Consider the following 111011-nt stretch of genomic DNA (forward strand, 5'->3'; position numbering starts at 1 on the left):
TAAATGATGACTGAATTTTCATTTTTGGGTGAACTATCACTTTAATATTTTCTTTCTTTCATGGAATATCATATAAACAAAGATATCGTATGTCAGGTCAAATTTGATTCTTAGATTTAAAAAACACTTTATCCATCTGCATAACATGCTGAATGGTCAGATGTCATAACTGGTACGTTCATTAAGGCAAAAATGGCAAATAGCCAAAAGACAATAGAACTGAGCAGAGTCTGTCACAACTTCTTCTTGAGAAATCATAATTATCATCATCATGATAATTGTTAAGTCATCTGGCCAATGGCAAGGCGTTGGCCACGAGACCATGGCACAGTCAATGTGTTAGTCACTCACTTCAGATGAATAGGTGTGTGAGAGGGAGTTGAGCTGGTTTAGGACTTTACACCTTGATGATTTTTATATATGACAGCAGTATCAGTCATTGTCCCTTCCCTGTAAGGGATTTTGCTTAATGTAAGAAACATAAGTTTTAAAATCAGCCATTCAGATTTAACATTATGCATTAGTGTCCTCTAGTGGTCACTTCAGGTACTAACAGTCAAAAGATCACTCTTACAGAAATAAAAACACACTCTTATATTTTTTTTTATTATATCAAAATACAAAAAAGTTTTACGGGGTTATTACATGGACCAAAGCGTTGAAAAATGTCAACCTAATAGAGCTTGCCAAAATGTGCATATCTGGGCATCTGGTGATGTAAACAATGCAAATTGAACGGCTCCACTAATACATAACTTCAGTTGGGCTGTTAAAGACAGCACAAGCGCACACTCACACACACACATATTTAACACTCCATATGTTTCATTCCCAGATCTGTTATTGACGTAACTCTCGATGGACAATTCATTTGTCAGGATAGCATATTATTTTTGATTGGGGTCTTATTCTAGAGCAAGACTTAATAAATGTAAGAAAAAAAAAGAAAAAAAAATTAAACAAATAGAATAAAAATAACAATGGGATTTCCTTTATTCTCTAAAAATGCCATTGCTTACTGCAGGGTTGTTCCCTTTTAATATCAAGATGCTGAATCAAAGTGTCCAGCTGAGTTATTGTGGAGGTCAATGTCATACTACAGAAGTTGGTAGTACAGATACGAAACATCTTTAACATTTACTCCTAGCAGCATGAAGACACACCAGGCACCATATCTTAACATCTGAGTATGTGGAGACACCGAATGCCCATGAAAAATACCATGAAGTAGGCCTACTAATCAAAGACGAGAAGATAAGAGGCACACCGCACCTTGTTTTATAATCAGAGTTGTAGCAATTTGTTAGAGAATTCCTTAGCAGTGGCAGAAGAATCAAACAATACATCATAATAATATTGTACATAAGGCTTTGGTACAGCACCATACTGTTTTAAGAATAATACCTGAAATAAATGAGATTACTTAACAAAAGAATCAGTCAATCAAATAAATCTGTCAAATTTATCATCTTTTTCTTAACATAAGAACAGTCTCTTATACATTTGCATGTAGGGTAATCGAGATGGAAAACATGTTTGCCCAGAACACATCATTCAGATAATATAATCTCTAAACAATGTACAACACAAATTCAAAAGCAGTTAAAAAGCACAAAAATGCAATTTGAAATATGCTTCCAATAAGCTCTAAGTATGAGGTTTAATGTTAAAACAGTCATAAATTAGTGCATAATGCAGTATTACATTCTAAGTTTTCAGTGCTGGTTAATATGAACAGCAAAAGAATCAAGAACAAAAAGATGTACATTATCTGAAACGAGACAGACAGGTCCGAACGAGTGAAATATCTTGATTATGTAAGGTTAGTTCTGTTCAATCAAAAAAAAAAAAAAAGAAAAGAAATGGAAATAAAGTTTCACGAAGCACCATAAGAAGTAAGCACAAAACTGAATACAGGCAATCAAAGAGTTGATATGACACTTCCTGCAAATGAGCCCTCTTACAGAAGCAAAAAGGGGGCGTGTCTACCTGTACAGTAGGCTATCATATTCAACAAGAGAAACGTTTCAGTCGGGTTCTCCCTACAAAGACCACTGAGGAGCTGAATAAAATGCCGTCAATCACCATCCACAGATATACAGCGACACTGCACCTGCATCTTAAATCAGCGTGGCAGCTTTATTCGAGGATGCATCGCTCCACCGTGTCCATGAAAAACACTATAAAACAGAAATGCCGCCGCTTGACGCATCTGACCTCCACCTGCTTGAGTTGCCAGGTATTTCCATGCTAAATGAAAAATGTACTATCATACCGTGGGTACATTTCATGGATTATACATTTGATATGCTGCCTCCACGAGACTGGCAAGTTCGTCTTTATAAACCCTTCTAAATACGCAGGTTTTTATTCATGGTGACAGCGAACGTTCACGCGATAACGTAAGCACATACTTAATGTCAAAGCCGATCCTTATTGAACACCTTTAACGGTTTCCATACTGAAAGATAGTGAGCGCACAGGACCTGCCCTGTGAGAGAGGTTTTATTGCTTGCGGCCCTACTCACCAGAAGAACTTGACAACGGAAATCACGACGGAGCTAGTTTAGTTAAAGACAGAGGACTGTGCGTGAGTTTGTGTGTTAACCTCTGAACCACAGCACCACGAGTTCAAAAAGACATAGCACCAAGTCATAATGTGTACAATGTGCCTACATCCTTGCACGTTATATTTCTAGATCATGTAAACATTATGTGGTTGTTGTAGGACTTATTAGCAACGAGTTCTTGACTGAACTTGACAAAACACGTAGCGAAAAAACAGTTAAGTCTAACTTTAACACTTTTCTTCCGACAGCTAAAGGCAGGTATTCAAGAATATCTAAAAAAATGAACACTGCCCTCTCCTCTCAGAGACTACACGATTAAAGCAGCCTTGTGAATTGCACCAACATGGAAAAGCTACACTGTAAAAAAGAAAACAAGTTGCTGCCTTAAATTTTTAAGTACAATCAACTTAGACGTTTAAGTCATTTCAACTTAAATTACATAAAAAAGTGAGTTGAAAATTGCTTAACTTATTTTGACGAGTTAAAGCAATGTAAAAACAGGGTGAATTCAGGTTGACTGGGACCATTTTTCCAAGTCATCTCAATGGCAAAAAGTGTCCCAATCACCCTGAACTTTACTTTGTTGTTATGTTGTCATAACTTATTGATCATATCATTTTTTACAGTGTAGTAATGATGAAGACAGACATAGAAATAAGCAACAGACCTAATACTGAATAGCTCAAATATACTGCAGTGAGATGTTTGAGCATTCGTTTTCATGTCGAGTAAAATAGTTGTATTAAAAGAAAGAGAAAGAAAAGACAAAGTAAACCCTCCGGGCACTTAAGTCAAATCTTTTAAACTCAAAAAGGCTACTACGAATCTCTATACAAAGAAATTCATCCCAGCGTTTCCTGCTTGTATATTCAGCCTTATTCAAGTACTGCATGAGATTTCATTCAGTTTCCTCATTATTAAATTCCATTCACAGAAGAAGATTCATTTTGGAGTAATCGCATTGGCGCGTAAACGAGCTAAAAGAGAGAAAACATCACACTGAAAATATTCAGATAAATCTGATCTTCTAAGAGCAAATCATACATTCACCATCGGTTAAACTAAACTAGCATATGCTCAATTAGCTTTCACTGTACTGTAGGTAGCAAATCAGCAGCTGTTAGTGAACTCTAGAGACAATAAACATCCTTCTAAACTCATCATTAATTCAAATAACAAACATTGCTATGTCATCAGATGAGTCGTGATGGATGACAGATAGTAAAGATTACAATACAATTACTGAAATTGTTTTCAAAAAGAGTCAAGCTACTTTTGAAGGTTCACTTTTGTAGGTAGAAAGTAACCCAAGAACATCTTCTTCTTTTTTTTTTTTCACTGATCAGAGTAAGGACTATTTCACTTTTCTATTTTATATTGATGTCTTCATTAGTCTGCACAATATCTACTGTACTGTGTCCAAAGCAACATATAACAAATTATTTACTTCAAGGAAGTGACGGAAAGATTAATAATGCATTTCACCACTTCTAACTATATTTGTGCAAGACAAGGACCAAGTAATTGTACTTCAGTTTAAATATTACATTTCCACTTATGTCATCTGAACATGTCAAAAAGCATATTTCTAAAATTGAACATGTACCTGAATATTTTTTTTTAGCAGGGGGCTATTATTAATCTACCTCCAACCACAGATAAAAAGTTACTTAAAGCTGTCCAATTATTATTTTATTTTTTTCAAAAATAATGTAAATTGTTAAAAAAAATAATTAAGAAAGCATGTTTTCAGTTTCACCTGCCTTTGCATGGAATAAAAAAGTGTGAATATCTGTTTAAATATTGCAGGACAAGTCTAGTACTGCAGCCATTCTTTTCAAGCTTACAATTTCAATGATATTCTGTGCTTTATATTTTATGTTTAATATGTTATAAACCAATTAAAAGAAAATTCATTTCTGGGTTTACATTATTCCCTCATGATCTGTCAAGCTTTGCCACAAACAGACAACATGTCATCCAAAATGAAATATGCTAGCTTGCACAAAATATGGTAGAAGTGCTGAAATATGTTCCAGATTATTTATTCCTTTTCTTTATTTTTCTCTCTTTTGAGGTATATTTTGTAGAAGGAAGAAAAGAAACCCTGTAGTAACTATCACGTCTTGAGAGACATATTTGTACAGAGCATTTAACTCTCTATCCTTCACAATATACACAGTTCTGACGACGTTATGATTTTTCCTAGCATGTAATGGAATGCTATTTTTTTCTTTTTATTATCAAAAGAAAAGCTTTTGTCCTGTCCCAGTTTTCTGTTTCTTCTAAAAGAGCACCCCTGTATGTTTTTCCTTAGTGTAAATTTACAGAAAATACAGATATGTGTAGTATATTGTGCCAACCGAAGAACATAATAAATTGTATCTAGTTTAGACTGATTACAAAACAGTACTGAGAGCTTGTCCATTATACGTTTTTGCTAATGGACAAGAAGACGATCCGCCCCACAGGATAAGTTTTAGTGAGTTTTTTGGGGGGGGGGGGGGCTCTCAGAGCAGAGAACCATAGTTTGAGGGGGCAGGGTCCATACTGGCCAGCAGGGATTTTCTGTCTTCTCTGGGGTGAAGCCAGCGCAGCAGAGAGGACAGATGGAGACAGGGGGACTTTCTAAGTGTACTTTTCCACTTTTTCTTTGAGGGAGAGCTGAGATGTTCTCTTTGCTCAGAGGCCTGAGATGCATGCGGCTGCTGGGTCTGAGAGGTGGACACATCTGAAGACAGCAGAGCAGATGAGACACAGCAACAGAAAAGATTTTTACATTTTCAGAAGAAAATGTGAGAGTTGCCTGTGCATGCAAACCTCGCTGCCACGATGTTAAGGTGTCAGGGCTGATAACATGTCCATTTCTCCCAGTATGTAATGTACGGGTGAAACTGACCTGTCCTTTTCTTGAATCTGGAGTTGTTGTTCTTGTTGGCTGATGATTTCTTGGCTTTATTAATACAATAATATATCAGTGCTTCAAAGCTCTCAGACCCTGCAGGGACTCTCACTGCACCTAAATGCTCCCTGTGAGAGACAAACACAATTATGCATTACTTCACACCGCCACCAGGGTGCACTATACGCTTTGACGAACTACGCCTGATCAAACTGAGATTTAGCCTTTGGCTGCCCAAAGCCAAATGCGCTGTTAAAGCCTTCATGACAAAAGTACCATTCATCAACATCATGTACTGTGCAATTTAGCAATTGATCAACTTATGGCGAATTGCAAGAAAAGCCTTGTTAGATATTATTTTGAAAATACTGTTTATCATTGGAATTTTTTGCCACTTTTCATTGGTCATCAGCATAAATATTAAATATCAAATCACATTTCTTTTTTGAAAAACAAAAACTCTTCTTCATTAGATGGGTATCTGCAAATTAAAAGCACATTGTATTAGTTCAGTTAGTCTGGTGAGTTGAATTTAGCATTTCCCCTCCCCCACTCATTTACTACAGAATACACCTAAATTAACATGAATAAACCTTTTACCTCATGTTGTACACTGCTGCCATGCTGCCAGCACTGTCCAATCAAATTACAATTAGCCAAAATCTCCTGTTTCCCAGTAAGCTCACTGGTTTCCTATTAAACTGACCACAGGGGTCACATTTCCTGTAAAGTGTTGTCTTTTATCGCACATGCCATTCCTCTATCATGGCAGAGATCATGACACTCAAACGTCCATACTGAAGAGTCAGGCAACAACTCATGGGTTCACAAGGCACAGAAACACAAAGCGTTTACAGACAGTCTCCCCTGCTGCTGAGGCTGTGGAAAGAGAAAGTGAAAGTGATTAATAGAGGGGGAGGTAGACATGATTGAGCACTAAAGTTCGCCACATCAAACACACTCTGGTTACCATGAATACACTGTACAGTGGCTTCACCATGCTGACAGGAGAAGAGATGGCAGGGAGGGGAGAATGGCCAGTAAAGAACAGTCACATAAAAGAAAGGAACCAAACCACTAGGACGACAAAATGTGATAAGAAATTTTAGTTTGAGAACTGCTGTTACTGATTTGGCATCGAGAAAGAGTATTTAGAAAAGGCATGCATGATATTTTTGTACATGGAAACACATTTTTAAAGGGGAATATCCAAGTGTGCCTCTCAAAGGGCGCAAGTGCAACATTTCCTGGAGAAAAAGAAAAGTAATGATCACAGAGATGCTTTGAAAAGCAGTGCTGAAAAAGGCTAAAAAAAATGGCATTGTTTATATACCAGCAATAAAAAAAATCAGGATATTTACCAAAAAAGATAGTGAATAATTGTTATCATGTAATGAAAAAAATCTTCTAAAAAAGTCATTCCCCTTTAAATGAGAATGATTTAAGATCCCCGCCTGCAAACCCCTCCCCTTTCAGACATGGATTCGACCCTTACCTATTGTGGTGTAGAAGACCTGGTCACAACAATGCTGCCCAGATAGCTGAGATCAATCAAAAACAGAGAGGGTAAGACTACCAGTGTCTCCAGAGAAAAGCGCCGTCTCTACTCTATTATGAGGATGAGTGTTGCAAGAGATGAGAGCACACTCATCCCTGGCAACAAAGGCCGCCTAAGAAGGCCACCGTGATGGTCAAAGCCCTGAGTTAGAGGAAGTGAGAGAAATGGAAGGAAATGAGTTGGAGAGGGTGAGTGATGTGATCAGCCCACAAAAGAGGACAAAGAAGGAAGAGCCATGGGATCATCATGGATGCACTAGAAAATCCTTAACCATGAGAAATGTTAAACACTACAATAATTTCTTATATCAAGATTACACTGTTTAAAGGTTAAAGGAGAATAAGATTTGAAGAAAATAAAAAATGAATGGAAATTTATCCTGTGAACCCAATAAGGAGTTATACTGGAGGACATGGACATTTGTGCATATGTAAATAGTTTATAGTAAGATGTACATGTAAAAATATTTTTTATCAAAAAACGCAAAAGCATGGTAGCTTTGCTTTTGCGGCACAGATGATGAATAACAAACTCCTTTGTCATTTTGGAGCCTCCAATGGTACGGTTCACCTACCCTGGAGAGGGTTCTGAGGGGAGCATCTCCTCATCTGTCCTTCTCTGAGATGGCATCTGGCCGAAAGCATCACTGCTCTCCGTGGGGGGTGAAGGGGACTGGGAGGGGTAGCTGGCCGCGGCTGTGGCAAAGGCCATGTGGGCACGATAGCTGAGGCTGGGCCGCTGGCCACTCTGGCTTTGGGTAGGTGAAGTGGCAGGGGAAGAGGAGAGAGACCTTCGGGAAAAGGAGACACTGGCAGGGTGACGGGCACTCTCTGGCATTTCTTGAGAGCGGGAAGACCGCAGGATGCTGGGACGGGGAGGAGGGCGGACGAGAATGTCTGGAGAGCCGGCGTGTGAGCTGGGAGGGGTCTGGGTCAGTGGGGAGAGTCGTGACGGCTGCAGGACCACCTGCTGCAGGCCGAGATCCATCCTTCGTGCTGCCCTGGGGCTCAGCCAAGGCTGGGCCTCGGACCTCCAGCCGTCCGAGCTCTCACTGTGCAGTGTGCTTGGGCTCCCCATGCGAGCCGTGGCGCCTAAGTAAGGCAACACTGGTACGCCCATACCGTGGGCAGTGTGTCTCAACTGCCCCAGAGTCTGGGCCTGTTGCATAGTTATATGCTTGGCTGAAGGGCCCTGAGGCGGGAACCTGCCGGGAGATCTGCTCAGTTGGGCTCTAGGGGCCTCCAGCTGGAGGAAAGCAGAGCTTGAAGGGAGCTGAGAGGTGGTGCTAAGAGTGCGACTATGGGAGGGGTATGGCGGGGGCTCGGGGAGGTCCCGGTGGAGATATGAGGAATGACGTGGTGGAAGAGTGAGACGGGGACCCTCCTGACCCAGAAAGGGGAAGTCAGGAGGCTGCCAGATCTCGGTTGAGCGAGAGGAGGGAGGGCTATGCACCAGTGGGAGGGCGTGGCCGGAGGCACCGTACTGATGGATCCTCAGCTCCTCCCTCTCCTCTGGGATGGTGGGATGGCGAAACGGCCCCTCGGGGGGGTATGAAGGTGAGGAGGACATGGCAGAGCTACGTGGACTAACATCAGGCATGTAAAACGGAGGGTGAAGCTCCACCTCAGCACCACTACCTAGATAGCCATAGAAGGGGCCTGGAGGGAAGACCCTGTGAAAATGGGAGACCCGGCTCTGCCCTGTGGCCTGAAGCCGACTACCCTCCGAGATGCTCATACCTTCCATGGGTCTCTGGAACCGGGGGCTGTAGGCTGGGGGCTGCATGTAGGACTCCTGGCTGGAGGACACAGGGGATATCTGGGGCCTGAGGGTGGCCATGACTGGGGGTAGGGGCCCTGGGTCATCGTTCTCCTCATCTGATTGGCGGAACTCAGGATACAAGTCTGATTCCTCCACAAAGGGAAAACCCTCAATGCGTCTGGGCTTGAGGGACGTGTCGATGCCACTGGGGTCCATGATGAATCTTCCATCCGGTCCACGGCTGATCAGCTCGATGGGCGTGGTAACCTCAGACTCATGCTTGGACACGCTGTACTTCTTACTGGTTATTGCTCTCTTGGTTTTCTTATAGAGGGAAAGCTCTTTCTCTTTCCTGGGGCTTGGCAACTTCTTAACGTATAGACTGTGGCCACCCACGCTGGCCAGAGATGGGGGCCGGGAGGAAGCAATGCTCTCAGGACTGATCTTCCCAGAGGACAGCCTATCAATCAAAAAAGACATGGGGCTTAGGGCCGAGCCCTGTGGAATACCAGAACTTAAAATCAGCACTATCAAAGCAAGAACCACTCCATATTTAGACATGTGAAATATAATCAAAAGGAAATGGCATGATATTACACATTCTAAATGAAAAAAAGAGAAATTAGCCTTTATCCATGCAGCTGTTTATATTGATTACATTAAACATTGACCTTTATTTATTGGCCATCTTGTCTAATAAAACTGAAAGACGATGTCAGGATGAGACATAATGGAGAACAACAGAATGGGGACAGGACACAGAAACACATACATTTATACAGGCACCAGTGGGCCAACAAAATATCAGCTAAACTATATCTTCACCCAACTCTTCAATAATAATCCATCTTCCTGACTTTAAACGGTCAAACAAGTGTCAAAATTAGGAGCAGCTGTGGGCTGAAGTTGTCTATTCCCCCACAGAAGCATTTTAGCTCTGCACCACTAACTGAAAACATGCAGCTACGGCAGACAGGCGCATGTTAGCGCCTGCTGCAGAGAGAGATACAGGTGCAAGCACTCACTGAGGGCTGGTAGATGGGGGCCTGTAGCTGCTCCTGTCTGGCTCTTCCCAGTAGGGCTCAATGCCAGGCAAGGGGGTAAGAGGAGGCCTGCGGTGACAAAAACACAACAGAGACGGGGCAGAGTCGGCCGTCAACCAGACTATGGTTCCACACTGCTATGTGGAAATGGGTGGGATGGGAGCATGAGACTGCAGCTCTATTAAGACCACAATGGAATCAGATAAGAGCGTGAATCCCAGTTTCAACTGGGTTGGAGGTGCTACCCTTAATGTTCCCCTTCCTTTATCTCTGGTTAAATGTAAGAGTGACATGCTGCCATGCCTGCACTGATCGATTCAGAGAAGCTGGGGGGTAAGCATCATGTTCATAAATTTGTTCTTGCACTATTGAAAGGTTCTATCACAACCTGACTGGACGGCAAAAAAAAAGAAAAAGAAAAAGCTTGAGAAGATTGTTTGTAATGGTAAATCAATGCATCTCACTGCTGAAAAGCAGGGGTAAGCACAGATGCATTTATAGCAGCCACTTTAGTGACCACTCAAATCCTCCTCCATGCATCCCTCACGTTAACACAGCAGCTGCTAGGGTCAGCTGTTTGATTTCCCAAACTGTACATGCTCTCTCTCTCTTTCTCTCTCTCAAGCCATGTGCCTGGTAGTCAACAGATTTGCAGAAGAGCAAAGTATAATGGATGTTACCATGCACTGATACTTACGGAGATTCAATGCTTTTCCTTGTGTGCGTAATCGATAGTGGAGGATCTAAGGACAAATCACACAATGCCACATCAGCATGACAATATGCTTCATATCTTTATCTCAACCACTGCAATGCTGAAGCTGGTAAAATGTAAAAATTCCACACAAAAAATCCCAAATCCAGTAGTGCAGAAATTATACATTTCAGCTTTAAACCAGGAATGCAACAGAGAGACAGTGTCTTGGAGTTTTGAAGGACTCACCTCGCTTGCGTTTGAGCTTGCGACGATGCTGTTTGTTGACGAAGCACGCAGCAAGCGTGCTGAAGAGGATGGCAGCCGCCAAGAAACAAATGGTGGCCACGATACCGGCCACCACTGGCCTGGCCAGCCCCTCGTCAGAGATCTCTGTGGGAGGGAAGGGGTCTGAGAGAGGAGACAGACTCCGAAACATGAAATTAGGATGGATGAATGCAGCAAGCATGTATTCACAAAGCAGGTTAACGTGATTGTTGACTGTGATTCAGTTAGTGTGCATTACAAAGCAAACTATAGCATAGTGTTAACATAACTGCAGCCTATCAGATTGCCTATTTAGATCGAGAGGGCGCGTGGCTTTCAAATGTTTTAACCCAAGTGGATTTTGAATGCAACTTCCAAAAACAAATCAGTATCTTTAATAATTAAGTTTATTGAGTTAATCTAAAACACTGTGGCAGAAATCAAATCTAAATTGAAAATTTCAGCTTTTAAATTTCAATGTAAATGCATGGTGATCTATTAAAATGTATTAGCTCAATCAGTAAGCAATTTTAGCTTTACATTAGCTTTGTTAAAAAGTGTTTTTTGTTCACATCTTAAATGAGCCAGGATTGCCATGGTTGCCCCCTCCAAAAAAATAGGTGCATGATTACTCTGTATTGCATCTACAGAGCAAAAAAAAGATGAAGAAAAGGAATACAGCACGGCACTAACTACAATGAGCAGCAGGGGGCAGTTGAGCTCAAGGTGGCTAAAGCAATGAATTGGTGCATTTTAACTATGTCCCTTATTCTCACCTGTACTTGACACTCCCACCACATTACTGCTCTCACTGACAAGATCATCCATTACAGCTAGCGCTCGGAATTCATACCAAGAGTCCTGGGAGACAGAGAAACAGGTCAGTGGGTCACAAATCCTGTGAGGCCAACAGGTTGAAGTGTCAGATCTACCAACAGATTTGTAACAAGAACATTTGTAGCAGACTCCACGGTATGTCAGACTGAATTAAAATGACATCCTTTGAGCTTTTCAGCTGAAATGCAATCCCTCACTGCAGCTCTCTCAATAATCACAGAGCTGCTATGCTCTGACACAAACGCATGGAAATCATTCATTTTAACTTAAAATTATATATGTATATATATATTTTTTTTTTTTATATATAATTTTCACATTACAGAAGTAGGGTTTCAAATTGCAAATAACCGTAACTTTAACTCCACCTCTATTATTGATGGGTTACTTAAAGAGTATACATACAAACACACACAGATACTATATTTAAAAAAATAAAAAAATATGTTTTCCTCTGATGTCAAAGCTTAATTTTCAGCTGCCATTATTCCTTTATCACATTATCCTTCAGAAATCATTCTAATATGCTGATTTCTTATTATCAGTGTTGAAAACAGTTGTGTTGCTTAATATTTTTGTGGAAACCATGATACATTTTTTTTAGATTGACGAATAGAAAGTAAAAAAAAAAAAAAACAGCATGTATTAGAAAAAGAAATATTTTGTAACTTTTGTAGAATATTTTGTAAAAATATTAATTAACAAAATCTTACTGATCCCAAACTTTGGAATGTCAGTGTATACTATAAATATACATTTAATTGCATTAAAAAATCTTGAAAAAAGGGATTTACGCGGATATTAGTAGTGACATTAACACAATAAGTGTTACCTGAATGAGGTCTCTTGCTATGATCTCAGTCTCAGTGGCAGGAATCAAGTCATCCAGAACCTCCCACCTTTCTCCCAGACGAAACTCAATGATGTAACGGTCGATTGGTGAAGAGTGATTGGCCGGAGAAAGCCATGTCAACAATACACCCTGCTGTGTCCGGTTGGCTGTGAGGCACCGTGGTGGAGTTAGAAGCACCAGTGGTTCAGGGGTACTTATGGGATACCCTAGGAAAAATAAAAGGAGGTTGTAAGTGCATCTCATGTGGAAGGTCATTCAGAGTTCCATTACACAATACAGTTTGTAATGAAGTGCCGCCCACCTCCTGTAGTCACAGTGACTACCTCACTGAAGGGGCCGGTGCCCAGCTTGTTCTGGGCCAGCACACTGAATTGATAGGCAGTCTTTAACTCCAACCCCTGGACCATCAACCAAGTCTGGGAGCCGGGCACAGGTATGGACAGCCAATCATGTGGCCCTAAATCATTCTTCACCTTCCTATTGGATTATAACAAAGGGTTGCATTAAAAATGCATGTTACCTTTAAATCTGAGTTTAAAAACAAGAACATGTCTTGCATATCACATACAGTATTTCTTGAAATACAGTGAAATGTAAATGAATTGATCTTAAACTGTCCCACTGATTCATTGCATTTGCAATTCATAATTAGTGCTTTAACACAATGGGAAAAAATAGACTAGACTAAGTCACGAGTATATGTAGAAAAAGTGAGGAAGGAACTATATTTAGTGGGGGTTCTGGCATGACTTACACCGGGCCATACCAGACCGAGAACGTCTGTTCAAAGCCTCCGTCATATCCAGGTTCCCAGGAAACGTTAGCGGAGCTTGTGGATGCTGACACGTGGACATTAGTTGGCGCATGTGGACTAGTGCCTGAAATAGGGTCATTTTTAATTAGCAGTGATTTCAACCTTTAAATTCAGAGGTGTAAAGAGTACCAGAAAACCATACTTGAGTAAAAAGTACCTTACAAATGACTCCATTAAAAGTTACAAGTCACCAATTCCAATACAACTTGAGTAAATATCTTAGGCCTGGTTTCACAGACAGGGCTTAGATTAAGCCAGGATAAGGCCTTAGTTCAATTAGGACAATTAAGTAGTATTTAGAGATATGTCAGAGCAAGTTGCTTTCAGTTAAAACAGCTAAACCATGCATTATAGTCTGGGACTAGGCTTAAGCCTTGTCTGTGAAACCAGGGGCAAGAGTATCTGATTATTTTTTTCTCTTATACTATGGTCTTTCTGAATACTCAACTCAGATTGGCTGGAAGGTATACAATAAAACAGTTTAATGCACAGGTACTTCCAAGTTAGTTTAATCACAGTTCTATATTAAGGTGCTGTTTTCATGGAAGCGCACACGCATACGTCACTCGGAGATCATGCTGCGATCATGCACACACAGAAACATTCAGGAGCACAGAAACTTGTTATCAATGCTGCCCGCAACTTTTTTTAATAACATAGCTTCGCTACTGAATCACTACATTATATTTCTCAGCAACTGGGCTAACATCACTGGTCTTGAAGTAATTAAACTCACAGCTTCATTATTAATAAAGAGAGACGCTATACAGACACTGGTAATTCACACACACATCTCTCATCTCTCTCTCTCTCTCTTTCTAATGAATTCAAATAAATGCTATAATTCATTCATTCAAATAAATGTAATCTTACGGACTACTTTACGTCTGATTCAAAGCGGACAGAATGCTAGATCTAACGAGCTGTAACTGATGAAAATAACTTATTTTTACCCTTCAGGTCAAATATTGCACTGCAAACATCAATAACAGCTTTAAATAGTCAATGCTGGCAAATGACCATGGTATAAGCGGGATAATCCACGGCTAGCTGTGCATTAAACAATTTGAATGCACTCCTCTTCACGCCAGGTGAAAATAAGCTAAGTTTATTTTCAAAACTGTTGATGTGTCGAAATAAAACACCTCCATATTGCAAAAGGGCATATGTAAACCAATATCCTTCAAAAAGGTATCTTCAATGTAATGGATAAATAAAATATATGCACAAAACATAGTTCCTTCGATGCCCTGTAGATGGCGATATCGATTCCATGCAAAATGTAACGAGTAATTGCATTACTCATCACAAATCTATTGTAGTAAAGAGTACACATACCTATTTAAAAATGTAGTTACGTAGAGAGTAAGAGTTGCTGATATCTTTGATAGCGAAACTTCAAAGTATTCAACGTTGGTACATTACTTTTCCCCCTCACTGTTTGTGCTATGGATAAATGACACATCAAATCATGTTTTTTGAGCTGAGCTATTTCTTGCTAAATGATTGTACTTAGGACTGGGCTCTTTTGCCTTGGGCCAAGAAGTAACCAACTAAAACATCTTAGCAACCACACAGCAACAGTTTTGTATAGGCAAGCACCTTCTTGTTTTATCTTTAATCTTACTCTCTTTTATGGTAACATTCAGGCAAAAACTCTCAATTATAATAAAAAAAAAAAACATAAAATTATACACTACCGTTTAAATGTTTGGGGTCGGTAAGTTTTTAATGTTTTCTGAAAAAAGTCTATGCATTTATTTGATCAAATATACAGTAAAAACAGTATCAGTGTGAAATATTACTAAAACTTAAAATAAGCATTTAAATTGATTACATTTTAACATATTTATTTTTAAATGTAATTTATTCCTGTAATGGTAAAACTGAATTTTCAGCAGCAATTACGCCAGTCTTCAGTGTCACATAATCAAAAGAGTTCAAATAAAATAAAAAGTTCAAAAGAACAGCATAAGCAAAAGGTCTAAGCCAGGCTGTTTGTCCCAAAACGACTACTTTCCAACATGGATTCAGCTTTGTCAGACACAGCTAGAGAGATTCATGAGGAACTGAAAAACAGGAGATCCATTTGTCTGACCTGAGCCTCCTCTCACTTATGTTTTCTGACCAGACAATAAACAAACTCCAAGCACAGACTGACCCAGGCTGATAATAGCAGCAGAGCGTCGGGCACTGAAGACGATGAAGACTCTGAAGAGGAGAATGGATTCAGGAGTTCCATCACATCTCTTATCGGCACCTAGCAGCTGCGGAGAATCTGTTAATTGCTCCCTCATTAAGCATAATCTTTAGACTGTCATGACACCAGTCCATCACCAAACAAATAAAGTGTGTGTGGGGTTGTGTGCCTGCTGACACATCACTTGTTATCCGAGGGCGAACTCACAGACATGACAGCTGAGTTAAAGCCTACACAAGCTACACTGCCCCCCTACTGTAATGACTCACTTGTGCAGCTTGGCTGGGAATCTCAATGTCCTAGCCTACACTTCCTGTCTGGCAAATGATGACAAATCACATATGTGACGTATTTAGTGTCCTTAAAAAAACTTCAAAATCATAGATAGATAGATAGATAGAGTCATTTACCTATTACAAAAAGGCGTGTGCTGGCAGTGATGCTTGTTACTACGTTGGTGGCAACACATTCCCACTCTCCATGATCCTCTTTGCTCAGAGACATGAATTGCAAGCTACCACTTGATAAGATGTTATGTTTACTTCTGCTGGGCTTCCCGACCTTGACAGAGCACAGAATAATAAAGTGTTTACGAGTGTCTATCCATGGCAAGGGGGAGATATATTACAGGCTACTCAGTGTCCTGGTGGGTCATGGTACCTTTCTCCATACGATGGTTGGAATCTCAGGGTCTCCAGAAGCAGCGCAGGGGATGACCAGCTCTCTCCCCGCCTCCTGACGGTACTCCCCCCCGGGCCTCACGTTGAAGTAAGGGGGGTCCTGGGGTCACATGATGTTGTTCAACACACAAACCTTCAAGGAAAAAGTGATTCCTCCCGTTATGACCCCTTTAATTAAGATGCACTGACTCACCTTTAGCACCAGAGTGGCCGGAGGGGACTGTCCCATGGTACCTAGGACATTGTAAGGCACACAGGTGTAGGTGCCAAGGGAGTCTTCAGTGACCTCTGCCACCCGAATGCTTCCATCTGCCATTTGGCTCCATCCAGGATACTGTGAGAGGAGCAGAGGAGGACAATCAGTGATCTGAAGTGTTGTCAAACAGTCAAGAGTCTCGACATTTCAGACGTCAGAAGTCTACCCATTACAGACCTTCTCGATTCTGAGTGGGTAGCCATCTTTCTCCCATCGGACTGAAATAACTGGAGGGTTGGCATCCACTGGGCACCGAATGATTCCCGGCAACTTTCTTGGGGCGTATATGACAGGTGGCATGTTCACAACACGGGCAGGGTCTGCCGAGAGGATACAGTGAAAATGTTAGTTATGGTACAGCAGAGTAAAAAACATTTGGAAAAAAAAAAATGGAAAAATTGAAAGCCAACATGAAATGGCAATCGCAAATCAATTTACTTGCGTAATGAGGAAAAAAAAATTGTAGGGAAGGACTTTAACTTTTTATCCACTGAGATTTCCCTGGATTGTGAAAAGTGGGTCTTGTCTCTATTTAAAGGTGCAGTCACATAAGCACAATTTCTGCAAATTTTTCGCAGCCAAATAAGGTCCACTGTCTATTGTCAATAGTGTGGCGATGAATGAAGCACCACTCACACAGAAGTCATTTTCAAACCAAGCACCTTTCTTTCACCGGCATAGCCAGGTGAGCAACTTGATAGTGTGGATTCTTATTGAAATGACTGGATTTCGCCCAAGAATATTTGCCTAATGCTAAATGTGGTCCTATGTTTTTTTTTTTAAATAAATCCAATGTTGACTGCAAGATGACTTTAAAATTTTACTACAAATCCAGTTAAAACAGCCATCACAATATGATTCATACAAGTTATAGATATAAAATCTCGAATCTTTACTGCAGTGTTCACAGTGTAAGTGATGTGTCGTATCAGAACATGTAAGTGTTATTTAAAGCCCTTCCTGTGAAGTTCTCTCACCTGCGGCAGCCCTGGGGTGTCGCTGACTGATGTAGCACAACCCCAGCGGCACTGAGAAGCGGGCTGCTAATGAGACAGTCAGCCACTGCTCTGCATATGACACAATATAATGTGCTTTTCCACCACTAATCTCTTCTCTCTTCAAACTGTCGTGCTATATTTCCCCTCGGTTAATTCATTAAGGCCCCCTTGTCACGCCTGCCCTGACCTCTTTTCTGCTGTGATGATAGAGTGGGTCATGGTGATATACAGGGTGGTAAATTGAGAGAGAAAAAAAGCTATCTTTCATATTTATACACCCTTTCCTCCCAGAAAGTTCACATTCAAGACAATACACATTTTCTCTACACACTGCATTTTCGTCCCATTGTAACAATCAATATTGACTTTAGATATTTTTTTCGGAGAGCTCCAGAATCTACAGAACAGGGTTGCTGATTAATAATATGATATATTACAAATTACAATATAATATAATATAATAACCTTATTTAAGGTATACATATATATATATTAAGGTATAAGGTTTTTAACTCTATAGTACTAGAAAAAGAAACAAAGAATGTGCATTAGGTATGTTTTGCTTTTGTATGTTTTAACTAAATTAAGAAGTCAATGTAAATTTTATAGTTATTTATTATATTGTTATATTACAATGCTTTCATATTTTGTGCAGGCAATTATCTTATTTTCAAGCCCCAGCTGAGCCAGGAGTCCTTTCTGTGTGGAGTTTGCATGTTCTCCTTGTGTCAGTGTTGGTTTCCTCCGGGTGCGCTGGTTTCCCCCACACAGTCCAAAGACATGCAGGTTAGGTGTATTAGACAAGCCAAATTGGCAGTAGGAGTGTGTGAGTGTGTCCCAGTACTCTCGTATCTAGGTTGCGTCAGGAACGGCATCCGGTGTAAAACCTGTGCCAAATCCAATGTGTGTGTGCAGGTAATTTCGATGAAGCGAACCCTGCAAATGAGCGGGACTAACGCTAGGAAAATATAATTAGCTTATTTTGCTGTAAATAAAAAAAAGCCTGACAATGCCACTGTTAAATACCTATAAGTATTGTGGTATTCCGCCATTTTTCTCACTGACAACTCATAAAGATTGGGGCTCAAAGAAAATCCTGCACTTCTGAGTGGTATGTTTGAATTGGTGGTGGTTATCATGTGCATTCAACTCGTCAATACAATCTTTCTGACCTGGCTTGAACGCACCATGATGTGCCGTCACAACATGTCTCATCCAATCAGATTTCAGAGTTGGAACTATTTGTTTTATAATAATGAAGTGAAGTTGCTTAAGTGAGAAGTCTTGGCTGTCATGTATAACTGTCATGATTCCAATTTTTCATGATGACCACAGGAAGTAAGGCTCTTCCAATCTGTCTTATCCAGCCAAGAGAGAACGATATAGAGACAGACAGACAGACACAAAGAAGCAGCTCAGACTCTGGGCTTATCCGCCACTTCCTCAAGAGTCCTGGTGCAGATGGAAACAAACTCTCAAACCCTCAAGAGAGAGGCAGCAACTAGAACATCTCAGATGCCTGGCAGCCACCACGGCATCTCAAAGGGTGTAAATAGCTCTGTCCCTCTACGTGACAGACACCAATTACATAAAACCTCAAAGGCACACAAGACATTGACTGAGATTTCAAACGCAGGCCTGGTGCTGCAGGCTGTTTAAGAGGTTGGAGGTGAAACTCACATTGCACGGTCAGGTAAGCTGAAGCAGAGGGGGATATACCCAGGCTGTTGCTAGGGCTGCAGGTGTATTTCCCAGCATCCTCCGGCTTCACTCTGTAGATAATGAGGGTTCCATCAATAAAGATGCGCACACGGAGCTTCAGATCACTGAAGGGAAGAGAAGAGAAATGATCTGTTTGAAAAAATATCATTAAAAGCATTTGTACACAGAGAAGAATTGAAGCTGATATGATGTCTCATTATTATGGAAGCCTGTTTCTGGCTAGAGCACATAATACAGAAGAGGATTCTGAGAAAGTTAAAAAACAAAACAACAACAACAACTTATACCTACTTTTTGTGAAAAATACAAGCCAAATTTATCAAATTTTGATAAAAAGCTGCAACTGTGAGATATGAAGTCACAGTTATGAGAAATAGACACATTTGTAAGAAATAATTATATAATGTAGTTGCAATTATGGGAACTACATACATTTGTGAGACATTAGTTTGCAATTATGAGACAGACACATTTCTGAGATATAATGTCACAATTAAGAAATATAAAGACATTTTTGAGATATAAATATAAGATAAGGCAGAAACAGCATTTCATACATTATACAATTCTAACTAACTGGCATTCAGCTGAATTTTAGCTTCTTAACCTAACTAGCTTTGGTTGATTTTACATTACATTTTATCTTTAACAAACTTTTTTTCCACGCACAATTTTTTTTTAATGAGATCAAATAATATTTGGCAGACCCCCTGCAGTATTGCTTCGGGCCCACTGAAGACTCTTTCTTTATAGATGTGTATGCCTTCAGAAAAAAATGCTTCTGAGCAAATAAAATGTTTCTTTTTGAGGTTTTTTGAGGTGTTTTTACACAGAGTGGTACAGTATGTTGAATGTTCCCGTGAACATCCGTCCGCCCCTCACACTATTCTGGCCTGTTTCCACAGAGAGGAACAGACTACAGCCCTGCGTAGAGAGGTTCAATACGGCCACGCTTGGGGGAGTCAGAACAGCTCCTGGCTCGGCTTCAGATGATCAGCATGTTTTTTTAGGCATGTGATGACACAAGCACAGTGTCACAAGATGTTCCCATCCCGGCATAAAAACCTGCTGTGTGCGCCTCCACTGTGCTAGAATTTGCCTTAATGCAGCTGTAGAGTGCTTGAGATTCAGGGATTCTGGGTCTAAAAATATATGTGGCTCTAATCTAAAACCATATGAATGTGGCAGACACACACAAAGGTTTCAAGACTCTGAGACTTGGCACAGAAGTGAACTCGATCATAACTTTACTTCTTGAAGTAGACGTTGTCTTCCTCCCAGAACCAAGTGTAGGTCAGGTTGCCAGGATACGCCTCTGCTTGGCACGTAAATTGGGCATTCTGGGAAATGTTAACAGTGATGTTCTCAGGTGGTGACACGATGTATGGAGGACCTGGTGGAGGCAAACAGTGACAGGGGTTATAGACAGTAAAACAGGGAAGAACCAATTGTGAGCTATAAAGTTGCAACTAAAAGAAACAAAATTGCACTTGTGAGATATAATATCAAAATTTAGTCTGGCTATCGCCAGACCAAGCTCAATCTTTTAAGATTGAACATTGGTCTGGGGAGTCTGCAATGTATTTCTACTGCACAAGAGGCAGTGATCAACGGGCATAGTTCAAATGACTCTGTACGCGACCAATCAGACCAATGATCCGGGTGACGTACTTTGCAGAGCGACGCGAAAATTCCAGGCAGGAAATGTGTGACCAAACGTGTTGATCAGCGGTTTGCAGAAGCAGCAATGGAGTCGAGCGATTTTTGCAGGTTGTGCAAAAAAACCATGAAAGTTAGTGGTATTTACACCCACTCGAGCGATTTGTTTGCTAAAAAGAAGCCATAAAGTTGCAACTAAAAGAAACAAAATTGCACTTGTGAGATATAAAATAAAAATTTAGTCTGGCTATCACCAGACCAAGCTCAATCTTTTAAGATTGAACATTGGTCTGGGGAGTCTGCAATGTATTTCTACTGCACAAGAGGCAGTGATCAACGGGCATAGTTCAAATGACTCTGTACGCGATTGGATAGTCCTTCAACCAATCAGAACAACGATCCGAGTGACATACTTTGCAGAGCGACGCGAAAACTCCAGGCAGGAAATGTGTGACCAAACGTGTTGATCAGCGGTTTGCAGAAGCAGCAATGGAGTCGAGCAATTGTGCAACAAAACCATGAAAGTTAGTGGTATTTACACCCACTCGAGCGATTTGTTTGCTAAAAAGAAGCCATTGAGCATCGTCGAGAGGTTCAAAGGAATTGGATTGGATTAAACCTGCCAATAGCGCGCCAGGTGGATAAGCCAGTTTGTGATTGGTTCCCGCAAATTTGTAAAGGAAGCAGGATAGATAAATGTACAGGTTTCCAGCCTGAGCTGCAGGGTTTACCCAGTCTAATCAAAATGCTGAGAAAGTTGCAAGTGTAAAGTCTCAATTGCAGTGTGTGAAAGACACATTTGTAAGATACAAAAAGTTGCAATTACAAAATATAGTTGCAATTATGAGAATATTGCCAAACAAAGATAACAAGACTAATCAAGAACAACCAAATGCAACACAAGACTAATTAACACACCAATGAACCAGTGACAGGACCAAACAGAAGAATAGGACTAACTATGAATAGGCATAACCAAAAGCCGTGAAACAAAACCCAAAACTGCTACACTAGTATCTTATTTTATTTTTCTTTAGAATTAGAAGTCTTATTCACAAACCGGAGAAACAAGTTGTCTAAATAAGAGTAAACTCACCGCTAACATGCTATTTGAGTGCACATTCAAAACTCAATTAGAGGTGCTAGCTTTTTGCCCGCTAACTTGCTTTTTTTAGCGTATTTACTGCAAACACATTTTGTGTTTGTTTATATAAACCAAGGGACCGGAATTATTGTCTGTGTTAATCGACCGCATGCCACAGATGTGGTATTCCTTCCAATTATCCTAATTCTCCTCTGTGTTTATCTGTATATAAACCTGTCTAATAAAGACAGCAAAGATACTACTGTCAGACCTTCCCACAGAGAACATTATCCTTCCCACATGAGGCTGTCACTGAAATTGCCAATAGACTCTTAATTAGACGTGTGGGTAGGCAGGAATACTGTCGTGACACTCGGACCGCTATGAGATTTGTGAGTGCTCTGCAGAAAGGTACAGCGTGAACATTGCTTTTAGCACAAACAAACCTATGACTAGCTGTGAAATATCTTCTAATTTTAATGTGTAGACTACGCTCAGCTCCCTGGATGTGTCCTTAATGTGCGGTAAATGACACTGCATCTAAGGGGATTATTGACAGTAGCGTAGCTTTGCTTATTAATGAAATCGCGAAAGGCATCACTTGAAAGCGTCTAAAAATATCCCCGGCGTTGCTCATGCTCGTGTTATTGAAGCAGGTTTTAACTAGAGTGCCTCTCCGGAGGCTTCATGAGAATATTGCTTTTTGTAAAAACAATATTGCTAGTTTACTAAACAAAACAGCCCATGGCCAAGGCAATTTTGGCTCGGCACAGTTCATATGTGTCTCCATCTGACTCACTGGTGCTTAGACAAGAGCAGACGATTCCCTTCTAAATCACTCCAACTAAAGCTCTTAATTCCAGGTAGGGCAGACGATCTAGCTCTCAAATATGTCAGATGATCAAAATATTATATTTTGTTTCGACGTTTATGTACTTTCTCAGGGGTGCGTTTCCCGTACAGCAATGCAACTCGCTGATTAACAATCATAGTACGGTGCCTCTTTGGAGAAACTAGCGTGGTTGCACCTCGGCCGTTTGAACCACATTGGTTCAACAATATCTGTCGTTAACGTCGTCGCGCATGTGGAGGAACAATAACTTCTGCTTATGAATCTATTCCCCGAGATGCTGTGCTGTAATGAACATGGCATCTAATGACTACTTCACTCTTGTGTTCCATGTCATTTTGCTTTATATTTTATAGTTCCCTCATACATCAAACTCCGAAGTTCCCTTGTATAAGTTAACACATAATAAAATGACTCACGGTGAAATAACTGAAATGATTATTTTTCTGATTATTCTTATTACAACATCTCACAGCAAAAGATCACAAAATAAGTCTAATGTATTTTTAGAAACTCAATGTCCAAATAAAAATGCATTCAAACTGGGATGTGTTTTAGGGTTACTAAAGCTAACAAGATATTTCTTAAATATGTTTAAAAGCTGGTTAAAAATCATGAGATTTTATTCTTTTGAAAGCCTTGTTTTAAATATTAACAAAAAAAAAAAAGATTTATAGATCTCATTACTTTAATAATACGCAGAAAAAAGATGAACAGAAAAAACAACTTTTTTATCATTTCAAGCTTAATATTTTTCACACACAGCATAAATGTGTCTTTATACATGAAATTACATAGACGTCACTAATATTTGAGAAATTATTTTGGGCTCCTTGGAAACAAAAAGTTTGAAAACCATGCATTAAAAATGATTTAAATATATTATATGTCACATAATATTTATTATAAATCAGCCAGCAATTAGCAGGAAATGTAGAGAGTATGGATAAGAAGCTCCAGATATCCTGTACATGTCCTGGTGCTCTATGATCACACGTGTTCTCTAAATTCTCTGTTTCCCAGCGAAGGATGTGTTAGCGTGCTGCTCTGTATTCACAGCCATGCTCCACTGCCATAAATCTGACTGCAGTGAAAGCCACAAAGCCAATGACAGGCAGCTTGCTCATGTTTGCTGTCAAACTGTACACGGTCGACGGATAATAAACTGAACCACTTCATCATTCTGTACTAATGCTAAGGCCATATGGGGGGAGACTGTGGTACCAGTACCAGGTGCTGACTCAAAGCGAATGATGATTATTCTTAAAGTCATAAGAATTAAAAAGTCATAATATGTCACAAAGTCACAATATAACTTCAATGTTTTAAGTCAAAATTGTAACATTTTTGCCATAATTATGACTTTTGACATTATTATTTCTTTTATTAAGACTTAACCCAAAAATGAAAATTAGCCCATGATTTACTCACCCTCAAGTCATCCTAGGTGTATATGACATTCTGCTTTCAGACGAATACAATCAGAGTTACATTAAAAAATATCCTGACTCTTCCAAGCTTTACAATGGCAGTGAAAGGCTGTTTCTGTTTTGAAGTCCATAAAAGTGCATCCATCATAAAAGGGCATCTATCCATCATAAAAGTGCTCCACACGTCTCCGGGGGGTTAATAAAGGCCTTCTGAAGCGAAGCCATACTCAGTACTTCTTCCACTACTGAAATCCTGACAATAATTTTTAACGCCAAAAGAGGGTTTGTGCTGGCGCAAGCTGTTAGTAAATCTGGCCCATAGTATCTCATCATTTCTATCTCATATTTATTACTTAGTATCTCAATTTCCACTTTTTGTGAATTTTTGACTGGTGTATGTCATAACTATAGTTTACTAGGGATCGGAACTGACACAAATTTCACGATTCGATTTCAATTCAAATTAAATTTGATTTGATTTGATATTGATTCATTTGTATATATATTAAGTACAGTACATGCCAAATTTTCTCAAGGAAAGAAAATCTCTCAAATAATGCTGTAGACTTTACAGGGAGTCAGTTGGTACTACATTACTGTATTAAAGTTTAAATTAACTGATTTGTATACAAAAAGTTCAATTACTTTTGGGAAGTTTTTATAATAATAAAGTTATAATATTATTTTTATAATTACATAATTCGGTTTCTACTCTAATTCGTTGTTTGAAATATAAACATTTAAATGGTGGCTGTCATAAAACGTGATGAATTTATTCAAACATACATTAAATATTGAAGAACAGTAAAACATATAATGAATTTGTAATATAGTGCATAGTATATTTAGCTAAATGCTCCTCTCTAGAGTTCATTTAGCTGACTAACAAGCTTGAATGGCTTTTCTGAGGAAAATTTTACATTATGACATTTTTTACAAGCTGTTTTATTGAAGTCTTTCTGTGGTTGAAACACTGGATTTCGGTAAATTGTACTGTTCATTAATGTTTATTTCGTACTGTAAAGATGATCCGTTCACGTGCGCTTGATCTGGGGGTCTTGATCTAAGACAGGGGGTCTTAAAAAGATCTCCACTCCATTTTCCTTTCTTATGGATCACCAACTAGACCAGCACAAGCCCAGCACAAACTAGTCTGACCACCAGCATCGAAATTCAGAAAGGAAGTAAGGAATACCAGCAGTTATGATGAAGATATATAAAATCCTTGTGTGAACTACAGGCAAATAAATAAACAAGTCACTCTGAAGGTGTGTATACAAGGCACAAGTGGTAACCGTAAACCCACAGTATATCAACTCCATCGCTCTGAGCAGGGCTGTAAACAGCTTCTACTGGAAGGCTCCATTAGGAGCTGAGTGACAGGAAGTGATCTATGCAGATGGAGCGGGCTGAACGTATTGACTGCGGCAGATGTGCTTAGAGTGACGAGACGTAAAGGCCAGACTTTGACAACACTGATGTGTCCATACGCAGATTCACTAAAAGAGACTAATTAACCAGGGAGCACAGAGGGATTCGCATCTTTGCAGCTAGTATTGACGGGACGGGATGACCACAGTTGCAAGTAAAAGGACAAACATTGACCGTGAAGGACGGTTTCTGGCTTCTCCCGACTATCAGTACCGGACATTTCCTTTTCGTGTATTAGATGCGCCTGTTTATTGTATATGTATCTAATTTCTGGAGAAGGAAAGCCAATGGATATGTGTTGCACCACAGATATTGCAGACCTCACCTTGCACCAGCAGGCGGGTTGTGTGTAGCGCCTCCCCCTGGTCACTGTGGGCACGGCAGCTGTAGGCCCCCCGGTCCTCCCGCGTGATGGCCTGCACTGTCAGACTGCCGTCAGTCACCTACAGAGAGATTACAAGCAAAAACATGGGTTCAAAACACAAATCTAACGTATTATATATATAATATAATTATAAATACAATATAATATAATATAATATACACATCATATTCAATTTTCATTTAATACAAAAAAGTATGGCTATAAAATTGTTCATAACTCTTTACAATAATGTTAATTTCAACATTTACTACTACATTATCAAAATCAAAAGTTGTATTTTAGTTAATGCACTGTGAACTAATATGAACAAACAATAAATGACTGTATTTTTGATTAACGAACTAACATCGAGCAATACATTTGTTATAGTATCTTTGTTAATGTTAATGTTAGTTAATACATTAACTAATGTTTATAAATAAGACCTTACTGTAAAGAGTTAATAAATTGTCAAAATCACATTTATAATATAGTTAAAAAATAATATTATAATATAATATTAATATAATAATTTATAATATTAGAATTCTTAGATAATAAATATTGAATAAAATTTTTGCATTTTAACAATTAACATTTTGTGCTTTCTAAAGGCCGATTGGAAATTGACAGCAATTTTTTTAACAAGGGCAAACGAACCACATGACATTTATTATACTTTTACTTCTGCATATATTTATTTATTTCTACTAAAATGTATAGCAATAAAATTGTTAAAACTTGTAAATGTATAAACGTATAAAATAGAGCTTCAATTGATATTTTTATTTAATTTAAAATTAATGTTAAAATCAGACTATTTACACTAAAAGAGATTATGCATTATTTTGCTTGTGCGCTTTTTGTAACAAACCAATTAAAATATCTCAGTTTCCACATCTGAGCCTGAGAGTGCAGTTGCGTCTTCCCGAACAGCACACGGGTGACATGAATTATTGCGTAGGTTCCTGACAGGACGTTTTAGAAAAGGAGTGGGTCGCGTCTTATTCCCTGCGCGTCAATTGCTTTAGCCAGAGGAGACTGGCCTTATTGTTCCTCCCACACAATATCCCAAGGTGTGTCAAGTCCTGCTGGACGGTTGACACAATCCTCCCGGCCTGTTCCATCACAGTCCTGTCGCTGACAGACACATCACACTTGATGACCCAGACGAGAGGAGGTAATAAACTCTCTCAAACACTGTGTGTGTGCAGAGAGATCTAATTTAAACACACTGCTGTGGAGGAGGGCAGGGTGAGAAACAAGCTCTGTGCATCGAGACAAGACATCTGTGCCTCTTGCTCTTTAGTGTGTGTGTTCCTTCATCACATTCCTCCATTTCTCTAACTTCTAGCCATGGAAGCAGGGAAAAGAATGGAGGACCACCGGCCTCCTCAACACTGTTCTTAAAGGTGAGGTCACGACACACTTCTTTTGAGTAAATGTCTGGGACTGTGGCTGGTTAGCAGTGGGAACAGCTTTTAAAAGTAAGAGCCAAGAAGCTGAAGCAGAGTGCTTTCTCCTCACAGAAGAAATAATTAAATATAGATTTGATACAATCTAATTGCAGCCGAATCGAGATTAATCACAGCGTATGGGGCAATTTACTAAATGTGACAGAGAATTGCTTAGGCTGCTGCCAGCATTTACATTCACTGACATAAAAGTCAAGTGGGATTGTTTACGTGGGATTGACCATATACGGCTCTTTTCTCAAAGCTACTTTTTTAATCAATTCTAATAATTATTTTTTCATTCAAATAAAAATTAAATAAAAAAGTAGCTGGTGCTACATTAAAAAAAAGCCACTTATAATGCAAAGACATTCTAATGCTGTAATACATTTATGTTAAAACAATAATTGTAATATTAATAATAATTAATTACATGCAATTTTATTATGCTATTTACATATATATAATGCAAAATACATAATTAATAATCATTTAAATATAACATTAATTTGTTTAATATTAATAAACAATAATTAATCTTTTTTATGTTTTGTATGAAAGGTTTGCTGCTATAATAAATGCCACTCGATTTGATATTTTATTATATCATGCAGAGACATGCTAATTTAGAATAATTAGATTTTTTTTTTATTAAAACAATTATAAATAAAAAGCATTATGTAACAAAATGTTAAATTCAAATTTTGTTTGAAAAGTTAGCTTATTAAAATAATTATATATATATATAACACAATAATATTTTAATTGTATAAATTCATTCTGCTAAAGACATGATAGTCTTTAAAAGTAATTTAATAATAAAAAATAATAATTTAGTTAATAGTTAAATTCAATAATTAATAAATAGATACAAATATTTTGCATGTTTTACTTAAAGTTTGCAGCTATAATAAAAAATACCACTGTGTTTGGCATATTGTTATATATAACGCAAAGACGTGCTAAAGTGTCCAAATGTGTGAGTTCACGCCTCACCCGCCAAACAGCTTATAAGACATCACAAACGTGACCTTTTGGGAATACGCTCCACAGTGCTGTGAAGCGATGCCACTGGGTTGGAGAATAACCTTGCTAAGAGCGGCCATGAAAGAAAAACAGCAGCCAGCCATCACTTCCTGTTCATCAGTCGCCGGTGAGTAAGAGTGGCAGGCAGAATACGGCAAATGGCATTCAAACACGCCTCGTGTAAATGCTAGCTGTGACCAAAAAAACGCTGGGAAATGCGGAACAAGACGAATGCGGTGCAGGTGGCTGTAGTCTAGAACAGATGAAAGCAAACATTCAGATGTAAGACAGAAGCAGCTACACTGTCTCTCTTGTCTTTTATTTGTCTGTTTCCTCAGGGATATCTCCTCAGATGTGCTGAGAGGCAATGCCTACTGGAGCCAGACTGACTGCCTGTTCTGTCAAATCCTGCGCCGCCTCCTCCCCTGCATCCTGCATGCAGTGTAAGTTGGAAACACGCTTGTCAGTTTTTCTCCATTCCCACTGCAGACGCGTGCTCTTCAACTGTCAGACCCTCGACGCGGGCCCTGACTGACAGAGCCTTTTCTTACAAATAGCTTGTGATGATTCACGCTTCAATTTCCAAAAGAAAACTGAGACAGTGCGATTCACTGTAGATCAAATTAACGGCTAGACTAAATTCACACTGGCTATATTTGGAGACAAAAGTACATTGTCAATGTTCTACTTTATCAAGGCAGCAGCTAACCAAAATGAAATGCTACATCATCTGAAACTGTTCACACACACAATGAGTTTTGACCATCTAAACAAATTTATATAATATATCTCATTTTAAATTTTCTTGGTTTCTGCATTAACTCCAACACCATATTTTCAAGATTCCATTCTAAATATGATTTGTGTAAGACGTTTCTTATGCTCACCACCATTTATTTGATCAAACTACAATAAAAACAGTAATAATATTATTTACAATTAAATATTTTTTTCTATTTTAATATATTTTAAAATGTAATTTATTCCTACATTTTCAGCATCATTACTCCAGTCACATGATCCTTCAGAAATCGTTCAAAAATCCTGATCTGGGGCCAGTTGCATAAACATAGCCATTATGTTAAGACTGTCTTAAGAACTAGTATGACCAACTAGCAGTTAGTTAGGTGTAATCAATCTTACTTTTCAGGTATCAAATTAGACTTAGACATATTTCTTATTATCAATGTTGAAAACAGTTGTGCTGCTTAATATTTGTGTGGAAAACGTGATACTTTTTTCAGGGTTCTCTAATGAATAGAAGGTTCAAAAGCATAGCATTTATTTCAAATACAAATCTTTTGTAACATTATAAATGTCTTTACAGTCACTTTTGATGAATTTAATGAATTTCTTGTGGAATAAAAGTAACCTATTAATTCCTAAAAAGTTATTTTTTACTGGAAAACAAGCCAAAAACACTGAAAAGCAAGAGCACAGTTACCATGTATTTCTTGTTGCTGGTCAGCTGATCCCCCTCTCTCAGCCAGGTGACCACCGGCTTGGGGTTTCCAAAGGCAGTGCAGGTCAGAGTAATGCTGCCACCCTCCCTCGCCTCCACGTACTGCGGTGGCGTGTCCGCGAACGTAGGGGGCGCTGGGAGAGAAACAAAGGACAGGTTCAGTACAGATTCTTATATATTTAATACTCTCACGTGTTCAGGACCCCATAGAGAATGTGTAAGGCTCTCTGTTAAGTTCTGCAGCCACAGAGAACAACCACTAGGTACCAGTATCATAGTCTTGCGCAGCCAGACCTTCAGACTGATGGCAGAAGGTCTCGACTCTATCGCAGCTTTTCTTGGCCAAGGACCACCCAAGAGGACGTTTGACTGACATGCAACGCAACCAATCACAGTTCGCTTTGTTCCGCGTCATGTTTAAGGGCGTGGCAATATAATGTCGATGTCCCTACAATAACAGACCAGTGTGGATCTAATAAATTATTCATTCAAGAATGTTGTGCAAGTTTACTGCAACAATGGAGCCGCGAACTTCACATACTTTTGAAAATCCAGCGTTTAGTTGATCCTGGTAAGTAAACACAATGGCTTTCTTCTTCCACGAGGGCAATTTGTTGCCAGGCGGACCGATAAAGAACATGACACACACGTCTCGCGGACATCCTGTAGAATTCAACCAATCAGATTGCGACTTCGAAACTCCTGAAGTGTTTCCAGAAAAGTGTGCCATATGCATTAGACATTCAGCCAATGGTCCGTGGGCTGAGACTACCAGTATCATCCAGAACGTCAATGCAACATCTCAATGCAACCTGCAGTAGTAGCTAAAAGTGTTAAGAAAGTAGACCACGACGCGAGCACCGCCTCGACTGCACAAAATACTCCCACGACAAGTGAAAGTGAACGTTTCATGTAAAAGGCCCTTTAGTGATTGCTAGGTGTTTGTTTACTCACTCAACCCCAAGTCCCTATTATGTGATTCAGGCCCCTTTTTCAGTGAAAGTCTATGGACTTGTATCATTGTTTTGCCACCAATCATAACACATCTGATCACAGTGAATGTGTAAAACATTTCAGCATAATTGTGCATAATCACACCTATCTTACAGGTATAAACAATCTCTAGGACTATGTGTTGTGCACTTTCAGCAATGAAATCCTAACTTCCTCTGCATGTGGGTCACTGTTAGCCTATAGCAGTTTTGCTTTCAACAGCGCAAACACCTGGTGAAAAACAAACAAAGCAAGCAATTAATGCCTCTGAACATCTGTCCATCTGTGCCTACCATGAGCTTTTTCATCCACGCTACAATCTGTTGCAGGCTAAACACAAGGGAGAAGAATTTATAGCCCAAAACATCTTGCTCATCCAATCTCTAAAAATATATATACATATATATTCCCTAGGGATGTATCACAATGGTTGACTAATCCAGCACAAAACTAGTCCATTATTGACATTGACTAGTTTATCTGGATTTTTCCTTGCATTCCTTTAGTTTTGATATTTTTAGCAGCAGTGCTAATTAGTGTGCTGACAGCATAGCAAGCAGTTTTCACAGTAAAACTTTTCAGAAACGTTGCGTTTTAATTGAAAGCACTTCCACTATAGTCTTTGACTGTATCGCATAGTGTTTTTGAGTTGTAAATAGCATTCTGTTCCATTCCAACATGCCCCAGATGTTTTTGAACTTGTCTGATGTGAATGCATCCTAAAGAAATGTCTCTTAAACTAGTCACTTAGGCAACCCACCACGTCAATTCGGACACTACGTCATTTTGCATATCCCTGATATTGACCAAAATATTCTTTCTTGCTTGTTACCATTTCCATCTTTGTTTCTCTCTTAGGAAATCTCTTTGATAAACACTTGAAGGTACTTTAAGGGACAAGCAAACTCCATCACACACCTGCCCTACTTTCTGGACTTGTCTCACTGTGTGTTTTCGGGAAATCTTGGGCTCACACGGCGAATGACAAACAGAAGACATATTTCAAAAGGCACTTGTCTGAAGGTCTTTCCGCACGAACAGATGGTTTGGACAGAGCTCACTGACTAGACACCCAACACCTCAAATTTATTTTTCTCTTACTCCGGACTTTAACTTCTGGCAAACAAACAAGCTTAGCTTTCAAATACTGATTACTAATTAATAATACCTAAATAAAATTATCCGAGAAGACAGGTTTTATATACTGAGATATATTAGTAATATTATATATAAGCTAAACTAATTTGCTTTTGTAAATGAACCCTGCCAAAAAACTTCAATGAACCCGTAATGCAGCTTATTTGAGGACACTAATGTATATATCCAGCAGTGAGGTTAAATGTTGCACTTTATAATGCGTTTCACATTGATGCTGACCTGCATATATATTGTTTAAAAAAAAATTGGTAAATGGTAAAAAAACGGCAGCTGTGGTTTTACCGTAAAAAATATGGTGGCAAAATTCTAGGTTTTACGGATTTAACTTAAATTACAGTCAAACAAACAAAAAAAATCATATTTCATTAACTGATATAAATTGTAATATACCAAGCTATTACTAATAGGTATCTAAGTCCTAAGTACTAATATATGGAAGTAAAGTGATGCCAAATGTTTTTGAAACAAAAAAGCTTGTTGAATTGCACTAATTGAAAATAATATGCATTGCATTAACCATGCTTATAAATCTGAAGGGTGAATATGATATTGCATTTTTAATAATGAAAATGTGTGAAATGTTTTGAATTGAAATGTTTACAGCTTAAATATTCAACCATGTTGAATTTCAGCCCATAAAAATACAATGCATTAAAAAACAATTTGCATTTTTTTGCATTTATTTTTTTCAATTAGTGCAATTCAACAAGCTATTTCGTTTCAGAAACATTTGGCATTATTTTACTTCCATACTAATATCTGTTTTGAACCATTGTAATAAACTGACAACCACCAAAAACTGGTGGTGATAAGAAAGTCAGATGATGACTCAAATCTCATGACAAGCAGCTTTTCCACAAGCTGAGAAAGTATAAAAGGTGCAGTGTCATTCACATAAATACTAAACACCATCATTGTAACAAATCTAACACTAAAGTAATGCAATAAACATTAATTTAACAACATTTGATGTAACAAAACCCTAATGTACATAACTGATAAGAAAAAAAACTACGAAGAAACAGCCATTTCAATGAAAACATACCAAATGTGAAGTGTCACACAGAGAATTCTAGGAATGTCAATTTACGTTTTGTTTTCATTGTAAATTATACGACTTGTTCTTTTTAACTTCTAAAAACTGTCAAATTTAACAGTACATTAAATGTAAAGTTAGATCTATTACAGGTATTCACTGTATATAATAAGGAAACTTACTGTTAAAAATGTTAGTACGTAAAATCACAATCATATTTTACAGAGTAGAAGAAGACTGATCATATTTACAAATTGCTAATTAAGTAGATTATTTTTTTGCATGCAGCATTCATACCAGTTCTCCATTGATCCCATTGACATCCATTGTATGGACAAAAAACACTGAGACAGTCATTTTTGTTCCAAGTCATCAAGGTTAAAACAACATGAGTAAGAGTAAATGATGAAAGAACTTTCGGTAACACTTAAGTTTAGCGTCCAATTCTCAGTATTAAATAGTTGCTTATTAGCACTCATATTTCTAGGATATTGGCTGTTTATTAGTACTTATAAAGGACATATTAATGCCTTATTCTGCATGACCTTATTCTACATCTCATAATCATACCCAATACCTAAACTTAACAACTACCTTACTAACTATTAATAAGCAGTAATTAGGAGTTGATTGAGGCAAAAGTCGTAGTTAATAGTTTGTTAATAATGAGAATTGGACCCTAATCTAAAGTGTGACCGAACTTTCATCTTTTGGGTGAATTATTCCTTGCTTAAGGGAACAGTGATGATATCTGATCAATTGTGGATTCAAACCTGCAACCTTTAGGTTACCAGCTCAGATCTTTAACCACTAGGCGTCACCATAGTGGTTTAGATTGGCATTTAGTATCAGAAGCTAATGATCTGTGCCCGCTATGGGGTTGGGCAGGATGTTCTGAGAGAGACAAGTGTGACGGCCACACTGATGAAGGGTGGCTGTGTGATGACCTGACCATCTCCACAGAGCCACTACTGTTCTCTAAGCGGGTACATCTGCCTGGCTGACACCTGCTGGGTACACGCGGGCAGCCGGCCACCCTCTCACCCGTCCTGGCAGGAAGAACCGCCACTGTCCACACAGGATCCATACACAAGTGGATGCTAATATCGCCGGCTACAGGAAACCAGTGCTGTCAGGCTTTTCTGCCCTTGTGAGGCCAGACAGCACCTGCTCCAACAAAGACGCTTTTGGACAAGATGGGCAGTTGGAATACCAATGAACACCAGTGTTTCTTCCCAAACTTTTAAGATAAGCTTATGCAGAGGATGAGTGTGAATAAGTGTTTATCTGTGATGCAACTACTTAATTGCACATTGAATGGTAAGTATTGATTATAATATGCTGTCCTTTCCAAAAAATTATAATGTGACAAATAAGTGATGAACAGTAACTGGAAAAAAACTAGGCTGCACAAAACAAAACGACTTTTGTGCTAAACAAAGCTATGTGCAAAACAGAACTATATTTTCAGAACATAACTACAATGTGTAACGGACGTAGGCCAGTAAGTGCTGTGCGTGTAAACTTCACTCCCTTGGCATCAAGAGGCACGCTAGCGATTAACGCTAACGGCTGCGGCCTTAAGCGTCCTTGTTAGCGCGCCCTCCTCCCACTCCAGAGACGCCGGCTCGAATCCCGCTCGAGTAGGACCGGTTATATTTGGTGCCGTGACCCGGATGGGAGTGAGGTTTAGGGGGGTGAGTGTAACGGACGAAGTCCAGTAAGAGCTGTATGTGTAAACCTCACTCCCCTGGCCTCAAGAGGCATTCAAGCAGCTGTGGTCTTTAGAGCCTTTGTTAACGCTGCCACCTCCCACACCGGAGACCCCAGTTCGAATCCCGCTCAGAGCGGGACGAGTAGGACCAGTTACAATTGCGCAAAAAATTATGGGGCCCTATCTTGCACCCAGCGCAACTGACTTTGTACAACGATACATGTATCATTCCTATTTTGCACCCGACGCACAGCAGACTTTTCCCTCCACAGATGCACGTCGGTAAATTAAGGAATGAACTGGCGCAATCCCGGGGGCGGTTCAGCGAAAAAAGGAGGCGTGTTCCGGCGCAAATGTTCCCTGGTGCTATTTTGCAGTTCCAGACAACAATTCCGCCACTGACCAGGAAAAACTTAGTCTAAAGTCAGTGGCGCGTTTTCAGTGGTGCGTTCAGATGCTATTTTAAGGGCGCATGCTTGGCCATAATGTAGCGTGTGCACAACGCGCATACACTTTGCTTCTCTCATCTACACACAGACGCAACAGTTCACATTTTTGCAAAGCATACATAATTACAAGGAAAAATATTCCACATGAGGGAAATCATTGTTGTGTCCATGAAGATGTGAAAAAATAGGCATAAATCTAGCTTACACATTTACCAAAATGATTAAACACCTGTTTAACCTAAGCTTATTTGGGTGGGTTTCTCCCATCCCCATACAATGTCACTTCTCTGTCTTTTACGGCCCTGGCGAGAACGTTGGTCTCCCCGACTGTGAACCGCTCCTGGCATGCGCCTGGCAAATCCGCCGTTATAATAGCAATCCGCCATGGAACAAGCACGCCTGCTCTTAAAGGGAATATGAGATGATGCTCTGATTGGTTTATTTCACGTTACGCCCAAACCACACCTATGAGTAATGTAGCTGCTTCAGACCAACCCATTTTAGATTTGCGTCGGGCGAAAGAGTAATTTGTCCCGCCGGTATAATTGCCACAGCACCAGAGATCCACCCACAAAGTTACTTGCGTTTCGCGTTTGATACTTGCGTTTCAGATCGTTAAAATAGGGCCCATAGTGTGCAATACAACGCTAGACTAGCTAGACTGTGCAAAACAAAACTAGATCAGTTTACAACAGTGGTTCTCAAGATCAACAGAAAAAAAGAAAAAAAAAACAGCCGTTGCAACGGCGTTCAAGTTCGTGAATAGCGGTTAGCACTCTGCCTTTATAAAGCGGTATCGGACGGCAATTACACTGAATCGTTCTTCTTCAGACCGTTGAATTGTCATCGTTGGAAAAAGCGCAACATAGAAGTTGCTCGCCATAGAAAAGCACTTTTATATATTGTTCATCCAAAGCATCTCTGAAATATTTAAATGTTTTTGTTTATTTAAATTAAAAGTTAAGTTCTGAACTATTATTCTCTCTTACTGATACATGATTCAATTGACATTACAAAGTGAAACTATGCGATTTTCTTTAAGTTTTAAAGGGGGACGCGACCAAAAAAAGTTTGAGAACCACTGGTTTACACTATAAGCACTTAATGCTAAAACATAAATAAATAAAGCAAATTATAACAAGCTATCGTTATCGTTCAGTCAGCAACAAATCAGGCAAGCACCATTTTGATGGAAAAGCCACCAAACCACGAGAGCAAGCAAAAGGTTTGTGATTATTAAACTTGATTTTAGAGTTATTTACTTATTACGTCCCAGTGAAAACTTTGAAGTGTCCACATAATAAATGCACATGAAGCATTTCATCTCAAACTAACAAAGTCAGCTAATGGACTACTCCTGAGAGGATCATCTTTAAAGGCATGACAATGCATGCTTATTAAAAGTCATAAAATGGTTACATCTCATAAGAGCCTAAATCTACTGGGAGGAGCAATATCTGCCTCTATCTTTTTAATTTCAGTCAAAGACTCTGCCATGGCTACAGGTCAATCACACATCCGCAATCGAAGCAAATGTAGTGAATTTCAAGCAGGCATTATGTCGTCTAGATTCAAAGCTGCATTGCTTGCAAATCCAACCATGAGACATTTAGCCAAAAGGCTATTATACGTGCCTTATTGTAAAATGCCCTGACGACATATAAAAACCACACACCATCTACACGCCGCAATCACTGATATCGACATTTCGGAAAGCAGAGCCAGGAGAGTGTGTGTGAGGGGACGTGACTGAGTGAACCGGCGAACTGACCATGAATGCAAACGAGGGAGGGCATGAATGGCCGATGCGGCAGCAGAGAGGAAATAGGAAGCCATGAAATAAACCCTCACAGATGTTCGCACTAGCGCCGCCCGTCACAGCTGCACAGGTGACATTTCTCCGGCTGAAAAAAGATGAGGCAGACACTGAACTCATTCACCCTGGGCCAAAAACACACACATACACAAACAAACACCCCGCATGCAATAATACACCCTTCGCTCGCGCCTCTCGCTCGCTCGCTCGCTCTCCCACCGCAGCTCTGAAATGGAGAAACGGCCACTGTGTGCACTTTCCAAATAAGTCACAGTGATTTCTGCAAGCGAACGGCTGTGGACTTTTAACATGGACGCGAGGTGCAGCAGACAGTTACCCTTGCTGGTGTCATTGTTTGAGGTTTGGAATATGCATGAGTCTCACCTCACAAGCATATGTTAAATATACAAATAGCCTGCACTTACAGAGAGCTGACAGCACTAATTATACTGTTCCTGTGGATGACACCTCAATGTCTGACAGCAGACAAATACATATCAGGTGCTGCTTCATTTCACAATGAATAATCAACTGAGATACAAATCACTGCAGCAAACATCCCTAGTGATAAAAACCTATACCAAAATGTATTTATTTCATACTAAGTATACTACAAATTCATTAACATATTTACTGGCATATAGCTTTTACATTATAATGAAACTTTATTTTGAGTAGGCCTACTTCTTTATTGCACAATTCACATTTCTGAATATATAGCCTAAAATGTGTTTTAATATCACTATTATTAAGGACATTATGATCACTGTATATCAGTCTTTAAATGAAAGATATTTAAAGTATACTTGCAATAGTTCCATTTTTGCACAATCAAATATAATTATATCTTTAGTTGGACCTCAGCACTACTTACGGATAACTATAGTGCTCCAATTTAGCAGACTTTAAGTATATCAGTTTAGTATACCAAAAGTACAATTGTAGTAGGGTATTTATATTAAGTAAATAATATTTATATTAATATAATAAGTATTTCAAATACATTTTAGTACATTTTTTTTTCACTAGGGAAGTACTCATAGCCATAGTACTCATACTATGCAAAAGTGAAAACAGCTTGCACTACTCTACTCGTAACTTCTTATCTTCTTATAACTATTATTTTTCATTGTACATACACTTGTTTGGTTTACTTCAAACAGTACTAAAGGAAATGACTTATTGGTCAGGTATAAAATTCCTTGCAAAGTTAAAACATGTTAGGGATGCAAAGTCTATGAAAAAGTTTAGCAAACAAAACAAATCAAAACTAAAATGCCAACAATAATGTAAGTTCAAATGCACCGAATTTACTCAATTCCTCATGTGCAACTTCAATCAGACGACCACATCATTGACTGCACACTTTCATCACTTCCTCTCTGCTGCTGTCCACTGAACGCACACATATCTCACTTGGGGATGCAATTCAATAAACACACTATAAAGGGCCAACAAAGTTGCTTATCACCAACACGGCAAACCCTAACGATTTCTCACAAACACGTGAAGAGACAGTGGTTCTTTAATGACACCTTCTGCCACTGCAGCTCATACATGTAAAATGATGTACAGTAAGAATCAGTATGCAGTGCAGCCAAATACAAAAGGCTCCAGTATTGGAATTAATCTGCCATGTCAGCACTTGATTTAAGCCTACAGCGGAGTTGTGATACTATTAATATGCGACCGAGGGCCTTTTGGATATTGACCCCCAGGCAATGATTACTGAGCTGTGAATCATGATAGTTTACATATTGTTTTAATGGATCGTATTAAATTCATCATCTAATAAAATGCAAACACTCATCGTGCGAGGAGATAATATATTTCCAGCAATGCTGAACCATGCCCATAAATAATAAATCAGGCAAAATGTGATGTTCAAACAGAATGAGAGAGAGGAACATGACATGACTAAAGCCTTGAGCTACCCCAAATTTTCCTCTATAGTTTGGCACCATGGAAGACATCTCCATTAGTGTAATGGAAATTATGGTGGTGCCTGGTGAAATATTACTCTGTTTATTAGACACAGGGCATGCAGATTTCAGAGCAGGCCGATGGGTTTCTTTTGAACGCTGGTCAGTACCCAAAGGCTCATAATATTGAGTGTAAGCTTCCCTTTATTATTTTAAACACATTATTTTAAACACACTCGGTTTTGTCCTGTGTTCCTAATGAAACGGGAAGTTTTGGAGGGACATCGACTGATAGTCCCTTTTATTTGTAAATAGCCGAAGGCTTTTGATACGTCACAGCCATGACAATTTGCTACTTCACTGTTGCAAGTGGGATTGGATGCAGGACATACTGTATGTATTCTGGAGAAAATTTGATTGGACAAAAATCTGCATAGTGCATGATGAGTCATCAATATTTCTCATCCATTTACGTGGAAGAAAGGACCATTTTAAATATGTTGTCAGCTTGTAGGAATAAACTAGCATATGGATGACCTTAAAGATTACAGACATGGATTAAATGGCACAAAACTCTCATTTTGATTTCATGGGGTCTGTGATACTTTGACAGACACAGTAACATACTAACCAAAAACCAAATCATGACCCATTATTGTCCAGTGTACGACAAGAACAAAATGTCGTCTCTAACAAGGAAGATGGCAATAACATTTTCTAAAGAAAACAAGGGCAACAGACCTAGATCGAAATCACAAGGGATTACATTGCTCATTTCTCCAGCTTGAGCATAAAGGCAGTATTTGTTGGGTCTACCACACGTATTACTCACAGCAGCAGGCAGTCATGAGTGGCAAGAGCCAGTCACATCCTCCTCCACTCCTCACAGATCTCATTTACTGCTGATATTAGAAATGAATATGAAATCAAGCCACGATTAGTCCTACTCCACCCCCAAAATCAGACATCCATTCAAACCGAGGAGGAGGGGAAGAGAGCACACTGAGATAGATAGATAGATAGATAGATAGATAGATAGATAGATAGATAGATAGATAGATAGATAGATAGATAGATAGATAGATAGATAGATAGATAGATAGATAGATAGATAGATAGATAGATAGATAGATAGATAGATAGATAGATAGATAGATAGATAGATAGATGTCTCACCATTGACTGTGAGGTGAACCCAGCTGCCGTTGTGGGTGGAGTTGGACTAATCGTGGTTAGATTTCATATTCATTTCTAATAGACAGATTAGATAGATAGATAGATAGATAGATAGATAGATAGATAGATAGATAGATAGATAGATAGATAGATAGATAGATAGATAGATAGATAGATAGATAGATAGATAGATAGATAGATAGATAGATAGATAGATAGATAGATAGATAGATAGATAGATAGATAGATGTCTCACCATTGACTGTGAGGTGAACCCAGCTGCCGTTGTGGGTGGAGTTGGACTAATCGTGGTTAGATTTCATATTCATTTCTAATAGACAGATTAGATAGATAGATAGATAGATAGATAGATAGATAGATAGATAGATAGATAGATAGATAGATAGATAGATAGATAGATAGATAGATAGACAGACAGACAGACGGACGGACGGACGGACGGACGGACGGACGGATGGACGGATGGATGGATGGATGGATGGATGGATGTCTCACCGTTGACTGTGAGGTGAACCCAGCTGCCGTTGTGGAAGGTGTCATATTGTTGTTCCAGCATGAGGACCCTGCACTCATACCAGCCCTGGTCTTCTGAGCGCACCTGGTCGATCTGCAGAGACGCTTTGCCATGCAGGCTGGTTCTACCTGAAAGCACACAAGAACAGAGGAGAGCAGAGTGAGACTGGTGCAATACTTACTTTAGCGTACTTTAGCGTGTTCTTCAATCCGCAGCGGCGTGGCGCAAACGTCAGAAACAGAGGACAAGGTGTGTGCATTTTTGTTATGATATCTGAATCTGTGCAGTTCTTTGTCATAAATGCAGTTTTGACAACATTTTTATTTTAATTGTTTTATTAATTATTAAAAAAATATATTGGTTTTAGTTCTAGTTTCATTTAACTAAAATAACCCTGACATGTTGTGAATAAGTCCTAAAGACTTTCAATTAAAAAATACAAAGCAGCATCAACAAAAAGCCTCATTTATTAAAGCATGAGGAGAATTGCAAGATGAACTGTTCATAAAACCATTCTTGCATAAACTACTGTATTCAATTCAAAGTTAAATGGTTTTATGAACATGTTACACCGACATTCATTCTTGTGTTGCATGAAAAAGCCTTTTGTAATGTGTCGCATTTTGAAATAACATGAAGTATGTTGCATCTGAAAAAACCTGACATAATAGACAGCGGCACCAGTTAATGACAATTTGACAAATGCACTGACGTTAACAAACAAGCTAAATGAATTTCAAGGTCTGCCTTTTTTAAAACGATTCTTACTCTGCTGTCAATGCATTCTGCCCACATTGCTGAAACAGGAAATTTATGTTTTAATTAGCTGTCTGTGTAATATTGTTTGGTGGAGATTATTATTTGTTATCTCCTTGAAATAAAGCCCAGTACTGCCATTGTGATTACAGTTAATCACTCCAGCATGTAAAAAGAAAAAACGTTGAGCTGAATATAAAAAATAGTAACTCTATGAAAGTTATAAAGCTAGCTTAAAGTCACATTATATAGCAATTTTTTGTAGTATTTTCAAGGTTTCACCAATGGCTGTTTTGCGATTCACAAAATGATTATAAGCAGCAAGCCAACATGTGGAGCAATGTATAACATTACTAGCAAAGCGATATTCGCTTGATTTCAGCCCCTCCTACACTATCAAATGAAAAGTGTACTGTACTTTAAATAGAAAAGAACAAAGTATCACAGCTCACATCTGAGTGTTACACTTTCTGTACTAAGAGGCTTAGCAACACTGACAATACAAATAGCCACGGAAAGTGAGAGAAATATAAGCAGTCAAGCATCTCTCTGACTGAACTAAGCCATTCCAGAGCTAGCCCATAGGAAGATACAATCTTTCATTTGCCTATTTGAGGACTTTAGCTGGGATTTAATGTTTTTGAAAGTTCAGGGCACTGTTCACTGGGCCGATATTGCCTGAGTGTCTCAGACTCGCATATTTACGTTCCGGCTGGCCTTCATACTTCATACTGCTGTGTACTGAGCAGTAGATATCATAGCCCTGGGATCACAGCTGCACCTGAGAGAGGAGACAGCAGGTTTCCAGAGCAGAAAATCAATACGGCACGGGGCAGAGGAGGCTGCGGTCTTGCCGTAAAAAAATAAGGCCTTCAAAATCACAGCTATTTTCGTGTAGAGTGATAAAGCACTGATGGGATCGGAAGTTAGGGAGCATCTTCACACTGAATGTAACAGCAAATAAAAGGCCTTACTTTGCTAGAAGGGCTGCAGTGCATTATCTTTCCCACTATAGGCGTAAATGCAGTGTTCTATGAAAGTCAACTTAAACTGCATGTGCTCTCTACTGATCAGATAACTCTTCGATAGTTATACTAGACTCATCTGATGGTTGTTCAGGCCACATACGTCAACTTTAATCCTCACAAATGGATCTGTGTTCGCATATGGGAATTTGGGAACCCTAATAGAAAATAGAGCACATAAATGCTGCTGCCACTACCTTTAAAGGGTCATTTCACCCATTTGAACATTGTTTTTTATTTAAAGTGGGTCATATATGTAGTCGAAATGTAAAAGAAATTTTGAATTTGGTGCCTTTGTGACCGAGAAAAGACAAAAAATAACTTTAGGACGCATTTGTATGAAAGACAACAACTCCCACAATGCACCACATTGCACAGCTCCGCAAGCCACTCCCACTAATCCAGAAAGCGCATATCTGCCAACAAGGGTAGCTACCACCAGAGCTTGAAATTAATTTCACATTCACACAAAATGTCTAGTTAGTTGGCGAACTCATTAGTGCATTACTCCTCGTTTGTATTTCTTTCGAAAAGGTGAATTATTGCATGGTACCTGGATGTTCAGTCAGAACATATGCGGTGCGAAACTAGGAAACTAGTTCACAACACAAACGTCCGTGTCCTCGTCTGATTCAGAGATTTCGTCCAGGAGAAATTGTCATCGTTGAAAATCTTTGCCACAGACGGACTGTGTTCGTAGCGGTTCGTAGTTGCATAGTGAGATCACCGGCGCCACCAGTCCGCCCTAACCCGAGCCAGTCCGGGCTCCTCGTCCGCGGCAGGCAGGTCTTCTGCCTCGGCGGCTCTTCACTATAATGCGGCTTGTAAAGGTAGCCACAAACACCTGATTCAAGCATCAGACTTCCGAAATCCTCTTCCTCTAGTCTATATCATATTGAGTACTCTCCTCCGCTATTGTCATAACTTTACATCTATCTCCACAGCGCCTGTTAGCTTAGCTTCAAACAAGATGGAGGATATTGCTTTCAGTTTCAGAGAGTAAAGTCCCACCCACTGATCTGTAATAGGTCTGTAGCGTGAGCGGGTCCCGCCCCCTGGGAAAGATGAGGAACGAGTGCTTGTAGTCTCAACAGAAATCCCCCCCTCTGACACTTCCTCCTACAATGACGCAAAATGACGATTTTTGCGTCATTGTAGGAGGAAGTGTAAAACTTAAATAACGGATTTATCCCGTCTCAGGGGAAAATGAGAGAGTGTTGCACGACCATTCAATAGTATGACTGGGTTTCTAACAATGCAAAGCTTAATGCAAATGGGTGAAGTGTCCCTTTAAAGCAATTTTAGCTATTTCAACCATCTCTGGTTTTTATCTATACTTTAGTTTTTTAGCATAGCACATGTAGCCAAATATGAATGCAACCCTTCATTAACACTAAACCAGAAATGTGTTTCTTTTCATACATTTTTTTTATACTGAATAAATATCATTTAGCATTATCTTAACAATAATAAAAGTATTAGCATTACAAAACATAAACAATAATATAACATAACATGGTTTCCACAAAAATATTAAGCACCCACTGTTTTCAACATTGAAAATAATAAGAAATGTTTCTTGAGCAGCAAATCGGCATATTATAATAATTTCTGAAGGATCATGTGACACTGAAGACTGGATTAATGACAAGCCTGCAACCTTTAGCCAAAAAAGCGTAAAGGCTAATGCTAATGCTGGTAGGCAGGAAAGGAGAGCAGAGGCTGTTTTTTATGAATGGATGTCAATGGAGAGGAGGCTTCACTACACTGAATAAACGTCACTGCCGATACACGATAGGCTGAGGTGCCTCATGTGATCCAAGTTAGCCGCTATGCTCTCTCCAGTGGTAAGAAACACAGACCCTCTCATCTCCCTGATATAAGACAATCTCTTTTAAAGATGCTGACAAAAAATCTTAGTAGCAGCGTTGGTTTTAGGCTTGAATGCAGCAAAAACACACAAAAACATCTAAAATGGGAACGACCAGTGCAATCGACTGTACAAATAGATTCAACAAGAAATCAGAGCAATCGTTTTACAGACTGCTGAATGCTACAGGAAAGAGAAGCAAATGGATCACTGCAATTCACAGAAACTACTGGAATCCAGGAGGAGAAACGTGGATTTGGAGTTACTGTTTTGTGCTGGAGATATGTTGAATTTTGGGGTAAAATCATATCCTATTGGTCATTTATATATTGACAACTTATCAATTAAATATTTACCATCCGATATTCCATGTAACTGTAAAGTTTTTTTTTGTCAGCATCCATTATGATGATCCTTGTGTTCTCCTTAGTGTTAGACAAACCAATTTTTTCCTTACAAAGCAAGTTTAGATAGATAGATTGTTTCCAAGCAGCTTCACAGAAAGTCATAATGTTATTTCTATAATGCCTTACAAGTTTTAGGTCTGGGCAATATGACAATATATAAAACAATGTTCATACACATTTTAGATCTACCTATATTGTATTTATAGTGTTGTCTAGCAGATAAAGCGTTCACAGGCTTTGCTTTATGTTTTTCTCCGGTGTCCAAACCCGATTCCTGGCCACATGTTAATGTCCATGAACCACTGGGTCTTTGGTGAGTTAAATGGACTTTGGCCTTAAATTTAAGAAGATAATTGTTTGTTTTACTCCCATATATGCAAATTCCCCTACTAAAGCCAGTCATGTTGCAGGATGTTTTTTTAAGCTGAGGGGGCGTTCTGGCGTGGGCGTATATTAGGGGGTATGATGTCAATGCATACCCTGACCCTCTATAAGAGATACATATACGAGCTCACCTCAGGAGATCCCATTTTATAAATTGCACTCTACGCTCAGAGCGCACAGGGGTGTTCATTAAGCAAACTTGTTAGGTGCTTAATTACCAAAATCTTCCTGCAGGCCTCTTGCCAGTAATGAGTGCACTGCGTTTTAGGGGCCCGTAAACAGGCCCGTCCTGAATGGATTCAATCTGCCTCTAGCTAAGAATCACTTTAGGAGAGCCTGTGTAAATCACATCTAAACTGCTGCAATGATTGCTGCATAGATTGTCCATCTGCAAGACAATGAGGACTCTAATACGGTAAATTGGTTGAGGAATCAGACCCGGAGCTCTGGCAGTAGCCAGCAGGGAGAGAGTTTGGGAATTTCTGCAGCAGAAAATTGCATTGTGAGTTACAGTAATAGCCTTTTGGAGTTCAGTGGTAATTGTGTGCGGGTCCAGCCAAACTGTGAGACTAAAGCCTTGTGGCGTAGAGGAACAATACGAAATGAGCTGCCATGGCGACTCTATAGTACCCACAGGAGACAATGATATACAGTGGAACTGAACATTAGATCTCATATCTAATTTAAAATGGAATGAGGCCACAACCAAATAGTGGAAGGATAGTTAATTCACTTCCCCCTTCCTCTCCCTTACAAAAATCAATTATTTATTTTATGGGTGGGAAGGATTTATGAGAAATTGTAATATAAAGATTTGAATCACCAGTAAGTTCTTTCTGGGTATCCTTTTGAGCTTTGACTTCTCATTCAAAGAGAAGGATATAGAGAGGGTTTAAAACAGGGTTGCCCAATCCTGCAAAGTTCAACTCCAACCCTGATCAAACACACTTCAACCAGCTAATAGGCCGAACGTCACATGAACAAACAGGAAAACAGGACTCGTTTCATCCGCTTGTCAGAAAAAGTGTTAATGGCTGTACGAACTGGTGATATTTGTATCCATTTGTAGTGGTGTCCGAAACTAGTGCACTCATTCGATCCCACAATGCACCGCAATTACGAGTGTACAACCTATGAACCTACAATCCCATTGGTTCAAATTGGATAGGATAATCATTAACTGACTTCGCGGGAGGATCTGATTTGTCATGACAACGGCAGTTTAGAACTCAATGAGCAATCCAGTCATTATACAGATCAGTGAATAATTAAACACATTAAATCTATATATTGTAAAGATGCAGTAAGTACTTATTGACAGCCAGCGGTTGAAATGGGCACTGCAGTCTAAATTTTAAATACTGGAGAGGGTTGTTTCCCCCGCCCCCTCCTCCACAGACTCGACACTCATGTCGGTTGCCAGATTGAGGACACGCAACATGAACGAGTGCAAATAACAATGGAAGGTGATAAGCCTTCAAGTTGATCAGTTCATTTAACCACATTTTAATATGCCTCTGTTCCAAAGGTGAGTGAGTGTCATTTAGCCTACCCAGTTGGTATTTTTTAGTCTGATAAATTAATTAGTGAATATTAGATTCCTGACCACTTTTACAGTCTATAGGCCTTAGGTCTATAGAGAGATGAGCTGGCATGTAATGGAGATTCCAAAGCGCTCTTCTTTGGTCAGAACCAAGGAGAGCGATCGCGGATAGGTCCGTCCTATGCACCGAAACTTTTTACAATGCAACAAAATATTTAAAGAGCATCAAGCTATTAAAATCTCTATTATGTAATCACAGATAATATAACAGTATATTAGTCAGTCATTTTTATTAGGTTAAACAGTGATTTGATAACGTTTTTAATTTAAGGCCCACCCACAATTGGTCTGGCCCATCCAAAACTGGAATCCTGGCACCGTGCCTGATCTATACTTTACTGGAGTAATTATTTTTCAGCCGACTTTTTACATCAACTCCTTACATTTGCACGCAATTATCTGTACTTTCTACTCCTTACATTTTAAAAATAGCCTCGTTACTCCTATTTCATTTCGGCTTGTTTTCATTCCGGCTTGCCATCGTAAAAAAAAACCTATCCAGATAAATCGCACCGTTCGGATAGGGTGAATTTGATTGTGGTTGGATGAGAAGTATAAACATACACCATTCCGACACCCTATTGGTTTGTACGTGATCCATCGCACCTGCACATGACACAAATCACGTCACACTCCAGCAAGCATCTATGATGTGCATGATTTTGTTGAATTTTTGACTTTTTTTTTCGAGAATTTGCTCATTTACAATAGGCTACGTCTCTATTAGCCTAAGAACTTTGCTGTTTGTTAATACAGACATTTATTAATTATCTTTAAGATGTTTATGATGGGTAATGTTTGTAAATGAGATGTGTATCAGATATTTCAACAATCTAAATGATTTCGTAAAGTTTTTCTCTTTTGCAGAACGCTTTTCATGGAGATGAGTGCTAATATGTAATAAATATGCACATCATATATAATAATAAATATAATTCAGGTATCAATTACCTATCAATATTTATTTATTCAAAAAACTTAGTTGACCACAGGCCGCGGTTCAGCTGTGCGTGGCAAACACTGCCAGTGTGAAAGCAAACCGGGCGCTGCGCTGCCTCCGCTCTGCTAACTCGTGCAGTGTGAAACCGGCGTAATGGTGCAAAAAGCATCATATCTTCCGCTCCATGAAACACGTTAATGCTCAGTAGTACACATATATGGTTCTTTAAAGGGACTATGTGTAGCTTTTTAGGTATTTTATTATCTAAAATCAATATTTTTATTAATAAATATGCCCTCAATGGTGTACAAATACCTATGCCAATGATCAGACTAATCCTCGTAAACGAAGAATTTATTATCTTTATATACATGGGACGGGTAGGTCCACGGAGGCTTCCATGTAGTTCCGCCATCTTGAAAAACTATAATAGCAGAGAGGGACAAAAAGTACTAGGTCAACGCGTTTCCACAACGTGTTTTCGTTCAGAACCAGCGTCACGTGACTGAAGCCAGCAGAAGCGGAGGAGCAGAGCAGTGAGAGGCGCTTGTCACTGCCGCGGCAAGTTTAAAAGGATGCACTGCACGGTTATTTATACACCGTTCATTCATACATATGCTGAGTCACAGGATGAGTCCTCGTTGGCGAAAAAGTCCAAAATAGACCGTAACAAGGGTTAATGTCGGGATAGCTAATGCAGGAGAAAGCTTTTAAAAGAGACCCTGAAGTTGCCTGCTGTCTTCTCGACAGGTAAGTCAATGTTACGGTCTTAATTACAAGCTTTTTTTTCATTGCTTGGTTGTGTAGGCCTACTTTATTATATAGACAGTAGAACATTTATAGTTAAAAGTTAAACAGGCTCTTTGATGAATAGCAGCTATTGAGTAAAGTAACGTTAGAGAAGGCTCTGATGATGATATCTAACAATGCACGTACTTCAAAAAATATAACGAGTAAAGAAGGCATTACTACTAATTACCATAGTTAATGTTTTTCACAGTCAGTAATTCATACTGTAACATTCTTTTTTCCGTTGTTTCAAGTTTCAGTTTGTTTTAAATAACAAACCTGTTCACCCGAAGAAAAACTCGAAGTGCTATTATAAGACATCCTGTCATAGCTTTTTAGTACATAACGGCTACCGTAGATGCAACGCGCATTTGAAAAAGTGAGGCGCTGGAGAGCATTATTCGTTTGAATGCAAAATACAATTTCACCACTAGATGGGAGAAATTCCTACACACAGTCCCTTTAATGTATTTGCATTGAACTAAAATGCATTCATTTTCAATGGGCATATATGCGGCTGAAACAGGTAGCCTAGTGCATCCCAAATTTTTCAACATTATCATTTTAATATAACATTATAGTCATTATGGCCTTTAGAAAAACTGGGGTAGTGCACTATAAAGCCTGTTTTATGCTTCTGCGTCGAACTGCCGCCGTAGCTACGTCGTAGGCTGTGTGTAGCGCGCGTACCCTACGGCGTACCCTGACGTGCACCTCTCCAAAAATGTAACAACGCGTCAATTCTACGCGGACACAAGCGCTGTGATTGGTCTGCCAGAACCCCTCCCTCGGGGTTTCACACGCTCCCTAGGTACGCGTCAACGCGGACAACGACACAGAAGTATAAATTAAAACCAACACGTTGCCTACGGCGTATAGGCTCCGGCGTAGGTCCGACGCAGAAGTATAATGAGGCCTTAAGCCCCTGTGGCGCCGCCTAAGCTTTTGTCCTAATTTTTTTTCCTTACATTACTTTTACTTTTATACTTTAAGTAGTTTTGAAACCAGTACTTTTACACTTTTACTTGAGTAAAAAGCTTGAGTTGATACTTCAACTTCTACAGAAGTCTTTTTAAACCCTAGTATCTATTCTTCTACCTGAGTAAAGAGTGTGAATGCTTTTGACACCTCTGCTCTGGTCATAGAGCTTTTTCAGAAATGTCTCATGCAGCTCTGTGCCCAGTGTCATGGAGAATGTGTGCTTTGAGAAGTGCTGACAACAGGGGATTTTTCACCCAGAAGGCCAGCATCAGATCTGCTGTAATTAAGGTCCTGTAATGCACCTTGAAAGTGAATGAGTGCCATGCTAGCAGGCAGCCATTACTAAAGCTTTTTGCAATCCATGTCAAGTGCTGCTCACACTTTCTTTTTCTCTGGGTCGGACAAAAGGCTCGTTTTCACGTTAAGTAGTAAACATAGAAAAACTGTGCTTTTACTCAGCCTCACACAAAATCAGCACATTAGATCAGATTCAACTATTTTGGCTTCACTTGAAGTGTGAACTTGTAATGGTTTGTTTTCAGTTAAAACCTTCTTTTAAAGCCATCACTAGCAGGTTAATCAAACCAAACGTAAATCTAGTATGAGTCGCAATTCACATACTATCCCTTCTGCAAAGGCCACCTTGAATTTTCATCCTGGTTCAGGCTGGTTTATTTAGACAACTTTATTTATATAATGTCACAGGTGGCTGTACAAAGCGCACAAAGACGAAGGAAATCAGCAAAAACTGTCTTTAATCCAGTAAATCAAACAGGCAAGAAAAACTCAGGAAATAGGATAATACAACCACGTAATATATTGTGTGCATAGTAATTAACCAGGATTAAACACTGGACTTTACAAAAATGCTGGTGCTTACCGGCGTATTCAGGGTCCACATGAGGAGGATAGAAACGGAAGTTGATGAAGAAGGGAATAGGCACACCGAATTTGAACCACTCCACCACATAGGGAGTCTGCTGGCCGTTTAGGGGGTGGCTCACGTCACATCCCAAAACAACGCTCTCTCCTGCACGGGCCGTCACAAACTGGGGCTCCTCTCTCACTCCGTAGGCACCTGGACACAAAAAACACACACATTCAATCAGCACAGTAAGTATATTTTGCCCTAAAAACTATACCCAAAGTGAGGTGTCAAACAGCTCATTGTCCTATAAAGCAAAAAAAAAAAAAAAATTGTGAAGACTTGGATAGTTTCCCAAATGCTGGTGAAAGTTCTCAGGTAATTATTAGTTAAAAGGAACGGCCAAGCACATAATGAGATGACAAGAGGCTTATCCACGTACCTCATTGATCTCAGCTAATTCACACTTGGATGGGCTTTACAATAGAGGGGCCAGAGTTTTAGCAATCAATGCACAAGCACGTCACATGCCCATGGGTGACCTATCGGAACGGTAAAGGTCATTGTACCTGCCTCAGCAGAAAATATATCGGGGGAATGGATTTTCTTGAGCTAGCTCCACCACAGCCATTGAGCACTCTCTCCTCTATCAGAGTTAGCATGGCTTCAGCGCCTCAATGAAGGAGAAAATCACCTCCGGGATCAAAGGACCTGCTGACGGTGCATTCTCCACCATGGAGACACTGTATGGAAAACTAAGTGATTCAGTAACAGTAAAATTTAAGAAAAAGTAGGTTACAAAAACACAGCTCTCTGACTTTCAGAACATGCTTTAACTACTTACTGAATAACCAGTCTGCAACCAATTTTGCTCTCACACTTCTCCCCTTCATTTAAAGTTTAACCTGACTTAATTAATGTCTTGCAGTTCAGTGAGTAAGTGAAGAACTGATCGCACTTACACTACCATTCAAGATTTTTGGAGTCAATAAGATTTTATTTAAAGATAATAATACTTTTATTCAGCAAGGATGCATTACATTGATCTCAAGTGACTGTAAAGACATGTACAACATTACAAAAGATTTCTATTTCAAATAAGTGCTTTTGAATTTTATATAAAAGACGTAAATGTATTACGGTTTCCACAAAAATATTAAATAGCACAACTGTTTTCAACACTGATTTTAAGAAGAAATGTTTCTTAAGAAGCAAATCAGCATATTAGAATGATTTCTGAAGGATCGTGTGACACTGAAGACTCGAGAAATGATGCAGAAAATTCATGAATAAATTACATTTTACAAGTTTTTTGATCAAACAGCCTTGTTGAGCATAAGAGAGATCTTTCAAACACACCCCAAACTTTTGAACAGTAGCATAGATCTGAAGACATAACTCTTCATTTCACCCTTAAAAATTTGTGGTTAACAAAACCAACTGTTATCCCCTACAATAAACCACACCTCCAGCATGATGCATTGTTGACTGTATCGAACTGAGCAAAACATTAAAACAATTCAAACCAATAGCTCATGACACTGATTTGTGAGTCGTTCATTCATGAATCAGACTACACTTGTGCGTACATTAGTTATTGCATACCATACGAACAGCAAGGGCAAATAAAGACATGCTGCCCAATTACTTTGTATTATTTCAAATTGTCCAGTCTTCTGTAAAAGCATAGATTCGGTATTCAATCAAAAATAGCAGCGCATTTGCAAAACAATACAGATGTTCCAAAACTGTATATGCAACTAAATGTTGTTAAATCACTAATTTCCAGTAAAAAAAAAATCTCGATTTTCAACCAAACTCATATGCAGCAGTAATTTTATTTACCAGTTAAATCAGCTTTATCCAGTGGAAGAGTTAATCCACTTTGTATGGTTTAGCTCACACAGCTTTCGGACTGAAACAGTGCAGATTTAATCAAATTACTCCTAAAGTAGAGCTGGACCCTCCAGTCACGGACCTGGGCCCTGGAATCCGCTCTATTGTGAGTGCCGAAGACTGCAAATCACCACAAAGAGAGCAGCTTAGCTTTAATGAGAGACCAACAGGGTGCATACATACCCATAAACTCGCTACAATCTGCACATGACCAGCCCAGAGCAGGTTCACAAAGAGCATTTCAGCAAGCCATAAATTTGGGTCAGGGAGTCCCATGTTTAGCCTTGTTAGAATGGCCTAATTGTCATCTTGTAACACTTCTGCCCAGTCAGACTGTATACTGTAATATGTTGCAAGATCAAGAGTTGCATATTGGACATTCGAATCTCACATAATTAACACTGGATCCTTTGAATCAGAATTAGACAACTGGTCTACTTTTATTTTTAGTGTTCTAAATATTTATCACTGCGGAGCACCAGTCTAACATTTGTATTCTACAGATAATTTGATAGCACCAGTTGGGGAGATGAAAAATTAAGGACAGAAACCAATAAAAATGGTAATATATTGTAGGCCTATTTAACAAATAATTCACATCCGCGTCGCGAGTAAACGCACCTGCATTGAGCTCTCAGCTTGACCTTGATTGATTAGTCCTAATAATTGGCCCGCGCTACGCAGTTGACGCTGTTTCGTTGTGTATTTGGACTGGCGCGTTTGTCGTTTCATGTTTCGAATAATAGGCTACGCAACTGAAATGGCTGCGTTAATCAAAGAGAGTTTTGGTGCATTCACGCCATGTCGGGAATACCGTACGAGATTCTGACTTGTAAAAAGCGTTTACGTCCTCATAGAACTCGTAATTAATTCTGAGGTAATTTTCCGAGAACAACTATATTTTTCGAGAGCTCCGACTTGTACCACGTGATCGCTGTACCACCACTGCAGATTCATTTTGGTGTAGATACCTGTACTAGTGTTGCCATAGAAATTAGTATTTTCAAATCCAAGGACATAGATTGTCACAGGTTGTCATCTCGGTGTGAGATGTGTGTGTGTGATCATGGAATGAATGGAAAATTTAGCAGGATTTTGAAAATAATAATTAGTTGTATTACAATGAATCAAACCGTAGCCTACTCAAAATGCAGGTTTCATTTACTAAAAAATCCCTAACCCCAATAAATCGAACGAGAATGACATGTCGAATGTCATAGCAATTTTTACACCCTACTTCTATGAATTACACATTATAGGCTATGGTTTGTTAAGAAATCTCCAGTTATGTAGCTCAAAGAAGGGCTTAAAATAGCCTGCAAATGACTGCATGGCAAGCAGGAAACATTAGGATTAAAGGTGCTGGACCCCAGTATCAGCTCAACTCATGTGACCACTCTCCCCTTAATCCACTTGTGTCTGCTTTCACTCCCAAAGGCACAACAAAGACACATGACCCTTTCAGCGCATATAAACACACCCATCACTCACACCACACATTTACACTGCATTATATGGGTCCTTGGTGATCCGAATGGGGCGGATATATGTATTGTATATCAGTGGTTGAGCTCTAAACTCAACTGTTATGTTTCAGAGAACCTTTACAGAAGAAAATGAAATAAATTACTACAAAACAATATAATATATATATAATACAGTATATATATATATATATACAAATTAATTTTTAAACATGGAACTAAACAAAATGCTTTAGCAGTCTATGCTTATAATAGTCTTACCAGGAAATCAAGGACGAAACTCCAGCAGCATCCCTCTAAGGATCCCTATTCAAATGAGGCAATTACTAGTCCCTGGTAAATTATTCATTGTTGGAAAACGCAACATTTGTACAGAATATAGTCTAATTACATCAAATATTTACAGGGATAAAAAAATTATCCTGATTTCAAAGATTCAAAATGAGAAATTTGTGCATTTAGTGCATTTAGTGCATGTATGTTTCTATAGTGTCTTATATCTTGAGCATCACTGATTTGTTTTTGAATAAATATTCATAAAAGAAGACATAAAAAAAAAAAATCTTTTTGTCTTTATCTTTTTTTCTTTTTTTTTTCATACCAAGGAAGTCAATGGTAATCAAAACTGTTACATTACAAACATTCTTCAAAATATCCTCCAAAATATGTTTCTCGGAAAGAAAAAAAAGACCAAAAGATATGGACCAACTGATTAAGGGTGATTAAGTGATGACAGAAATAAAACAAATTCCCGTGAACTATCCCTTGACAGGGTTAGTCACCCCAAAATAAAAATTACGTCATTAATTACTCACCCTCATGTCGTTCCAAACCCCTAAGACATTTGTTTATCTTCGAAACACAAATGAAGATCATTTTAATAAAATCTGAGAGCTTTCTGTCCCTCGATTGACAGCCTATGCAACTACCACTTTCAAAGCCTAGAAAGGTAGTAAAGACATCATTTAAGTAATCCATGTGACTCCAGTGGTTTAACTTAAATTTTATGAAGCGACGCGAGTGCTTTGTTTGTGCAAAAGACATAATATACCACCTTATTTACAAAATATTAATCTCCGAAGCGCATTCACGCAACAACATCTGCTCTCGCGTCAACACAACACGCATGCATCGTGGTGCTCTCATGAATGCGTGTTGTCAGTCTTATGGGAAATTCTTAAATGGGTGGTATAATACCCCTTTTCACAAGATGTAAAATAAGTTTCTGATGTCCCAAGAGTGTGTATGTAAAGTTTTAGCTCAAAATACCCCACAGATAATTTTTTAGAGCATGTTAAAATTGTCCCTTTCTGAGGGTGAGCAAAAATGCGTCGTTTCGTGTCTGTCCCCCTTTAAATGCAAATGAGCTGCTGCTCCCGGCACAGAGGGCGGAGCTTCAACAGCTTGTGTGTGTTAGCAGCTCTGATTACCTCACGCAGACAAGCACTAAAATGTCAGAAACTGTTCTGCCTTTTATGGTCAAACCGAAGTCGGACAATGATGGAGAGACTCAAGAAGAAGTGACAACATGTAGAATGCAACAGGATGTTTCTGAATAGTTAGTAGATTAATTTATGTAGCTGATGTGGAGTTAACTATCTTCAAGTCTTTGATTAGCATATTCTGTCATGATAATCTATAAATCGCTAGTGTGGGAACTGTTGTAAGATGCCTAGAGTGACATGCTATTGCATTTGTGTTACTTACTGTATTGCAATAAATGTGAAAAGACGGATGCGACAGCTTGAGCAGACTCACAAACGTGCACTACTAACAACTCTTCCTCTTCTCAACACTGACTAACCCCCTTTGTTGCTTGCGTGTTCCCGGGGGCAGGGTTTATGTATATTTTAGGGTTTGTGATGTCACTAACCCGGGAGCAATGTCGTGTAGTCCCTACCAGCCGTTTGTTGTAGTCCTTAAAAGGCGATTTCTGTAAAAGTAAATATCTCCCTTTGCTTTGAACTTTGAGCATCGTAACTTTGCAGATGTTGTTTATGCTCAAATAGCAACATTACACACTAACTAAAGTTAGAAAAGTAAAATCATAATCAACCACCCCTTTAAGCCCAGTGTACACTATACGATTTATAATAGTCCTTTACGATTGTTGCTTGTCAGACTGAATGAACATGATCCCCGCTGTAAGCCATGTCACACTGTGTGATCTCAGCTGTCATTAATGTCAAGTACAGCAGTCAAGACGCATTAAAAACGGATGCACGCATCATTCATCCATGATACGTTCAGTGATGCGAGCTGCGTTTATAGTACATTCGGGATATAAATGGTGGCTAGCAAACAAAACAATCTCTAACGTTAATTTTGATCATGGCTTCTTTTGAAAAGTAAACTGGGGGAAAAATACGAAGACGATGTGTGTGGAGCAAGTGGTAGTTTGTTGTTGTCTCACTAATTAGGTCTTCAAGTTGGCGTCAACTCCTATTGGTTTTTGATTTGATGATTGTCATAGGAGAAGCCACACTACAAGCCAGAATTTCACTGATTGCTGATGGTAAATTTGATCGCAATGGTCATTAATTGGCTGTCGGGCCAAGGTTCTGAGGAATCTTTTAGGATTCTCAAAATTTGTCTCAGGCGGCCAAATCGTGGCCAAAATCAGGAACGACATGAGCGTGAGTAATTAATGACAGACATTTTGGGGTAAACTAACCCTTTAAGAAATGCCATTCATTCTGAATTTGTCACAGCTAATTAAAGCATCTGATCTCATTCACTCAATGCTGGTTCCACACAAAACATTGATATCAAACATTACAGAATCAGACTATAAACCGACTATAAACCTCTAAAATCCATGAATGAGTCGACTCAAAGGGGAGCTCTCAGCAGTGTGAATCCCTCTCTTTCTAAGACACAGCAAGCTGAATGGTAACTAAAGCTCAGACAATCCTGAACTTAAAACCCTTTTCACCAGCAGATGGAATTATCCATTATCAGGATGAATAAACTAATGCCAAAATTCTGGAAGCAGATGAGTACATTTGTTTATATTCATCATAATTAGATGCAGTTATACAGATTACATCGTGCTCACTAATGGCATAAACTAATACTATATGATAGCAATTACTCGGCACATCAGCAGCAAAACCGTCCATCCCTGGGATCAAGCGTAATCTGGGCGCCAAGAGGCAGTGTTAGTCTCCCTGCCAACAGGGACATTGGGACACATCATGAATAGGCAATCGAATGTAGAACAGAGCAGAGGTGGGATCTCAAGGACACTAACCCACTCGGCTGCACAGGCCACTGACAAATCTGTAATTGAATGCCAGCCTATACATGATGAAGGTCACTTCTCAGAGAGCAATGTGTCAGAGCTGGCCAAAGAAAGCAACACATGTCGTGAGGATGAGTGACCTGGGTGAAAAACGTCAGTGCAAGTGAGTGTGGCGGACATATATTTTCTAACTGACCTCACTGATGCTCTTGGGTTTGAAAAAGAGCAAATTCTTGGATCCATGTTCTTCCAGCATCTACTGGAAAGCCTTTTCACATGTGTGGAAGCTGTTATAGCAGCAAAATGAAGACTAACTCTCTATTAATGCAATGCGGCTCATATTTGTGAATCAGGTGAACTCTAAACATTAGGGGAATGTTAAATAGTCAAGAGGATTTTGAGGTAACGTTATGGTTGAATTGAAGCAAACAGACTCAGTATTGCATGATAAAAGTAATAGTGCCCTCTCCATGACTCTAGCACAAAAGAAAAAGTTAGCAGATGAAATAAGAGACCTCTGGGACACCAGATGGCCGCTTTGCTCAATGGAAACACAAGCCGCCATCACTGTAACAGGGTCGTAGGTGTCTATCTGACGGAGCGCATCGCAAACTCATCGCCGTGGCCCATCTGGAGGATGGTGTCTCTGAACTTACCAATCTGTTCCTAGCCTTAACATGGAGGTGATGGCAACGTATTGTAAAGATCTCCAACTAGGTACTGGTTTAGAATACTTTGATCACCATGAATAACAATGCTTGAGTAGATACAATTTGATAAAGGGATTCACTCAACAGTAAGATTTTTTTCCTACTGGCCCAGTCACTTGCCCTGATAACATTTTTTTAAATGAATATATATTAAATGAAATTATTAAATAGCACACGCAAGATATGTAACGCAATAACTGCCCAAGTAACGGTTCCTTTAACTGGGCCTAAATTCCCTAAAACTGTACCCGAAGCCACCAGGCCATCTTCATTTAGACATACAATCTCAGTAAATCAATAAAGCTAATAAAGAGCTCAAATGCAGGAGGAACGCAGGCAGAGGCAGGTACACAGAGTTTAAGGACGTACAGTTTACCGCACCAGACGTGAAGATGCCTGGAATGTTGAAATGGCATTTGATTACAGTTACGCTTAAAACTGATGACAGCAGAGGAAGAAATGCACATTCTCAGCAGGAAATCTTGAGGAAAACAAAAGCAAAGCATCAGCATCTTTTTCCACATTACACTGAGGTACGATAAGATCAGAAAGCATGACGACACACCCATCACACGGTACAATGCGAGAGGTATCTTAATAAGACGTCATCTAAAATATGATGAATTAAGAAGCCGGGCCGATTCGGCGCACAACACAGCACCTCCACTGTGGAGTTATCCGCTCTAAAGTAGCTACGCCTGAGGGAAAGGGAGAGCCGAAGATAGTAAAGTGTCCCTGAGGGAGGAACAGAGATTTTTGTGCTTGCTATCTCCTAAACACAAAGCCATCAGAGTAATATTTCAAAGGAACAATTCGAAGAGATATGTGGTGGAAAATTAGCCCAATGCATATCGCTACAGTGCAACAAATAGCTAGCTAATGCATCAGTATATGAGAGCTCATTTTAATGAGGAGATTCTCCATAGCAGTGCGCAGTCGAGTACAAAGGGCTCTTCTAATGTAGTGCATTGTGAAGTCCAGTATGTCTGAGCGGACTGTTGAATATTTCATGGCGGTGAGGGAAAGGGCACGAGCCGTACCGACGGAGCCCCAACTGATGGAGGACTGGAAGGAGACAGACTGTACAGACTGTAAGGTGAAACTGGGAGAGGATGTAGGCAGCGCCGTGGCAGTGTGCCCAACTTTAGCAGGAGCTACTGTCTCAGCTCGGCCTAAAACACCACTACATCTCACAAGGGCTGACAGCAGCACTGTGCCTTTACTGATTGACACGTACAGGCTGAGAGTGGACGCCTATAGATATCTCACTGATTTTTCAACATTGTAAAAAACGTCTGCAACTAAAAAAAAAGTTTAGTCATCGGTTGCATATATACTGTATATATATGAACGGCCTTAAAAGAGGAAATTATGTCATAGAGGACCCCTGCTGCAGACCCTCATGACTGTCAAGGTCAATAAGTCTCTTAAAAATATAGGATGCGATAATATAATATAAGATAATAATAATAATATAAGATAATTTGACTTTTTTTGTGATACAGCAAGGTTAGTTCAGGTTGTAAAATGTCATGTATTGTGACTCCCTAAAAATGTAATGATATTTATGAGTTAGTAACTCATGACATTTGAAAAAAAAGAAGATATTATACTAAATAAAAATAAAGATGTCACCATCCATCCTCTTGAGCCATTCCAGGTCGTGATATGCTCCCTAGAATCACTGATACACAGTAGGCGTGTGAAGACGCAACCCAGGATCTCAGTAAGTCGTCAGTTTTCATTCTCCCTGAACTGGGACAAGTGGTTGCACTCAACGGTCAGAAGGCTGCAGGTCAGACAAATACTGCTTGGCAAGGTAAGGGGGAAGGGAGCTTTGCCAGAGGTGTCCATTACCGACAATCTGCAAACTGTGCCAAGAGCTGCTCTTCACAGCTTTATTAAGACGGAGACTGTCGCTGGCCCTGCTTATTGTAATTCTCTGTGGCTTCAGTGCAGAGGATGATGCTTGGTGGGGAAAACATACTCTTTGCTCACCACCATTTCTCCTCTTTTCTGATAAACTGTTCAAACTGAGTTGAGAATCCAGCTGAATGGTATGAGTTGACTTTTTTTTACCATTATATGACCATAATGCACACTTATCTGATAGTATATCTGACATTTCTAGTTTAAAGTGTCCCTATTATGCTTTTTTCGAATATTACCTTTAATGCAGTGTGTAATATAGCTGTTTGTGAATGTAAAAGCTCTGCTAAAGCTTAAAGATCAGAGTCCTCAACAAATAAAGTTATTGTCTCCTAAAAGAAGGAATCGATTCTGAACTGCTGAAATGAGTTGTCAGATATTCCAGTCTCACTTTCTGTTACATATCTACGTAACAATCTAACAAATTTGCCTAATGCCTAGTCTGGCTATCACCAGACCAAGCTCAATATTTTAAGATTGAACGTTGGTCTGGGGAGTCTGCAATGTATTTTCTACTGCACAAGAGGCGTGATCAACGGGCATGGTTCAAATGACTCTGTACGCAATTGGATAGTCCTTCAACCAATCAGACCAACGATCCGGGTGACGTACTTTGCAGAGCGACGCGAAAACTCCAGGCAGGAATGTGTAACCAAACGTGTTGATCAGCGGTTTGCAGAAGCAGCAATGGAGTCGAGCGATTTTTGCAGGTTGTGCAAAAAAAACAACATGAAAGTTAGTGGTATTTACACCCACTCGATCGATTTGTTTGCTAAAAAGAAGCCATTAGGCATCGTCGAGAGGATAAAAGGAATTGGACAGAGCCGTAACGGCTCTGGAATTGGATTGGATTAAACCCGCCAATAGCGCGCCAGGTGGATAAGCCAGTTTGTGATTGGTTACCACAAATTTGTAAAGGAAGCAGGATAGATAAATGTACAGGTTTCCAGCCTGAGCTGCAGGGCGAAATCAAACCGCCAGCAGATCAGGCTGGGCTTACCCAGTCTACCTAATGCCAGTATATGGTCTTCTTTGGTTGCCCGCGAACAATGTCTACTTTAACCCGCCCTCAAACACTTGTAGCTGAGGCCTGGAAGAGTTTGGTTTCGTGTTGTCAACATGTTGAGAAGATACTGTTTTCAGCACTAAGAATCCACTTTGCATGGCACTTTTCAGGCACTTCAAAAGGATAAGGATTCACGCTGGAATTGATACAGAAAAACCGACGCCATTATTCGTATCACACACTGTGTTTCAAGTGCTGTGGAAGCTTCCAGAGCTGAAATTCAGATATGGTAATAGGTGTTTTGCTTCCGACATGCGCTGTAAGCGGTAGAGCAATCACAACAGACTGGGCCATATGACCAATCAGAGCAGAGTAGGATTGCGGGAAGGAGGGGTTTAGAGAGGCTGAATCTTTGAACTACCGATTTTCAGACTCTTTGAGTAATGAGGTGATGTGCAACGTATATTATGAGGAAATGAAAGTGTTTTTTTATTTTATTTTATTTTTTACCTTGGATGCATATAAACCTATTGAAGGAGACCTCCAAAACAAAACTAGGAACTTTCAAAATAGCATAATAGGGGCACTTTAAATGTATAATTACCTTTTTTTATGGTTTAACACTCTTCTAAAGGTTCTAAAAATGTTTAAATTACTCACAGAAATATTTTAGGATCCCTAGGTTGAATTGATTACTTTTAGTATAGTATCTAGGTTAGTACTACAGTACTGTATTTCTTTTATTGTTCAGATAACCTAAATTGATGATACTATAACTTTTGCCATTACATTTCCTCACAGGAACCTCAAGAACTTCATTGGTCTGATTAGATCGTTTCTTCCTTGACTGTCTAAGCTTTTGTTGAAGCACATAATCTCTTCCAACATCTCATGAGTCTCGAATGGGTTTCTCACTCTCTCAAATAAACCTTTGTCTTTGACTTTTTGTGACTCAGTCTCAATTATGAAACAGATTTTTTTTTTTTTTTTTTGTCTTGAAGCTAACAAAGCAATTCGACAGACTTGTATAGATCAGGCCTATGTTTGGGCAGCAGTATAATTTTGTCAATCAGAGAAACTCAAAGCAGTGAGTTGTGCTTTTCTCAAGCCCTAATTCATGCCACTTGTAAGCTAACACTGTCTCATTACAGTGTGCTTGACGCTCTCTAAATGACAGCTTCAAAATGGCTGAATGTTGGATTTGGGAGACAGGAAAAATTGCAGACAGAAAGCTCTCAAACATGCATCAAGGCCTGGGGGTTTTCCCAGTTATTTTTCACGTTGCAACCCACAACAACTAAACTGATTTTATTCAACGCACTTTCCAAGTGGTGGCACTTAACTGTATAAATATTTGCCCAAAAGGTTTTTATAACTTTACTTAATACTTTATTATAATAGTGACTCTAAGACATAGTTAAATAATTATATTTTAGACTTTTCTTTTTTAAATGCTGTTGTGTGATAGGCTAAAGAAATGTATTTTAATTCTGCTTTTGCAAATGTCAATTACAAATTTAACTTCATAATTTAAATTACTGTATGTTTAATTAGTCAATCACTGTAGCTCACCAGTTTCCCCTTCAATTAAAGGAGGAAATAGCCCCTCCCATTGGCCAAAGATGGAAATGCAAGGTTAAGCCAGTCCATTCGTCAACAAATAAGGGCTTCATATATAAGAAATATATACGAGACATTTCATAATGTCATTGAAATAGGCGGTAGCCTACAAGGTAACGAAAAGATCATGGACATCGTTTCTTCCAAAATATACACGCATATGATATGTGTTTTGAGTCTATGCGATTGAGCTTTTATTATCATAATACACAAAACTGAACATATACATCCCTGTGTAAACAGGCACGACAGACTGTAGTATCCCAGACAATCGCAGCATGTCTCCATTCAGTGCTGCACGCCCCTTTTCAACACTAACTGCAATTCTGAACCGCATTTCATCAGTGATATTGTGTATAACGTCTCGAATCTCACAATAAATCATGGATGATCAATGCACAAAGGCTCTTTATAGCACACACACACACACAAAAGCATTTGTAATCATAGGACCATCAATCGATTGAAACAGCGACCTACACGCCTTCAATTGTCTCGCTCATTGCCCTAATATGAAATGATGCAAATACTATAAGAAATCATGAGCGGTTGAATAGCAAGTTTTATCCCAATTGAATGGATATATTTGATGATTTAAAAAAAATGTATTAATTGTCATACATGTAGCTCAGCTGGTAGAGCATGGCACTAGTAACGGTTTCGATCCCAGAAACCGCACATAGCCTATTCCGATCAAAAATATAGCTTGATATATAAAAGCATAAATAAAGGTGCAATTAGCGCATCTGTTCAAATCAAACGCCTATGTGCATTTCCTTAAATGATGCAGAATAAAAATACTGCACTTCAACTCACCTTGAGCTGCCGTTCCTCGGGTGCTGAAAACACTTGCTATCAAAGTGGCCACATACCAAATCATAGTACTATTGCCGACCAGGAATAATAGCTCAAAGTGCCCCTTTCAATAAATCTTTCATATTCAATTTCCTCCGTTTCCAGTCTGATACCCTGCTTAACATATCCTGTGCTCTCCTCTCTCAGCTTTTTCCTTCATTTTTTCCCCTGCCCGTCCTTCCTATGGCATCCTCCCCCGAAGAGACAGAGCACCTGCACCAGCGCCTTTATGGAAGACGGAGATGTTCCGAAGTGCAAAGTGAAACCAAGTGTGGGAATGTAGCCATTGGGTCCGCCCCCGCTGCACTCTGATTGGCCAGTGCCAGGCGCTCTGGGGCGTGTATTGGTTAATCATCCGCCCCCTGGTAGTAAAATGGCATGGCAGATGCTCTTATTCAAGGTGAGTTGGAGTGTGCTGGTGTAGTACAACTGCTGCAGTATCATGCGCATTAACAGAAACCAAAGTCCGCACCTCTTTGGATCTTCTCTATTGTGTGTCTTTTTGAATGGCACATACAGTATGTTGTTCTGGGTCTATGCGGATATGGACGAGACTGTATAGTGCGTGTGGGGTTTATTGAGCTTTGACCCGTGTAGTTTTAAATTCAGCCTCTAATGCCCCTGCAAACTTCACTTGTGCATGCACATTTCCTCTCAGGCGTGACATTTCGATTCTGATGGAAAGGGTGCATCAACATTACACACACTAAAGCAAAGGGTGTGGCAACCAATATCATCAGCCTTTAGATGTGTTACAACCATCATTTTGGATTTTTACATCATACATTTTTCTGTTCACAGATTCTCTCTATACTTTCACGAATAGGGAACTAAAAGTGGCCGAAAGTCTCTAAAATATATGTCTTTTTAATTGTGTTGTTGTTTGTTGGCCACATCAGAAGGTCAGACCTTTTTATTATTTTAATCTGACCTTTTTTATTTACTATTCGTTTGATATGATGCTTGTGCAACACTATGTTTGAGGGATTGTGCAATTTTCGCATATTGTGCAATCAATGTTAAGATAAACACAAAAATGTGTTGATATTATTTATCTGTTTTCCCACCATGCACCCATAGAAAGAGTTTAAATAATGTTATTTCTTGGTTGTCAAAAAAGCAGCTAAAAAAAGGCTAAAGCCGGGGAAACAATTGTTCATTATTTAAAAAATAAAAATACTACAGAAATGTCAAAAAATATTACATTGTGTGGTTTTATAACCTGCAAGGTTAATTTTATGTATGATCATATTTTATCAATCATATCTAATAGGTCTCACAAAAGAAAAGAAAACAGAGAGAGACAGATTTGTACTTTTAATGCTTTAAGACACATGGAAAGAAACATTAAAGGGATAGTTGGAAGTTGGATAGTTCATCCAAAAATCATTCTCAAGTTGATGGACCCCATTGGCTTCCATAGTATTTATTTTTTTCTCTCTCCATACTATGGAAGTCAATGGGGTCCATCAACTTCAGGGTGAGTAAATGATGACAGAATTTTCATTTTTGGGTGAACTATCCTTTAACAGTCTCTGTAGTGATGTTCCTGTGTCAGGCTGAGAAAATGATTTTATGATTATGGTCTTTAGACAACATTATCAAACAATGCTAGAATTCTAATTCATGCCAGTCATCAAATCATGACATCATTAATCATCAGGACCCAGAATTTAGTTTTGATCTCAGTGTTGTCCTTGCCAATGTCAAGTTTTCTATTGTCAGGGGGACACTGACTGCAGGGAGAGAGTTAACAACCCACTTACCATTTTTAAGCTGAACCAAAACTTTATGTATAGACAGAATGTAAACTTTTATTTTCAGAGACAGTTGTCCTTTGTAGTCTGCTCAGCCCACAAGGAAACAAAATTGTCCCATGAGAAAGCAATTATCTAGTATAATGAATGCTTTGAACCAGAAAATACAGACTATAAACTGCCCTCTCTGCGCTTGTGTTTGACAATCATTCTGCTTGGAGGCACCACACATATCTATGTGAGCCTTAACTACACATCAGATTAATCACTCCTAATTGCTGAGGTTTATTCCACAATGTGAAGATTATATATATTTGCCACAAACAAGTAAAATTTTTTTGAAAATCCATCATAACATACTGTATCTATGTAGATTAAAGAAATTATTGCTTGTGTCTCTATTTTTGTAAGTCAATTATCCCTGACTCTCATAACCTAAAAATAAGGATAATTCTTAATACTAAAATAGAAAATGTCTCTGTTTTCAAAGTCAGGCGAGTCGCTCGAATGGCGGCAGCCATGTTGCGCCTCCATCTTGAAAATACATTCGCCAAAGAGGGACATACCTGAAAATTCAAGCTTCGCCTTTCGCGTTTTACACTCAGTGACACCGTGACGAATGCGAGGGGGAGATTACTCGCGACTGCCGGCAGATTTGACAGATTGCTGATGGAGGATCACGCCTGTTTTCGAGGACATGAAGCAGAGTCGCCAAGGAAGCGAAAGAGAGAATTAAAACGAGACCAAAGTCAATATTGGAGTAACTTTTCCCAGATAGAAAGAGCTCATGAGGAGCAAAGATTTTAAAACGGTCGCCGAAGTTGCCTGCTTTCCTCTTCTTTCTTCTCGACAGGTAATTCAGCCTATTTTTGTTAATTCGAAGTTTTATAGTTGCTTGTCTAACCATAGCATGGTTGTGCATAACGCCAGAACAACCTCTAGTAACTTGCGTTACTTTTCCTCGCGTCATCGGTGAAAAAGTATTGTTTACCTTGTAACATAAATCTGTGCTGCGACAGATCACAGGTGATGAATAGTTTTAAAGGCGCGATTTTTTTTAAGCTATATAAAAAAAGGACACTGTAAATTTTAGTTATTTTTAATTGCTTTTACTTGTTAAGCCATGTTAATCTTGGAATAATACGCCACCATAGGAGTTAAAACGCCTTCGGAATTGAAAGGAACAGAAACTAATATTCACTGGGTAGTCATATACAATTTCACCGCTAGATGGGGGAAAATATCACACAGTGTAGCTTTAACCAGAGCCCGTCTACGGAGAGCCTGCCCACTCCCTATTAAGCTCTATTGTACCGAATTTTGGTTGTAGTACCACCAGAGTTCCACTGGGGGCGATCGCCATGAGTGCAAAATGAATGGGAGTCAATGGGGCTAGACAGCTAAATTTGTCTCTTTCACCCGATTGCCGTTGAGAAATCTCAGATCTGAGTGTAGATTTTGAAAGTTCAACATGGGTTTTAGGTCGAAAGTTGAATGAACGAGTACTTATGTCCTTTTGATTTCTTACAGGTTGAGTTGTTGTTGCCCATAACACGCTAGCATTCTGCTAATGAACGCTGATTGGTCAGTGAAGGACTCATTACGACCAGAGATACCGCTTGATGGCATCGTGTCATCCGCAGCGGGACCAGAAACAAACAAAACAAAAACTCTTCTAGCACGTGTGTTTACCTGTGTCAGCTGTGTTGTCGATGCCTCGAGTGAAAAGAAAGTGTAGAGCGCGAACGCACCAGAGTGAGTGAAGGATTGCCGTGAAGCAGTATCTCTGGTCGTACATGTGTATGACGTCATTGACACTTTAAAAGACTTTTTAAAGCAAATAAGTGACTCAAAAAAATCCATCACCCAGCAATGTGTAATTTATTTGCATCTCCTTTCGAATTCAACATTCAAATTACTAGACAAAAAATTATATCCTGAGAAAAGTGGATTTTTATTGGTATAGCGCCATAGACCTCCATTCATTCTGCACTCGTCCTGTGAGTGCCCTCATATGGAATCAGAGAGGAACTGCAACCAGTTCAGAAGCCAGAAGTGTACTGAGAGTGAAAGTTCTCGCCATATTAGACATTCTCTGCTTTAACTCAATCTGCTTGTAATCATCTAGGGCACAGCTGATTGGTTCCTGCTGTATCAGTAGCCAATGAGCTCGTTGCTCAGCCTTCAAATACTGGTCAGCATTTTCTGTTAACAGTTGCAGCGTTCTTTCATAAACCCTCCACCTTCCCCAGCTCCACATTTATAGAGCTGCTATGGGTGATTCATGTATGCAATACTGTACAGCAGCAGCATGTCCTACAGTACTTGTATGTCCTATGTATTAGCATTAGCAAATCCCATTCTTGTTCTGCAGCAGCAACAGCATAGCAGATCTATTCCGCCAAGACCAAACATTATCATGAGTTGTCATGACAGAAATTATTTCACACTCTTGAAAATAAAGGTTCCAAAATGTAGTTTTCACAGCGATTCAGTAGAAGAACCATTTTAGTTTCCCCAAAGAACCAGGGACAGTTCTTAAAAGAAGTGTGATCTAAACTTTTGATCTAAACCCTTTTTCACTATAAAGAACCTTTTGTGCAAGGGAAAGTTTATTTAGATGTTAAAGGTCCTTTGGAACAATATTTGCCAATAAAAAAAGAAATTATGTCCCTGATTATAGAGTATTTTTATTGGTGGCAACACTTTTTAGGGTAATGCATGGTGTAAAAAAAAAAAACGTATGTTTTTAGACATCATTATTTATTGAACTAAATATTTTTATAATTATCTTAGCTTGTTCAGAGAGTTTCACATTTCTGAAAAAAGGAAGATGGTTTTGTTGTTGAAGCTAATAAACTCACCTTTGTGGTTACAGAGTAAAATTCTCCAGGCTTATTCCATTCAATTTTGCACCGAACATCAAAGTGTCACTTCTCGCCCTATAGCATATTCCTTTACAATCACTTTTCGACTTTAGAAGCACTGATACATCACCTTCTTATCATTGCATTTTCACTGAGAGAAAATTATTGATATACCTTATTTTTACTGTGACCTATCCAAATTCATTCGATCCGCTCTTTAGGACAGGAAATATTGCACAGTTCTTCAAATTAGGTTAAAAACTAAGTGACAGACATCTTTAAACATGTTTGAATGTCTGTCCAGTGACAGCGCTGTCATGGTCCAACTGTCTGCTTTTGGGCTTCATATGCTATGGATGAAGTGCCAAAATGCAATGGCTCTACTGTGTGTAATCCTTCCCTCACGTGATTCCTGCAAGGGCATCTTGAATTAGGAATTAAACAGCCTTTCCCGAATGCTTACAGTGATGCTTTCCCAGCAGATGCTTTTCCTAGGACATGCATGATAAAATCCTCTGTGCTGCAATGAGGTGTAATCAGTTTTCTATCGCTTAAAAGTGGATGTTCAGTGACTTGATCATATTAAAGGGATACTCCACTTTAAAATGAAAATTCTGTCATCATATACTCACCCTCATGTTGTTTCAATCCTTTATGAATTTCTTTCTTCTGCTGAACAGAAAGGAAGATATTTAGAAGAACATCAGTAACCAGACAGTTTCTGGTCTCATTGACTTCCATAGTATATTTTTTTCCTACAATGGAAGTCAATGAGACCAGAAACTGTCTGGTTACTGATATTCTTCTAAATATCTTCCTTTCTGTTCAGCAATGGGGTCCATCAGCTGTTTGGTTACCATATTCTTCAAAATATCTTCTTTTGTGTTCAGCAGAAGAAAGAAATTCATACAGGTTTGGAACAACTTGAGAGTGAGTATATGATGACAGAATTTTCATTTTTGTGTGAACTATCTCTTTAAGAACTGATTACTGAAAGGTTCTTTGGGGAACCAAACATGTTTTCTTCTTTCGCATCGTTGCATTTTTAAAGAGTGTATCAGAATATTTAAAGGTCAGATTGTTAGGAAAATGTCCCCCCTAAAAAAAAAAATATATATATATATATATATATATACACTCACCTAAAGGATTATTAGGAACACCTGTTCAATTTCTCATGGCAGTTGCTTCAATGCATTTAGGGGTGTGGTCCTGGTCAAGACAATCTCCCGAACTCCAAAGTGAATGTCAGAATGGGAAAGAAAGGTGATTTAAGCAATTTTGATCTGAGTATTTCACAATCTGCTCAGTTACCGGGATTTTCACGCACAACCATTTCTAGGGTTTACAAAGAATGGTGTGAAAAGGGAAAAACATCCAGTATGCGGCAGTCCTGTGGGCGAAAATGCCTTGTTGATGTTAGAGGTCAGAGGAGAATGGGCCGACTGATTCAGGCTGATAGAAGAGCAACTTTGACTGAAATAACCACTCATTACAACCGAGGTATGCAGCAAAGCATTTGTGAAGCCACAACACACACAACCTTGAGGCGGATGGGCTACAACAGCAGAAGACCCCACCGGGTACCACTCATCTCCACTACAAATAGGAAAAAGAGGCTACAATTTGCACGAGCTCACCAAAATTGGACAGTTGAAGACTGGAAAAATGTTGCCTGGTCTGATGAGTCTCGATTTCTGTTGAGACATTCAGATGGTAGAGTCAGAATTTGGCGTAAACAGAATGAGAACATGGATCCATCATGCCTTGTTACCACTGTGCAGGCTGGTGGTGGTGGTGTAATGGTGTGGGGGATGTTTTCTTGGCACACTTTAGGCCCCTTAGTGCCAATTGGGCATCGTTTAAATGCCACGGCCTACCTGAGCATTGTTTCTGACCATGTCCATCCCTTTATGACCACCATGTACCCATCCTCTGATGGCTACTTCCAGCAGGATAATGCACCATGTCACAAAGCTCGAATCATTTCAAATTGGTTTCTTGAACATGACAATGAGTTCACTGTACTATAATGGCCCCCACAGTCACCAGATCTCAAACCAATAGAGCATCTTTGGGATGTGGTGGAACGGGAGCTTCGTGCCCTGGATGTGCATCCCACAAATCTCCATCAACTGCAAGATGCTATCCTATCAATATGGGCCAACATTTCTAAAGAATGCTTTCAGCACCTTGTTGAATCAATGCCACGTAGAATTAAGGCAGTTCTGAAGGCGAAAGGGGGTCAAACACAGTATTAGTATGGTGTTCCTAATAATCCTTTAGGTGAGTATATATATATATATATATATAAGATAAAATAAATAATGAATATATAAATATTTTGAACCATAAAAAGCTGCTATTATAAAAAATATATATATTTATAGAGTGTTACTAATGAATGTGAAAAAATATTCATATTTAATAAATATATTTGTTATATTTATTATTTATTACTTTAATATGTTGTCATATGACATGGTTTCATTGTCAATATTTCAAGTTCCATAAAGCTCCCTCAATCCATTTTTGGAAAAGATATGATGGGAACGTCATTTTGTCCTTAATGTCAGCAAAAAATGGTTTAGTATTTTAACCCTAGTGTATTTAGTGTTGAAGCTTGAGCCCTTGCCACATTCTCAGTTTCTATAGGAATGTGAGGTATCCAAGTAATACCAAGAAAAGACTCTTGGCAACTGCTGCTGTGTTACGGCCCCTGCTACTGATTCTGAGCAGAACAGACATTTTTCCTTCAACTTCATTTGTCCATTTAAAAGAGTGGGTGTAAGTAAGCGTGAACTGTGCATGGTGTATCCACTAATGTGGCAAGAGAGCGTGTTTTCATGCTTCCAGTTCAGGCATGAAATTGCAATGATATGGCTGTTTTGTCAGACAAATATGCATGATTTCAGACATGTAGCTGTTAAAAGGTTTTACATTAACTTTGCTGTGAATTTTTAAGCTGCTGAAAGTGCACTGGTATGCTGCGTCTTAAACTAGTGCATCTTGATTTATTCCACATGCCGTGCTGGAAATCACTGAAGCTATCAACAGTGTATTTTTGGATTGTTTCTGATATCACAGTGAAACAGAAAACAGTGATTTGGTGATACCTTATAAGGATATATATTTCATCTTGACATTTTTTTTTTATCTTCTGATCTGCAAGAATAGAGTAGCCTTGTGCAATGTGTTTGGTCAGATATAATTGTATACCTGTGTCATTTAAATATGTTGAACAAATAATGTAGATGCACATCTTTAACATATAATCTCAGTCAATAAAAAAACTATGAATTTGTTTATAATTATATTAGTATTTATAAATATGTTATATGCATATTTATATGCAGAACTTTTTAATATATTGAATATATTTTAAATATATTTATATTTTATATATATTTTATATATTTATACAGTTATGATTATAATATATTTATATTATTTATTCATAATTCATAATCTATATTATTTATTCATGATCCTTTGTTGAAACTCTTTTTGACCACAAAGCAAAATTAATTGGTGAATTAATTTCTTTACGAACAAATTATCAAAAAATAAGTATTCAAATATTATACATATGATGAGATTTTGCTGAGATCAATGAATTACCCCTAAAGCCTTATTCATGAAATATGATACTTAAACACATATACACAACTTTACAGAGTTAATTAAATTCACTACAATGTATTAATTCAATTAATCAGATCAAAATTGATGCTTATATATATATACAGTATATGTATACACGTACATACATACACATAAATATGTGTGAGTGTGTGTGTGTATACAGTACTGTACATACAGTATATAGAGAAACATGTAATATATATATAGATATATATTACATGTTTCTCTATATACTGTATGTGCAGTATATGTACACATACACACACACACATATAGCCTATATATATATATATATATATGTCACTGACAAATAATAAAGTTAATAAAGTTTTTTTAATCAAAACTAATGTAATGCATATTTTTGAGTCATGAACAATGTGTTTAAGCAAAGTTTCAGTTGTTAAATAACATTTCAAAGTGTTTAATTCATTTTTTGAGTGTTTTTATGTCAGGCGGTACAACCAAATAGTTGTATGTATACATACTGTAGTTGTACACCTGACATGGAAAGTGTACCAACCTACCCATATTTTAAATTAGCCATTTTACCAGTATTTGAGAGAGATCTACAAACCTTTTCTCTCCGCCACAAGGATCAGTTGGGCTACTCTGGATGCTGAATTATCAAGTTTACTGTTATTACCTTGCCAATTCATAAAAGAGCATGCATGTTTGCATTTGTGCCACCCTGACATTTGAGAATATACACATTTCTGGACAAAATGTTTTCAGTTATCAACAGCTTTAAAACTATATTTATAAAATGTATTTATGTGAAAGCAAGATTTCAAACCTAAAACGATGCCATAGTGTTTATTTTTATTTATTTTTTATTATTAAAACACCATTTTAAATAGTTTTCTTAGTCTGTTCAGACTTTTTCACCACCTGACATTTTGGGGCTTTAAGATAACAAAACATAAAATAATATGTATTATTTAAATGTACAAAAATAGATTTTATAGAATAAAGTGATAGGCTATATCTGATTAATTTATCAAATTATATAAATATACAGTTTTTTCTCAAAAACAGATAAAACTCAGGGGTGTGTCCAAATATTTGTCCAATCAAATGATCTCCAGGATGGGAATGTCCCTCTTACTATAATACCACCTGCAACTAATTAGCAATGAAAATATTTCCAACACATCAGAAATAAAAGTCATTTGATATTTTTGCTATTCAGCGTTTTACAGTCAGAGCAAATCATCCAATCAACCTAGTTTTATGATAAGCTGCTGACCGACCATCTCTTTGGTCTCTTTGGCGGTTCTCCATTATCGTGCTACTGCCAGACTGATTCTGTTGGTTGGTTTTACTGTATTCCCTAACACTCTGAGCAGCCATCTGTGTACTGAAATCTAGTTAAAAACCATTCAAACCACCAATGTTATGAAAAATCCGTCCCAAAATGCATCATAGTAGCTGCAACAACAACAACAACAACAAATATATAACATGTCATGGCCTATTATGTTGCAGACTTTATGCTGTCGAATTGCTGATTGTAACGTAATTATCAGAGTGCCTCGTACTAATAATGTCAGAGACTGAACTCAAGTGGAAACTGCTGTGTATCCACTACAATCAAAGAGAGCGCCATAAGTTGAGCCTTGGCGAAAATCCACTGTTACCAAGCAACCAAACACACCATAAAACAAAAGAAACGTGCTGTCAGGAAGGTGTGTGAACGGCCTAATGTAATTGTAGTGTGATGGAGGAGGCCTAATGACATGACATTAGGTGAAGCTTATTTACACTGCTTATTTTTTACACATTAGATACAAATGTAAAAGCCAGACACAATGTCCAGCTGTGATGTGTAATTCTGTCCACTGCAAAAATCCTCCCATATAGGGATGTAAAAAAAATAAAAAATTCCCATGACTAAATCTCTAATCCACTTTATCCTGTAATGATGCATCTCATAATAAGCCAGCTACGGTAGTGGTACTGTCCAGACATGCTCAGGAGGTCCACTCTAAAGCATCCGGCATATGATTTTGGAAACTTAAGTCTTGTTGTTAATAGGAGGTTTTTTGGTAACACTATACAATAAGGAACAATAATTATTAGTTAACTACTTTAGTTAGCATGAACAACGAATGAACAATACTTATTTTTATTAATTTAAGTTCATCTAAGTTCATTTATTCATCTAAGTTCATGTTAATTACAACATTTACTAATACATTATTAAAATCAAAAGTTTTTTTGTTAACATTAGTTAATGCATTGTGAACTAACATGAACAAACAATAAATGACTGTATTGCTAATTGTTAGTTTGGTAGTTAATACATTAACTAATGTGGTCAAATGAGACCTTATAGTATAGTTTTACCGTTTTTTTTATGTGTTGACTTTCTAGCATTGGTGATATGACCAAAATCTTTACCACGATATCAATATTTTTCAACCAAAATCTTTACCATAATGTACATAATGTAAGTAATTTTAAACCACAGTAAGAAGCGACATCACTATATAGTAATTCTGTCTGAAATCATACATTACTAATTGAAACTAAAGTCATCTCAATGACTGCTAATTAAATTTGGAAGATGTTAAACTCACATTTACAACTAGCTATATTTTCACTTAAAGTCAACATGAAATCTAATTTGACAATTCATTTTTTTATGGAATATTGCAGTTGGCTTTTTGTCATAAATTATTTATGTGTTGCATTCATTTTTTAAAATTCATGTGCCCTTTTAATCTTTAATGAGATTAACTTGCAGCATTGTTTCTTATTTTCTCTGATGGTGTGTTTACTGACGTGAGGGCCGGAACAACCTGTCACTCACATGACATCACTGCAATAGCCAACCACAACCATCCAATCAATTCCCGATGGACAAATCAGACCCTTTCCTACACTTTTTCTTGTTCGCGAAGCCGTTTCACTCTCCTATACGAAACAATAGAGAAAATACCAACTTCTGTCATTAAACTCTAGATGGCGCAGGCTGATGGGTCCATAATACAACCTGCTGACAATTACATCATTAACTACACGGCTGATTGGTTCCTGTTGCATTTGTAGCCAATGAGATTGTTGCTCAATATTTAAAGTTGGTCAGTGTTTGCTGTAGCAGTTTGCAGGTTGCTTTCCAAGTTCCACCCTTCCTCATCTTCATCAGATCTCGTATACTGGTCATTTCATATGTGCATTCATGTCTTGTTTGGTGTAGTCCTTACAACAGGAACTTGGGGTGGAACAGGAGTCAGGAGGACCAATCAGAATCTCCGGTGACTATAGGCCACACCCACCTAAATGCAGACATACACACATATACACAGAGACACATCAGCTTCAAACGCAACAACACTTCCATACAGACACGAGTCGTAAAAAAGCTTTTTGAGAATCGTTTAATGTCACTTAGAATGAAAGACTAAAAGCCTTACTGGCAAGTCATGAGCATCAGACTTGCTTACTCTTAGAACAAAATTGACCATGATTTTAATCCCTTAATAGAACAATACAGACCAATATTTAAATCTCTTAATTACTTTTAAACAATCATATCTGTGTCCAAGTCACTGCGGCATATATACGTGCTAGATAATACTATAAATAGGCTATAGTATAGCTAGATCTAAATCCGGATGATCACTCACGTCAGTTGAGATAAAGCACTAAGGCATTATAGACATATACCAGTATCTGTAAAGCTGCTTTGAAACAATGTGTATTGTGAAAAGTGCTATTCAAATTAATTTTACTTGACTTATTATCCAACTGGTTGAGAAAATAGCACATAGCACTTCAACACTTTATCTAAATGACCCTATAGTATCTTCTCCACGTGTTTGCCTTTGATGCGAGGTGTAAGACCATTTAACACTAATGCAGGCTTGTGAAACACATTCCTCTGGCCTTGTTTCCAGCTTGCCAGAGCACCTGAGATGGTTGCCATGGTTTCCTGGTCACATATGTTCTGATGATGTAGATCAAGTAGCTGTTGAAATGATCTTCAGATTCATGTGCACCGTTGGATGATTCCATCCAGGAAGGCATTTCATTGCACACACAAGCATGCATGTGAATGGGTATTCAAGACACATCATGCATCATAAATAAATAAATACATACTGTACCAAGCCAAGAATGAATGAAGCTCTAAAGGTGCCGTTGTTCTCTAGAGGACTAGTGAGCAAACGCAGCAGGCGCTGATAGAGCTGGACAGTTTGGTCGCAGTGTGTGCAAACACAGTGTAACAGTGGCGAGAGGGGGTGTGATTGCAGGCTGTCTCTTCGGCTGTGCTCCAGTGGCACAAACATGTTGATAAATGCAAAAAGGGTTCATTTAAGAATAAAATCCTTCCTGTAGCTGATGAAATAAAGCCTGCAATTTGGCATGAATGAATGAACATCCTATGGTTTTCTCTAATGAAGACTAATAAGGTTCATTGTCCTAATTAAAGAGCCATTTAATAATTGATTATCTTGGTTTGCTTCTATTGTACAACATAAATTAAGTCCCTTTTTGTACACAGTGTGCTTCCAGTCTAAAATAAGTGTATAATGCATTCAAATTATAACATAATAAAGAGTAGGCCTATGTATGGTAAACCTATACATACAGTTAGGGTGATATTAAAGGACATAAACCGTGATATAAGATTTTGGCCATATTGCCCATCTCTAAGTCCCTGCGTGACCTGTAAAGGCACGTCCACAAACTCCTGCGTATTTGTTTGGTCACACCACAAGGTGTCACTGTGGCCTCAAAGCTTCAGCACTGCCACTCTGAGTTCGATTGCTATGTCTGAGGTAAAACACGCCCCCCTCATTAGCATACAGAGCAATCAATGTATAAATAAATAAATGTATAAATAAATAAATGTGGAAATAAATAAATGCATAAATAAATAAATGAAAAAATAAACATAAATAATTATACATACATAATTATAATTATACAATTAAACATAAATAAGGAAATAAAAGAATAAATAGTCATTTATTTTAGTTTTTTTTACATTTCTTTGCATATTTATTTATGTATTTATTTATTTATTTATTTATTATTAAGTCAGGTTTGGCATTCCATACTTATTATCACATTTCTTTATCTATTTATTCAGTTATGTATTTATTTATTTATTTAGTCATTTATTCATTTTCATAAATAATTTCTGCAGGTTTGGTCCTCCATAATTTTAACCCTTCAGGGTGTGATATTACATACAAACCAACATGGGTGATAACCTTTGACCTGTATAGCGAGGGCTTGGAACCAGAGGGGCGTAAGTGGCATTTTGGGCGAAAATGAGTTCTATATATCAAATTAAAGGTCTTGATGAGCTCTATCTAGTTGTGCAGAAATCAACCTGTATTGAATAAAGCAACAAAACAACAAAGACCTAACACAAAAGTTTGAGCATTGTTTGGAGCCAGAGGGGCGTATGTCCACTCACGCCCTTCTGGCTCTAAAAAATACATGTATGGCCTACACATTGTTTGGAGCCAGAAGGGCGCAAGTGGCATTTAACAAACTTTACAGGAGAGCCAAAACAAGATTTTGACCACACTTCAATCAACTGTATTTATTAACCTTCAACCACAACATTGCAACCACATACATACTTATATGAGTAAGTTCTTAAGTGAACATATCATGGCATATTAACACGATGAACATATTCTAAAACCTTGCAAAATCTTGAAAATATGGCAAAAACATCAAATACGCCTTTTAACTTCATAACTTTTTTATTTTATTTTTATACTGTATACATAGTCATTTAATTTCATCATTTCAAACTGTTTAACATTTAATCTCTAACCGTTTAATTTAAATTCTCATTTATGAGTTCATATTCATGTCAAACAGTTTAACATTTAATTTCAAACAGTTTAATTTCTCTTGTTTATTACACATTTCACTTTTTAGTTCACTTTAGTTGAGCTAAAAAGTTCACTCACTGCCCACTGTCAGAGTGTTATAGAACTCTGCATAACAGTGAGGAATACTCCCATTGGTGCACAGGGCGAGTAGGTCTTTTTTCTTTAAGGCACTGATCCCTGGAAGACTTTCATACAATGACCTGGGGTGTGTGATTCTGGTGCCTCTTGTTGCCTGTTGTGCCACCGTCAGTTTTCTGAAGGTTGGGCCGGTGAAATCATACTTGAAGAAGATTGTTTTTGGTTCATCTTTCATGTAGTGGAACCATTTAATCTTCTGCCAATGAACTGATTGTCCCTCCTCATCTTTTGTTCTGTTTTTGAGTTTGTGGTTGGAGAGGGACTTGAAGTCCAGAAAGTCCTTGTGTCCAAGTTCATGTACACTGTATGGGTCGTTCTTTCTTTCCATTCTCACAAGTGTGTAGTAGCCATCATGGGAGTAAATAGAAACTTTTCTTCTTGCAGTTTCCACTGCAGCATGCGCGCTATCACACTCCATGTGTAGTAGCCATCCATGATGGCTACTACACACTTGTGAGAATATACATACAGTGTACATGAACTTGGACACAAGGACTTTCTGGACTTCAAGTCCCTCTCCAACCACATACTCAAAAACAGAACAAAAGATGAGGAGGGACAATCTGTCCTCTCCATGTTAAGTGTGTGTGTGTGTGTGTGTGTGTGTGTGTGTGTGTGTGTGTGTGTGTGTGTGTGTGTGTGTGTGTGTGTGTGTGTGTGTGTGTGTGTGTTTTAGATAAAATAACATGAATAACATTTCATTAATTAATTAAAAGAGGCTGATGAAAGTTGTGATATAATTTTTAATAAGTATTTATTTCTATCTTCAACAGTAATATGCAGATTCTATTAGCATTTTTGTATAAATAAAAAAAATGGGAAAGGTTATATTTTTAACATATTGTTACCTTGTGATTAGCCAAAATATTTAATTAGCATTTAATACACACAAAAAAATTTTTTGGAAAAAAGCGTAACCAGGTGTGAGGTGAGAAGTTTATTTTTTTTGTCCAGAAACTTCTTTTTTTTACCTGCTTAAAATATCACACACTTCTCATACATTCTTACTTCAGTAATCACCACAACAAAATATGAACCATTTGGTAATTTCGTTTTAGAAAGCATTCATTTTAAACAACAGATTTAGCAACTTGGATGAGTGGTGCAGTGTCTTACTCTTTTATATATATATATATATATATATATATATATACATATACATCTAATTCAAATACACCATCCCATATATGAAACAAAAATGGCAAAATATATATATTTATGTAATAAATAAATAATTAAATATTTTGAACAATGTTAAGTTGTACTGTGTGACATAATTTTTTTAATTACCAATAAAGAAATAATTTGGTTGTATGTGTCATAAAAGGACCAGTTCCTTAAAAATAGCCCAAAACATTACTCCCAAATAAAGATATTTACGTGTACTGGGCCTAATATTCTCTTTATCCTCTCTAACACTGCCATCTGGTGTTGAAATGTGAAAATTATTCTAGACGCATTAACTCAGAGAAAACGGATCATTTTAATCTAAATATATTCGTTTTGTGTTCACTCTGGCTACCGAATCCCCATCTAATGAAAAAAAATGTATAAGCCCGAGTATCCGAGAAATACTCCTAATGCTAATTATATACAAAAAAAATGACATGGGGACATGAGTAAATACGCTTAAGTACAGTTTAATACCCTCTCTTATTTAATCCATATATCTGTTTTCATGATCAATGTTCATCGTCAACCGGAAGTCCACGCGTGCTGTCTCAGCCCCTCCTCTCTCTTCCGCTCAGATGTCCTTGTAGCTATGGAAACTCATCAGCGGCAGCCAGCATCCTCCAGATTGTCCACCCCTTCGACTGGACAGCTAAGCTAAATTTGCACGTTAAATAATCGACTCAAAATGGCGTTCTGGCGTCAAACGTCTTTCTTGGTGCTCTTTTCCTGTCTGTGTGAGTAATATTTCTTTAATTGCTGCAAATGAGTGAGTAGTTGTTGAATAGGCGAGGCGTTCGTGTATATCCGTGTGATGGCATCTCGCGCTGCTGCTTCTTTACTACCGTTAGTAGCCATTTACCGCCACGCTCAATTTTAGTGTAAACACAGTTCGTGGCTTCTAGTATGGTGGCTATTTTATTCGCTATTGGAGTAATTGGTTTGATATCGACCAGCAGTGGATTAACGTTACATACAACGGATATATCTCAAAACACAATGAGCTGCCTCCTCTGACAGCGTTTTCGGGCGCGTACGAATATGAACATCATATTCAAGAATGCTGTTTATGCACTAGGTGTTGAGGCAGCTCTAGTTTGTATTCCTCAGCATGCTTCTCATGTGTGATTATCTTGTGTGATGTCTCTGTGTTTATAGTCTAATTTAGAGTGGAAACGAAGTACACTTTAGCATACTTTTATAAAGAGTACTTCTTATGGAAATTACTTACTTTAAAACAATGAAGAGCTAACTGAATGAAATGTTTTCAGATACTCAACAGCATGTTCTTGCAATTAAATTAAAATGTATTATAGTTTAAATGTATATTAAATGCAATTAGTTGAATGTAAGAGTGCTTTTTGACATACTTAAGTAAGACTTTATCTTTATATGTAATTTTACCGATTGACAAGTATTTATGGTGAACTAAAATTTCATTTCATTTCTTGTGAAACATGTAGGCCTACTATGTCATGTATTTAATTTAATTTAAATGTAATTAATTACACATCTGTAATTGTGAAGTTGCATTTTAGTACATTTATTATAAATATAATAATGAATAAACACTACAAGAAACGTTACTTTACATGAGCTTTAGTATGTTAGACATGTTAGTATGTCATCGAAGTGTACCTGTTTAAATCACGACAAAAGATTATTAAAACAATGATTTAAAATGTACTTTTGAGTACATGAAATGAGATTTGGGTAACACTTGATTTTAATGTGTCCTTGTTACACGTTACCTGTATTTACTATAGTAATAACTACAAATTAGGCATAATTGCATGCAACTAACCCTAAACCAAACCCTAACTCTATAGTAGGTAATTAATATTACTCAGTACTTATATATTATTATACTGTTACAGGGACACTTTAAATAAAGTGTAACCGAGATTTGAAGTGCACAGTCAGTACATTTAGCACACTTCTTTTGTTGTATTATTTATTGTTGAATTATTTTGCTGTAGCTGGCATGTTGTTGAGATATTGCAGGTCACATTTTAGATGGGACTCAACCAGATCTTTTCATTTTCATCTCAGCACAATGTGCCTTTGTGTAAGATGTGTGATGTGTGAAGAGGTGTAGCTACATTCATCTGCTCTTTGAATTCTAAAAAGCTGCAACTGTTGGCCAAAGTGCCCTGAATACCAAACTACTTTAAAAAAAAAAGGGCTCAACTTCAGCCTAATTTCATTTTGTCCAGTGACGGGATCTTTGTAAATTAATAAGTGCTGTCAGAACTGTGAGAAGAGTTTTTGTAAACAGTCATGTGTTAAAGAATGTCTTAAGTCAAAGATCACACCGCCACCCCCTTCTCTCCCACTTGTTTTCCCGTCTCTTTTTAGGTCGCTTTTGTGTCCGTTAGTTAGCCTATACAGTATGTGTCATTTGAAATGCTACAACAATCAGCTATTGTCTTGCTGGAGTAATTAACCACAAAATATGCCATTAAAACATAATTAACACAAATATTATAAAGAGGGCTTTTGTTATGTTGTTTAGAATGGACATGCAGAAATGTATTATGACTATTTTGCATAATTTTTTTATTTTTTATTAACCCATTATGATAACAAAACAAACATGAATCTTAAAATGCGTAGATCTGTTTTATACACTTACTCTTCCAACATGACATTCGATTTTCCAAGTCTTAAAAGTTGTTGGCTGAAAAAAATAATCTTATATTTATGCATAAACATTCTTTTGTTGGATGTAAATAGGGATCTTGCTATCACGCATGCTTCTCAGTGGTGGATAATGTTGCTTGTCTGATCGGGAAATGTCAACAGCAGATGTAAAAATAGACCATGATGCATCATGCGATGGGAAAGTCAGACTTGGAGACGTCACCGGAAACCTTGAAATCCTCCAGCTGTGGCAATATGATTCTTTGCTCTTGTCTCCCATAAAGTGCCTCTTTAAATGCGGCAGAATTCAGAACTGTCCCATGTGCGTGTGCATTCCTTGAGCTGACAGTTTAGGTGATGATAAAACAACACAGATGTTTGGCTTTTGTAACTATCTCATGCTTTGTAGAAGTCCATATGGCAAGATTTTAATCTGACGCTAAAGCCTCAGATTATCACATATGGATCACTGTAAATACACTCTTTGGATTTCATGAGATTATACGAAAATGGAAAATGGATCTAGAAATAGCAAATGCCCCAAACCCCAAATTGTTTTCTCATGAGCAAAGTCTATCGGGACTGTCAGGCTTTGCCAAATAGTTTGTTTCATATTTGCTTTTCATTATGTCACATTGTCTGTCTTTTTTTGCGTTGGTGCGGACAGATTGACACTGAAAAAACTCACAGGCTCTTCTAAATCTGTCCATGTGTTTTTAACAGAAATTTGTTCAGCTCTGGGTACATTTTCCCCAAGATACTTACAAAGTTTATTCTTCCATTATGATTTCCATAAACATTCCACTTTGTTGAAATTCAGAAGATTTTTTTTCTTTGATGACATCAACTATCTTTAAAAAACATAATAATTAAGATTATTATACATTTTTAGCAGCTTTTTTTTTTTTTTTTTGGACAGTTATTGACAGACTTTTTTTTTTCTGTTGCAGGTAACAGTACAGCTTTTGCTGTAATACTCCGAACAACTGAAAAATCTGTGTGGGCAAATGAATTTGATTGTAAGTCTCATATGATGCTGTTTAATTAGATTACATCATTAATGTGTGCATAAATTGATCATATATATCTTGTTTCTTTAAAGCGATTGAATTGACCTGCTTGATAGAGTCCATTTCTACAAACAATCCCAGAATTGAATGGAAGAAAATTAAAAACGGTGTACCCAGCTATGTGTATTTCCAAAATAAAATTTCAGGTAACATATTCCTTCTCTCAGAAAATTACATAATTTAGTTGTTGACAGTATTTAACCCTACTGTAAGCTAAGTTAAACTGAACTAAGCTGCGTTATGTTCTCAGGTGACTTGGAGCACAGGGCTTTGCTGAGAGAGCCTGCAAACCTTCTGATCCTGAACACTAGCAGATCAGATACAGCACAGTATCGCTGTGAGGTGGCGGCCATCGACGACCAGAAGCCCTTTGATGAAATACTTATCAGTCTCGCTGTTAGAGGTACTGTTGGAATAGAGTCTCTAAGGTTTAACATTCGAGTTTTAATCCATGGATATAGTTCTAAGTGATTTTACATTGGAAGTGCCACATAAGAACAATGATTGGACTGTCCGGACAAAGAGGTTTCAGTGGACTTGAAGGCAAGATGAATCCGTTGAGCTGATTAAAACGATTCCTCTGGATTCAAAGAAAATGTCTCAGATTATAATTGCGGTCTTGCTGTTTGGAACATAAAGCTGAGAGTGAATTTAATGCCATGCAGCATTAGGTTTAATGCGAATGCTGCTTTCGTTCTGCAGCTCTCTTAAACCTTATTTAAAGTTGGCCTGAAATGAAAACTCACCTTAACTATTTTCTAAATGCATATTATAGATCTTATTGTGAACAATTCATCCATGCTTAGTTTTTTTTACCTCATAATAATAATATAATAATACCTTTTTATTTATAGGCGCCTTTCAAGGTACTCAAGGTCACTTTACAGCGTAATAACAAATCAATAAAATACAAAGCAATACAAAACACAAACATACAAATCAAACAATTCCATCATTTTGGTGCTGCACAACTAAAAGCCCCTAGAACCAAAAGAACCCTAATCTATGTAAACACAAATAAACCGGAGCAGATGAGAGAAAATTCATATTCGTTTTGATATTCTATTCAAAAATATAAAAAATGACAGATCGATTATTTCGCACTCCTGACATAAATTTAGAAATGAATGTTAAGGTGATGATACCCAGGGCAACTTTTTGAGCAATGTTGCTGGGCAATCTTGCAGAGCGATTGTTGCTTGGGCACTTTCCCATTGAAAATGGGCAATACATTTCTATCTGGATAATTTAGATCGGTCGTGGGCCCTGTGTCTCATCTGGTTGCCCGTTGACAGCAACATTGCCCGGCAACATTGCTCAAAAAGTTGCCCTGTGTATCATCACCTTTACTGCAACCTAGTTTCATCATAAACAGTGGTCAAATATTGAAGTTGGAATCTATAATCTTTCTAATGATACTCAGTTTGTCCAGATCAAGTAAGAGTGTTGTTTTAATGTGAGGTGAACCTTTGAACCTAAAGGGGTTAAAGTTGCTGCCATAAGTGCATAAATATGACCAAGAGGTAAAATATAGATAATAAATAACTGGATTTTTCTGGTGAAAACATCTAAGTTGCCATATGAAGGACTTCTCCAATCATTTAGTTTGCTTAAACTCCACCTCTGCAGTCTCATGTTCATCTGCCTCCATTTTTGATAGCATTGGCCACATCTTAAAAAATCCAATCAATAACCGATTCAAGTCCCCACGCTACATTTTTAATCTTTTGCCTTTTTTGTGATAATTCATTTCACTCTGATGTACGTCACTATAGGGCAGGGGTGGGCAAACTTTTTGGCTCAAGGGCCACACTGGGTTTTAAAATTTGACAGAGGGCCGGCCCAGTAGCAGATTATGAAACACGATCTCATTTTATTTCTTGTGCCATTTATACGCCAAAAAATATTTTTTTTGCGTGCATATGCTGCGCACTGTAAACCCCTTGGTTAGGATTAGGAGTGCTGAGTGCGTGCCTATTACACGCCATTAAAGGGATAGTTCGGCCAAAAATGAAAATTCGGTCATCATTTACTCGCCCTCAAGTTGTTTCAAACCTGTATGAATTTCTTTTTTCTGCTGAACACAAAAGAATATATTTTGAAAAATGTCGGTAACCAAACAGTTGATGGACCCCATTGACTTCCATTGTAGGAAAAAAATATATACTATGGAAGTCAATGGGGTCCATCAACTGTTTGGTTACCGACATTTTTCTAAATATATTCTTTTGTGTTCAGCAGAAAAAAGAAATTCATACAGGTTTGAAACAACTTGAGGGCGAGTAAATGATGACCGAATTTTAATTTGTGGGTGAACTATCCCTTTAAGTGCGTATCATATGCACGCGAAAACTGCGTTTCATAAGAACTACAAATACAATTCGTCATGTTCGCACTTTCATGAGATCGGGCTGAGCAAACACATTTACGTTGTGGCAACGTCTGCGCGAAATTCAACAACTGAGAGACGACATTCTGACAATACATTTTTTTATGCTAGATAACCCCCATCTAGCATGTTATGTTTTGAGGTTAATTTTTAATTAGTCAGATGTTTGATAATTATAGCCTATACTTTTTAAATATTGTTTATCCTTATTATTATTTAATGGGCCTAACCGTAAATTAGAAACAAAACACCTAAGTGTACACTTAGAAGAGTAAAAATGACAGAAGGTTACGTTAATTCAACTTTATTAAAACTGCATGGCAATCAATTTGCACTTCCAAAAGTCATACATTTGTGGAAATAAACGAATATACAAATTTATTTTAAGTATAATAAAATAAAACATAAAAAGCAAAGGCAGATCAGAACATTTAATAAACAAAACCGGGTTCTGTACATGGCAGACAGGGGAGCGTAACGTTAGTCGAAAGCCGGGCGATAAAGGAGGATATCATCCACAAATCCAGAGTAGCAAAACTAAATAGCAGACAAATCAAAGGAAAAACTAAACATGTGTGCAAGTGGTTACCAAACATTTTTTTCTCTGTGAGTTTTCAAAAAAAGAAAAAAACATTAACGTGCACCAAGTCTATGCGCTTAAGTTGCTGTCTGTTTGGTTTCCATGGTGACGCGTCTAGCTTGTTACGTGACACACCGCAGCCACAACAGCGCTGAATGAATGATGATCTGCTTTTATGTCATTTTTCCTTTTTTACATTTGTTAGCTATGGCATGAAATATCTGATATTCCGATTGTCAAATATATGCAACGCAATATATATAACGCAAAGTATTGCAAGAAAAAGGCTAAATGAATGCGATCTTTAGAATTTTTTTTAAATACTCGACGGGCCGGATTAAACAGCCTAACAGCCAGTATGTGGCCCGCGGGCCGTAGTTTGCCCACCCCTGCTATAGGGTGTTGGAGTGATGATGTATATTTGTAGGCCAACCGAAAAGTTAGCATAACCCTGGTACCTCCAGAGAAAACCCCAATAGGATTTTCCATTGGCTTTTGGATTATTGCAGAAAACAAGAAAAAAATGGCAGAAAGTTAGTGATTCTAGTGAAAGATCTGCTGCTGCTGCTACCACCACTGCCACTTTTAGCCATCGTCTCTTCCATTTCTTGTTTTGGGAAAGGGTTTTAGTAATGAAAAATGGAAAAAAGCTGCTGCTTTGCTGTGGATGTGTTGCAGTGAAGCCGGTGATGCCCAGGTGTAGTGTGCCAGAGGCTGTTACGGTGGGTTCAAGCACTGAACTGCACTGCATTGAGAACGAAGGCTTTCCGCAGTCACTGTACCAGTGGTTCAAAAACAACGAGGAGCTGCCAGAGGACCCAAAAACCAGCAGCAAGTTCTACAATTCTACATACACCATGAACACTGAGACTGGTTCACTGGTAAGTGTTTTGTGCTATCATGCTAACAAAAACACCTCCTTTTCCTCTTCAAAAACAGAGGCTTGGATTACGCTCTGTGTCACCAAAAGGGATTGCAAATATAATGACTGATTTCACATCGTTTTCTGGAGCACTTCCCCTTCAAAACAGATAGTCCAGTCCCCAATTGAAGAGTTCAGATGCAAAAGCCTCTAAGTGCCATCTGAAAATTTCTTCTAGAATGATCATTTTTATCAAGCTCGTATATTTAAGTTCAGTAATTTCACTTAAATGGCAATGAAAATTACCTATTTATTGTCATTTAAGTGAAATGACTGAACTTTAATATTCGAGCTTGATAAAAATGATCATTCTAGAAGAAATTTTCAGATGGCACTTAGAGGCTTTTGCATCTGAACATTTGCCTGTGTGACATTACAGATCACACAATATCCAAACGAGCCAAAAGATTAAATAAATGCTTTGTTTGTAATGAGGAGGACGTTTTATGCTATGAAACTTGCAGGATGTTTTAACGGTACAAAGACCTCTTATGTTTCAAAAGGTCAAGGCAAATTTGATTTCTCAAGTCATGAGCCTTTAAATAAACTTAAAATGAATGTTAGTCATTTACAGGCTGATTTTCTTAAAGCACCAAACCGGGGTAGGAGAAAGTAATTTAATACTGAAAAAAACATTGGCTTTAAATAAAATAATAAAAATAAAATATTTTTTCAATAACAAGAGGCTTAGGGTAACATGCCGTTGATGTTTTTTTTATGGCCAATCATCTTTTTTTTTACAATTATGTTGTATTTTACTTGTTTTTACATTAACTGTGCTTTTGCTAATTATATGACTTACGTTTGATCCTCAGAAATTCCGGTCGGTGAAGAAAGAGGATGCGGGTGAATATTATTGCCAGGCCAGAAATGAGGCAGGGTGGTCAAAATGCAGTCCACAGCCCATGGAAGTGTGTAAGTGTGGCCCTTTAAATATGCTGGTCAATAGTTGCACTAGTGATTGAGCTTTTAATAGTACAATTATTTATTCACAATAGCACAACTCACTGCTCATTTCTTTTCCATACACTGACAGTTCAAGTATAAAAAAAATAGCTAATAATTAGCAGAAGACATTGAATATAGTGCTAGTATGTTTTTGGGTGAGCTATTCAAACACATAATTTCTTTCTAGATGATGTGGACATTGTGGGGATTTTCCTGAAGGTGTTAGGTGGAGTGGCAGCATTTTGTTTTGTCATTGTGGGAATCTGTCAAATTCAGAAAAGTGGCTTATGTTCCTGCAAGGATCACAGGGAAACCAAGTGAGTAAAACCCATAACCACAAAACGAATGCACCAGCATCACCATAAGTGCACTAGAAAGATCATGCGTCATCTGATTTGATCTGGCATTTCATACACTTTTGCTAAGATTACAATGCTCTGTTTCATACAGTTACAAAGTACCCCAACATGACAATAGGATGGACTACACCAGTCCAGATGAGGTGAGTCCTTGTGGATTTGTGACATAATAAATCACCACAGATATCATTTTCATGCATTAGTGCATGTTTAGAGGCTGTACTCAACACTTTGCAGTGTTCTTACAAGGATGGATGGAATATCATCCAAGATTTGGTGGTTTATCTTCTCAGATTACACTGCAGCGTTTCTCTCACTGCAGATATTTTGTTTTTATTAATGGAAGCAAAGCTCAAAGTGGTATTAGTGCAATCCTCAAAATAATCTCTCAGTAAAATCTCTACATGGAAAAAAAATATTCGACTGGATTTATATAGCGCCACATTTTAACTACAAATCCTTCGTTTGCTCACAGTTTTTCCTGTCACTGTTTTTTTCTCAGGGACATTTCCGCCACAAGTCCTCCTTTGTCATATAAATTCAAAGATGAGGAGACGAGCGCTTCAGCTGTGAAGGCCTTGTGAGCCGACCTCTGAACTGTCAAACAAGAGGTGCGACTTGAGCTTCATGGCTTGCCAAAGTTACTACAAAAACGAAAACTACTGTGTTAAACAGGGAATTTTTACTCCCATCCTTTTGATTTAAACGAACAGGAATCGAACACAGTTTTACTTAAAACTCCACAGTTTATATATAAAAATTACATTTTCAACTGATCAGTGCTCAGATTTATAGCTTCTACATGCATCTTGTCAAGTAAAAAAATCATTGTTTCAGTAAATCAAAAAGGACTGAACTTAAAGATGAGTTTGTTGAGTCTTTCCAAATACTTGTGAATGTTTGAATGTCAGTGACAGACTTGAAATGAGGCTAATTATTATTATTTTTTTGTTATGGTAGCAAGGCCTAAATTGCATCCAGGTGCTGCTGTATTTTTGCCCCAGAGTAGTCAACACAAAATACCAGTGCAAGAATTTATGCGCCTTCAAGGTAAATATTTTATTTCCCACTGGAAATATAGCGTGTGACTATGTGAAGAACCCTGTCAGTGTAAATGTGTACAAATGCCATGCCAAGACTGTTTTATCTGGGTCACTTTTGATAAGAGGATTTCATGTGTTAGTGTTTTAGTAGTAGTTATTTAGTTCATGAACTATACATTTGTAGCATTTGTCATGCTTGTCATTTTCATTACATCATACTTAGACATGAATCAAGGAAAATTCTCCAACACATTTTAGTTTGAGACTTGACCAAACATCTACGTAAAGTCAGTAGACTTAGTTGTGAAAGATTATTCATTTACTTGGTTTCATTTTTGAAATATTCCTCTAGATACAGATTATGCACTTGTGTTTTTTTCAGAGTGCCATTTCTGTGTTTAAGTGACCTTCAATACTTTATAATTGTTTTATACGTTTTGGACATATTGTCCAGGTTTTTTGACTTTTTTTGTGTTCTTGTTTTAATCTATTTATAAAATCTGCATACATTGTAGTTCACTTCTTCAGAGTAGTAGTTAGATAGACTGTGGGCCGTGTCACATGAATAAAAATGGTTATGTGGAAGCAATCAACATTGTCTATCCTTTTATTATTTCGATTTTTAAAATGTAGCAATTGGACCATCAAATTTACTTTGTTTTTAAATACTCGCAGTGGAACTTAGCTTGATGAACAAGAAATAAACTCTTTCTTCCACTTTTTATAAGTAATTTGACGCACTATGACAATATATAGTCTTCCTCATGGCATGTCCCACTGTCAAAAACAACAGACCGTTTATAGAAAAACGAATGAAAAAGAGAGCCTGGGTTCTGTCATTGTACTTTATATGTGATGCAGCTGAATTTAAGAGTCTAATTTAATGAATAGGCAAATATAATGGATATGCCTATGCAAATTTACCTGTCCTATCAGAACTGATTGGTGTAAAGACAGTATCTCTTATCGAATTATTCAAAGTGTTTGATGGCTAAACATTTCAATGTACCTGTTTTTTTTTTTTTTTTTTTAAAGCACAGTATTATACAACTGTTTACCTATTCTTACTATTGGGTGCCAGTCAATGGGCAGACAGAATCTGATTTGGTGTAGTTATGCAGTCAATAATAAACCCAGGTGATGCTCAGCCACATGTTTCCAAATAATTCTGTATTTGAATTTACTATAAAAAATAACATAGAATGAAATATCTGACATTCCAGCAATGGTTAGATCTTGAATGTATATCCTTACTATTTAAAGTTACACTGCAAAAATAATAATAATTTTCTTAACCAGTATTTTTTAAATGTTTTTTTTTTTTTTTTTTTTGGCAAAATGTCTTTTCTTGTTTTAAACATGAATCGCAAGTTTATGCATAAAAAAAGCCAAGAATTATTTGCAAATTGTAAAATAAAAATAAACAGAATTCAGGAAAACAAGTCTTGCACAGTTTTGCTTGTCAAGTCAATTCATATTGTTTTAAGTATGTTTTAACATACGTTTAATGTAAAACAAGAAATACTGATTAAGATTTTTTTTTTGCAGTGTATTATAAGAAAAATTGTCACATGTTAAACTGTTCTCCAATTTTTTTGTAAAGTGTGGTTTGTGTGATGTGAAATGAAAACATTATTAGAGATGAAATTCCGTTTGAATAGCATTATCACTGAGATGTTTAATTCTCTATGCCACTACACTATTGTACTATCAATACTTAATCCATTATATAATGCTTAGATTATAATATTCTCAGGTACAGTTAAAGGAAGTGACCATGTATGTATACAGTTCATGTGGTCATGTAATCGGTTCCCTTTTATTATTGCTATTTAATAATAAAGAAAAACTTATATTAATTAATCTCATCCTTCTTGTTTCCCAATCTCAGAAGTCCAATTAAAAAGCTTTTATTCTGAAATAAATCCAAACTTTTATTTTGAAATTACACCTAGAGGAACCGCCAGGAAGTGCGGGAGTTGTTTTATGGCCAAATATCCTTCCTCACTGCTTGTCCTGCGTGAATTGAGCTACTATAATCGAATCAGGCAGAAATATGCGTCTGGTTTCGAGCTCAAAATATTGATATTTCGATTTAACCGCGAATATTAAACAAGCAAATAGCGCATGCGCTTGTTTTTGAAGGCTACTTCGGTAAAAGGTATCAGAACGATAGAGAATCGCACAGCCACCTGTAGCTGAGCGCAGCTGTCAATCAATCAGGTGATCTATGATCGAACAGCAGTGACAGCAAACGTCCATCAGAAATGAGCTTCTTCGGCTTCGGACAGACCGCCGACATCGACATCGTGTTGAATGACGCCGAGACCAGGAAGAAAGCTGAGCACAAAACTGAAGATGGGAAAAAGGACAAATATTTCCTATTCTATGACGGGGAGACTGTAAATGGGAAAGTTAACGTGACTCTCAAAACTCCTGGAAAGAGGCTGGAGCACTATGGGATCAAAATCGAGTTTGTCGGGCAGATTGGTGAGTTTGTCGGTCTGTGAACGGACGTTTAGAAACAGTCCTAGTGTTTTACATTATGCCAACATGTCCTGTGATTCACAGAGCTGTACTATGACAGAGGGAACCACCATGAGTTTGTGTCACTAGTGAAGGATCTTGCTCGACCTGGTGAGCTTTCACAGTCTCAGACCTTTGACTTTGAGTTCACCCATGTGGAAAAGCCCTATGAATCTTACACTGGCCAGAATGTCAAACTAAGGTAACTTAAATCTATTAATTGCTTCTTTTCTAAAGTTACTAATCTATCAGAAACCCTTTGGTGAAACTGGTGCTTGGAGTTAAACTGTAAAAACAGAACATTTGGGGAAATATTACACACACAACACAACAGTATGAATCTGAATGTACAGTGTGTGGTGTCCATTTTTGGAGGAACAAAATATTCTTAAATTTCTTGGTTCTGTTTAGATACTTTCTGCGAGCGACAATCAGCAGAAGACTCAATGATATCAGTAAAGAGATGGATATTGTAGTGCAGACGCTGTCCTCATACCCAGAGCTCAACTCCTCCATCAAGATGGAAGTTGGAATTGAAGATTGTCTCCATATTGAGTTTGAATACAACAAATCCAAGTAAGTTTCCATGCTGAATAACATTAACATAATTAACCCCTAAAAATGTGTATGTATATATATGTAATTTTAATAATTATATATATTTTAAAACATTGAAAAGCAAGCTTGCACAATGCTTTATATTATACATAGCACATTTTATGATATAATGTACACTAGGATTTTGTATTTTGTAAAATAATAATATATGAGCTTCATAATATAATTATATTTTGTTTGTTTTTTTTATTATATTTTGTCAAGTAATTAACCCTCTGGTGCTGCTCGTGTGGCGGTCAAACATATTAATTTCAATAACATTTTAGTTCGATAATTTATTTAATATTTTGTATTTTTAGGGGATTTGATGGTACTAAACTATATTTATGGAATAGTTATGATCCATTTATTACGTGTTAATCACTTTTTGAGCAGACTTAAGTTTGGTCTCTTTTTAAAGAAGACACATGGCAGATTATTGCTGAAGTGAAAAAAGTAATAGAAGTTCAAATGTATTACCGGTATAATGAAAAATGCACAACAAAATTATGAAATATATATTTTGCCAAACATGTTTTACTCTAAAACTGTGAGAAAACCAAAGCCATAAATCTAAGTTTTGCTCCAAATTTGAGGTTGATATCTCAGAAAATGAGCTTTCAGTAAGAATTTGTTTGTGCGCAGTACCAAACGTTTCCACTATACAATTCGTCTCCCATTCATTTCCAATGCGTAATTTTTGACTGCGAACATTACAAGTGTGACAATTTTTTTTCAGGCCCATTTAACCTTTTTGTCCATGATTTTTTTTGTTCGCATAGCAAAATAAAGCTTGTAATATGTGCTTAATAAATAAATAAAGATTCAAATTAAGCTTGTAATATATGCTTGAGTCTCAATGCAAAAGAATATTGTCATAAAGGGGCTCTTTTTATACAAAAGATCATTCTGTCTTTTATTTAATGAGTATGTACAGTAATGAGTTGAATATGAAAGTTCCAGTCCGTTCCAGTTCCATTTTCCAAATCTGTCCTGTTTAGGTACCATCTGAGGGATGTTATCGTAGGAAAGATTTACTTCCTTCTAGTGAGGATAAAGATTAAGCACATGGAAATCGACATCATAAAACGGGAAACAACTGGAACAGGACCCAGTGTGTACCACGAAAATGACACCATCGCCAAATATGAGATCATGGATGGGGCACCGGTGAGAGGTAAAGCCAAAGTCTTGATCTGTATTACATTATGATAATGTATTTGTGGCTTCTATTCTATTACTTTTATCAAATGTATAATTTTCACACACTCTTAACAAGGTTATGGCTTTGCTCCGTTATTCTTTCCAGGCGAGTCGATCCCCATCCGCTTATTTCTCGCTGGATACGAGTTGACCCCCACCATGAGGGACGTCAACAAGAAGTTCTCTGTGCGTTACTACCTGAACCTAGTGCTTATAGATGAAGAAGAGCGACGATACTTCAAACAACAGGTTTGGGATTGCACATAATGGAACATATTACATATTTCTTCCATCCGTCTTGAAGTATAAGTAAAATATGATTTATTTCCCAATAGGAGATCACACTCTGGAGGAAAGGAGACATTGTGAGGAGAAGTATGTCCCAGCAGGCCACCATTGCCGCCCAGAGGTTCGAAGGATCATACACTGAAACTGCATCAGCACTAGCCAAAGAGGAGAATAACTAGACAAGACGATGTACGTTCCCTCAACAGTTCACACCAACCTCGTTACGTCCAAATAATGTTTTATAAGTCTTGAAGGAATTAATGTGACAGGTGACGTTTGCTGAGAACAAAAATGAGAATCAAGCTTGTAAAAAGCAGTCAAACTACTTAAATGTGTATAGATTACAAAATTATTTTTTTATTTCTCTTTCCAATACTGCGTACCAATAGTGACCAACCGCTTTGAAATGCCAGAAACGATCTTTTCGTGTGTCGGCCACCGTTTTCATTCTATTTGTGAGCCTCAATACATTCCTCTTGTTATGCTCAAATTTTTCTCAAGTCTAGTGCACTGAAGAGTCAGAATCTAGCTTCTATACTTTGTGCTGTTAATCGAGCCCAAAATGAGATTTACTGTGATCTTTTGTGTTATAAATCTAGCGCTTCATGTACTTTCCAGAGTTCTACACAGTATTATTCTGTCATTTAGGGTTTTACGAATGAAGACCTCCATAGAAATGTGTAACAAGGGAACATCTTGTCAGCTAACTTATGCAAGGCAATGCCTTTTGTCTTTTTCATGAATATTTTTATTGTCGAAATGTCTTTTGATCTGTCATCTTAAGTGTTTATTTCCTATTAAAATGAATCAATTATCATCACGGCAGCACAGTTCCAGTATTCTCAACAGTGCGTTTAAATGCTGGAATAGAGAAAATTCTTTATGTGATTGTTTGCTACGCATTTTTAAAGTGACTTTTCTATTCTTAAATGTGTATGTTATTCTATTACTAAATATTTGTTTAATGGCATATTAGCTGTTCAGGTAATAAGGTATGACTATTAACCGTGAAAAAAAAAGGCTCATTTGATCAGCCCTATTGTAATAAAATTGACTAACCTCTGCATTCAAGATGATTTCCCTTTTTTTTCTTCAAAATTAAAATAAACTGTGAAAACTGACCTCTCAAAACTGAAGCGAAATCTGTATTATGAAGTGGTCTGAAGGAGGCAAAAGCACAAATATTTTAATAACAAAATACTTGGAATGTTTTATTTACTCATTTGATCACATCAAAATAGGTTACATAAAGAAATACCTGACTATAAAACTTCAAGTTTTAAAGAAGAGAGAATCGTAAGATGGGAGAAAACACTTTCATGACGATATTCATATTGGATCTTCATTCTCCAAACTCAGGACAAAGTCAAATTCCTCTGAAAATAAAACAAAATTACATTAATTATAAGCTAACAATTAATCCAAATGTGGATTTAATATACATATATAACTTATATTTAGCTAAAAGTTATATTTAAGATTATTATGTTGTTCATTTTTAATTGTTACAATTAAATACATTTATAATCACATTTTAAACAATGCTACACTACATGAAAATAAGAATATGCAGTGTTTTACTTATGCATAACAATAAATGAGCTAACCTGCAGTGAGGGGCTGAACTGATAGTCTGGCCCTGGTGAAGAGGGCCATATCTTTCAGAGGGCCACCCTTAGCTTTATGTTGCAAGTGATATTTCTTCAGCTCAGCCAGAGAGATGAAACGCTTGGCCATCCTTTCAAACTGAACATCCACCTATACAGAGTTAATCAGTGGTCAGTTTTGATGGCAAAAATAGAAATATTATGTCTTTTTGTGGTTTGTGTAAAGACACACCATACTCCATTTCGGGTTGTCTGCTTTGCTGGAGGGGTCGTAATGAACATCTTTCTTGTCAAACTGCGTATGGTCTACATAAGCCTCCTTTACGATCTGTAAGAAATAATTCATAAAATGGTTCTCACTCACTGTTATTATGTATGTGGTAAAAATGTTAAGCTTCCATTGGAGTGGTGACTCACCTTCATGAGGCCAGCGATACCTGGCTCTTTGCAGTTACTGTGGTAAAAGAAAGCCTGCTGGCCCACCTTCATATCTCTCATGAAATTACGTGCCTGAGGGGAAAAGTCTTCAGCTTAAGTGATTGTTCTGCATGTGCTTCTTGATAAACATAATATTAAATCAGTCTACCTGATAATTCCTCACTCCATCCCAGCATCCCGTTTGATTTGGAAGGGCTTTTAGGTCCTCAATTCCAAACTGTTGTTGGAGTTGACAAGATGTTATGTTATGTTATAGGCTAGCACCACTTCACATCTGAGTTATTTAATTAGGTTTACATTCACCTATTAAAAAGTATCTTCCAATGATAAAAAAGACTTAAAGGGATACTCCACTTTTTTTGGAAATAGGCTCATTTTACAACTCCCCCAGAGTTAAACAGTTGAGTTTAACTTTAGCATAATTATAAGTTAAAAGTTGAGATTTTATCTCAAATTATGACCTTTTTAATGTCATAATTATGATTTAGCAAAGGACAATCAAGATTTTTGTAGTTCTCTGTAATGTTGTATTGTTATTGTTAATAATAATTATTATTATTATTAACAATGAGAGATTTACCTTCACGTCCACTCCATTTTCAATTCGACTCTCAGGTTCAGACTTCATCAGCCAGTGGTTGTAAGATGCTTTACATGCGTCATCATTTTTATTTTTCACCACTTCATTTTTTACTGCTGCTGACCTTTTTCTTTTGCCAGTTTTGAGTTGTGCAACATCATCATCAGACTCCTTATTGTGTTGGGCGTCTGCATCAGCTAAAACAAGAAGCAATTAATTATTTAAAGTGATGACTTGTCTCGCATAAAACTATAAAACGATGCAACCCTTAACGTTACATTAAGCAGATTACTTACTGTGTTTATTAGATTTGGCGCTGCTTCGTGTTGTTCTCTTGGGTGGCATGTTTCACTTGCAATGCGAGCAAGGAAACAGAAGCACTCGTGATAAAACAGCGCCCTGGCAGATCGCATGCGGTCTGGAGAATCATAACTGGGTTGGGATTTAGTCTGCTTTTATTTAAACCCCAACTAAGAATGCAGGGTATAAAAATAGATCCTTAATAACTATTAAAACTGATTGCAACTTAAATTTAATAACTTTCTAAATTGTACCTAATATTGCGTTAATGCTGCGCATACATGATCCACATGAAGATATCTGTTGAAGTTGAACTACAAGTCCAGTCAGTTTAGAACTTCATTACCCATCATCACCGCGGCGATTGGACGCGTCACTGAACCAACATGGCGGCGGCTAGGGCACTCGTAAGAGGTGTCCGATTGGGCACATATAACATCGGTAGAAGTCACAGTTTAATATTTAACAGTGTACAGAGAAGAGGAATAGCAGCGTGCATTGATCGTAAGTCAAATTATTGAAAGACCGCGATAATAATAACAATGTTTCTTGAGAGACAACCACACAGTCAGTCATTTAGGACTGCTAGAGTGAATGTACTGAATGTTTTAAATACTTTTTTATTGAGCTAGTAAGATCTAATGTAGATTTTAATCAATTTAATCTCTTTTTTTATTATATGTCAAATTTGGTGCAAGTGTATGATTTTGAACCTCTGTCGATGGCCTAATTTCTGTTGAGATGGAGTCACAGATTGAAAGTTTTATAAGGGGGTCTGTCTGACTACACCTGTCTAATTTTACTGGAGTATAATGCATTAAAATTACATTTTAGTTTACTTTTTTTGTTTTGTTTAGTAAACTCAGTTGTGCAGGCTTGTTGAGTCAATATAATGCTTCATTAAACGTCAGTGTTCCTGGAGTTTCAACATTGACAGTTTACTGAAATTGTACAGTAATATGTAAAATGTACAAACAAATTTTGTTTATTATATTTAGCTATGTTATAAAATTGTAATGGCAGATAAATGGAAATTAAAAAGGTTCGTCATTAGATTGCTTTTAATGCGCTCAACCAATCATATTCGGGGGTGGGTGTCGAGCGCAGTTGATTGGCTCATATCAGACGCCGTTTCCTTTGATCCGTGCTCATCATGTATCTCATTTAAACAGATGCTACTGCTAATACATACAGTACATAAACTACACAATTAACAATTACACACGTATATATAATATACTGTATATATGCACTCACTGCATTATTTCCACAGCCTCTATAGGTCTCTCAGATGAACAGAAAGAGTTTCAGAAGGTGGCATTTGACTTTGCCGCCAACGAGATGGCACCACATATGGCGGAGTGGGACCAAAAGGTAACCTGAACATCAGAAAATATTGATTATTGTTTATATATCACGCTGAAACCTTACTGTACATTTAAACACAATTCATATTTTCACTTAGGAAATATTCCCCATGGATACCATGAAGAAAGCCGCCCAGCTGGGATTTGGTGGGATTTACGTGAACCCTGATGTTGGGGGCTCTGGACTCTCTCGTCTGGACACCTCTATCATATTTGAGGCTTTATCCACAGGCTGTGTCAGCACTACCGCTTATATCAGTATTCACAAGTGAGTCTGCCCTGCTACACGCGCGCTATAAATGTCCCTACTAGCTTACTTATAAAATACTTTAAAGTCGTTTTTGCCTCGTAATAATACATAATGTAGGAACAAATTCATTTTTATATAAAGAAGCACATGTGCTTGCATCTTGTTTTCCTTCTTCTTTGTGGTTCATTGGGCTTTACATAGTGTTTATGGGTTGTGTTTTCATAGCATGTGCGCCTGGATGATAGACACATTTGGAAACAAGGAGCAGAGGGAGAAATACTGTCCTGACCTCTGCTCTATGCAGAAATTCGCCTCATACTGTCTCACAGAACCTGGTAAGTTCAAAATAAAAAAATTCTGTATTCCTTTGTGGGCTATATCAGAGTTATCCTTAACCAGAATGACTTAATTCAAAATTAATGAAAAACCTAAAAATGTTGCCTTTGCAACTAACTGAAATTATGTTGAAGTACTAAAATTACTAAAGATAGTTATAGAGAGAATAATAGTAATAAAAATGGCAAAGGCACATGAAAATTACAAAAAAAAATTAATCTATACGCATACATCAAAAGTGATGTCCAGCCTAGGAAAATTGACATCTTTACATATATACTATAGTCTATATATAGAATATATATATATTGATGTCATATTTTTAACCTTTTTTTCTTTTCTTTTCCAGGTAGCGGGAGTGATGCTGCTTCTCTTTTAACCAGTGCGAAGCTCCAAGGAGATCATTATATTCTGAATGGCACCAAGGTACATGGAGAAATGATTGAGACATTGACAAAAATCTCCATGCAGCTTCCCAACAGTTTTCCATGTCTCCCGTCAGGCGTTCATCAGTGGAGGTGGAGACACAGATGTGTACGTGGTCATGTGCAGGACAGGTGGGAAGGGACCTAAGGGGATCTCCTGCCTGGTGGTTGAAAAAGAAACCCCTGGACTCAGCTTTGGCAAAAAAGAGAAGAAGGTAATGGATGTTTTCAGCCTAATCCAGGGGTGTCCAAACTCGGTCCTGGAGGGGCCACTGAGAAAAAAAAACGTTTTATTTAAACCCAGTGACTTTCAAAAGAGTGTTAAAGGTTGTCCAGCAGGTGGCAGAATTGAGTTATTTATTTATAAACTGCAGGTAGGATGGAACTCCCAGCCAACCAGAGCCGTGATATTTGAGGACTGCGCTGTCCCAGTGACCAATCGGCTTGGAGCAGAGGGGGAGGGCTTCAGCATTGCCATGAAAGGCCTAAACGGAGGCAGAATTAATATTGGTGAATTGTTTCATAACTTTGATTTGAAACCTTTTTGATATCCTATTTATTTTAAGCCTTTTTTTGGTGACTGTTTAAATGCAAGCGCTCTTGTACCCACAGCTTCTTGCTCTCTTGGAGCAGCTCACGCATCTGTGCTTCTGGCTCGAGATCACATGTGTGTGCGTAAACAGTTTGGAGAAACACTATCGAACAGCCAGGTACCAGCTGATCTATCTAGCACTGATCTTTCGAATAGGTCTCAGTCATAAATAGGAAGGTGTAATGGTTGCCCGTGTTCAGTTCCTGCAGTTTAAGCTGGCTGAGATGGCCACTAAGCTGGTCGCCTCTCGGCTGCTGGTGCGTCAGGCGGCGTTGGCTCTGCAGGACGGTCGCCCGGACGCGGTCTCTCTCTGCTCAATGGCCAAGCTCTTCGTGACAGATGAATGTTTTTCAGTAAGTGTACACACACATTGCTCCGGCACCTGAGTGCTGTTGTAACACAAATACGTAAATAAGTATTTTTGTGATCATCTATTTCAGATATGTAACCAGGCCTTACAGATACATGGAGGTTATGGTTACCTAAAGGACTATGCAGTGCAGCAGTATGTCAGAGACATTAGAGTACATCAGATATTGGAGGGTAATGACTTTTTTTATTTAAAAAAAAGTAACTGAAGAATATCATTTAACTACATGTACTTACCATAGGGTTAGAGTTAGTATTATTGTTTGGTTGCATGTAATACATGTATACTACATGATGTGTTATCATTTAGTAGTACTCATTTAATAGTAGTTGTAATGGATCTGTATTAATATTGCATACTAATACATATAAATCTTTCTTTAAATATAAGAATTTTAATTTGTGGGATTAGGTGGAATGCAGTATTATTTTCATGATCACTTTTCATTTAACATTGTTTTTTTCTTTTGCTTAGGTACAAATGAAGTGATGAGGATGATCATTGCGAGAAGTTTGCTCACTGAATCATGATGTTCATGAATGGAATGGATTTATATACAGGACTGTATATCCTACATGTGACTATAGAGATTACTGATCTTTCACACTCCAGCATCTGTTGGTTTTGATTATGAGCCGTCGACTGTATTTTATGTGGAATGTTCAGAAAGTTTATGCCTTAAACACATGAATTAGTAAATCCAGATTACAGTGTTTATTATAATAACACACTGAGAAATTAAGTTTGTTTAGGGTAAAAATTCTGGCAGGTTACATTTACAAAAGTTACTGAAACACTAGTTGAAATCAAAATTGTGACAAAGACTAATAAATCTATGTCAATTTATGTACAATCAGATGTTCAATAATATATTCAGTCTTCAACACTTTTTATCACAGACATCTTTCTTTGTGAGATCATTTTCAAAGCACAGATCATCAAATAACAATTCAACTGTGGCTTTATAATGTGTGTCCTCATTACAGAGTATATAAATATGATCCTCATGTAATTTTTATGTAAAATTACTGTTGTGTCTTCTATTCAACTGTCTTGTGCTTCCTGTGAAATAAAATTGTTTTGATGAAGCTTTCCACAAAGGCTGTTTGGGTTTCACCTGAAAATCTTTTAGTGGATGTCTTATCAACATGAGTTTATAATGGTCTCATATTAGATAAGAATTAAAAACACTGTTTATACCTATATTACAAAGGTTATAATATCTTCAACTCCTCATTAAATTAGTATTGAAGTATGCTTAGGTTAAAAAAGTATTTGTATCAGCTCAAAAATTAAGCATGCATAGAGATTAAACAAGTGGACTAAAGTGAGACACTTTCATGTCTGTTTGGTCTTCAGGGAAGTACGTTCCCTCCACTCTGCCGATGAGGTGCTGAATTGTTCACCTGGCTTTTGAAGAAAAACCGATGAATGAAAAATCATGCTTGAACATCACATCTAGTTTACTGAGGTTTAAATACACACCTAAGCTAATTTGCATTATGTTTTCTGGATGTGCTTCTCCCTGTTCTAGGTGACAGGAAACTTTGCTCGCACCAATCAGCAGAAAAACCATGAAGATTCCCATCAAAACTCCACCAAATACAGCTCCACTTCTTCCCGCATGTAGAATAGAACAGCATGTCAAATGATGTCAGAGGAGCAGTGTGTGTGTGTGTGTGGTACTCACAGGTCACACTGAGGGTTATGCTGCACACTTCCTGACCGAGCTCATTAGACGCTTTACATGTGTAGGAAGTAGGAAAGGCATCAGACAGGTTGCGCAATTTCAGAGAACCGGTGTGCTGATCTGAAGCACAAATGAGACATCGATTTAAACAATTGATACAGTAGAGAAAGGAAGCTCTGTATATTAGTATTGAAAAAAATACATAATAATGCTGTAATAATTGGCTATAACTTGCTTAGGGATTGTTACATGTAGACAAATTTTCATCTGGAAATCTAGAATATTCTGTGTTTTTTTTTTTTCTTAAATCTGGTATATTCATCCATTCTAAGACATAATAAATGTAACATTGGGAATTTAAATGAGTTTCTAAATTGAAACTTCAAGTTCTCCTGTTTAAAATGATATAGGCACTTGATGCTGACTGCTATAATGGGTTAGAATATGTTCTAGGTCTTTAAGGGTTAACGAAAGTTATCATGACCACTGTAATGTTTGAAGCGGATGTCAAAACAAATGTCAGTAGACCGTGAAGATTTTAAACTTTAAACTGTTCGTTCAAAATCCCTAAGATCTTACCTTCATGCTGTGGAAATACAAACCGGAAGACAGAACACAACGAGCAGAGCTGAAAAGGGTTCAAAAGCTCTATTTTCAGTGTTTTTGCAGCAGGTACCTACAATGAAACTGTCTGGTGGCAGATCGGATGCATTCTGCTCTCTGTGCCATGAATAGGTGGGTCTGGGGAGACCATGAGAGGACTGACAACTCAGAGTGACATCATTTCCCACGTAACCCTGCAGCCGACACACTGGCACTGATGGAGGAACTGATGATGGAGAGAACAATATATGAACATACAGCACCATCCATGAGTGGAGTCATCAAGGCAAAATAATGCTAGGAGGTTCGCAGAAAAGCTTAATATTTTTTTTAAATGTAGTAGGCTAAATAAATAAACATGATCAGTTAAAATTATATATTTAAAGTCCACCAAATTACACATTATTACTGGTTTATTATGAGTTCTAAAGACAAAGAAGAGTAATAAGATTAATCACAATTATTAATTGTAACACAGAATGTTTCTTTCAGTGTTTCTATTAAATAAAACCAAAAAGTAAAGCTATTTTTGTTCATTAAAATAAAGCTGAAAATAAAATAAAATATAATATAAATATCAGACGAAAAAAACAAGAAATGTTGCATTGGCAATAAACTGAAATAAGCTGAAGATGAAGTACTAAATAAAATAAATAAAAACTGAATAATAAATAAAACTAAAGTAAATATATAAAAATGAATAAAATATTAATAAATCCTATAATAGTAAAATAAAATAGTAATAATAAAAATAACAGATTTTTACATCTATAAGTTCTCTAATGACAGGGAAATAAATACAGTTTCAATTTAATAGAAATGAAGTAAATATTTTTGGTAACACTTTATTTAAATATATTCAATATGTTTATAATAATAATATAATAATAAATATTTATATTTTATACATATTTATAATATTTTCATTTTGTCTTTATACACTAAAGTACCATATTTCAGGGCTAGTGGAATCAAAAAGTTTGAAAACCCACGGTATAGGCCATCTTACATAGCACAGTGAGGTTGATGAGACGAGTGAGGTGAGATGAGTCGTTTGGGTTGGTGACCTCATGTACAGCCCAGCATCAGATGAATCGGCACTGATACTCCTGATGGAAGCGACGCCTGACACTGGAGGGTTCTGCACAAGAGCAATCTTTCCGTCCCAAGAGTTCACCAGTACACCCTATGAGGATACCATAACATTTTAATATAGCCATAATATTCAAAAGAAACATTATACCCAGGGGGCAAAGGGGGTTTAGCAGACATGGGCTGCTGTAAAAGGTTGTCATATAAAAATGAAATCTATGATGTCTGAGGATCACAACCTGGGTGGACAACCCGGTCAACAAGCTGCTGGAAACTTGTAATTAGGGTCAAAACAATGCTACCTCAAATTCTGCTTTAACTCCCCGGAATCACCCAAACATGCTAAAAAGGTTTAATTATATTCATGAATCCTGAGCCACATCTCCCTGATACTTTATGCTAGAAACAAACTGAGCACATCTTTCAAAAGAGTGAAAGATAAGCTTTCATCTGATGCCTTGATTGTACATGTAATTAGAATGTAAGAGTTAACAATGCCTCTTAATTCATAGGTAGGCAAAAAAAAAAAAAAAAAAAAAAATTGAACATTCCATTTGTAATCGGTAGCATTCTTTTCCCTTTGTTGTTGTTAAAATAAACAAATTACCATGTGAAGTTAACTTTTACTAGATGAAATCATATTTTGATCATTTTCACTAACCAGACAGTCCTCATGGCCCATAACACATTTAGAGGGAATTCAATTTCAAGCCTAGAATAGCCTGTCAATTCAAACAAGATCCAAGAAAGAAGTTTACCATTAACTGATGTTAATTGTATACTGCTCTGTTTCTGTATGTACAGTATATAGCGTTTGCATATTTATGCAATATCTATTATTTGTATTGCAATGTCTAGTATTTCAAATATTCTTTCACAAGTGGGATAGCTTTATTTATTCTATAAAAAAAAAAAAGAAGGATTTGAGGATTTTGGGTTAGGCTGGTTACTGTTCAATCCTGGTGTTTGGAGTGTGAGACAAAGGTACTGACAACTAAATGTTGAATGTTGAAAGACTAAAGCACACAGGAGTCATGTGTGGAGTAGGTTTAAAAGTATTTACTGATTAAAACTGTTACATTAAGTAGCAATTTGTAAAAAAAAAAAAAAAAAAAAAAAAAGATTAATAAAACAGACAAACAGATTAAAATTCAGGGTGATAACTAATTTCTGTAATAATGTTTATACAATTTGTTTAGCTGTCACTGCTGCTGTCGCTGCTCTCTAGTGTTTCAGCATGCTGTATCCGACTACATTTGGTTGCCAGCCCCTGGCAACGGCATCCTATAGCATGGAATTGCCCTCTTTGCACAGGAGCAGTTCTTCTGACAACCTTTAACCAGAGATGGGCACAAATACATCAAAAAGTATTTAATTACAAATAACAAATACTTACTCATCAAATGTATTTAAATAAAATACAAAATACTGCTGTGAAAAAAGTATTTAATTAAAATACAAGTAATTTGTAATTTGAAAATACAAAAAATGTTTACAGTCTTCTGTAAGTGTGGCGTTAGATACATGTAAGAGTCTAGAATATTGCAATATCATTGTTTAGTGCAGAAGATGCGCTTTTAACGTAGCCTACATGTTGCCACATACTGTCATAATAAAAGATAATTACGCATACAACACTATATTTGTATTATATTACACAAAAACTAGTTTGAAAATGATCAAAATATGATTTCATCTAGTAAAAGTTAACTTCACATGACATCATAGATTTCATTTTTATATGACAACCTTTTACAGCAGCCCATGTCTGATTTCCTAAAAAACAGGTGTTTTGCCCCCTGGGGATTAGCCTACACAACATAACAGACATTCTTTCTCTGTCAGTGACGCCAGAGACAGTATGACGTCATAAAAGAGTTCGGTTATTTGTTATGACGTCGCGCGTAAAGCCGCTTGTCCACCAGCGTCCGATCAATTTCTGTTCCGACGCGAAGCCTGTGACGTTTTCGCTGCTTGGTTAAATATGAAACCATAGCAACGCTCATACACACATTCAGAAATCGAGACGCTGGTGGACAAGCGGCTTAACTCTCCACACTTTACTCATTTGCTGAATTTGTAGCAGCTAGTTGCTTTAGTGTTATTGCTTTAGTGTTGCTTTAGACTGATACACAACAGCGATTCATTATGGGACACAGAAGTTCACGATTACAACCGTTCACGGATACCGAGCAGGTTCACGACCTCCATCGCCGTGACCGCACACCAGGCTCAAACCCCTGCAGCAGCAGCAGCAGCACGGCGGAGAAACATCGTCCTCATCGGCCTGACGAGAAGAAGCCTGAGGGAGAGGCAGACCAGCTTCCCATCTCTCATCTGAAGATGAAGAAAAATAAAGTGGTCAACAACAAAGAGTTCGAGAGTCTCTTTAAGAGTCTCTGTTTTGAATCCACCAAAAACAAGAGCTCAGATAAGGGCGAGATGATGAAGGATCAAGTGACGGAAACATCCAGGAGAAGTACCGACGGTAAATGACAACTATGTTATGAGAATATATATTAAATATTCTACATGAAAAAGTCACTTCATAATTTACACCTAAATGAGGAACGGGAACTTTTCTGCCCCTGTAGGATGGTTTTAAAAAAACTTTTTTTCTCTCTCTCTATAATAAAATAATTAAGTAACCTCAAAAGTGTAAAACTGAGTAATATTATACTTTTTACTTTAAAAATCAATAGGTGTGAACAATTAGTAATTTACTTTAATATCTAAGAATCGCTTTTTTTTTTTTTTTTACCAGTTAGTCAACTGTTAGCTAACTTGTGCTGATATTCTCCTCTTTAGATCAAAAGTCTCTACAGTCCATCTCTAGATCTGAAGAGGTCATTGATCTGGAGGAACCTCCTGTCGATGATCCTGAAGTCCTTCCTGCTTCTGAGCCTCTGGTGCAAGAAGAGCTTCAAACTCAAGCCCAGTTTGCTCCAGTCCGTCTGACAGCAGGTGAAATGTCTCCTCTCCATAACCTTCCCGCTTCTGAGCCTCTGGTGCAAGAAGAGCTTCAAACTCAAGCCCAGTTTGCTCCAGTCCGTCTGACAGCAGGTGAAATGTCTCCTCTCCGTAACCTTCCCGCTTCTGAGCCTCTGGTGCAAGAAGAGCTTCAAACTCGAGTCCACATCGCTCAAGTCCACCTGACAGCAGGTGAAACATTTCCTTTCCATAATCAAGTGAACATGAGACCTGAGGGTGAGTTTCCTGCCACAGTCCCCAACAATATCTGCAAAGCACCACTAAATATTTTCTTCTTCTCTTCATCTTTTAACAGACGACATTTGCTGCCGATATACAATTGGCCGTAAGCTGGGGAAAGGTAGATCTGGTGACGTCTATGAAGGCACTCGTTTGGCGGATGGCCAAAAGGTTCGACTTTTTTTTTTAACTTACCACTAAGTTACTAGTTTAGCAAATTGTTTTTGATCTGAATTATTTCTCATCCTTTGATATCTCACTTTATCCTATGCAAGACATTTTACTGTATCATATGTTCACTATTTAAGGCTCTTCTTAACCTGTTAGGATTTAAATTTTTGCTTGAAATTTATGATATGATCTCTACACACATTAATTGTTTTTTGTTTTGTCCATCAGGTGGCAGTGAAATTTATCCAAAAGACAGAAAGCACAGAATGTATCAGCATTGTGAGTAGTAGTGATTTTTCAGCAGACAAACTGAGTTAAATCCCTATTTAAAACCATCTGACATCATATAATGTTTCTTTCTTCCAGCCTGATCATCCCAAACCCCTTCCCAAAGAAGTCGCTCTGACAATCCTGGCCAGTAAAAATGGTCCAGCAATGGACATCGTCAAGCTGCTGGACTGGCAGGACCAGCAGGACTTCTTCGTCATGGTCCTCGAGTATGTCTCTGACTGCATGGATGTGTACTGCCTTGTGGAACGCAGCGGCGGCTGCATTGCCGAGAAGTTAGCGAAGCACATCATGTGGTCGGCAACACTAGCCGCTGATGCGTGCTGTCGCCGTGGAGTTTACCATGGAGACATCAAATTAGAGAACCTGCTGGTAAACTTTAATAACGGCAGTGTCAAACTCGTTGACTTTGGACACAGCGAGCTCCTGACAGGATCTACCTACACGACATACTCAGGTGTGTATTAGTTCTCAAAACTCTTGTGAATCAGTTAACTCAACACTTGTATGCTAATGGATGCTGAGAAGACATGCTGTGCTAGAGACTTACACATCAGACAAACACTCTTTCCTCCAGGCACAGATTTGTACTGCCCTCCCGAGTACAGAATGAAGGGCGAGTTTCACGGAAAGCCGGCGACGGTCTGGGCTCTGGGGATCGGCTTGTTCAGAATGGTGTGTGGAGACTTTCCAGATACTTTCGACCTCTACAGGACCAATATGAACACCTGGCACAAACCTGGCTTGACAGAAGGTGATTTGTTTATTACTTCATAAGTACAATTCTAATGCAAAACTTAGGATTTATAGGAGGTGGCTGTATGGATAATGCAGGAATTTGTCCCGGGTGTCTGACCTGAAGATCTTACAGCTTAGAATGATGAAAGTAGAGCGGATGTAAAGTTTATGGTAATAATCAGACGTCTCTCCATCTTTCTCACAGAATTCTGCCAATTGATCTGCTCCCTTCTGCAGCAGAAGCCAGAGCGTCGGCTTGATCTGCACAGGATTATTCTACACAAATGGTTTTAAGTACCCTGAGCCATGGGCTAAAAACTGTTTTATTTTATTTTATTATTATTTATTTTTTTGTTTTGTTCCAGGTGTAAGATTGGTCACAGTCATTCCAGAAGTGTCGGTTCAACTGTGTGGTTTTCTGAACCAAAACTTAATATTTTTCAGTGCTTTGATTTATTTTATAATTGTATGCATGCAATTGGCCACTGCACTAATCCCCCTGTTTGCTGTGATACTGTGATGTGTTGTCATATCAGAGTAAATAGTGCGCGAAAACGGACGGCAACGTCGTGCTGTGGTTGGTTAGCACTTGGCGCCAAGAAGAAAAGGCAGGCGGAAAAACTCAGACGTTGAAAGTAAAGAAGAACAAAGAACATAGGTAAGTCAACTGAAGTTTGGCATGTGTCGTGTTAAATGTGGAATTCTAAAGGATGCTAAGTTAAGATGAAGAAAGCCCCACTCTGTTACTGTCTAGAATGCTCATTAATGATGACTAGCTAAAGTTAAAGACAGCTAGGCTGAGAGAACTATGTTTCAAAGTCACGTTTGCCGTAGTAAAATACCATGCCATGCCAGTATGATAGTGAAACCAAAGTTCTTCTGTGTAATTTTCAAAAGTCAATACTACCAGGTCCGTTAAATATACTTAAAAATGAATGCTACAAATAAGAATAGGCCTATGTCATTGCGCTGTTGGGCCAAAACATTGAACCTCTCTATATTTTGTCAATGTTTTATAAAATGTATGCTATTGGTCACCCTTTACGTCTGTATGTGGGTTTATACAAATATTAAACCAATAAAAGGCATTTAAAAGAGGTTGTGACTAAACCATTGGCTCCTCAAACTCAGTCAAACCTCATAACTCCATACCTGCCGCCTCCATTTAGATTGTACCGCGCACAGTTTGGAGAGATCTCTGCTTGTTTGTAATGGAAGGGAAAATATAGATCTGATGTTTGCATAAGTGCAGCGTTTTATTTACTCAAGAAACACTATGTCCATAAAGGCTAACGTTTTTGTATTTGAAGATTACCCCTCCCCCGACAGCGATGATATGTAAATGTGTTGTTTTATCATCACCAAAAACATCATACTTATTGTGTTCTCACCTGACTTTAGCTCAAGTTTCACATTAAATGTGAGTAGTATTTTTAATATAGCCTAATATCTAGATTTATATGTCATTTGAAGCAATGCATGTTTGTGCAATTTTATTATATTTTTATATACTGGTGTGCCGTGGGATTTTTTACTCAAAATTGTGCCATGGCAAAAAAGGTTGGGAAACACTGAAGTACACAAACCGTGGGCAAAGGACATATAACAGGTGTAAATTGCAAATGTTTAACGCAACCAAATTTAATATCTAGATCAAGATAATAGGGATATAGACAACATTTCAGCTTTAGAAAATACATTATTTTGTGACTTGACTAAGTAACGTTAACTGAGAAAAATTACTGCATTATTATTTATTCAGGGACCGACAGACAGATACAGGCAATAGGACCAATGAAAAGGTAAAAAATAAAAATAAAAAAATGACTAGGAGGTTTAACTGTACTGAATATCACCACAATGTATGCCACCATTTTCTTTGATATCTAGGAATAACTAACATGTATTACCTTGGTCATTAATTTTGGATAATGATGATCGGAGTTAGATTCGATTCGATACTTCCCAATCCAATCGGGACATCCCCGAAAAAATATAGACAAAAAAACCCCCACAATAATATAACTAATATCTAATTTTTTGATTCCATTATGTAATATACCATTGTGTGATCAGACACTTCACCTGTTTGTGACCAGTCAGATCATGAAGATGTGGATGAAGAGGAGCCAGCATGTTGGACGCAGAAGAGGCTCCACATTGTTCACAACCCAAACCGTCCCAACCACAAGGTTTTTAACCTTTAATCTTACATTAAAGTTGATAACAAAAGGTTGAACAAATAGTGTATCACTATTTAGAGAGACACAGAAATAGTTGCAAAGATTTTTTATAAGGAATTGAGCATTAATATAAATCAACAACCATGTATCACTGGTAGTTTTTAAAGCTGAATCTTTTTTACCCTCACAGATATAGCCAAGTGTCTGGCCAAACAAATTGGGCCAAAACAGCTGCAAATGAAGGTATTTCCTCGACTGCGCAGGGCGACAGGAAGAGGGCCTTCAACGAGAGTTGGTATTCACAGCACAAATGGCTTGAATATTCACAGAGTAGAGACTCTGCATATTGTTTTGTATGTAGACACTTTTCCTTCCCTAATTCTCCTGAAACGCCATTCACATCACAAGGAGGATACTCCAATTGGAAGACGGCACTGTATAAGGATGGGGGGTTTAGGTTGCATGAGAAATCTGAAGGTCATGTCAATGCCATGCTCTCCTGAGGTGAACATAAGAGAAACTTAGAAAACACGAGTGTGGTGGAAGAGGTGGCTGATCCTTCTGTTAGTGCGATGGCCGTTCGGTTAAAATAATTGGCACTGAAAGAAAAACAAATAGAGTTAGAAATGGAAAAATTAGAGTTGCGAAAGCAAAGCGTGAATTGGACCATCAGTTTGCTTTGAAGCGGATGGAGTTGGACATGAACGTTAAAACTGCTGCCGCTGCCTCTAGTGAATTTGATGTTGGCCGAAACCGGAGGATGGTTCCTCCTTTCTGTGAAAAGGATGTTGAAACATATTTTGTCATTTCGAGAGAGTTTCTGTTTCTTTAAAGTGGCCCGAAAACGTTTGGTCATTGCTACTGCAATGTGTGATTACTGGTAAGGCTCAAGAAGCTTACACAGCATTATCTATAGAGGAATCTGCAGATTATAAGGTAGTGAAAGACACTAGCCTATATTGAAAGCGTATGAATTAGTTCCAGATGCAATTTAAAAATTGCTTACCTGTTGCTCTTTCTACATAATATAAATATACAGAAGGCTGATACACTCCACAAAGCCGCTACTTTAGCTGATGATTTTATTTTAACACATAAAGATCTGCTGTTCCACCTGTTTGGGCCTCTCGAAAATCACGCCACAGTAAGCCTATCGTTTCATTTGATTATAGAGTTTGTTTTTATTGTAAGACTGCTGATCATTTGATTGCAAACTGTCCTGTTCTGGAAAGAAAGTCTAATCCAAAAACAGTTGGGTTGATTTCCAGTGGCTTCTGTTCAAAACCTAATGGTAATACTTATGACGGCGTTATTCACCCCGACAAGACTGGATATGGACCTTTTCTGCATAGTGGAACTGTGTCTGTTCCTAGACAGGGTAAGCCTGTGCCCGTTCGTATTATCCGTGATACTGGTGCCGCTCTATCATTTATATTAGAGGAGGTACTGCCATTGTCTGAGCAGACCGCTACCGATAGTGCTGCTTTAATCTGTGGTTTTGAAATGGGGAATTATGGAGGTTGCGTTACATCAAGTTCACTTGAAATCTGAATTAGTAACGGGTGATGTGGTGCTGGGTGTTCGTCCATCTCTTCCAATCCCTGATGTAACCTTCGTTTTAGGTTCATTCAGCTAAATGATTTAGCTGGAGGTAGTGTGTGGAGTTGTCCTAATGTGCTACCTGAAG

At 37.9% G+C, this 111011-nt stretch overlaps 5 protein-coding genes across 12 annotated transcripts; 3 read left to right on the plus strand and 2 right to left on the minus strand.

The window, feature by feature from the left end:
• Nucleotides 1-587: 587 nt before the first annotated feature.
• igsf9ba (immunoglobulin superfamily, member 9Ba) lies at nucleotides 588-63314 on the minus strand. Of its 7 annotated transcripts, none has more exons than XM_084418269.1 (21): nucleotides 63040-63314; nucleotides 50350-50547; nucleotides 40696-40842; nucleotides 29898-30049; nucleotides 25935-26052; nucleotides 20407-20548; nucleotides 19114-19259; nucleotides 16613-16755; nucleotides 16373-16513; nucleotides 16160-16279; nucleotides 15910-16060; nucleotides 13240-13363; nucleotides 12787-12962; nucleotides 12465-12691; nucleotides 11572-11656; nucleotides 10778-10921; nucleotides 10532-10577; nucleotides 9817-9903; nucleotides 7605-9251; nucleotides 5470-5600; nucleotides 588-5301 (listed from the first exon to the last, which is right to left on the minus strand). In XM_084418269.1, exons 1-21 carry the CDS (start codon nucleotides 63101-63103, stop codon nucleotides 5081-5083), a joined length of 4410 nt encoding a protein of 1469 aa, XP_084274395.1. In that variant the 5' UTR covers nucleotides 63104-63314; the 3' UTR covers nucleotides 588-5080. The 7 variants fall into 7 exon arrangements, with proteins under 7 accessions (XP_084274395.1, XP_084274394.1, XP_084274397.1 ...); XM_084418268.1 differs by having other exon boundaries at nucleotides 10778-10939; XM_084418273.1 differs by lacking the exon at nucleotides 588-5301 and adding an exon at nucleotides 6968-7013 and having other exon boundaries at nucleotides 5489-6351; nucleotides 10778-10939.
• A 15778-nt stretch (nucleotides 63315-79092) lies between these two features.
• Nucleotides 79093-89619, plus strand: jam3a (junctional adhesion molecule 3a). The gene is made up of 9 exons (XM_084419073.1): nucleotides 79093-79253; nucleotides 82110-82178; nucleotides 82262-82375; nucleotides 82480-82632; nucleotides 85877-86079; nucleotides 86936-87035; nucleotides 87256-87385; nucleotides 87519-87570; nucleotides 87930-89619. The coding sequence occupies exons 1-9, from the start codon at nucleotides 79205-79207 to the stop codon at nucleotides 87963-87965; spliced, it is 906 nt and encodes a 301-aa protein (XP_084275199.1). The 5' UTR covers nucleotides 79093-79204; the 3' UTR covers nucleotides 87966-89619.
• Nucleotides 89620-90435: 816 nt separating this feature from the next.
• vps26b (VPS26, retromer complex component B) lies at nucleotides 90436-94155 on the plus strand. Its single transcript, XM_084419072.1, has 6 exons — nucleotides 90436-90960; nucleotides 91042-91198; nucleotides 91408-91572; nucleotides 92595-92770; nucleotides 92903-93045; nucleotides 93132-94155. Exons 1-6 carry the CDS (start codon nucleotides 90738-90740, stop codon nucleotides 93261-93263), a joined length of 996 nt encoding a protein of 331 aa, XP_084275198.1. The 5' UTR covers nucleotides 90436-90737; the 3' UTR covers nucleotides 93264-94155.
• A 119-nt stretch (nucleotides 94156-94274) lies between these two features.
• Nucleotides 94275-96333, minus strand: thyn1 (thymocyte nuclear protein 1). Of its 2 annotated transcripts, none has more exons than XM_084419074.1 (7): nucleotides 96006-96333; nucleotides 95710-95906; nucleotides 95278-95346; nucleotides 95109-95201; nucleotides 94924-95019; nucleotides 94692-94842; nucleotides 94275-94460 (listed from the first exon to the last, which is right to left on the minus strand). In XM_084419074.1, exons 1-7 carry the CDS (start codon nucleotides 96052-96054, stop codon nucleotides 94414-94416), a joined length of 702 nt encoding a protein of 233 aa, XP_084275200.1. In that variant the 5' UTR covers nucleotides 96055-96333; the 3' UTR covers nucleotides 94275-94413. The 2 variants fall into 2 exon arrangements, with proteins under 2 accessions (XP_084275200.1, XP_084275201.1); XM_084419075.1 differs by having other exon boundaries at nucleotides 94692-94830; nucleotides 96006-96149.
• A 26-nt stretch (nucleotides 96334-96359) lies between these two features.
• Nucleotides 96360-100452, plus strand: acad8 (acyl-CoA dehydrogenase family, member 8). The gene is made up of 11 exons (XM_084419071.1): nucleotides 96360-96513; nucleotides 97283-97383; nucleotides 97475-97644; nucleotides 97852-97961; nucleotides 98312-98388; nucleotides 98465-98602; nucleotides 98762-98897; nucleotides 99000-99097; nucleotides 99180-99332; nucleotides 99420-99522; nucleotides 99824-100452. Exons 1-11 carry the CDS (start codon nucleotides 96396-96398, stop codon nucleotides 99877-99879), a joined length of 1260 nt encoding a protein of 419 aa, XP_084275197.1. The 5' UTR covers nucleotides 96360-96395; the 3' UTR covers nucleotides 99880-100452.
• The last annotated feature ends 10559 nt before the right edge of the window (nucleotides 100453-111011 follow it).

The sequence above is a fragment of the Rutilus rutilus genome, assembly GCF_951802725.1.
Source record: "Rutilus rutilus genome assembly, chromosome: 9".
Classification (NCBI taxonomy): Eukaryota; Metazoa; Chordata; class Actinopteri; order Cypriniformes; family Leuciscidae; genus Rutilus; species Rutilus rutilus.

Bases quoted from the DNA above. Each gene is read 5' to 3' on its own strand.
- igsf9ba (XM_084418268.1), bottom strand. From the start codon at position 63,103: ATGATTTGGTATGTGGCCACTTTGATAGCAAGTGTTTTCAGCACCCGA. The intron at 50,548-63,039 runs GTGAGTTGAAGT...TTTTGTGTCCAG, and splicing joins CCGAGGAACGGCAGCTCAAG to GTGCCTACGGAGTGAGAGAG. The intron at 16,514-16,612 runs GTCTGTAATGGG...CTCCTCTCACAG, and splicing joins ACCCACTCAGAATCGAGAAG to TATCCTGGATGGAGCCAAAT.
- jam3a (XM_084419073.1), top strand. From the start codon at position 79,205: ATGGCGTTCTGGCGTCAAACGTCTTTCTTGGTGCTCTTTTCCTGTCTG. The intron at 82,376-82,479 runs GTAACATATTCC...TTATGTTCTCAG, and splicing joins TTTCCAAAATAAAATTTCAG to GTGACTTGGAGCACAGGGCT. The intron at 87,571-87,929 runs GTGAGTCCTTGT...TTTTTTTCTCAG, and splicing joins ACTACACCAGTCCAGATGAG to GGACATTTCCGCCACAAGTC.
- vps26b (XM_084419072.1), top strand. From the start codon at position 90,738: ATGAGCTTCTTCGGCTTCGGACAGACCGCCGACATCGACATCGTGTTG. The intron at 92,771-92,902 runs GTAAAGCCAAAG...TATTCTTTCCAG, and splicing joins GGATGGGGCACCGGTGAGAG to GCGAGTCGATCCCCATCCGC. The intron at 93,046-93,131 runs GTTTGGGATTGC...ATTTCCCAATAG, and splicing joins GACGATACTTCAAACAACAG to GAGATCACACTCTGGAGGAA.
- thyn1 (XM_084419074.1), bottom strand. From the start codon at position 96,054: ATGCCACCCAAGAGAACAACACGAAGCAGCGCCAAATCTAATAAACAC. The intron at 95,347-95,709 runs GTAAATCTCTCA...CTCCAACAACAG, and splicing joins AAAATGGAGTGGACGTGAAG to TTTGGAATTGAGGACCTAAA. The intron at 95,202-95,277 runs GTAGACTGATTT...TTTTCCCCTCAG, and splicing joins ATGGAGTGAGGAATTATCAG to GCACGTAATTTCATGAGAGA.
- acad8 (XM_084419071.1), top strand. From the start codon at position 96,396: ATGGCGGCGGCTAGGGCACTCGTAAGAGGTGTCCGATTGGGCACATAT. The intron at 97,645-97,851 runs GTGAGTCTGCCC...GTGTTTTCATAG, and splicing joins GCTTATATCAGTATTCACAA to CATGTGCGCCTGGATGATAG. The intron at 97,962-98,311 runs GTAAGTTCAAAA...TTTCTTTTCCAG, and splicing joins ATACTGTCTCACAGAACCTG to GTAGCGGGAGTGATGCTGCT.